This window comes from Bos grunniens, chromosome 21 (genome assembly GCF_055505025.1).
Source record: "Bos grunniens cultivar Pamir isolate PY7600 chromosome 21, Bosgru_T2T1.0, whole genome shotgun sequence".
NCBI lineage: Eukaryota > Metazoa > Chordata > Mammalia > Artiodactyla > Bovidae > Bos > Bos grunniens.
In genome coordinates this window covers 45,076,417-45,203,539 of record NC_141185.1, presented here as the reverse complement: position 1 = coordinate 45,203,539, position 127,123 = coordinate 45,076,417, and the positions used below count along the sequence as shown (strand labels likewise).

At 49.8% G+C, this 127,123-nt stretch overlaps 1 protein-coding gene across 2 annotated transcripts; it reads right to left on the bottom strand.

The window, feature by feature from the left end:
* Nucleotides 1-15,502: 15,502 nt before the first annotated feature.
* On the bottom strand, nt 15,503-118,367 carry RASGRF1 (Ras protein specific guanine nucleotide releasing factor 1). Of its 2 annotated transcripts, XM_086364248.1 has the most exons (28): nt 117,103-118,367; nt 93,439-93,545; nt 87,813-87,960; nt 82,943-83,035; nt 80,183-80,436; nt 72,423-72,502; nt 69,139-69,332; nt 68,724-68,833; nt 63,635-63,753; nt 61,796-61,956; nt 58,815-58,878; nt 56,313-56,449; nt 55,478-55,560; nt 51,744-51,992; nt 50,316-50,689; nt 48,846-48,971; nt 46,447-46,617; nt 45,872-45,978; nt 45,341-45,453; nt 42,915-42,975; nt 38,982-39,085; nt 37,423-37,507; nt 33,240-33,437; nt 29,176-29,255; nt 27,343-27,477; nt 22,733-22,850; nt 20,194-20,262; nt 15,503-16,830 (listed from the first exon to the last, which is right to left on the bottom strand). In XM_086364248.1, the coding sequence occupies exons 1-28, from the start codon at nt 117,376-117,378 to the stop codon at nt 16,738-16,740; spliced, it is 3,909 nt and encodes a 1,302-aa protein (XP_086220374.1). In that variant the 5' UTR covers nt 117,379-118,367; the 3' UTR covers nt 15,503-16,737. The 2 variants fall into 2 exon arrangements, with proteins under 2 accessions (XP_086220374.1, XP_086220377.1); XM_086364251.1 differs by lacking the exon at nt 27,343-27,477.
* Nucleotides 118,368-127,123: the final 8,756 nt, after the last annotated feature.

Below are 127,123 nucleotides of genomic sequence, written 5' to 3'. Positions count from 1 at the left end.
ACTTGGAAATTTAAGCCCCTGGCCTTGGGATAAACCTGGCCAGCCTCTGCAATGTTCTATCCTTCAGGTGTGCAGGAACTGCTCCTCTTTCTGCCCATCCAAGCCACCCAGAGAGTGGCAGGACTGAGAACCTTAACATTAGACCTCAGACCCCAAACTTGTTCTCTGTGCTGGGTCCCCAGTGACCCTCCTTGGTGGATCATTCAGGAAGACCCGAAAACACGAATGGCACTGGCCTGATCAGTTTTAGAGTAATGTTTGGTTCTAGTCCTGTCACACATTCACTGTATGACATAAGCTGGTAGTTCTCTCACATGGGGTTTCAGATTCCTCATCTGTGAAACGGGGGTAGGTGCACTGCCTTCCATAGTGGTTAAATACAGGTTTACACTTTGTGTGTGTGTTAAGTCACTAAGTCATGTCTAATTCTTTGCAACCCCATGGACTGCAGCATACCAGGCTTCCCTGTCCTTCACTCCTCCTGGAGTTTGCTGAAACTCCTGTCCATTGAGTGGGTGATGCCATCTAACCATCTCATCCTCTGTCGCCCCCTTCTCCTCCTGCCCTCAGTCTTTCCCAACTTCAGGGTCTTTTCCAATGAGTTGGCTCTTTGCATCAGGTAGCCAAAGTATTGGAGTTTCAGCTTCAGCATCAGTCCTTCCAGTGAATATCAGGGTTGATTTCCTTTAGGATTGACTGGTTTGATCGCCTTGCTGTCCAAGGGATTCTCAAGAGTCTTCTCTAGCACCACAGTTCGAAAGCATCAATTCTTCAGCGCTCAGCCTTTTTATGGACCAACTGTCACATCCATACACTTTAGTTATAGGTGAAACACTGGCCCCAAGTGTGGCACTGTAACAGTGATTCACCCAGATGTGGGCTCAGTTTTGGGTTCTGTCTCTGTCCTTCTCTGACTGCACCCGCTTGCCTGGTGAGTTCATCGGCTCCTCTGGCTCCAGCTGGGCATCACTTCTGCAAGGGCTTCTCTGCAGTCCTGGTCCTCTGTGCTCCTCAGAGGGTGGCTGAGGACTGGTGCTGGCAACAGAGCCCTGAACCAGGGGTGCAGGCAAAATTCTAGTTTCCATGCTTTGGTTATTTGATCAAACATGATCTACACAGAGCTGGGAAGGGACTTTGCAGGTGGAATGAAGGCTTCCAATCAGCTAACTTTGAAAGATTATCCTGGATTAGCTGAACAGCCCTGATGTAATCACTGGGGCCCTTCCAAGCAGCAGAAGAAAGCAGAAGGGTCAGAGGAAGGAGGCAGGGGGAGGTCAGAGAACTTCGAACCACGAAAAAGACTCTACTGTGACAAGCTAGAGGAGTGGGAAGGGGTGGGAGGTGGGAGAGAGGTTCAAGATGGAGGGGACATACGCATACCTATGACTAATTCATGTCGATGTATGGCAGAAGCCAACACAATATTGTAAAGCAATTATCCTCGCATTAAAAATAAATAAATTTAAATTAAATTATAAAAAAAAGAAAGAAAGAAAGACTGTCCCTGCCATTGCTGACTTTGATGGGGGCCATGAGCCAATGAAGGTGATTGGCCTCTAGGAGCTGAGAATGACCCCAATGCACAACCAGTAAGGAAATGGAGACCTTGGTCCAGCAATCACAAGGACCTGAATTCTGCCAGTGACCTGAATAAACTTGGAAGCAGATTCATCTCCACCACCTCCACTGGAAAAGAAGGCAGCCTCACTGACCTGTTGCTTTCGGCTGTGTGAGACCTGGAGAGGAACTGGCCAAAGTCACGTGGTTGACTTAAAAAAAAAAGCACAATGTGAGAATTGTGAGTTAAGTTTAATTGGGGTCTGGGAGTCAGCACCTCAGATAGCTCTGAGAAACTGCTCCAATGAGGCAGAGGGGGGAAGGTCAGTATAGACATGATTTTGGGGAAGGGGGAGTATGTGCAATCAAGCATATATTTTTTTGCAGAAGGTTTCTGCTAGTCATGGGGAGCAGATATCACCATGAAGGAATTTACTGCTTTTCTAGATATGAGGAGACACGTGAATTGAGCTTATCAAAATGGCTCCTGAAAATATTTAACTATCTAAAGACCTGTCCTGCCAGTTTCCACCCTCCATCCCCAAGTACAGTGTACCTCATTTCTGCTCTCCACCCTGAGTGCCTTTCCAGGGGTGTGGAAGGTCAGCAGCTGCAGAAACACATGCTTTAATCCTTGTAGAGGTGGATGGCAAGTGCCAATTTGTAGTTGACAACGTGGACTTCTCTACATGTGAGGTCATAAATTTGCATTAAGTGCCTACATTTGTGGTGATCTCGTGCGCAGCAACCAGAAACTAGTAGAGCAGGTGACATGCCCAGGCTGCCTGGTGCCTCTGGGGACAGAGGGCTGGGCGTGTGTGGTCTCAGGCTCCGGTGCCAACTTGCTGCATTCTGGAGTCTGGGCAGGCTGAGAGGGGACAGCAGGTCTCATCCTCCACACCCAGGAGTCATTACCTTGGGAAATGAACTGTTTCCTGCCTTAGCAGTAAACAAAGGATATCACAGTCTGGTGTAAGCTGGTGAGCCTTGGGGAACTCAGGAAGGAAAGAACATGCGCCATCTTGAAGCCAACAGACTGCAGCCCTGGGAAACTTAGGATGTTCAAACACAGGGTACGGGCCCGAGACAGCTGAGGTGCACATCAAAGGATGATTTCAGTGAGCCCAGACTCTTGCATCTCCCCATACATGGAAAACTGCTTAATTCCTTAACTTGGGATATCTGGTTTTTCTTTCCTTTTGACTTCTGATTATCTGCCCTTTGTTGCAAAACTTCTGTATAACCTGGCTCCCTCCCTGCCTCCTTGGAGAAGTTTCTCGGAGTTCTGAGGCTCTCTCAGGCTGCAGTCCTCATTTTTACCCATATAAAGCTTAACTTCCAACTCTCGTGTCACGTAAATTTTTTTCAACAACCTCCTGTAGGGATGTGTTAGACTCAGTGTGTGTACTCTACATGAATAAACTTTCTTAATTCTCTCTGTTTCCCTTCCCAAGATAGAGATGAGGTGACAGAGGCACTTAAGTAGCTATGGCCCCACAGCTAATACCTAAGAGTCCTGGGGTTTGAACTCCTGGCCAGCTGAGTCCAGAGTTCTCCACAAAGTGGGCATCTGGGGCTTCCCAGGTGGCTCAGTGGTAAAGAATCTGCCTGCCATGGCAGGGGACATGGGTTCAATCCCTAATCAGGGGACTAAGATCCCACATGTTGCATGGTGGAGCCAAAAAAAAAAAAAAGATTTCCTCCTGCTTACTGTTCTAGGGATCACTGCTCAGCCCATCTTCATTTGTCCTTTTTCTTTAAACCAAATCTGCTGATCACTCCTCTCATCCCCTCAGAATTTTATCCCTTCTGCAATTGTTGCTTATGGCTTTAACTGGTTTTCCAGATCACTTGTCAGAGTGAACATCTTGGCTGGAAAACTGGGCCCCTCATCAGATTTCTTTCTTTCTGTTTCTAGCATCTTACAATAATAATAATTTCCATAATAATATAATAACTACCATGTACATGGATCTTGTTCTTTCATGCTCATAACAATACCATGAAGGTTCTTTGAGAAGACACACACCCACTTTCTAGATGAAGAAATTAGATTTGAAGAGTTAAGTAGGTGTGCTGGTAAGTGATGAGGCTCTTTTCACACCCACATGCTGATTTTGCATAGTAGGTAAGCAGAGGGTTGATTAAGTGGTTTGGGTGGATGATGGTCTATGTTGCTGCTGCTGCTGCTAAGTCGCTTCAGTCGTGTCCGACTCTGTGTGACCCCATAGACGGCAGCCCACCAGGCTCCCCTGTCCCTGGGATTCTCCAGGCAAGAACACTGGAGTGGGTTGCCATTTCCTTCTCCAATGCATGAAAGTGAAAAGTGAAAGTGAAGTAGCTCAGTCTGTAGGGATGCATAAATGGATGAAAGGATAGATGGATGGATATATAGGGAAATGGCTTTATGGTTGAATGACTAAATGGATGCTTGGTTAGAAACAAGGATGAATGGATGGATGGGTGGATGAATGGATGGATGGATGGGTGGGTAGATGGATGGAGGAGTGGAAGGATGGATCAGTGGACATAGAGATGAGTGACCAGAGAATTTGTAGAGTGAGAAAGGTGATGAATGCAGGAAGTGTATAACTCTGCATCAAAGAGCAACTTCAATTGGATTGTAATATGAACTTGCACCTCTTGCTAGTTCCATTGGTTTTTTTAGTTTAATTTTTATTGAATGTAGATAGTTGATTTACAATATGGTGTTAATTTCTGCAGTACAGCAAAGTGATTCACTTAATGAAAGTGAAAGTCATTCAGTCGTGTCTGACTCTTTGCAACCCCATGGACTACAGTCCATGGAATTCTCCAGGCCAGAATACTAGAGTGGGTAGCCTTTCCCTTCTCTAGGGGGTCTTCCGAACCCAGGGATCAAACCCAGGTCTCCTGCATTGCAGGCAGATTCTTTACCAGCTGAGCCACAAGGGAAGCCCAAGAATACTGGAGTGGGTAGCCTATCCCTTCTCAAGTGGATCTTCCCTATTGGGGAATCGAACTAGGGTCTCCTGCACTAGCAGGTGGATTCTTTACCAACTGAGCTATCAGGGAAGGCTGAGTGATTCACTTACACACACTTATACACATATGCATCCTTTTTCATGTTTTTTTCCATTATGGCTTATCACAGGGTATTGAATATGATTCCCTGTGCTCTAGAGTAGGACCTTGTTTATCCATCCTACATATAATAGTTTGCCTCTATATTTTTATTTATTTTTTAAATTAATCTTTATTGGAGTATAGTTGTTTTACAATGTTGTTAGTTTCTACTGTATAGCAAAGAGAATTAGCTATACACACACACACATACACACATATATATATGTGTGTGTGTATATACATATATATATATATATATATATTTATATATCCCTGGGCTTCCCTGGTAGCTCAGATGGTAAAGAATCTGCCTGCAATGGTGGAGACCTGGGTTCAATCTCTGGAGAAGGGCATGGCAACCCATTCCAATATTCTTTTCTGGAGAAGCCCATGGACAGAGGAGCCTGGCCAGCTACCGTCCATGGGGTCACAAAGAGTCAGACATGACTGAACAAGACTGAGCACTTTCACTTTCACACAAACATATATCCCAAGTTCCATTGTTGACAAGGAGACACCCTGTTTAACCATCTTGGTTATTTCCCTTGCCCTGAGTCAGAGAAGTGGGCCTGAAAATGTCCTCCAGCTGCTTGAGAAGGCGTTGTTTGTCCCCTAAGAAGTCAGGGAACGTGGGAACTACCACTGGCTTGGTGAAGTCCTAAAGAGGCTGCATTCACATCCAAGAAAGAGTGAGGGCTGGTAGAGAAGTCCCGAAGCTGTATGTCATTATGGCCAGGATTTGGGAGAATACAGTAAGGCTATGCTGAACGAGCACAAGGTTTGATCCTGTCATTGTTTTCTTTATTAACATGTGATGTTACTCATCTAAGATTTTTGCATTAATTTCTGTTATTTTATAATATTGTATTAAAATATTATGTATCTTGATGACTGAGTTTTCTGACATTCCCTTAAAATTTGTGGGTTTTCCTGCTTGTTCAGTGGAAAAGAATCTGCCTGCCAATGCAGGAGATGCAGGTTCAATCCTTGGGTTGGGAAGATCCCCTGGAGGAGGAAATGGCTACCCACTCCAGTATTCTTGCCTGGAGAATCCCATGGACAGAGGAGCCTGGTAGGCCACAGTCCATGGGATTGTAAGAATCGGACAAGACTTAATGACTGAGCATGCACATCCTAAATTTTGTATCTGGGGTGTATGTCTCACTTCTTTCACCCTTGTCCTGGCCCTGTGAGGGAGTACCAGTTTCTGGACTTTTCTGTAAGCCACTCCTATGTGGTGGATGCTCATCCTTGTTCAGTTGGCTTCACTCCTGCCCCTGGCACTTGGGGGCTGGAGCCCAGAGCATGTCACATTGTCATGGTCTGAGCTCCTTTGTTTTCCCTTAAGACCTTCTTTGATATATCCCTATTCTGCTTGTAGTGTCCAGCTCCACTGCACTCCTCACACCAGTTCATAGCTGAGCTCCTTGTCCTGGCTCAGCCCAACCTCCAACCCCTTCCTCCCTCCTCCACATGAACTTTCTCTTCCCCAACTCCTGAATTCATCATCTGTATCCACAATGTGATGATTTAGCCTGTACGACTTTGGAGGGTGCCCTGCAGAACTGGTTGATTTTCAGCCAGTTTGCATCCTCTTGGCCGTTAGTCTTGGTGGTCAGTACTCATGCCATAACTCATGGCAGTTAAATATTTTGAAAATCAGGTTTCCTGTGTCTTATCCTCCTCTGTGAAATGGAGGTTAAAAACACCCGGGAGTTCTTGCTCAGAAACAAAGCTGGACACGCTGCAGGCTGGACAGAGGTGGTAGCGGCAGTAGTCATTGTTATTTATTCTGAGTCAGATGATAAAATGCTGGTGGCATTAACGGTGGTGTTTGAGGGGCTTCGGGTCCTGGCTGAGAGAGACTTGGAGGTTCTATGCTCCTCTCCTGATGAGGCTTCCAGCGGCCATGAGAGACGTTGTTTGTTTTTCAGTCTCTCAGTCGTGTCCGACTCCCTGTGACCCCATGGACTGCAGCACGCCAGGCTTCCCAGTCCTTCACTATCTCCCGGAGTTTGCTCAAACTCATGTCCATTGAGTTGGTAATGCCATCCAACCATTTCATCCTCTGTCGCCCCCTTCTCTTCCTGCCTTTAATCTTTCTCAGCATTGGGTCTTTTCCAGTGAATCGGCTCTTTGCATCAGGAGGCCAAAGTACTGGAGCTTCAGCTTCAACATCAGTCCTTCCAATGAATATTCAGGGTTGATTTCCTTTAGGATTGTTTCGTAAGACCCCTGGGGAGTAACAAGAATGGGTGTAGGGAGTTTACCGGTGGGCTCGAAGCTTGGAGGGGCCGCTGGGAGATTCTAGATGTGGAAGAGGAGCAGCCGGTTTGCCTGGACCCTGACCTGTGCAAGCAGGATTTACTTCCCCTCCCAGCAATGAGAAGTGGACCCTGGCTGTTCCTAGGCTGGGAGTCACTTGATCTGAGTGTGGGCGATAATTGCACAGTAAACATACGTTACGGCATATGTGTGATAAGTGCTGATAAGGGGCTGATGGACTGAAAATAGAATCAGGCTGGGCCACTTCACCATCAGGCCCTGCATGACTCCCCGGCCAGTTGCTCAGGGACCCTGGCAGGCACCCCACCTGCCCCCTGCCCTCTCCCTGGGCATCTCACCAGACCTGTTCAGCCATCACTCAGGCTGTCCCTCATCAGAGACACTCAGGCCCCCCTCTTCTCTCAGCCAGAAAACTTGAGGTTTCTAGTTCTTCAAGGCCCAGTTTGGGACACTTGGGAGAAGTGAGAAGCTCTCTCTGACCAGCCCTGTTCCCTGTTTTATTTCTTACTGTTTTTTTTTTTTCAAATGAAGTGAAATCTATGTAGTATCTATAATTCACCATTTTAAAGCATACAATTCAGAGTTCTCCCATTACCTGATATAATTTCTGATACAATAACTGATATGATTTCACATCAGGAGTACTTTCTAGCGAGCACTGAACTTGGGCAAATTCTGGGAGATGGTGAAGGGCAGGGAGGCCTGGTGTGCTGGAGTCCACGGAGTCACAGAGTCGGACACGACAGGGAAACTGAACAACTACAGTCAGTTCTTCCTCTCTCTCTTTTTGAGGTAAATTTCACATAACATGAATTGACTGTTTTATTTATTTTTATTTTTTGGTTGCACTGCACAGCATGTGGGATCTTAGTTCTATGAACAGGGATCAAACCCATGCTCCATGCAGTGGAAGCATGGAGTTTTAATCACGAGATGGCCAGGAAAGTCCCATGAGTTAACCATTTTAAAGTATAGAATCCAATGGCATTTAGTGCCGTCACAGCATTGTGCAAGTACTACCTCTCTCTAGTTTCAAAACTTTAAAAAAAACCCTCTGTGAAAGAACAGCCCATGTCCTTTAAGCAACCACACTCCTTCCCTCCATCCCCAACCCCTTGGCAACCATTAATAACTTCCTGTCTTTATGAATTTGCCTGTTCTGAACATTTTATATGAAACAAATCATGCACTTTGTGATCATTTGTGTCTGGATTCTATAATGTAGCATAATGTTTTCAAGGTTCATCCAACGTATGGAATGCATCAGTGTTTTGCTCCTTTTAAAAGCTGAATAATATTCCATGGTATGTGTACCGTGTTTTGTTTATCCATTTACTTGTTGATGGGTATTTGGGTTGTTTTTACCTTTTGGCTATTTTGAATAATGCTGCTGTAAACATTCATGTACAAGTTTCTGAGTGAATACACGTTTTTATGTCTCTTGTGTATACACTAGGAGTGGAGTTAGTGGATTATATTGTAATTCTGTTTAACTTTTTGAGGAAATGCCAGGCTGTTTTCCACAGTGACTGAGTGGCTGCACCATTTTACATCCCACCAACAATGTATGAAGATTCCTATTTCTCTTTTGGAGAATTGTTATTTTCTGTTTTGTCTTTGTCTTTTATCATCACCATCTTAGTGGGTGTGAAATAGTATCTCATTGTGGTTTGGATTGGCATCTCTTTAATGACCAATGTGGGGTTCCCTTGTGGCTCAGCTGGTAAAGAATCCACCTGCAATGTGGGAGACCTGGGTTTGATCCCTGGGTTGGGAATATCCCCTGGAGAAGGGAAAGGCTACCCACTTCAATATTCTGGCCTGGTTAATTCTATGGACTATATAGTCCATGGGGTCGCAAAGAGTCGGACACAACTGAGCGACTTTCACTCACTCACTCACTCAATGACCAATGTATATCTTTCCTTTTCTCCTTTGCCTTTAACATTGCTTCTTTTTTCAGCTTTTTGTAAGGCCTCCTCAGACAACCATTTTGCCTTTTTGCATTTCTTTTTCTTGGGGATGCTCTTGATAACAGCCTTCTGTACAATGTCATGAACCTCCATCCATAGTTCTTCAAGTACTCTGTGTATCAGATCTAATCCCTTGAATCTAATTGTCACTTCCACTGTATAATCATAAGGGATTTGATTTAGGTCATACCTGAATGGTCTAGTGGATTTTCCTGCCTTTTTTCAACTTAAGTCTGAATTTGGCAATAAGGAGTTCATGATCTAAGCCATAGTCAGCTCCCAGTCTTGTTTTTGCTGACTGTATAGAGCTTCTTCATCTTTGGCTGCAAAGAATATAATCAATCTGATTTCGGTATTGACCATCTGGTGATGTCCATGTGTAGAGTCTTCTCTTGTCTTGTTGGAAGAGGGTGTTTGCTATGACCAGTGCATTCTCTTAGGAAAACTCTGTTAGCCTTTGCCCTACTTCAATTTGTACTCCAAGGCCAAATACTTCAGGTATCTCTTGACTTCCTACTTTTGCATTTCAGTCCCCTGTGGTGAAAAGGACATATTTTTGGGTTGTTAGTTCTAAAAGGTCTCGTAGGTCTTCATAGAACTGTTGAACTTCAGCTTCTTCAGCATTACGGGTCAGGGCATAGACTTGGATTACTGTCAAATTGAATGGTTTGCCTTGGAAACAGAGACCATTCTGTGGTTTTTGAGATTGCATGCATATACTCATTTGAATGCAGAGTTTCAAAGAATAGCAAGGAGAGATAAGAAAGCCTTCCGAAGTGATCAATGCAAAGGAACAGAGGAAAACAATAGGATGGGAAAGACTAGAGATCTCTTCAAGAAAATTAGAGATACCAAGGGAATAGTTCATGCAAAGATGGACACAATAAAGGACAGAAATGGTATGGACCTAACAGGAACAGAAGATATTAAGAAGAGGTGGCAAAAATACACAGAAGAACTATACAAAAAAAAAAAGATTTTCATGACCCAGATAACCACGATGGTGTGATCATTCACTTAGAGCCAGACATCCTGGAATGTGAAGTCAAGTGGGCCTTAGAAAGCATCACTACGAACAAAGCTAGTGGAGGTGATGGAATTCCATTTGAGCTACTTCAAATCCTAAAAGATGATGTTGTTAAAATGCTGCACTCAGTATGCCAGTAAATTTGGAAAACTCAGCAGTGGCCACAGGACTGGAAAAGGTCAGTATTCATTCCAATCCCAAAGAATGTTCAAATTCTTTGAACTCATTTCACATGCTAGCAAAGTAATTCTCAAAATTCTCCAAGCCAGGTTTCAACAGTACATGAACCGTGAACTTCCAGATATTTAAGCTGGGTTTAGAAAAGGCAGAGGAACCAGAGATCAAATTGCCAACATCCGCTGGATCATCAAAAAAGCAAGAGAGTTCCAGAAAAACATCTACTTCTGCTTTATTGACTACCCCTTCTGCTTTATTGACTCTGACTGTGTGGATCACAGCAAACTGTGGAAAATTCTTAAAGAAATGGGAACAATAGACCACCTGACCTGCCCCCTGAGAAATCTGTATGCAGGTCAAGAAGCAACAGTTAGAACTGGACATGGAACAACAGACTGGTTCTAAATCAGAAAAGGAGTGCATCAAGGCTGTATATTGTCACCCTGCTTATTTAACTTATACGCAGAGTACATCATGAGAAATGCTGAAGCACAAGCTAGAGTCAAGATTTCTGGGAGAAATATCAATAAACTCAGATATGCAGATGACACCACCCTTATGGCAGAAAGCAAAGAAGAACTAAAGAGCCTCTTGATGAAAGTGAAAGAGGAGAGTGAAAAAGTTGGCTTAAAACTCAGCATTCAGAAAACCAAGATCATGGCATCTGGTCCTATCACTTCATGGCAAATAGATGGGGAAACAATGGAAACAGTGACAGACTTTATTTTTGCAGGGCTCCAAAATCACTGCAGATGATGACTAAAGCCATGAAATTAAGATTTTTGCTCCTTGGAAGAAAAGCTATGACCAACTTAGACAGCATATTAAATAGCAGAGACATTACTTTGCCAGCAAAGGTCCATCTAGTCAAAGGTATGGTTTTTCCAGTAGTCATGCATGGATGTGAGAGTTGGACTATAAAGAAACTGATCATTGAAGAATTGATGCTTTTGAACTGTGGTGTTGGAGAAGACTCTTGAGAGTCCCTTGGACTGCAAAGAGATCCAACCAGTCCATCCTAAAGGAAATCAGTCCTGAGTAGAGTACTCATTGGAAGGACTGATGCTGAAGCTTCAATACTTTGGCCACCTGATGCGAACTGACTCAATGGAAAAGACTCTATGCTGAGAAAGATTGAAGGCAGGAGAAGGGGATGACAGAGGATGAGATGGTTGGATGGCATCACCTACTTGATGGACATGAATTTGAGTAAACTCTGGGAGTTGGTGATGGACAGGAAAGCCTGACATGCTGCAGTCCATGGGGTCTCATAGAATTGGACACGACTGAGGGACTGAACTGAACTGAAAGACCAATATTGTCTAACATCTTTTCATGTGCCTATTTTGCATATCTTCTTTGGAGAAATGTCTATGCAAGTTCTTTGTCCACTCAAAACAAAAAACAAAAACCCCCACCTATTTATTTATCTATTTGGTTGGGCCAGGTCTTAGTTATAGCATGTGGGATCTAGTGTCCCGACCAGGGATCAAACCTGGGCCACCTGCATTAGGAGTCTTAGCCACTGGACCCCAGGGAAGTCCCATCTTTGACCATTTTTTAAATTGGTTTGTCGTCTTTTTGCTTTTGAGTTGTTAGAGTTCTTTATATACTCTGGATACAAAACTCTTATCCAATATACAATTTGCAGAAAGATTCTTTCATTCTGTAGGTTGTCTTTTAACTTTCTTGAGAATGTTCTTCAATGCGCAACTGTTTTTAATTTTGATGAGGTTTACTTTATTTTTCCTTTCACTCCCTTTTCCTGGCAGTCCCACTATGAATCAGACCTGACAAGAGCATCTTTCATGGGCTAGGTGTGGTACTGGGAGCCGCAGGAGTCAGACCACCCAGACCATGTGGAATCTCACAGGAGGGAAGTGACACAGGTCCTTGACATGAGGCAGAGATCAACCTGAGATGGGTACAGATGAAGCCCCTGATTGGAGAAAATCGGTAAAGGCTTCTGAGAAGGACATTTAAAGAAAAGTGGAAGTGACTGACATAAAAATAAAAACTTGAGAGCAGTCAGTAGTTTGGTCTAACTGGCATAGAGGGTGGTGCAATTGGAGAGGTAGTGTATGGACATATCCAGGGGCTGAAATGATGTGTGCTTGTTCAAATACAGTGATTGTAAAATGGTCATGTGCTCACATATCACTTGGAGAGCTTGTTCAGATTCAGGTTCAAGAAGTCTGAGGTGGGGCGATCCTGCTTTTCTACCAGATTCCCAGGCAATGCTAGTGTTGCTGGTTCAGGGTTCACAATCTGAAGAGTGAAGATGTGGTTCATTCATTCAACAAACATTCTGTGCAGAATGTCACGACATCCCAGGCTTGGTGCTGAGCAGAAGTGGATGAATGAGCCATGGTTTTGCCTTTGTGCAATTTAACATTTGATGAATGATTTTTTTAAAGCAAACATGAAGATTCTGTTAATTTATAATTTATTAAAGTGTATTGCTATAATTGAAAACGTTACAGAGACTTTTACTTTCAGTCTTGTGTAGAAAGAAATGTGTTAAGGAAAATTATGTGAATAAATATTCCAACAAAATACATCTGAATGGTTAAAAAATACTGGAAGAGAGCTGTGAATGTCTGTTTTAAAGATTAAAAATTTCAACAACAACAAAATTCTAGTAAGCACCATTCTATTTTCTGTTTCTATGAATTTGACTGCTCTAGGGACAAGGCAATGGCACCCCACTCCAGTATTCTTGCCTGGGGAATCCCATGGATGGAGGAGCCTGGTGGGCTACAGTCTATGGGGTCGCTAGGAGTCGGACACGACTGAGCGACTTCACTTTCATTTTTCACTTTCATGCATTGGAGAAGGAAATGGCAACCCACTCAAGTGTTCTTGCCTGGAGAATCCCAGGGACAGAGGAGCCTGGTAGGAGGCCATCTATGGGGTTGCACAGAGTCAGACGCGACTGAAGCAACTTAGCAGCAGCAGCAGCAGCAGGGACATAATACAAGTGGAATTGTACAATGTTTACCTTTCTGTGATTGGTTTATTTCACTTAGCATAATGTCTTCATTATGTCTTGAATGTGACATAATGTGACAAGCTTTATGACATTCACAAAGCTTGAATGTCTTCAAGCTTTATCCAAGTGGTAGTGTTGGGGTCCAGCCTACCAGGCTCCTCCGTCCATGGGATTTTCCAGGCAAGAATACTGGAGTGGGTTGCCATTGCCTTCTCCGTGAACCCTGTTAACCATTGTTAAAGAAAAACCAGGAAACCCCCTTCTCACAGGTGGCAAACAACCATTGGAAGTAAGGGTCAGGTTGTCTCAGATTAATGATAGCGTCTCCACCTGCGTGTTGTAATTGTTAATTCTTCCATGCCTGCATGTTGTAAAACTAATTACTAATGTGTAACCAGTCATGTAGCGGAGGGTATAAAACCGAGTCCCCCGAAATCATCATAGGCCTTGTTGGGAACCGATTCCCCTTGGACCCGCTGGTGTAATAAACTGTTCTCCATTGTCTTGAGTGTCCTCTGAGGTGTGTTTTTGAGTCCAGATTCTACAACAGTAGTTTGTGCCCTTTTATTCATTTTTAATTTTATTTTTGGAAGGGCACATGGTGCGGCATGTGGGATCTTAGTTCCCCAACCAGGGATTGAACTAACTGAGCCCCCTGCATTGCAAGCTCAGAGTCTTAACCACTGGACCACCAGGGAAGTCCTAGAATTTCTTTCTTTGTAAAGGTTGAATCCCATTCTGTTGTTTGTTTACCACTGGTTGTTTATTGATCTGTTTATACACTTGGATTGATTATACCTTTTGGTTATTGTGAATAAGTTACTATGAAAATGAGTGTACAATTATGTCTTTGAGACCTTGTTTTCAGTTCTTTTGGGCAAATACCCACAAGTGGGATTGCTGGTGTTACTGCTATTTTTAAATGAATTAATAAATAATTATTTAAAAACGTTCCTGAAGTTTTTCAAATAAAATAACCAGTAATACAATTATACCCACTGATGTAACCCACTTATATGGTCTTTTTCTGGGAGGGGTCCTTGATAGTTTTTGCGAGTATAGAGGGGTCCCTTATTTAAAAAAAACTGGGAACTGCTCATCCAAGGTAGTGGCAGAGGTGATGAAGAGCTGTGGCCAGTGTGGAGAGGTAGTTAGGGGTTAACAGTGCCTGGATCAGGTGACCCTTTAAAGGGAGAGTCAGGGCGACCTCTGGGTTTCTAGCTCGTACCACAGGGAGGGGTGTTAAGGAGACCCAGGGGCGGTGGGGGAGCTGATGAGGTCAGGTTGGTCCAGTAGAGTGAGGGGGCCGTAGGGCACCAGGTGGTGGCAGTTTCTATGTAGTTTGTTTATTTATTTGGCTGCATGGAGTCTTTGTTGCTGCGAGCGGTGGCTATTCTCCAGCTGTGATGCATGGGCTTCTCATTGCAGTGGCTTCTCTTGTTGCAGAGCACAGGCTCTAGGGAGCGCGGGCTTCAGGAGTTGCAGCTACCAGTCTTTACAGCACAGGCAGTTGTGGCGCACCGGCTTAGTTGCCCCATGGCATGTGGGGTTTTCCCAGATCAGGGATCGAACCCGCGTCTCCTGCATTGGCAGGCAAATTCTTCACCACTGAGCCACCTGGGAAGCCCTCTAGGTGTTTTGTTTTGAGGAGCCTGGAGGAGATGTGAGCTGCAGTTAGGAACGTGAGGGTAATTTGCTTTGTGTTTCTTCTCTTCAGCCAGGCCATGAGCTCTAGGAGGTCAGGATCAGGGCTGGCTTATAGGTATCTGATCCTGACCTCCTAGAGCTCATGATCCTGACCGAGGTATGCATGCCCAGAGGCTAGATATAAATTCTTGGGGGGTGGTGGGTGCGTCTGGGTGGTATGGCCATACTCCCGAGACAACTACAACCCACCTCTCCAGACACTCCTTCTCCAGCAGCCGATGCAGTGGGTGCAGGTTCCATCCCTGGTCAGGGAACTACGATCCTCACCTCACAAGGGACCCCAAGCAAGGACCACCAGCTGGACCCAGACAACCCATAGAATTGTGCAAAACTGTTTTCAGCCATTAAGTTTTGGAGCTATTTGTCCCTGCTACAATAGAAAACTGCAACAGTCTTCCTCATCAGACTATGTTGTTGTTGTTGTTCAGTAGCTTAGTTGTGTTTGACTCTTTGCAACCCCATGGATTGTAGCACACCAGGCTCCTCTTGTCTTCCACTATCCCCCAGAGTGTGCTCGAATTTATGCTCTTTGACGTCAGACTATGAGTTCCCCCAGAAAGAAGGAGTGGGTGCCCTGACCACTCCAGACCTCTGGTCTGAGTCCAGAGCCCGAGAAGGACCAAGTGTTCATCAAAACACTCCTTAAATGAATAAATGAAACCCATCAAAATTCCACCGTTCACCCTGAGATAGAATAGATTTATTAGCAAGAGGTAATCAGGAAACATATATTTTTACAAAACTGGAAATTGTTTTCCAAACAAGCTGTAAGTTGAAATATTATAGGACTTGAAATAGAATTCCCATACCACTAGGTATCGCTTACAGCAAAAGTTGTCTGTCTGTCAGAGTGGAGCATGCCTGCCACTTCAGAGTTGACCTGTGTTTTCTATACTGTACAATGTAAAAAATAGATGGTAGTATTCACAGAATAAGCACTACAGTACTATATTCCTGCTAGAAGGCATTTAGACAGGACTACAGTATATGCAATAAAAACACTTGGTTATTGAGTTCCTAAATCTACAGTGTGGTACTATTTTTCACAAGGCATACAGACTGGGAGCATCTCAACGTAAGCTTTGTAGTGACCATTAGGCGGCTCAAAGAGGAAAAGTGACATTTTTCACGTGTTCTCGACTTGCAGTGGATGCTGGCCGCCTTTGGCAAAGTCGACACGACTTGGTGTTGTGATTCTGTTTTCCTCGGGAAGTTCTGGGGCCTTGTCCAGGGCTACGGAGACCTATGGTCATGCCCCCTGGTGCTATTTCCAGAGCCGGGGGCAGCATGGCACCGAGGCGGCGGCCTCCAGGGCTGTCATGGGGCGTGGTTTTCAGCGGACAGGACCCTCTTCCCTCTGGGTCACTGGGAGGTGCGGAGTTTGGAGACCTGCGATTTGGGCTGGAAAAGCTGCTCTGGAAATCGGCGTCACCATCAGCAGGAAGGTTTGTCGATGACCAGACTCTAGGGTATGGTTCCCCCTCCCGCCTCCCCCCACCCCCCACCCAGTTATCACAACTACATGGAACATGCCGGAGGATGTTGCCTGGCTGACTCGGCCCAGGGGCCTGGGCTGGGGACGGACAGAAGCAGGACGGGTGCCTAAGGGTCGTGTATGCGCGGGGTCTGTTTTCCCTTCGGAGAAGAGTAAGGGGCCGGGAAGGACAGACTGAGAGGACGGTTGATGAAAAGAACCAGGCACTGCAGGAGACGAGGGGTGGGGTGGGCAGACCAAGTCTTAAACGGTGCAGAAATTCATATTCTGGTTCTATGGGAATCTAAGAACAAGAACGGATTTGTATTCTTGGAGAAGCACATACTAAAGAAGAAAACCCAGAGAAACCAAACGACTATGTACAGTATCATAGAGCACGTGTCCATGTGAGCGGCTGGATCTGGGCTGGGTACCGGCTTCAGGTGGGGAGTTTTGGTTCTATTCGGAGAGAAGACTCGTAGAGGCTTTCTTCATCCATTACAAAAGATTGGTCCAGTAAATACTGGGTTACCTGAGAAAAGGAAAAGAGAAGGAGGAATGCGAGGTGATGCAATCTCCACAATATACTAGGTGGTCACTGAGTGTCTCCCAGGAATCAGGCAGCATCACGGGGAGAGGGGCATCAGGCTTGCACATGAGGCAAAGATGCATTAAAAACAATGTGTCTTTTTTAAAATGTTTATGATTTTGCTTCTTTATTATTATTATTTTTTGGCCGCACTGCAAGGCATGGGGGATCTTAATTCGTCAACCAGGATTGAACCCGTGTCCCCTGCATTGGAAGGCGGACTCTTAACCACTGGACCACCATTGAGGTCCCTGTTGTGTCTTAATACTATTTTTTAGTATTGCCTTAAGTTTTTGTCTTCATAGTAATAGAAAATCACATATGGTCAAAATTACTCTTGACCACCATTCCTATGTGTTAGAAGACATATTTTAGGCTCATATCAAGAAGTCGTCTATATCTATGGGACTTGCCTAGTGGTCCAGTGGCTAAGACTTCACACCCCCAGTGCAAGGGGCCGGGGTTCCATCCCGGTTGGGGAACTAGATCCCTACATGCTGCAACTAAGAGTCCAAGTGCTGCTGCTAAAGACCCTTCGTGGTGCAACAAAGACCCGGTGCAGCCAAATAGATAGATATTTCAAAATATAATCATCTCTATCTATGGGCTTCCCTGGTGGTTCAGCTGGTAAAGAATCCGCCTGCAATGTGGAAGACCTGGGAAGATCCCCTGGAGAAGGGAGAGGCTACCCACTCCAGTATTCTGGCCTGGAGAATTCCATGGACTGTATGGGCTCTCAAAGAGTTGGACACAAATGAGCAACTTTCACATTCACATCTATATCTCTATATCTAAAATGTCAACTGTAGCATCTGGGCTGTGGATGTATGGGTGTTAACAGTTTTTTCATGCGTGTGTGCTCAGTTGCTTCAGTTGTGTCTGACTCTTTGTGACCCTATGGACTGTAGTCCGCCAGGCTCCTCTGTCCATGGGATTCTGTAGGCAAGAATACTGGAGTGGGTTACCATTTCCTACTCCAGAGACAGTTCTTTCAGTGTTTCCATATGTTGGAAAAATGTTCTTAAACATCGGGATTATGTAGCATGAGAGAATCCCCCAGGAGCCGACCGTGGAAGCTGAGGCTGTGTAAGAAAGGAGGCTCCCTGTTCTTCCCCTCACGAGGCTCACTCCAGGGCAAAATCTCAGAGTGGAAAATCAGGAAGAGTCACCACATGGATTAAACTATTCTCCTTCCTCCACGTGTCCCACTTCACCCAGCTCCCGAGTGCTTTGCTGGACTCCTGTGTGTTAAATGTACAATGAGAGATCAGAGCCCAATCTCACAGTCAGACCCCCACCCTTCATAAAGAATCTCTCCAAGGCTCAGATGGTAAAGAATCTGTCTGCAACATGGGAGATCTGGGTTCCATCCCTGGGTCAGAAAGATCCCCTGGAGAAGAGAATGGCAATCCACTCCAGTATTCTTGCCTGGAGAATTCCATGGACAGAGTAGCCTGGCAGGCTACAATCCATGGGGTCACAAAGAGTCGGACAGGACTGAGCAACTAAACACTTTCACGTTTCCAAGGTTCAGTGACTTGTCAGTTGTTTGGAGCTGAAGGTTCATATTTTTCCACAGACACTTAAATCAGGAGGAAGAAAACAATTACATTTCTTAGCATGTAATCAGGAACCTTCTGATAGCTGCTGGAGAAAAATCAAGTCCTTGTGAGCTTCTTTGCTAGTTGACCCTCTGCTACTGTGAGGGACAGACCTGGCTGTCTAGGATGCTGACCATTAGTCACCAATGAAAAGGTTACTGTGTCTGACTAATGGCTCTCAACCAGCACCTCCAGGAAGATGACCTCAGATTTCACGTCTAGACGAACTCTGATAAAAACATGGCAATCTTAAACAGCTATGGGAAACAGACCAGACTTATTTTTTTCTGTCTTTTAAAAAATTACTTATTTTTATTTCTTGGCCATGCCATGTAGCATGTGGGATCTTAGTAGCCCAACCAGGGATCGAACCCATGCCTCCTGAAGTAGAAGGGTCCAGTCTTAACCACTGGACCACCAGGGAAGTCCCAGGACCAGACTTTTATATCTAGCTAGTAGCTTCATACGAACAGTTCTTTGAAGAGCACAAAATCTCAACCCTCCAAACACTCTGGAAATCATCAGACTGGTCAGTTTTATCCATCATGAGCATTTGTTTCCCTAAGAGTGTTGCTTCTTTTGAGACTGGCAGCAAACACCACCACTGCAAAGCTGTTAACAGAAGGAGCCTGAAGGGCATGCTTAAGATTTTGTGACCCATAGATTGTAGCCCGTCAGGCTCTTCTGTCCATGGGATTTCTCAGGCAAGAATACTGGAGTGGGCTATCATTTCCTTCTCCAAGTCTAAAGGGCAGTAACATTTATTTGTATTGTACCTTGGAGCTTAAGGGCAAGTTTAAGAAGGGGGCATAGGCCTAATACAGCCTGGTACCTGGTGTATGTTCAATAAGCACTTGCCAAATGAAAGAATGAGTGAATGACAAGGAAAAAGCGGCATACTTGATTAAGGCTTCTCTTCCCCCTATGGCTATCAGTTAAAGACAGAGTGAGTTCATGGAACCTGGCAGGAGACAGGGCAAGTCTATCACAAAGGAGTGCATGCGTGTTCAGTCGTGTCCGACTCTTTGTGACCTCATGGACTGTAGCCCACCAGACTCCTCTGTCCATGGGATTTCCCAGGCAAGAAAACTGGACTGGGTTGCCATTTCCTCCTCCAGGGGATCTTCCCAACCCAGGGACTGAACCCAAATCTCTTACGTCTCCTGCATTGGCCAGCAGATTCTTTACCACTGAGCCGCGTGGGAAGCCCCAAAGAAATATGTGCGTGTGTATGGTCTGCTAACAGAATAAAAAAAAAAAAGTTTTGCTGTGCTTGCAAACACACACAAAGAATGAGTGATGCAATTGGCGTTGGGAGGGGAACTTACTTGGAGGCTGGGGGACTTTCTGCTGGGTGCCCTTTCTAGCTGTGAATTTTGAAACTGGTGAGCATTTCAAAAAGATGTGATAAACACAGCCTCTCTTGCCTCCGAGGAGACCAGGCATGATTCTAAGCCATCCTGTGGCAGGTAAAGATCAGATGGGAGCTATGGGATGACCACAAGCTCTGTCTGAAGGAGAGGGAACTTGTGGCAGGTCAGGGGACAGGACACAGGGAGGAGGGCTTCCTGGAAGAGTGGGGCCCAGGGAATTCAAGGCAGAAAATGCTTGGGTTTGGAGGGGGAGGGGAAGAGGCAGGAAGAAGCGGGGTGCCGCCACAGCACTCGTGAGAAATCAGAAGTGACTGCAAATGCTGCCAGCTTACCTTTGCTTGGTGCTCGATCTTGTAGGCAGTTTGTTGAAACTGGCGGATCTCTCGGATGATGTGGGATATCTGCGGGAAGGAAGGAGAGTTTTAAATATTTATTTTAACTTATATTTATTATTTATTTGGCTGTGACATGTCTTTGTTGCCACATGTGGGATCTAGTTCCCTGACCAAGTTTCAAACCTGTGTCTCTTGCATTGGGAGCATGAAGTCTTAGCCACTGGGCCATGAGAGAAGTTCCAGGAAGGTGAGTTTTAGAAACAATTTGCTCTTAGTATCACCCCTGGACGCCCTCCCCCTGCAGAACAGAAGGGACATCAATAGCCATCAACTCAGCCTCTTAATTTACCTCCTGGGAGATGCTACTGAAGCATCATGATTTTCCTTCTACCAGCAACCTGCCTCAAAGGCTGATCCTTGGTAAGAATCTATAAATCTATAGGTTATAAGGGGTAACACAGACTATCTGTCCTTCTCTGACTTATTTCACCAAGCACAATATCCTTGAGGTCCATCCACGTTGCTGCAAATGGCAGAACCTCACTCAATTTATTTATTTATTGAAGTATAGGTGATGCACATTATTATATGTTACAGGTGGACAATACAGTGATTTACAATTTTTAAAGGTTATACTCCATTTGTAGCTATTATAAAATACTGGTTACATTCCCTGTGTTGTACAATATATCATTATAGCTTATTTTATACATAACATTTTGTACCTCTTAGAACTTCATTAATTTTTAGGGCTGAATAATATTTCAGTGTGTGTGTGTGCACGTGTGTGTGTGTGTATATATATATATATATATATATACACACACACCACATCTTCTCTTGGAAAAGGAAATGGCAGCCCACTCCAGAATTCTTGAAAATTCGATGGACAGAGGAGCCTGGTGGGCTACAGTCCATGGGGTTGCAAGAGGCAGAAACAACTTAGCGATTAAACCACCACCACCACCACATCTTCTTTATCCATTCATATAATCTATAAAAAACACTGAATCATTATATCATATACCTGAAACTGTCACAGAATTGTAAATCAACTATACTTCAATAAAAAGATGCATATTCTGAAATGTAAAACATATATTCAGTCAGATTACACTAAAGATGATGAAAATTATTTTAAAGACTCACAGATAATATAGTAAGAGAAAATTACCAATAATTTTCTTTGAGTAGTGAAAATAAATGAGTGATTTTGTTGCTAAAAAAAAATCCTGATGACCTTGATGCTCGGAAAGATTAAGGGCAGAAAGACAAGGGGGTGGCAGAGGATGAGATGGTTAGATAGCACCACTGACTAATGGACTTGAGTTTGAGTGAACTCCGGGAGATGGTGAAGGACAGGGAAGCCTGGTGTGCTGCAGTCCATGGGATCAGAAAGAGTCAGACATGACTTAAGGACTGAAAAACAACAAAAATTACAGTATGTGATTGAGAGAGAAACACATCACTTGATCAGTGGTGCCAGCTTATCCAATATCCTAAAACAGCTCCCCTCAACTCCAGCAACAGCTAAAGGCCACTTTCCATGTGCCCACGGTGTGCAAGACCACACAAAGTCTCCCTGTTCTGCCACTAGGGCAGTGCTGCCAACTTGCCCTTGACAGAGAAATCTTACCAATTAAACAAAACCTTAGGAGGAAGCCCATGATACAGAACCAATACAAATAGAGGCTCCCTGGCTGGAGACAACAGGGGAGAAGCATGGGTATAAACAAGGCTCTCTGCTGGAAGGGGGTCTTCATCTCCCCTCCCAGGTCCTAGATTTCTCTGGGGAAATTGGAAACCTACTTGCTTAGAAATGATTCGGCTGTGGCCACATAAAGCAAGGGCTTTTCTAGGACTTCCCTCATGGTCTCACTGGTTAAGAATCTGCCTGTCAATGCAGGGGACACAGGTTTGATCCCTGGTCTGGAAAGATCCCACATGCCTCGGGGCAAATATGCCCATGTACCACAACTACTGAGCCTGTGCTTAGAACCTGTGAGTTGCAACTACTGAAGCCCGTGTGCCTGAGAACCTGTGCTCTGCAACAAGAGAAGCCACTGCGATGACACTGCAACTAGAGAGTACCCATGTGTAGCAATGAAGACCCAACACAGTCAAAAATAAAGAAAATAAAGTTAAAAAAAAAAAAAGCAAGTGCTTATCTGAACAACACTGGATGGGCTTGGAATAAAGATACACCTTTGAGGTCAGACAGAGCCCCAGACCCGGCTCTGCCGTTTACTTAGGGGTGATCTTGGGCTGGTCCTGGATCTCTCCCAGCCTCAGCTTGCTCACCTGTAAGGTGGACAACACCCACTCCTCAGCCTGTAGGTGTTAGAGGAGGGAATGGAGGTACAACTGGCTCAGGGCAGGCCAATGCTAATCGCCACTTAAGGGGGTTACTGTTCTTACAGGAGGAGCAGGGCTCAGGCTCCCCCAAGTCGGCCAGGCCTGGAGGCAGAGCTCCGGTGGGCCCGGGCTCAGGTTTTGATGACCCCTCCCCCTCCCCGCTCTGCTGCAGGGAACTCACCATTCTCATCTTGGAGAAGTTGACCAGGCCGTCCTCCGTGTAGTTGGGCGTACCCTCTTCGATGAAGGCCAGGTCAGTGAGGTACATCCCCAGGTAAGGGACACAGGGCGGGTCGCAACTTTGAAGCAAACGGCATTGACAGAGGTTTTTCACTTAAAACGCTGGTGCCTCTCCCAAGAAGAGACACACCCCTGTGGGTCACTCGCTTTGCTGAATGGAAAGGGGTTTCTATTTGCCAAGAGTTAACAGTAGCGCTTGGGGCTGAATTGCCTGCTGGGCAAGAGGGTCAGTCCTCTGGATGGTGGGGGTTGACATGGTGCCAGCTGGGGCTTCTCAGTGGACCATCCCCTCCCACCCCAAGCTGGAAGGTCCCCCTCTACCTGTCTGCTCGCCTTCCCAGATAGAGTCCTGGGGCTTGGCCGCCAGCTCCCGCCGGGCTCTCCTTTCCTTTCCATCTCTCCCCTGAAACTTTCCATTGCAACCTCATCCCAGAATCACGTCCTGGGGGTGCCTTGTAGTGCCACCCCCATTCCCGCCAGTCACCCCCAGACACTCTCTCCCTGAGATGTCTCTGCCTTTGTTTCTCGCCCCACTGGGACCTCTGCCCACCCAGGCACTGAGCTACCAGCACAGAAAGCCCTGCTCTCTGAGACCACTGTCCTGGATGTGGTCTGGGCGGGGGTTGATGGCCTTTGTGGGGGATGGGCCAGGCCTCTCTCATCTGTGGCTCTGAAGCAGGGGTTCCAGTCACTGGTCCTTCACGCCCTGTCTGGTGCCTCTTATGGGGTGCTGGGTAAGGGGGTGATGCTGTGATGGCTCTGGTGGTCACTCTGCCCTGGCAGAGCTCCTGACAGCTCCCTCGAGGGACTCCCCACACAGTGCTCTACAGACTCCTCTCAGCTCAGCACACAGCCACAGCAATCCTGCTTTCTGCCACCTGTCTCCTGGTGGCAACTCTGCCTCTCCAGAGGGAGTCAAGACAGGGAGGACGGTAGAGCAAGGATAGAAACCTGTCTCAGTCCTCTGTCTGCTTGCTCTGTGACCCTGGGCCGTATCTTTCCCTCTGGTCCTCAGGCTCCCCTTGTACAACAGCGCTCATGTTAGCTGAGACAATTCTAGGTGATTTGAGAGTTGATTTTAGGTGATGCTCAGACACTGTTTAAATAAATCGATTCATATGATGATAAACATTTGATTTTCACCCCCACCACCCAGCATCATGAGTGTCAGCATCATGGTTTTGACACTTCCTAACACTTGCCATTTCCTTCACTCTTTTTTTTCTTTTTTGAACAAACAGTAACAGGACTCACTAAGGATCAGAGCCTTGGCATACATCAGGATCTGGTAAGAATTTAATAACATTGTTTTGTTTTCACTGTATTTATTTTTTATGGTAACCATATATATTTATGGCAAATATGCTGGTTTCCCATTTGCTATCATGTTGGTTTTTCTTCTTTAAATAAAGAAAATAAATTTAAATATTTATTTCTGGGAAATAGTTAATTTAAAGGAGACTATTAAGTACATGCAAATACAGCTGACACGTGGGTATGACAAAGTCCTAAAGGAGGTGGATTTTTGGAGTTTGAGAAATAGTGGAGAGGAGAAATATTATTTGAACTGTCAGTCTTGACTTCTTCATGGGTGATAAAATCAATTTGGTGAATGTTGATCAGATTTTAAAAAAAGTTTTAAAAAAGAGAGAATAGGGAAATATCTGAGTTCATTGCATGGTCTAAAATTGCTTTGAGACATTTTTGTCCCTTTTAGGCATATATGTGTTTGTATACAGGGTAACACTGTCAAATATAATTTTTTTTTTTTCTTTACTGCAGGTTGTGGGAAAAAAAAAAAAGAAGTAAGAATCATGCTGTCACTGGCAGACCTCTCTGAGTCCTTCCGGCCATTAATAGTTCATGATTGTTATTGAGTGGGCCAAAAAGTTCGTTCTGGTTTTTAACATCTTATGGAAAAACCAGAATCATCTTTTTGGCCAACCCAATACATGCCTGGTTTTCCATCAAACTCCAAATCTGAAGCACAGGCTGGTGGATCTGATGGAGAAAAGAGTTCAAAGGTCTTAGAAGCCACTCTGGGGCTGGAGGGCTGGTTGGTGGCTTCTGGGGGTGCCCCACTCCTCCTGCCCTTGGTGGGCACCAGGCAGTCTGGAGAGCTTGGAGGACCTCTTATCTTGGACAGAGGCAGAGGGAAGGCTGAGTGACTGCTCGCTGACTGTGAATGACTGAAGGAAGCAGGATGTTTTTGAATGCCTCACGGGGTCCTGACCACCCAGACCAGTGAAAGAATAGCTGAGGTCCTCAGGCCACTCGGTGACTTCCCTGAATGATTTACTGGGGGTTATGACCCAGGTGTGGAAAGATGATGGGTGGGCAATTTAGTCACTTGCATGTGGCACCACCAGTCCCGGACTCTATTCTTGTTCATCACCTACATAGTGAGGGGCTTTAGGAAACAGCACACTTCATTCAGTCATGTACACACACACACACACCCCCCAGAGTCCAGAGCCATGTGGGAAATATATGGTGTTGTCAGAGTGGCTAGAGTAAGGGACAGTGGGGGCAGAGAAGGCTGGAGGAGGGCTCCCAAAGGGCAGTACTGTGTGGATACAGACCGTGCTGAGCATCTGAGTGTACAGGGAAGCACAGTGGGGGCTTTGTGTGGGCAAAATACCCAATGTGCGGCTAGCTCTGAACTCTCACGTGGCCATCTGACCTGTTGGGTGGGGTCCAGCCTTGCCTTGCATCAGGGCCTGGCCAACAAGGCTGTTACGGACGGAGGCAGAGCCCTCACATGCCTGTACCTGATGTTCTAGGGAGCAGAAAGAAAGTGCCCACCCCGCCCAGTCTAAAAGCTGCTTCTGGTTTCCCAGGCACCACCTAGACATGCTTGCCAACACCTGGTGACTCCTGGCACCTGGATCTTATCTATGATCATTTGGGGCCCCCAAGCCTGATGTTTCTGCCAAGAAATTCCTGATGATGTCAAAGGGGATGAAAGAAATGAGCTGGCATCAGTGACTGAAAGCAAGATGCAGCTGCCTGATGGGGTTCTCCACCGAACCCCAGGAAAGGGGAGGTGACAAGCAGGGGTCACCCTCTGCTCCTCCCCCCGACCCCCACTCCTGGCTGTGAGCTGGGCTGCCCTCTCTTACAAGCTTCTGGTCTGGAATCTCCTCTCTTTCTCAGGGAGGGGATGAGGGCTACCAGGGGCTGGACTAGAATCCCTGGGGTCAGGACCAACAGTGAGGGTATGTGGTGCAGGGAAATCAGGTCCTCAGATTTTGCGGAAATTTCTTTTTGGTAATGCATTGGGAGTGGGGTGGGGCTCAGAATCCTTTTTGCCACCTGGATTCTACCTGCTCTGCAGTTTCATGAGCAAGAGACCAGGCTTCGTTCTGTGGCCACAGGCTGAAAATAAAGATGCAAACAGATACTTGCTCCTGTTGGAGCCCCTGAAACTCCAGGACTGTGTATCCATCACATCCACGTACATAGATGGATGTCCACACCATCAGGAGGTCGTATGGGGTGGCCTGCTGCTTGGCCAGCAGACTTGCTCCCCTACAGCTGTCCCCATCCTCCACTTAGGGGAATAGAGGGGAAGGGCTGTGACAGGAGCAGCGAGAGCCTGGCTCCTGTGTGCCCTCCATGGGCATCCTATTCAAACTAAAGATAGACGTGCCAATGAGCAAGCATCTGCTGGGTTAAGATTACACAGATGGGCAAAGCTGGAACTGGCCCCTCAAGAGCTTGTGACCAAATTTTACAGCAAAATGTTGTCGAGTGGAGCTGTGGGCAGCTTCTGGTCACTCAGTGGATGATAGGAGGGACAGTCTTGTGGGTTTCACCAGGGTGTGGTTTGAGGAAGGAGAAGGGGGAGATCACGTCCGTGTGGGGGCATCAGGGCAGCAGACTGACGGGGTGCACACAGCAAGCCTTGTAGGTGGCCCAGGAGATATTTAAGAGAGTAGCTGGAGACAGGAGGTAGGATTTGGGGGTACAGTCTTGGCTGGTAAAGCTAAAAGGCCACGTGCTAGCCTGGGTGCTGCACAAGGCTGCATATTATGATGACAGACAAAAAAAGGACACCCGGGACATCAGAACAGGTCTGAGGACCCAGGGACCCACACAGTGAGGCCCATCATGAGCTCCTTGTCTGGGCGACTCACCAACTGTGCCCACCCACCACCTCATGCCCTCTGATCTCTGCCCCTCGCCTGGTGAGATGACCCCCAAGTCTTCACATACTGCTGCTTTATGTGTAAATCTTGGTGCTTCTGGAGTAAAGGGGGATAAACACATGTCCCAATCTGTCCTTCCCCTGCCTGGCCTGGCCTGCATCTCTGTAAGGCAGGAACCTGGTTTGCATAAAGGTCTCAGTGGCCAGAACACCTGAAGGCCACCTGTGCCCTGCATGGCTGGGTGAAGACGCGTCTAGGAGAGGCACTTACACAAGCCCACAGGGAACCTGAAAGAGGGGAGACAGGATGGGGACGCAGACAGAATGGGGACCACGGAGGCGGTGAGGCCGTGGCGGTGCTGGGCGAGGAAGCCATGTGAAGGAGGCAGATGGAGCAGCACCTGGGGGCGGACGGACGGACGGACGGACAGGTTGGTGAATGTGGGGGCAGCTCCCCACAAGCACAGTCCACGGGGGCTCGTGGAGCCCGGGCGGAGGAAACACGGCCGGACAGCACAGATGGGTGGAACATCTGTCTGAGGACACAAACAAAGTGGAGATGATGGTCAAGGCGATGGGACGCAGATCCAGCACGAGGAACACACCAGGGATGACGGGAGAGAAATGAGAAAGGTGGACGGGGCTGGCGGGAAGGGGGTGTGGGGTGTTGAAGTCACTGGAGGGGCTGGAGGTGTGAAGGGTTCCATCCCCAGGTGCTGGGGGCTTTAGCGGGCCTGGTGTGGGCAGTGGTCATGGGGTCCCTCTTGGAAAGGAGGAGAGGTGCTCCCGGGCTCCATTGGAGCCAGGGCCCTGGGGTCTCCCAGGGACTGGGAGGTCCAGCAAGTGGCCACCTAGGAACGGAGAGCAAGGGTGAGGGCCAGCCCAATAGGCCACGTGCTCAAGTGCCCGAGAGGAAGACGGAGGCAGAGACTAGTGGAGGAACCCCAAGGGAGCATCTAACGAGAGTGACAGCAAACCCATGTTTCAGGTGAGTGTGCAGCCTCAGCACGTGACAAGGGGCTGAGTCACTGCTGTCCAAGGAGAGCTGGCCTGGCCTCTTGGGCAAACCACAGGGCACTGGCTTGGGTCAAGGCCTGGCTCCATCACCATTTCCCCCAATCCTTTGGCCAGCCACTAGCCCCTCAGTGTCCTCCTTTGGAGAAACATCATGGGAGATCTTGTCTTACAATGTGGTTCTCAGTGGGGGCAATTGTGCCTCCCTGAGGGTATCTGGCCATGTCTGGAGACCTTCCTGGTCCTCATAACTCAGCGGGGGCGGGGTGGACGGGGGCACTGGTCCCATGCATAGAGGCCAGGGATGTTTGCATTCTTTCATGCACAGGACAGCCCTCACCACAAAAACTATCCTGGTCTAGGGACTTCCTTGGTGGTCGAGTGGTTAAGACTCCACGCTTCCACTGCAGGTGGTGTGGGTTTGATCCCTGGTCAGGGAACTAATATTCCATATGCCCCAAGACTGGGGAAAAAAAAGTAAAAGATCCAATGCAGGAGATGCGGGTTTAGTACCTGGGTCAGGAAGATCCCCTGGAGAAGGAAATGGAAACCCAGTATTGCCTGGGAAATCTCATGAACAGAGGAGACTAGTGGGCTACAGTCCAAGGGGTCAAAAAGAGTCAGACATGCCTGAGCGACTTAAAAACAAAAGGACAAGAGGACCGAGGTTGAGAAAGTTCACCTCCTGGACAGTGTTAACAGGGCCAGGGAAGTCACAAACTTTGCAAACTGTGAAGTGTCAATTACTGGTAAAATCGTATTTGTTTGATTCCAAGATGCCGTTTGTCTATAAAACGCACTCTTGTTTTGATGACTAATTATCAAGTACAAAAAGGAAATGCAATCATATGAAATAAACGCATTGACTATGAGATGTAGCCTGACATCAGAAATAGTAAAATATAAAATAAAATGTGCATTTTGGAATCAAGGAATCTGGCACATCTATAATTGCTATCACACCTACCACACTTCTCAAGACTATTCCTGTGTCTCTCTCTGGAAATGCCCCAACACCATGAATTTTCTTTGGGAGATGATGGAGGACAAAGCTGACCTGCCCTGGGGTCTGGGGATGTGTAGGGATTGGTCTTGTGGGAAGACAGATGGACAGACAGACAGACAGGCCTCCTGCTCCGGCCAGGTGAGGCACATGAATGCCTCTGCAATGCAGTTCTATGATTTAAAAAAGAATGGTGACAAAATGACACACAACTTACTTTTTCAGAGCTTCTCTCAGATTCTTAAATCTGCCCTCTGATGACACAAGCTTTTGGAGCTTGTCAATCAAAGCTTTAGTCTGGAAGGAATTAGAAGCATTTACTAGCACACAGCACAGGTCAAAGCCCGCGGCTCTGGCCCACACTCCAGGGCCCTGTCCCACCTTGAGATGGGGCAGGTGGGTTCGGGGACTTCCTGGGTCTAGCAACTTGACCCTGAACCCGTGAGGAGGTGGACAAGGATCTTTGCTTTGTGTGCCCATGCTCATACATCTTTCAGAAACTGTGCGTGGGGCCAGGAGGGTCCAAGTGCTGGGGTCCTGAGACCTGGGCTGTTGGGAACAACGTGATGGGTAACTCCAGAGAGCCGGAGCCAGAACAGGGCATCACTGGTGTTTCACCATCATGACCTTCCTCATCACTGTACCCAAAGGATGCGACCATCTCCTCACACCTTCACTTTTTTTTTTTTTTTTACACCTTCACTTTTATATATCAGGCAGTGAAGTGAAGTGAAGTCGCTCAGTTGTGTCCAACTCTTTGCGACCCCATGGACTGTAGCCTATCAGGCTCCTCCATCCATGGGATTTTCCAAGCAAGAGTGCTGGAGTGGATTGCCATTTCCTTCTCCAGGGGATCTTCCCGACCCAGGGATCAAAGCCGGGTCTCCCGCATTGCAGGCAGACACTTTGCCGTCTGAGCCACAGGGGCACCACCCAAATTTAATGGGCTTCCCAGGTGGCACTAGTGGTAAAGAACCTGCCTGCCAATGCAGGAGACATAAGAAACTTGGGTTTGATCCCCGGGTAGGGAAGATCCTCTGGAGAAGGGCATGGCAACCCACTCCAGTATTCTTGCCTGGAGAATCCTATGGACAGAGGAGCCTGGTGGGCTATAAGTCTATAGGGTTGCAAAGAGTCAGACGAGTGAAACGACTTAGCACGTGAATTTAAGAATCAAGAAAAAAAAAAGATGGTGAATAAACTTATCATCAAAGAAGAGAATACCTTGATGGAAAAGAGTAAAGTCTGCAGCAGAGGGTCCTCTCTGCCAAACGACCAAGGCAGGCCCCACCCACACATTAGGTGGAGCCACTCAGGCGGCTGGTGTTTGTCTTAAGGGTCCAGGTGGGTGCTGCGGAGCGTGTCCTGGGTTGAGCCTGGGTTTGTGCTTCTTCCCCCGCACGACCTGGGGAAAGTCCCTCACTTCGGAGCTCCTCAGCGCCCTCATTTATAAAATGATGAGATGAGTAGTGATTTCCTTTCTAGCACCAAGCCTCAAGATTCAGAACATGGTTGAGAAATCGGGCCAGAGACCTGCCGTGCACCATAGATTAATTTTTATATGAGAAACCTACCCACAGAAAACAAGCCAAGTCTTCATTCGGATGGAAGAAGAGATCAGTGTGTGCTCTTCAAGGAGAGAGAATGGCAAAACACAGCCCCTCCATGCTGGTCCCTCCATGTCAATTAGAAATGTGGTCGCCTGGTTTGGACCAACCCTGCTCAAAGGAAAAATGTATTCTGGGTCTGATGAAAGAGACACATGCTTCCTAGCATAGGAAGAAGCCCCACCAGGCCAAGGGTGGATGATTCTACTTTCGAGATGGCTGCTCTCAGATGCCCAGGCCAACCTCCACCCCAGGCTCCCAGCCACCCTCCTGCACTTGGCCTCTTTCCAGAGCTGTGCCCTCGCTTCCTCTTCTTTCCCCTCCACCTGCAGAGAAATGAGATGCTGCAGCTGAGGCCAGATGTGGGGACTGAGGGTCAGAGCCCTTGGTGGGCTCTGTTGCCTCCATACTCTATACATCTATAGGCAAGTTCACACTCAACGCACATCCAGAAAATGGAAGGGTGGGTCTAGATGTTCCTTAACGGCAATGCTCATTCAGATAGTCCAGAATTGTGGGTGACACAGCAGTTACACTCTCACATAGCTCCAGGTGAGGCATCATCATGCTCGTTTTCATTCTTTTTCAGTTGTTAAGTTGTGTCTGGCTCTTTGCAACCCCATGGACTGCAGCATGCCAGGCTCCTGTGTCCTCCACTATCTCCTGGAGTTTCTCATGTCCATTGGGTCATTGATGCTACCTAACCATCTCATCCTCTGCTGTCCCCTTCTCCCACCCTCAATCTCTCCCAGCATCTGAGGCTTCTCCAATAAGTGAGCTCTTCACATCAGGTGGCCAAAGTATTGGAACTTCAGCTTCAGCATCAGTCCTTCCAATGAATATTCAGGGTTGATTTCCTTTAGGATTGACTGGTTTGATCTCTTTGCTGTCCAAGGGACTCTCAAGAGTCTTCTCCAGCACCACAATTTGAAAGCATCAATTTTATGGTGCTCAGCCTTTTTTTTTGGTGCTAGTGGTAAAGAATGCACCTGCCAATGCAGGGGATGTAAGAGATGCAGGTTTGATCCCTGGGTTGGGAAGATCCCTTGGAGAAGGGCATGGCAACACGCTCCAGAATTTCATGGACATAGGAGCCTGGTGGGCTACAGTCCATAGCTCTCAAAGAGTCGGACACAATTGAGCACATACACACACTGGCTGGCCCTGGGTCTTGAATGACATCCTCGAGGCAGGCCAGATCACACACTTTGCCCTCTAACTAACCTCAAGTTGCACCGTCCTAAGAGAATGGAAGACTTCAGGATGGTGTAGGCAATTCCCTCCCAACTCTATGACAAGGGTGATGTAGAGAATGAAGCCAAAAAATTCCCAAACCCTCAGTGGGATGGGAAAACAAAGCCTGGTCAGAGGGCCTCTGGAAAAGATGATATCATTCTGATGGAACAGGGAAGAAGAAAGATGCTGACCTGAAATGGGTCACTCGGACTCTGCCCATAGCCATGTTTGAACCTTGACAGACTGAACAGCCTAGGTGACCTGGAGGTTCTACAGCAGCCTCGCTCAACCTCAGACTCCAAGAGCTCATGAGGTCGTGTGCCACATGTGGGCAGATGTGGCGTGCTGCCCTGAGCTCCTGCACTGCCAGCCCCTGTTCTTCCACTCGCAAGAGAGGCATCTTCCAGCTTTTGTCCTGAGCCCGGCATCCCTGTGTGCTAAGAAGCAAGTGGCCCAGCCTCACTGGGTGCAGTGCGGATGGTAGGGGTGCTCTGCAGTCCTGCTGTCATCTGGAGCTGGAGTGACTGGTTGGCAGTGGAAGGGCAGCAGAGATGTCCCAGGATGCCCTGAGTCTGGCTGTTTATCCAAAGAGGAGGGATTTATGGACCTGCCGCCTCCCTGGGGCATGGAATCATGAGCTGTCATTGGCATGAGAAGAGTAGTGAGGAGCAGGTGATGAACAGAACCATGAGGGGACACAGTATGCCAGTTCAGAATGGCCCAGATGAAGCAGGCTCCTTGGAGACCCTGGGCCCCACACAGCTCACCTGGCTGTAAGACCAGACAGTATATTACTGATGCCTTTGGAGGCATCCCCTGACCCCTGGCGGTCCCTGTCCAGCTTTCAGGGACATCCAGTAGTACACCCAGGAGTTGGCCCAAATGCCTCCTCTCAGGAGAGCTGTCTCCTGATGACCCCAGGGCATAGAGCTTTATTCCTGAGGAAGACTCTGTCTTATGGTTTTTCAGAATCAGGTTCTGAGTGAATAACCATTAAGTTCATATATAAGATCAGCAACTGTCTAATGGGTAACAGGGACAAGTTAACTCTCTGGGGGCCAGAAGGGTTGTGAAATCAAAGTCTGAGGAGAGGACTTGCAGGATCATCTGATCACCATCTTGGTAACCTGCAGGTTTGGACTGAGATCCCCCCAAAGTCACCACTCCTTTGTCCCAACTCAGGGAGAAGAGTGTTGGGAGCAACAATTACTGTCATATGTCCCACTCTGAGGTACTGACTATTCAAGTGGGAATTAAAGTCCCACAGCGTGCTAGTGCCACACTGTGGGCCTGATATCTGGTCTCAGGAGAAACAGGAGAAGAGGTTCTCTAGTTTACCTGAAGTGTTGGCCCTCACCCTGTCCTTCATCCACCTATGGATGGTGGCCCTCTGGTCTCCCTGCCCCAGCCCCAGCCCAGCCCAGCTTCCTGCTGGTACCTGCTTAGAGACTTTGAGCCACGTCTTTTTCAGCCGGAAGATCGCGCTCCGGTTCATGGACGAGGTGATCTCCAAAACAGCATTGTAGTTGTGTAAGCATCGGCATATGTCGGCCACGGCCACCCACTTCTCGATGGTGCTCACCCTCGCGTTGATGTCCTCATTGCGGACGATTTCTGAAGCGATCAAGTTACTGATCTTTAAGTCCATGCAATAGGACAAGAAAAAAAAGTAAAGGGAATAAGTACTGTAAAGATGATAAATCACCATTATTTGCAGACGAAATGATTGTTTGAAAATTCCCAGAAGAATGAATTGGAAAACTGCTGGAATAACCAACAGAGCTCATCAGGGTAGCTGGTTAAAGATTCAGTATACAAAAAGAACTTTTAAAAATATAGTAGCAATACCAAATTGGGCTCCAAAATCACTGCAGATGGTGACTGCAGTCATGAGATTAACAGATGCTTGCTCCTTGTAAATAAAGCTATGACAAATCTAGACAGCATATTAAAAAGTAGAGATATCACTTTGCGGACTAAGGTCTGTATAGTCAAAGCTGCGGTTTTTCCAGTAGTCATGTACATATATGAGAACTGGACCATAAAGAAGGCTGAGTGCTGAAGAACTGATGATTTCAAATTGTGCTGGAGAAGACTCTTGAGAGTCCCTTGGACAGCAAGGAGATCAAACCAGTCAATCCCAAAGAAAATCAACCCTGACATTGGAAGGACTGATGCTGAAGCTGAAATTCCAGTACTTTGGCCACCTTATGTAAAGAACTGACTTACTGGAAAAGACCCTGATGTGGGGAAAAGATTGATAGCAGAAGGAGAAGGGGCCAGCAGAGGATGAGATGTTTGGATGGTATCACTGACTCAATGGACATGAGTTTGAGCAAACTCTGGGAGAGTGCAGGTCAGGGAAGCCTGACGTGCAGCAGTCCTTGGAGTCGCAAAGAGTCGAACACCATTGAGTGACTGAACAACAGCACCAATTAGAAAATACAATGAAAAAGATATCACCTTCAAAATACCAGTGGGAATCTGTAAATTACCTGGAAACTTTAATGAGAACTATGTAGGACGCTCCATGAAAAATAAAGTTGCTAAAGGTAATAAGAGGACTGATTAAGGAAGAAAAGGATTAGAATTCAAAATGGGAATGTAAATGTCTTTTTTCAAAACTAACAAGCACGTTCAATGCAATCCAATAAAACATGCAATGGGAGTTATCTGAAAGTCTGACAAAGTGATTCTAAAGTTTATCTGGAAGAACAGTTAAGAAGAGTGAAGGTTTGAGGGAATCTCCCACCATACAACTGAAGCTTGGAGAAGACACACACTTTGCAGCAACCCTTGTCTCGTTCACATATCCAAGGACTCCTCTACCCTGCCTACAAAGCAAATAATCACATATACACACACAAACTACATGCGGGCTGGACTTGGAGCAGCCAGGGGTTGGGGAGGTGGTGGAAGCTGGAGCTCAAACATCAGAGAACTAGAACTGCAAGGAACTGGGGCAGCAAGAAATATTGGCCTTGCCTGTACATTTCTTTGCATTTTCTTTGAGTCTACAATCATTTCAAAATAAAAAGTACGAAAAACACGACTTGTTATTAAAAAATAAAAATAAGAGGACACTTACAGATGAGTATAAATTATAGGGCTTTACCACCCAGCATGGTCTTCTTTAGAAAAGTTTCTAGAGGATGTACATAAAGAAGAATGAGTTTAAAATGATGTAAGAATGGAAAACTACTGAAGTGAATCAGGAAGGAATGATAGCACAAAATAGCACACATATTATAAGCCTTAATTAAATGGAAATTTTTTTCCATAAAGAAAATACTGAATTCAAAACAGTTTTACACGTTATATAATTTTTTAAAAAAAGGAATAGATTAGTCAAATTTTCCAGAGAGGAGAGAATGAAGGAATACTTGCTAGTTTATTCTATGAAGCTAGTATAATCTTGATACCAACACCAGATACAGATAACCTTAGAAGAAGGAAAAAGTACACATCCTTTTGTTTAATATAACATGAATATGTTAGATTTGTCCATGGAATGTAAGGATGTTGACTATTAGAGAAAAATCTATAACTGTCATTCATCACATCGATAGATTGAAAGGAGAAAAGCCATATGTCCATCTCAATAGATGCAGAAGACAGTTGATAAAATGCAATACTTATTTATGGTAAAAACCATTATTGGCAAACAAGGAATAAGAAAAAGAATTTCCTTAACTTGATAAACAAACAAATTCTATCCTAAGTGGAGAAATATTAGAAGCACTCTTTAAGGCAGTTCAGACAGTAAAGAATCTGTCTTTGATGTGGCAGACCCGGGTTCAATCCCTGGGTCAGGAAGATCCCCTGGAGAAGGGAATGGCTGCAGACTCCAGTATTCTTGCCTGGAGAATTCCATGGACAGAGGAGCCTGGCGGGCTACAGTCCATGGGGTGGCAAAGAGTTGGACACGACTGAATGACTAACACTGATAGAGATTAAAACCAAGAACAAGATTCACTATCACCATTTCTGTTGAACACTGTGGTCTGGGGGCCAGGTCTAGAGGCACCCAGAGTGCAAGTGCATGCACCTGAAGGCGAGAAGTTCCTTAAATTTGTCCCTGAGCACTTCACACCAGTTTCAGCCCTGATCCTGGAGTTCCCAGCCAGTACAATTCAATAAGACCAAGACGACTTCCCTGGTGGTCCAGTGGTTGAGAATCTGCCTGCCAATGCAGGGGACACAGGTTCGATCTCTGGTCTGGAAAGAGCCCACATGCCACCGGGCAAAGAAGGCCATGCGCCACAACTACTGAGTCCAAGCTCTAGAGCCGGTACTCTGCAACAAGAGAAGCCTGTGCACAGCTACAAAGGGTAGCCCTCATTCTCACTGCGACTAGAGAAAGCCAGGGTGCAGCAACCAAGACCCAATGAGGCCAAAATAAATAAATCAATTAAAATTTAAAAATTTTAAAAGAAAATTTGTTTTAAAAGGTAAGACAAAGAACTAAAGCCAATAGGGCTGGAACCCAGCAAAGACAAAACCAAACCAAACCCTGTGTCAGGGAGAGATTAAGAAACAGTTTCAGGCTATGATTATCACCATCAAAGGGGCGCCCATTCTGTGCATGAAACAAAGGTGAATTTTTAACAGAGATGGCCACACGCCAGGTAGTGATGAGGGCAGTCCTCCGGAGATGGATTGTGTGGATTCGAAGTGGGCTCTCCTGCTGATGACTGGGGATGAAATTTAACCTCCTCAAGCCTTAGTTTCTTCATCCATGACAGAGAATAAGAAGATGAGGCTGATGAAACCCTGAGCACAGTGCCTGGCACATGGTCAACATGTAATGAATCCTCACTCCATAGTCTCGTCCTTTACTTACTTGAGTTCTGGGCACACAGTGGGGGAGGGTGGCCGGGGGGAAGAGGGACTTTTTTGCTGCCTCCTGCTGTGGTTGGAGTTGTGGGTCAGGTGTGGTCAGACTCAGGCCTCGTGTGTGTTTCCTGAGGGCCCTGCCCACTTCATCACGTCCTCTCTCCTGCTGCACATGCTGCTCTCCACTCTGCAGCCGTATTCGCGACAGGGCTCCTTCTCTGAGCTCCAAAGCCTGGATTGTTTGTTTCCTCCCGGGATGAGGGTCCGCCCCAGGCTGTGGTTGGCGTCATGTGGCTTTGACCAGGCCGTCAGGACAAGTGGGATCATGTGCTCCCACTTACAGCCATCAAAGGCTCTTGTGTTGATGATTAAATGCAAAGGAATTAAGACGCTAAGTGCAAACGCCCTTGAGGTTGTCACGAGGCCAGGAGTGGACGGGTCCCTGTGGTTGCAAGCGCTGGAACTAGCGCAGATGTGGGGAAATCAGGAAGGGATATTTTCCCCAGGACTGGGGCTTTGCAGTGGAGGAAGGCCATGAGCTACCAGACACGGGTCAGAGACCTCAGGCATTTGCCCTTCAGAGTTTTGGTGTCTTCATATCTAAAGTACGATGACAGCCCCATCTTTTAGGATGAGTGAACTTTGAAAGAAATTATTTTGCATATAATTCACAGGCCCAGAGAGGACCCAGGTGCTGTGGATCTAGCAGGTGTACAGCCTGTTCTGAGGGTCCCACCAAAGAGAAACCTGCAGAAAAAGGCACTGCACCCCCCACCCCTACTCACATCATTGAAATGCTTAGTGGTTTTCATGATATAAGGGGTCCTCTCATTCTTTTCCAGTTTCATCCACCCTTGTCCGAAGAACTCCCTGTAGGAAGTAAGGGAGAAACCCAGAGTGGGTGGGGTTAGGTTTGTTCTTACTGATTTCTATTCTGAGTTCTCTGCTTTTTGAAGTGGTCATTACTGGGGAGTAACTTTCTGCAGAGGCTTTGAGAGGAGGGGACCCTGGGGTCAGGTCTAGCTGTGTCCCGTACCAGCTGTGTGGCTTTGGGTAAGCCTTGGGGCCTCAGTTTCCTCACCTGTGAAATGGGAATAATGACAATACTCTTCTTACAGGGTCATGGAGAGGCCGGACTGAGATTTGGTGCTGAGAGCACATCAGGTCTGGTTTTGGATCTTGCTTCTGACAGGGAGAACCCTCCATTTTAAAGTCACATTGCAGAAGTTGGTCTGCAGAACAGGAAGGACAGAAGGCCACAGAAAGGGCCAGACAGATGGAAAAAGGTGTCTGCAAGCCATGCCACAGCGTGTTCTGGGAATGGCGACCTCACAGGACCACAGGCTGTCCAGGCCTCCAGGACAAGCTCCTTATTTGACAGTGACCGTGACAGAGTTCCATGGGCAAGAGTGAGCAGTAACTACTGCCCAGAATAACCACTGTCTCTACGCCTGGGAGATGCGGCAGATGTATAAAGGCTGACACTCCACAACCAGCAGGGGCAGCACCCGTGTCAGTGGGGGTCTCTGTGTGTGTCCGGTGGGGCTATCTTTCTAGAAGGCAGAGATCCGGAGTCCTGTGATGATTTATGACCTCAGAATCGGTGACTCCAATTTCAGGAAACTATTCTAGGACACGTGTCAGAAACCCAGAGATATATTTAGTTATGAGGAGGCTTTTTGACCCCCACCTGCAAGTATAAAAGTGAAATCTGAAAACAGCCTCATGGCTTGGTGCACTGCCAGGGAATACAGTGTAGTTATTAAAAATGGTGTTCACAGATACCATTTTGGCATAGGGTCAGATGAAGAAAAGGTGACACAAATTATGTAGGTGGTACAGTTACAACTACCTGGGGGTGACTGACTATAGGCCAGAGGAGGTATTGATCAGGCCTTGGGGCTTCTTCAAAGGCCAGAGCTGTCCCCAGAGTCCATTCCTGCACATGCATACACAGAGACACATACACATGCATGTGCACACATTTGCTCACATGTACACACGTGCACATATGTGAACACATACTCTTTCTAGACCTCCAGAAAAGGAGCACGGAGCTAGATGCTTCTGGAAAACTGTGTGTGCATGTATCCGTGTGTGTGTGTGTGTGCGTGTGTGCATGTGTGTGTGCATGCACAAGTGCAGCTGGTAGGGAAGGAGGGAGCCTGGGGACAGGAAGGGACAGGAATCCTTCATCATCCCTGCCGGCACATGCATTTATGTTTCTCTCTGTGGAGCATCAACCATGCAGCTCTGGAAACCTGGTGCACATGCTTCAGGAGGGGGACTCAGCTGTGATCGTGCCTGAGGAGGAAGGCGGGGGCTGGAACCCATGCCCACTCACTCATAAGGGATCTTCTTGAAGACGAGGTGATCCAGTAGGGTCAGTTGCTCCGCAATCTCCAGGGCTGAGTGGTTTTCAAAGGGCTCGGCCTTCACGCCTTCAGCCTGAGAGGAGCAAGGTCCAAGTCAGGCCCGTGAGGGGCCCCTTCTGGCTTTGGGGCCCCTTCCTAGAGGGAACATCCATCTTGATTCTGGTAAGTGGGAGGGTGAGGCATGACTGGGGAGGCCCCCTCTACCCCGGGAGACTGGCCAGCAGGGGACGGTGGGAGCTGGGAACCATCATCTGCTGTGCCCCGTGTGTGTGTGTGTTTGTGTGTGTGTGTCTGTCTGTCTGCAGGCCTGTGCTGCGCTTCAGTCACTCATGAGATCATCCTTACGCCAACACACAGGTGAGACCACAGAGGTGTCTGGAGGTTAATGACTAGCCCAAGGCGCTCAGCCAGGTTGATGGGGACAAAGCCTGGGCCGTCTGATTCAGGCTGGAACCTGTTTTTTCCTTCGGGTCCTGTCTGTCCACACCTGCGTTATAGAACTTCCTTTTAAATTTCTTTAGGGGAGGACTCACAGGTGCAATGACCTCCCGTACCTCTGAACCGTGTCCACAACACAGTTGTTTGCCTTCGTCCTGGGTACAAGTCCCTGCCCCAAGGGCTACCAGGGACACCACATCTAAAGGTGACCACTCCCCAAGCCCTCGACCAGGGAAATCTTCAGGAAGCACTCTAGGGAAGCGATGTCCCCATGGCTGGGATCAGACAAGAGGAGGCCTGCAGCCCAGAGGCCTCTGGGAAAGCCTGGTGGATCCGGAAAGGGTAACTGGGCACTCATGGGAGGAGAGTCAGGAACACGGATGCCCCTGCTCCCCTCCGGGGTGCTGACTGGGCTGTATAGGAGGAGACAGCTAGCTACCCCGCCCAGAGGGCCCAGCCAGTTCACTAATGACAAGGAAAGTGGGGGTGACCCCGTGTCAGGGGAACAAGCCTCCATCCTGGACGGAGTCTTCCTGCCTACTTCTCAGCAAACGGTCATTGAGAACCGCCCAGGCAGATCCTTGTGAGATGAAAAGATCAGAAGACACAGTCCTGGCTTCAGGAGCTCCAGGCACAGACTCAGAGCAGGGACAGAGTTTGGGCAAGCGGAGGAAAGAGCTCCTGCTGCAGCCTGTGTGTGGTGTGTGTGATGTTGTGTGTATATGTGTGTGGTGTGTACATGTGTGTGAGGTACGCATGGTGTGTGTGTGGTGTGTATGCGTGTGTGCATGGTGTGTGCAGAATGTACATGGTGTGGTGTGTACACGTGTGTGATGTGTATGTGTGTGTATGCGTGTGCTGTGAGTGCTGTGTACATGTGTGTGCTGTGTATGTGTACATATGTGTGTGTGGTGTGTGTGTGGGTGGTGGGCATCCATGTACTCCCCCCAGTAGAGTCACCCTGGGCCAGGCACGGTCTGTGCAGAAGTCCAGATTCAGGAGCTTGAGTGTGGGGACACGATGCTACCAGGAATGACAATTCTCAGGAAGGCAGTGGAGACGTGGGGATGAAGGTGGCACGGGCCACCTGGGTGCTCAGGACCCTCACGAGGAGCAGCCCCAGCCTCTGAAGCAGGGGCGACAGGCAACCAGCACAGCCCACCCTGAAGGCCCAGGCCTATCCTGGGGTGAGGCCGTGAGCTGGGGTGGGTGCCCAGGGCATGGACACCTGAGGAAGGGGCCTGGCCCGGAGGTGCACTGCCTAGGAGGAGCTGGCCGGCCCCGGGGAGTGGCAGGGCCTGGAGCAGAGGCCTGTGAGCGTCGTCACAAGAAGCCCCTCTGCTCTCTGTAGGGCCCTGGGGCTTCCTCCAGACTGGACGTGCCCCACGCAGGCCCTCAGATTCTGGGAACCACGTCAGGGTTGGGCGGGGAGCTGGGGGTGCAGCTGGGTGGGCGGGCGGCCCTTTGTTCTAGAAGAGACTTGGCTACACATGAAGTTGGAACAAGGGCCCTCAGGCTCTTGATGGGTGAACGTTCCAGTCAGGCCCCTGTTGAGAAACACGAGCAGTGTGGCTGCTGCTCTGAGTGGCCTGGCCAGTACGTGGACGTCCCTGGGCGGGTGCCTGGGGCACAACCCTGCAGCACTGCTCTTGGGGTTGGGGTGCAGGCAGGGCGCCAGCTGCCCCACGGATGGCTGCCCCCACCCCCAGGGCCAGGAGAACCCGCTCTAAGAGTCAGGAGCGGGGACGGGAGGGAAGCAGTGAGTGCAGGACTCAGAGGCCTGAGTCTTCCCATTGGCTACTCTGAACAGGCTGGATATCACTCAGTCTGACGAGTGGGCCTTCACCTCTGGGGAGGTCAAAGGTGGCCCTGAGCTTCCTTGGTCGCAGTGATGGGCAAAAGAGGCCCAGAGAGGGCCCAGCCAGGCCCCAGAAGCACACAGACCATCATCCCTTCCACTGCAAGGAACCCTGCCTTGAGCTCTGCCTGGAGTCCCCTCACTGCCAGGTAGGTGGCCACCTACCATGACCCAGCTTAGGTCACCCCACCTCCCCCTGCCTCAGTTGCCTCATCTGGAAGATGGGGATAAAGATACAGATCCACAGCACTGTTGAGAAGAGTCCTTAAGACTCTAGCACGCAGTGGGGAGCCTGTCCACACCAGGCCTGACTTCTTACCCTCCTCCTTCCAGGGACAGTGTGAGCAGAGACAGTGGGGGCTGGTTAGGGGAGAGATGAAAGCAGAAGATGAAGAAAACACAAGACTTGGTGTTATCAGTTGAATCTCTCTCCCCAAAAGATATGGTAAGTCCCCTACATATGAACCTTCAAGCTGTGAACTTTCAAAGAGGTGAACATGTGTTCGCATGTCCAGTCGTGTGAGTCAGTTCCCGTGTCTGGCGTACAAGTCACGTGCGTGCATCCTCCACAGAGGTTGTGCTGTGTGTATTTACTGTACAGTCCTATACAGAGGATAGCAGTGCAGCGTCTTTATTTCAAGTCCAGGATGTCCAGAAGCAACCGAAAAAGCAGAGGTGAGGAAGCTGGTACCACTGTACTCTTCAAGGTACTGTACTGTAAGATTAAAATGGTTTTCTTTAATTTTGTATTTGTTTCTTACATATCATTTGTGTGAAAAGTATTATAAAGCTACGACAGTACAGTACTATATAGCTGACTGTGTTAGTTGGGTACCTAGGCTGACTTCGTTGGATTCACGAACAAGTTGGACTTACGAGCAAGCTCACAGAACTCGTTTGTATGTAGGGGACATACTATATGCTGAAGTCCTCAACCTTGGGACCTGTGACCGTGAACTTATTGGATATAAGATGTACTCAAGTAAGATGGGGTCACTAGAGTGGGCCCTCATCCAGTATGTTGTTATTGCTGTCATTCAGTTGCTCAGTCATGTCTGACTCTTTAAGATCCCATGAACTGTAGCACACCAGGCTTCCCAGTCCGCCACTATCTCCCTGAGTTTGCTCAAGTTCATGTCCATTGCGTTGGTGATGCTATCTAACCATCTCAGTGTCTTTCTAAGAAGAGGAAATTTGGACATAGGGCCAACACACACAGAAGGAAGAGGACACGGAGACAGCCGGGGAGGAGATGGCCATGTGACAACCGAGGCAGAGACTGGAGATCCTCTGTTACAAGCCAGGGAATGCCCAGGGCCACCAGACATGGAAGAGGCCCAGGAAGACCCTCCCCTGGAACCTCTGGACGGAGCATGCGCCCAGCAACACTTCAATTCCAGACTTCCGGCCTCCAGAACTATGCAAGATTAAAATTCTGCTGTTTTAAGTGCCCCATTCTGGGGCTCTTTGTTGGGGGAGCTCCAGGAATCAATACAGGGGATGACTGAGTTCCTCTGGGAAGTCTTGGGGATAGATCCTGGGAGCCAGGTAGCCAGGGAAAGACAGACTTGGCCAGCGAGTGAGAGAGAGGGCAAGTCCGGCTCACCATCTGTGTGATCTCCTCGAGTGTGATCTGGTTGTCGCCTGGGTCATCCTGGGTCAGAGTCCTGGGGGGTGAGAGGGAATGATGAGCCCTGAGCAGCTGGTGACACCCCTTGCCTTCGGGCAGTCCCCTCCCCCACCAAACCTGCCTTGTTTTCTGTCTCTGCTCTGCCATTTCCAGGGCCAAGAGCCCCTTTTCCCCTTTCATGTCATTGATGTCTTCAGTGATTCAGCTCCCTGACCCTCCTGGCTGGGTAAGGCCCCCTTCTGGGGCTCCCTCAGCCCCTAGGCTTCCTGTAGTCTCAGCCCCAGGCTCCCCAGCTGGGAACAGCCATGTCTGTGCCTGGTCCTCTCCTCCAGATCCGCCAGGAGCCTCTGAAAGCAGGCTGATGTCCCTGTTGTCCCTGTAGCTCAGGTACCTGGGGCTGGGCTTGGCATGTGGCCAGTGCACCGGCCGGTAGGGTGACAGGACAAATGAGTGGAAGGAGCTTCAGGCTGGAGCATCAGAGAGGCCAGAAGTGCTGGGGAGCCTTCCAGATGGGGCAGGGGGAACAGAGGAAAGCAGCAAGGTGGTGGTCAAAGGCCCAGGGGTGGGAGGCCGTTCACAGCAACTGAGTAGTGGGTCCTGAGCAGTGGTGGGGATGAGGGCAGAGCTCCTGCGTCAGGCCAAAATGCTGAGCCCTCATTCTGACAGCGATTGTGAGTCCTGGGGATGGGGCCAAAAAGCCAGGCCAGGGCTGGGGGACAGTCTGGAGGCCATAGGGCCCGCCTGAGCCACCCACACTCTTCCTCCAAGGAAGGAGACCCGCAACTAGGGCTCTCTCAGTCCACCATCCACACCAGGGCCCGCTTGATTCCCTACATCCAGCAGCAGTCCGAACAAGCTCCCTGTCCGAGGGTCACTTGACCTGACTTGACCCATAGGCCTAAGGTCCTGGCACAGTCCTGCACATCTCCTGGGACGAGGAGGAAGGGCATGGAGGACCTGGGAGCTGACTGTGTGCGCGCACGTGTGTCTAGGCAGTGGGTACGGCAGGGAGGGTGGTCTGGAAGCGATGCTAGGATGTGGAGCCTGCAGGAATTATGGGCCTGTAGCCCAGGCCTCAGGAAAGCAAATTGGATGATCTGGCTGGAGGAAGCCTGGAGACTGGGTTGTCGGCCAGAAAGTGGATGCAAGTCTGGGTCAGAGTCTGTGACCACGGGGCAGGGAGGGAAAGCTGAAGCCGGACAGGAAGTGAGGTTGGGAGGCCTGACCCTGAGTCCAGGCACCTGGGCAGGGCCAGAGGGCAGCCTGAGTCAGCAGGGGTGAGCAGTGGGTAGACCAGGGCCTGCATCTGATACCCCTGAGACCTGCAGAGGTGATCTCACCGCAGCCTCACCACAGCCCTGGAAGTAGGTGTTGTTCACCCATTTTACAGAGGAGGAAAAACAAAGTTCACAGACAGGACTTGCCTGAGGTCACACAGCGCATCACTCAGCCAGCAGGGCGCTTGGATATGTGCCGCCTGACCTCTGGCCTCTGCCAGGAGAGGCCCAGTCTGGCACAGGAGGAAAAAGGTTAGATTTGGGGACAATTTAATTCAATTCGACCATATTCCCTGGAGCACCTGGAAACAGGCTCGCCAGTGCAATTGGACAAAGCCCTCTTCCATGACAGTAATGATCTTTTTAAAAAAAATTTGTATTTTAGATTATTTTTTATTTTAAAATTTTTATTGGATACAGTTGTGTTACTTTCTACTGTACAGCAAAGTGAATCTGCTATATGCATACATATATCCCCCTTTTTTTGGATTTACTTCCCATTTAGTGGAATCCAGAATGTTCTTTAAGCTGCCCCCTGTGGAGGCATCAGCTCCCTGTGGCTCGTGTGACTCAGGAACTAGAGTTTAAATTGTATTTAATCTTAAATACTTATTTTTATTTATTTGGCTGTGCCAGGTCTTAGTTGAGGCACGTGGGATCTTTAGTTTTGGCATGTGGGATCTTGTTCCCCAACGAGGGATCGAACTTGGGCCCCCTGCATTGGCCAAGCCCCCAGTCTTAGCCACTGGACCACCATGGAAGTCCCTATTTAATTAATTTAGATTTAACACCCATACGTCACTAGTGGCTATCACACAGGTTGGCGTGGAGTAAATGGGTATCAGCAGTGGGTGTGGATGGGGAAGCAGGCACCCTTTTTGTCTCCAGGTCTGAGGTGGGCAGGTGGAGGGAAGGACACACATGAGCAAGCCACTCGAGATCCTGGTTGCAGGGGTGCTGACCAGCCCCCAGGCTGCCCAGGGCTCCGAGATCCTCCCAGAGCAACCGCCTGAGGCGGTCCTCTGGTCTGGGGAGGGCCCTCCTCCCCCTTGCCCCCTGCCTCTGGCTGGCCGTCCGCAGGCAGAGGGCAGGGCCCCTGTCCAGCAGGCCTTCCCCAGCCCCCACCTGATGATGTTGGCCGCAGCCTTCCGCTCCTGGGTCAGGAGCTCTGGGTCATGCATGACCTCCTCCAGGAAGCTGATGACCTTGCATTTGAGCTCGTCATTGGTCTCAAAGTCCTGCAGGGAAGACAGGAGGGCGGCTCTGGCTATTGTTCCAGCTGCCCTGAGGTGGTCCCTGCCTGGCCAGGGCAGGAAGATGCAGGCTCTGCCCACTCAGGCTTCCTGCCTCATCTCCCTCTTCCCCAGCTGCCTGCCAGGCACCAGTGGAGCCGACTGACCTGGAGGTAAAAGGTGCTGCAAGGTCAAGGAGCATCCCTTGATTGCTGCAGCCCTAGGCCAGGCCCTGGGAGGTAGCCTTGATGTAGACAGAGATGGAGAGCAGAGGCCCCTTGTCCCCTGGAATGTCCTAGGTCCTCTTGCAGGGGATCTGAGCAGGCCCTCCTGAGAATATCAGGGCAGCTGTTTCCTGGGTCAGTGATCTTGGGTCCCCAGCAGCTCACCTGGATTGTGGGGCGTCCCTGGGGGTCCCACCTACCTGAGAATGCTTGGACACCCAGTGTCGGAGCACGTTCAGGACGCGGTTGGTGGCTGCTCTGCGAATCACAAATTCCTTGTCTCCGTTCCTCTGGTCGGGGGGAAAGCCTGGCACGCAGGTGACAGAGAGGGGAGAGGGTAGTGAGGATAAAAACCCCCAGATCTGGGGGAGCCGGGGGAAGGACGGGGGTGCTCTGGGTGGGGGATGAGAAAATATCTGACAACCAGCCCAGGTTCTGACCAAGGAGTCCGGATGGCTCAACTTCCTGTGGACACAGTCCTCACAGGCCCGCTTCTCCCGGACCTCTGCAGCTTTCAGGGGCCGCTGGAGGATTCTGGTGGCCTCTACTCCACCATGAAAGTGGGAGGCAGAGCAGGTGGCCGAGCGTCCGTCAGGCAGTGGGCTTGACTCCAAGCAGGGGTTTGCCAAGTTGCAGAGCGGGTGGGTGGGGATAAAGGGGCCCCCAGGCAGGAGGCTCAGCCCTGTCAGGGCCTGGGGCAGCAGGCACTCCATATCAGAAGGGGGACAAGCCCCTGGGGTGGTGCTGTCATCAAGGTGGTGAGCCAACTCTGTACCTGCACTGGCCAAGGACATCCTCCGGTACTTCTCCTTGTTTGGGGTTCCCTCGTTGGCGCCCGCAGTTGCTATCGCGAAGGCAGAGGCTGCTGATAGGGCGCTGCGGTTACTGTCCAGCTCGCGACAGGGGGTCATGACCACTCCATTGTTGTAGGAGAAGAGGGGGAGCTCTGTGGGGAGCAGGGGATCAAGCCTGAGACTTCACTGGTCCAGCCTCAGCTCAGGAAACCATGGGTCTCAAGGCTAGAAAGGGCCTCTGGACAGGCAGGCTGTGTTCACTGCAACCAGGGCTGGGCAGGCGGCGGGCATGGGGTCTGGTCTCCTGCTGCAGTCCCCAGGGAGGGACACACCCATGCCACCCTGTGTCACCCCAAGGCTGCCTCAGGGCAGAGAAAGCCCCTGTCTGCCTCCTTCTGCTTCTCCTGCTGAGAAGGTCCCAGAAGCCCTCCTGCTTTTGGAGAAAGTCCAGCCACCCTTTGCATCTCTTTGCAGCCCCAAACCTTTTACCTTGTAGGCCCAGCTGGGCCCAGCACTACTCAGGGACAGCCTCATGTATTTTCTCATCCTTTCCGTCTATTTGGAATGAACACATAACCTGTGCAGAGTCTGACGTGGATAACTCACACTGACAGGCTCCCTGGCATCATGGTGGGGGTGGAAAGAGCACCGCAGTCCAAATCCTCACCCCACTTACTAGCTGTGTGGCCTTGGGCAAATTACCCAACCTTTCTAAGTCTCTGTAATCTTGGGATAATACCTGCTTCAAAAGGTGGATAAGATTAAAGGAGTTAACACAGATGAAAGTATTTAGTATTGTGTGAAAAGATATATATATATATATATGAAAAGATATTTATATAAGTGAAAAGATATATAAATATGTGAAAAAAAATATATATGCCCATGGACTTCCCTGGTGGCTCAGTGGTAAAAAATCTGCCTGCCAATGCAGGAGACGCAAGTTTGATCCCTGGGTCAGGAAGATGTCATGGAGGAGGAAATTGCCTGGGAAATCCCAGGGACAGAGGAGCCCAGTGGGCTATAGTCCATGGGTCGCAAAAAGTCGGGCAAGACTTAGTGACTGAACAACAACACATATATGCCATGGAATATCAATGTAATTAACAATGATTATTTTTTTTAGCAGTAATATTAGTAGAATCTCACTCCATAAACCTTTAGCTTCTTCTTGGAGAAATCTCTGGCGAGCAATCCATTCTTAGGACAAAGTACTAGTCCTTATGCATTGAGGAGCAAATAATTGATTTTAAAACTCAAGGCTTATTTCTGGAACTTGGCTATCTGTGAGTTCTGCTTCTGTGTGATGTCCTGGCAGTCTCTCTCTGCTGGTGGGTGACCCTGTGACATACTGGGTCTCCTGAAAAATTGGGGAGTTTGGGGTTCAGGCTGTGCTTTACATGTGCGAGCAGGGGCTCGAGGAGACAGCTGGAGACACAAGGGGCTTCTTTGAGCTCATGCCTCACCTCTGGGTTCCTCAGAGCACCCCCCCTCCCCCACCCCTCATGTGTGGGGAGGTGCTTTAAGGGAACCAGAGACCCAGACGGCCCCCTGAGAGCCCTCCTGGATCTTGAGTCTGAGACTTGGGCCCAGCATCATCACAACCTCCCAGAGACTCTTCCCTTAGATGAAAAACAGGAAGGACCTGGCCCCGTTGCCAGGTGTCACATGATTAAAGAGCCAACACAGAGCCTGACATGTAGCAGCAGCTCAAGAAACACCTTCTGGGTCTTCCCTGGTGGTCCAGTTGGTTAGGACTTCACCGTCCAGTCCAGGGGGTGCTGTTTTGATCCTTGGTCAGAGAGCTAAGATCCCACATGCCTCAGGGCCAAAAAAACCAAAACATAGAAGATACATTGCAACAAATTCAATGAGGGAGTGAGTGAGAGTTGCTCAGTCGTGTCTGACTCTTTACGACCCCGTGGACTGCAACCTGTCAGGCTCCTCTGTCCATGGAATTCTCTCTAGGCGAGAATACTGGAGGGGGTAGCCATTCCCTTCTCCAGGGGATCTTCCTGACCCAGGGATTGAACCCAGGTCTCTTGCATTGCAGGAGGATTCTTTACCATCTTGAGTCACCAGAGAAACCAGGATCTTCCATAAATGAAGCCAAAAGACAGGCCTTCCTGCCCACCTGGGTGGGGTGGGTTACACAGCCTTGTCTGAGGTCGGTGGAGGGACTGCCGAGAGGAAGAGCACGATTTCCCAGCCAGCGCTGCAGCCCCCAGAGTCGCTCAGCCAGGTTCCTGCACTGGAGTCGCTCATAAAACACAAGGCGTGACACCCACTGGTCTCCCTCAGCCTCACCTGCCACCCTCCCCAACCTGCATCTCACACAACGTCTGGAATCTATTTGCAGTTCTGGGTTGGTGAGCTGTACCTGAGGAGTTTTTGCTTTTGACCGATTTTGGTGTCGTTGGAGATTTGGTGGGGGATGTCTCAGTGTCACCATCGTCACTCTGGTTTTGATCATTGTCTGACTCTTCCCTCATGGAGACTTCTGAGCCTAGAAGGAAAGAAGGAAGCAATTTGATATTTCTCAAATAATCACTGGCTTTTTCAAAAAGATTTTAATATTTTTGGCCTCACCATGTGGCACTCGAGGTCCTTGTTTCCCAACCAGGGATCAAAACCAGGTCCTCTGCATTGGAAGCACAGAGTATTAACCCCCGGACCTCTACCCCTAGTCATTTTATTTTCAGCTAAAGTCCATGCTTTATTCAGATTTCTTTAGTTTCTACCCAATGTCCTCTTTGTATTCTAGGATTCCACCTCGGAAACGAAATGACATTTACTTGCCGTTTCCTGGCTAGGATTCTGCCCTTTGCTCCTGCAGGATGGCCTCTGGGGCTCTCTGGTAGGCTGTCACTTTAGTAATTGACTTTCAGCTATGTGCATCCCGTTTACTGCACGTGCCACAGTAAATGTCACCTGGTATGGAGGTCCTGGGGGCTTCACCCATTCCCAGCCATGCCCTTTGTTGGAGGTTCCCCTGTCTTCCCCCTTCTCAACTCAGAGGAGAGAAATTCCAACCATCTTAAGTTTTTTCCCAAGGCTTGCTCCTTGAAGGCTGGGGCTTCTGCCCAGCCCAGGGTTGAGTATGTCTGCGTGTGTGCGTGTGCATGCATATGTATGCTAACCACTGCAAGGCTGGTGTCACGCAGGATTTGGGCTGACCTAACCCCAGACAGAGCCAGACAACCCTCCAAGGGACACCGTCCTGGAATGGTCTGAGAGCAGGGAGGGCCCAGCCTGGCCGCCATCACCTGTAGCCGTCGTCTCCACACCCAGCGTCACAGGTGTGCTGTGCTTCACGCTGTTCCCTGAACACATGACACCCTTCCTCGCCCCTTAGTCTCGCCCACTCCATTCCGCTGGTCTAGAATGTTCTCCCTTCCTCTATATGTGACACATCTAGATCTGACAGGCCCTCCAGGAAGCCTTCTCTGGCTCTCCCCAGGGTCTCTTGAGCATCCCTCCAACACAACACATATCAGGAGTCCTGTTTCCGTGTCTAGCCTGCTTCTCAGCCACACTGTGAATCCTGGGGGCAGGAGCTAGGTCTGCTGCCCTCTTCTCTCACAGGCCCTGACCGAGGCCCGGCCCAGGGCATGTCTGCTGCAGAGGTGGACAGATACAAGGATGCAGGAGGAAGCGGTTACCAGGGCAACGGGACACCTGACAATGGGAGGAACAGTCAGCCACCTTCCTGGGTGTCTCTGCCTGCCTCTCCCCCACCCAGCCTCTGCATGGTCACCGTAATCTGGCTGGACCCCCTCAGCCTACCCCTCCTGCCCCTAGGGAGCCTGGTGGGGCTGGCCAGCACTGCCTTGGCTGGGCATCCACTCACTCTGCTTGCTGAGGGCAGAGGGCTCTTCGGATTTCTCGGTGGCAGTGTCACCCTCGTCTGGGATCTTGTTGGCAAAGCTGCTGGACACGTAGAGCTTGCTGGTGTCCAGTGTGGCTTTGCCAAAGGGCGACATGGCCGAGTACATGCTGGTGTAGCCGTTGGAGCTGCAGCTGAGTGCGGCCAGGTCCAGGGCCTTGCCGCCTGTGATGATGGGGATGTTCAGGGAGAGCTTCCGCCGGCGGCTGGGTGATGACGTCTTGGTGATGGACAGGGGTGGTGGCGAGGAGAACTTGCGGGTGGCACGTGGGGACTTGGGTGGGTCCCCGTACAGGAGCTTGTTGTTCTGGCCACTGGCAAACAAGAGCTCCAGTGACCTGCGGGGGTGGGGTGGGGTGGGGAATGAAAACAGACGGTCAGCTCAGTGGAGCCTGACTGCCTGCCCAGGCCGTGGGAATCCGCTGTCTCTGGTGGGGCTCAACAGGGCAGTGGTGGCTCCTTCATCTTCATGATCCTTGATCCTGGGTGGGTCCTCTGAGCAGGAAGGTCTGACAGGAGGCCACGCCAGAGGGGCCATGTGGTTCAATGGCCAGTGGCCAGGTTTCCGTGGGCCCAAGTGTCCTGCTCTGGGGGTGGGGCATGGGCTTTGGTGGGGCAGCGGGTCTGCCTGAAGCTCCCTCTTCATCTCTCTCTGGTCAGTAGCAGCGGCTGATCTGACATCCTGTGGATCCCCCTGACCTGTAGGCTTCTAAGAAAGCTCCCTTTGTCCCCCGCACGGGCCTGGTGTCACCTACACGCTTTGACCTCACCCAGGTCCACACAGTTTATGGACAAGGAAGCTGGGGCTCAGAGACAGGAAATGACTCCTCTGATGTCTCCTGACTCTAAACCCAGTGTCCTTTCCATCCACTTGGGTGCTTGCCCTCTAAAGGTGGAACCACCCCAAGTGTGCAAAAAGGGGCTACGGCCTCTCTTTACAGCAAGATGCTGTAGGTCTAAGCAGAAAAGGGATAAGATTCTGCCTCTCTCGGACTTTCCTCCCACCCTCCCGCCTTCTTTCCTTGAGTCCACACTTTGTTTTTTTTTTCCTTTCTTCAGTGGGGAAGGCGGGGAGAAGGGTGGGCCCTAGGGTTTAAGGAGGTGGCCAAGGGGTGAGGTTAGGGAGGATTCAACATGGTGACCCCCAAACTCTACCCCACCCCTGGAGCTCAGAGGCAGGAGGAGAAAGCTGGGGCCGAGCAGCAGCGTCAGGCAGGCCAGCCCTCTCCCATGTCTTTGCAGAGGGCAGGCTCATTCCTGTGACAGTGCTCACATCCGCCCCTCAGGTTCCAGCCTGAGGCTGAGCTCAGTTTCCCTCCGGGGCCCAGGAGGTCTATGGATCAGCCTGAGGTGGGGGCGGGTCAGGTGAGGGGTGCGGAGGAGCCTGCCCACCTGGCGGGGATGGCACTGATGGGCTTCCTGTAGATGGTGATGAGCTTGTCCAGGACCACAACGGCGGTGGTGAAGACGCGGTAAGAGTGCAGGAAGGTGTTGAGGAAGTCGATGCTCAGGAAGCGCAGATCGGTCAGTCGCTCCAGTAGCCGCTCCACGCTGGCGTACCGGATCTGCAGCACTTTGCAGGAGTTCATGGTTTTGCTGAAGCGAATGTCCACGTCGTCGCAATATAAGGAAGCGTCGGACCTGAGGAGGGAGGGATGGAGGAGGGATTTGGGTCTGAAGGTGCCTGAGTCCATGGCTATCTCCCCAGCCAGGCCGCACACTCCCTGAGGGCTGGACCATGGCCCACCCATCACTGTCTCCCCAACACACCAATAATCAAGGATGCAGTGGCTTATGATGGGAACAAGGAAAGCTTTGGAAGACTGAAGTTGTGAAAGAATGGGCTACAACTTCTTTTTCCCAATCATGCCTGATGACCTGACATTATAAAACTCCTAGAAGCACTAGATAAAATATAACAAACTTAAAAATAATATACTGTTTGCACTTCCCTGGTGGTCCAGTGGTTAAGGATCTGCGTGCCAATGCAGGGGACACGGGTTTGATCCCTGGTCCAGGAAGATCCCCCATGCCATGGGGCAACTAAGCCTGTGTACCACAACTGCTAACCCCACGAGTACCTAGAATCTGTGCTTTGCAACAAGAGAAGCCATCGCAATGAGATGCCTGCACACCACAACTAGAGAGTAGCCCCTGCTCGCTGCAACTAGAAAAAGCTGGAGTGCAGTAGTGAAGGCCCAGTGTTCAGTTCAGTTTAGTCACTCAGTCGTGTCCGACTCTTTGCAACCCCATGAACTGCAGCACGTCAGGCCTCCCTGTCCATCACCAACTCCCGGAGTCCACCCAAACCCATGTCCATTGAGTCAGTGATGAAATACAACCATCTCATCCTCTGTCGTCCCCTTCTCCTCCTGCCCTCAATCTTTCCCAGCATCAGGGTCTTTTCAAATGAGTCAGCTCTTTGCATCAGGTGGCCACAGTATTGGAGTTTCAGCTTCAACATCAGTCCTACCAATGAATACCCAGGACTGATCTCCTTTAGGATGGACTGGTTGGATCTCCTTGCAGTCCAAGGGACTCTCAAGAGTCTTCTCCAACACCACAGTTCAAAAGCATCAATTCTTTGGTGCTCAGCTTTCTTTATAGTCCAACTCTCACATCCATACATGACCACTGGAAAAACCACAGCCTTGACTAGATGGACCTTTGTTGACAAAATAATGTCTCTGCTTTTTAATACGCTGTCTAGGTTGGTCATAGGACCACCTGATCTGCCTCTTGAGAAACCTGTATGCAGGTCAGGAAGCAACAGTTAGAACTGGACCTGGAACAACAGACTGGTTCCAAATAGGAAAAGGAGTATGTCAAGGCTGTATATTGTCACCCTGCTTATTTAACTTCTATGCAGAGTACACCATGAGAAACGCTGGGCTGGAAGAAGTACAAGCTGGAATTGAGACTGCCGGGAGAAATATCAATAACCTCAGATATGCAGATGACACCACCCTTATGGCAGAAAGTGAAGAAGAACTACAGAGCCTCTTGATGAAAGTGAAAGAGGAGAGTGAAAAAGTTGGCTTAAAGCTCAACATTCAGAAAACCAAGATCATGGCATCTGGTCCCATCACTTCATGGCAAATAGATGGGGAAACAGTGGAAACAGTGGCTGACTTTATTTTTCTGGGCTCCAAAATCACTGCAGATGGAGATTGCAGCCATGAAATTAAAAGACGCTTACTCCTTGGAAGGCCCAGTGTAGCCAAAACTAAATATAAATAAATAAATTAATGAATAATGTGCTGCCGAGTTCACAAGTTATGAAGAAAATCTGTTCACAAAGCATATTTGGAACCGGATATTCAGAGCAACATTATTCATAATTGTGGAAAAGTGGAAACAACCCAAATGTCCATCAACTGATGAAAGGATACACAGAATGTGGTTTGTCCATACAATGGAATATTATTCAGCCATAAAAAGGAATGAAATGCTGATATACACTGCGACACGGATGACTTCTGAAAACATGGCAGGTGAGAGAACCCTGTCACAAAAGTCCACGTGTTGCAAGATTTCATTTCTATGAACTTTCCAGAACGGCCAAATCTACAGACACAGAAAGTAGGTTAGTGGTTGCCAGGGGATAGAAACGGGGGAACTGGAATGACTACTAATACACATGGGGTTTCTTTTGGGGGTGATGGGAATATTCTGGAATTAGCGGTGACGGTAGCGTGACACTGTGAATACACTGAAACCCACTGGGGTGGGGAAACTCCTCATAAAGTCACCCAGATGCTTAGAACACCTGGTGTACACCACACTGCCTCGGCTAGCCCCCAGCTGCTGGCGCGCTCGCTTCATCAGGCCTGCCATGGAAACTGGGTATGTGGGGGGCCCTTTCACACACTTGCTCCACAGTGGTCTGCAGTTCCCCAGAGTGTGTACTTCAACAGGCAAAGAGGCAGTGGGTCCCCGATGTTTGCTTTGGACAGGACAATGTCCCCGGGGTGGGTCAGCTGGCTCCTGGTGTCTGTAAGGGGGACAGAGCAGGCTGGGGATTCAGAGGTTCAGATGGAGGTGAGAGGGCCAGCAGGCCACCCGTGGTGGGGCGAGCCATGCGGGGGTCAGGTGAGCAGACGCTGGAGGATAAGCAGGCCTGGTGCACGTCAGGGCTGCACTGCCCACCGGGCTCAGGAAGCTGAGTTCAGCAGGAGGACACCCCCTCGTCCCTCCTCCCTGGGGTGCTCAAACCAAAGAAAAAATAGCCATTTAAAAAATAGGGAACTTGATGTATGGCAGAAGCCAGCACAATATTGTGAAGCAATTTTCCTTCAATTAAAAAATAAAGAAGTTTGGGGAAAAATTAAAATGACAAAAAAAATAATGACTTCCTTGGTGGTCCTGTGGCTAAGACTCTTCACTTCCAATGCAGGGGGCCTGGGTTCAATCCCTAATCAGGGAACTAGATTCCACATGCCACAAGTAAGACCCGGTGCAGCCAAATAAACAAAAAATAATTACAGAAAAAAGCCATCTCCTAAAAAAAAACAAAAAAAGAATGCATAAAGTGTAATTCCTGATATTCTATTTCAAACAGCCTAATTGAATGTGAGAGTTGGACTATAAAGAAGGCTGAGTACGAAAGAATTCATATTTTTGAACTGTGGTGCTAGAGAAGACTCTTGAGAGTCCCTTGGACTGCAAGGAGATCAAACCAGTCAATCAGAAAGGAAATCAACCCTAAATATTCATTGGAAGGACTGATGCTGAAGCTGCAATACTTTGGCCAAGTGATGTGAAGAACCGACTCATTAGAAAAGACCCTGATGCTGGGAAGGATTGAAGGCAGGAGGAGAAGAGGGTTGACAGAGGATCAGATAGTTGGATGGCATTGCCAACATGAGTTTGAGCAAACTTGGGGAGATGGTGAAGGACAGGGAAGCCTGGTGTGCTGCGGTCCATAAGGGTTGCAAAGAGTCAGATGACTGAACAATACAAAAATACACATTTTCAAGACAAAAACAACTACAAAAACTAGACCAAAGCCATCAACCAAATAGATGTAAACTCAGAACAAATACATGCCTAGAGCCCCCTGAGGTCACCGTGTGACCTTTGGTCTCTGGAGCTCGGCCCAGACCACGTGGGGCTTGGGCACTTACTTGATCATCTGTGGCACCGTGACCTTGGAGTTCTCCTCAAAGGCGTTCATCATCAGCCCGTTGCACCGGATGTTATCCACACACTGGAGTCAGAGAGAGGACTCCCGGTCAGAGCCTCAGTCTCCGTGCTGAGACCCAGGCCTGGCAGGGGCTCTGCTCAGCGAGGGTTCACATGCCCCCACCTGACACAGGGTCGGAGGGCACCATCCAGGCAAGGGCAAGGTCAACACAGAACATCCTGTGGATTCTGGCCAGAAGTCAAGTCCCCAGCTCAGTGACCTTTTGGGACTTTACTTGACCTACTTGGGCCTTAGTCTCCCTATCTACAAAATGGGTATAATGATTCCTACACCCACTCCCCTGGCCTGGGGTGTTTATGAAAGTGAAAGTGTCTCACTCTGGTCATTCTCGGGGTGACCTCTGAGGTCCAACATCAAGGATAGGATCAGATCACAGTGATCTGGGTTCTCTCTCCCTGAAGGCCAGCTCAGTGGGGCCTCCAGCCTCCTCTGTCCTCTGCCCACTGCAGGGCTAATGTGTAGGTTCCAGGCCTCATACCAGAGATGTGAATGTAATAAATTCAGGGGACCACAGGGAGCCCAGGAACCTGGGGTCTCAAACCAGCCCTATGGATGTTCTGGATGCAAGGGGCCCCCTGACCGACAGGAGGCCTAGGGGTCTCGGGGGAGTAGACAGCTAGTGGGGCTCAGCCTTGGATGGGGCTGTTCCTGTTGATACCTGTGTCTTTCCCATTAGGACCCTGAAGCTGCCCCTTCCTCCAGCAGGCATGAAAGAAGGGGACCACCTGCCCTCAGGGAGAGGTGATACCGCTCACCTGGCTGATGTCACTAGTCCATGCCGCCTTCTCCTGTCTGGACGAGGCCACGAGGATGACCGTGAAGGGTGGTGAATCCTTTGGCTCCACCCCGATCTTGAAATCCAAGTGGTCTACATCTTGGCCGGACCCTTTGGCTTCCAGTTGCAAAACACGGAGTTAGCAGGATGAGTGCGGGCCTTTTTTGAGTTGGAAAACAACTGCATGATGCCTGCCTCACCTGGTGGTGAAGGCATGGCATCGCTAGGGCATCGGGCCTCTTGCCAGCTTCAGAACTATATTTTTGTCTTTTCTGGATTCATGCCTTGGTGTATTTTAATTTTTTCCCAAACTTCAAGCTTTTTATTTTGTATTGGAGTATAGACGATGAACAATATTGTGGTAGTTTCAGGTGAATAGCAAAGGGACTCAGCCATCCATATACACATATCCATTCTCCCTCAAACTCCCCTCCCATCCAGGCTGCCACTAACATTGAGCAGAGTTCCCTGTGCTATACAGGAAGTCCTTGTTGGTTATTCATTTTAAATATAACAGTGTGTACAAGACCTTCCCAAAGTCCATAACAATCCTGTTCCTCCCAGAAACTGTAAATTCATATTCTAAGTCAGAACTTTTTGTTCTTTTTTAAGGTGAGGAATCCCCATTTCAAAGATGGTAAGACTGAGGCCTAGAGTACAGAGTAGCTTCCAGCCAATAGGGACAGCTCTGATTCCGTATCAGAATAGCTTTTAGGATTCCCCAGTTGACCCTGCTCTCCTAACCCCAGTGAGGGGCTGAGGTCCCTAGGGAGGATTTTCGTAAGACACTCCCACCCCCATGCTGGGCAGGGGTTAAGCCAGGCCCTTCTGCTCTGCATCCTGGGCTTCCCTTGTGGCTCAGCTGGTAAAGAATCTGTCTGCAAAGCGGGAGACCTGGGTTCCATCCCTGGGTTAGGAAGATCCCCTGGAGAAGGGAAAGGCTACCCACTCCAGTATTCTGGCCTGGAGAATTCCATGGACTGTATAGTCCATGGGGTCGCAAAGAGTTGGACACGACTGAGTGATTTTCACTTCACTTCACTTTCTGCTCTGCCAAGGTGATCCAGGGGCCAGGTGGAGAACCTTAGATCTTGAGTTGTTAGGGACTGGCCTGGACATTTATCTCAGCTGAGAGGTCCCCAAAGCCAAAGTAAATCCTGGGTATTTTTATTTCTGCTCTTAACCTGTAGGGCCCTTGAGCTCTCTTTATTTGGAAAGACTAAGATCATAGTTCAGGGACTCCTTCCAATGCCTCCGCATTCACTGGTCTGAGTGTTGCGGAGGGCCTGCTACAGCTCTGGGCTCTACTTGCCATTCGTGTGGTGACCCGGGGATGTGATGGTTTCAGCTGCTCGCAAGTGGGATGTCTGCATGTTGAGTGGGGGTGCTTGGGGCTGTGTCTCTACCTTTCCTGGACTTGGGGACTGAAGTTTCCACAGGGGTCTGGACCGGCTATGGCCAAGACTGAAGACGATCATGCTGGTAAGAGCATAGGGTGAACTGCTACAGGTTTATTCTTGCCTTGTGGGGCTGCTTGGCTCCCCTGGGTGGAGGGTCATGAAGGGTGCAGAGCTCAGCTCCATGGGGCTGACCAGGGCATGCGTGTGTATGTGTGTGGATGAGGCTCCCAGCTCTCAGCAAACCCTGAGCCGAGACCAAGCGGGGACTAGAATCTGAGGTCCTCAGACACAGCCCCCACCATGGAGCCCTGATCTAGAGAAGGGCAGAAATGGCCCATCCAGCTGGTGTACTCCCAGGGCAGGGATCCGGAGCCTCGTTGGGGAGTCATGAAGCAGGGAGACGAGGAGCAACTTGGGTCCAATTGAGAGAAAGCAGTGACCCCACCCCTTAACCCCAAATAACAGGCCCATCCCCCAATTCTGATTCTCCAGGAGACAGAAATCCACAGACAGCCCCATGCCAAGGCTTTCCAGGCACTTGGGCCCCCCGTACCTGGCCCTTCTGGTGTCCTGAGGTCCCCCTCACATGCTCCCTTCTCCCTGAGTCTTGTTTCCTGTCCTGGGTCCTGGTCTGTCCAGCCTCACTGCAGGGGATGGTCCCCTACGCTCCCTCTGGTGGGAGCACGTGTGTCCCTGAATACCCAACCTGTTTGCACTGGAGGACAGAGCTGGGCCTGGCACCTCCCTGGCATCTTCCTGGCATCTTCCTGGCTGTCCAGTGAGTAACAGTGCATGCAGCATATGGATGCATTAATGAGGGGTGCTCTCTGACCTGCAGGACCCCCAAACCCAAGGGCACTGAGTCCAGGGACCCAAGGAGCTTGGAAGGAACCAGGAAGAGGGTGGAGGTGGTCACCCACTGGGCCAGGGAGCTCCTTCTCCAAAGACCCAGACCGGCCCCTCCAGATCCAGGACAATGACCTCCGAACTCCTCTCCTCCCAAAGCCTGGGCTCCAGGTCTCGGAGTGAGAGCATGTGATTTGTGTGAGGGCACACTGGCCTGCAGGCGGCCTCACACTCACCTTCTTCCTCCGTGCTCTCCGGTTCCTCCAGCAAGGTGCAGTCAATGAGGGATATGACTCCGTTCTGAAAAAGAGTGGGGCTACCTTGAACTGCCGGGGGGAGATGCTCTAGGTTCGGAGTTCCAGAATGTCAGTGCGAGGAGGGACTCTAAAAGTGACAGCCACGCACGTGTATGTGCACATCATAGCCAAGTGGGTATTCTGGTTTTTAAGTTGAAGAATTTTATCTTCATATAAGGAGCCCAGGGACTTCTCTGGTGGTCCAGTGGTTAAGACTTCACCTTCCAATGCAGGGGGTATGGGTTCAATCCCTGGTCGGAGAGCTAAGATCCCACATGTCTCTTGGCCAAAAAACCAAAACACAGGTGGCGCTAGTGGTAAAGAACCCACCTGCCAACGCAGGAGACGTAAGAGACACGGGTTCAAACCCTGGGTTGGGAAGATCCCTTGGAGAAGGAAGTGGCAACCGACTCCAGTATTCTTGCCTGGAGAATCCCCGAGAACAGGGGAACCTGGCAGGCTACAGTTCATGGGGTCATAAACAGTCGGACATAACTGAAGTGACTTAGCACACAACAGAAGCAATACTGTAACAAATTCAGTAAAGATTTAAAAAAATGGTCCACATAAAAAAAATCTTAAAAGAAAATTAAATATTAAAAAGAAGCCCAATGAAGTAGCTCAGTTGGGACTGGCTCAGAGATGCCGTCCCTGAAGAAGGCTAAAGGTTGGGCTGGGGATGGAGAGCTTGCATGTTTGCTTCTTGTCTCACAGCAGCTCCGAGGTAGGACCTTGTAGCCCCAAGTCTGGAGAAGTTTGAAGTCCCTCATCCTAGGCTAACAAAGGTCCATCTTGTCAAAACTATGGTTTTTCCAGTAGTCATGCAGGGATGTGAGAGTTGGACATGAAGAAAGCTGAGAGCCAAAGAACTGATGCTTTCAAACTGTGGTGCTGGAGAAGACTCTTGAGAGTCCCTTGGACAGCAAGGAGATCAAACAAGTTAATCCTAAAGGAAATCAACTCTGACTATTCGTTGGAAGGACATATGCTGAAGCTGAAGTTTCAATATTTTGGCCACCTGATGCGAAGAGCCAACTCTTGGAAAAGACCCCGATGTTGGGAAAGACTGAGGGCAGGAGGCGAAGTGGGCAACAGAGGATGAGATGGTTGGATGGCATCACCAACTCAATGGACAGGAGTTTGAGCAAACTCTAGGAGATAGTGAAGGACAGGGAAGCCTGGTATGCTGCAGTCCATGGGGTTGCAAAGAATTAGACATTAGTGACTGAGTATGCATGCAAACTAGGGCTTAGTAAGGTCACTCACGGGTAAGTAGCAGGGCTAGAATTTGAGTAGTGCTCAGATTCCACCTTTACCAGTATGCTAAGAGACTTTTAAAGCTCAAACAAATAAACAACCTCTCAAACCAAAATAAGATAAAATGAACAAACACAAAGGCATGTGCTTTCATATTGAAAAGCTGCCTTCAAGTCTCCGGTCCAAACCACCCCTACTGACCCCCACCTGCTGGAGGAACCATTCCTCCAGTCTGGACAGAGATCTTCCTAAAAGAAACTCCAGAGCTAATAAATAATGAATGCTTTCCTTGACACACAATTTGGTTGAAACTGGAGTATTCCATGTTTGTAAATTAATTTCCCCCCGTGCAGCCGACCAACTAATTTGTCGACATGTTAACATAAGCAGTAGGTTCCCCGAAGCCATTGCTTGATCTATTAGCGCTGCAGGAGGCTATGGGCTAGGCGTCCAGGGTCTGGAAGAATGGTTTCCCTGATGTTCTACTTTAATTAAGGGCTCCTTCTGGCCCTCTCCAGGCCACAGCATGTTCAGACGTGAAATCTGCTGAAGCGAGCCTTCATGGGGATGAACACAGCTTGGGGAGGCTGTCGCTACAGAGGCAGGGGCATCACAGCTCCCAGAGCAGGTCTATGGGCACCTCCCTGCATCTGTGCACACCTCTGGTGAGGACAGCCACCTTTATTTCAAAGCAGATAAGAAAGCGAGGTGCAGACCAGCATGGGAAGTGTCCCGGCTCACACAGTGTAAGAGACAGAAGTGGGATCAAATCCCGAGCTCTCAGCAGTGGGATAAGCCATGTGCCATGTTGGGGAGTGGTAGCTTCTGCCTGGGGTGCTGGCGGGGGGTGAGTGCCCAAAGGCGTTAGGAACGGGTGCTGTCCGAACTCCTTTTTGGTTGGAAATAAGAAAAAGGCTCTGGGTGCTGCTCTGCCTCAGCCAGATGTGACCATCCTCCACTGGCCCCTCACATACACCTACGGGACTTTTAAGGGCTTATCTGGGGACTTTTCTGGTAGTCCAGTGGTAAGAATCCTGCCTTCCAATGAAGGAGACACGGGTCCAATCCCCGGTCCAGGAAGATCGTACATGCTTCGGAGCAACAAAGCCCGTGCACCATAGTTACTAAGCCTGTGCTCTAGACCCCAGGACTCACAACTGCTGAGCCCATATGCTGCAATTACTTAAGCCTGTGGGCCCTGGAGTCTGTGCTCTGCAGCAAGAGAAGCCACTGCAATGAGAAGCCCAGGCACTGCAACCAGAGAGCAGCCCCCACTTGCCAAAACTAAGAAAAGCCCATTCTCAACAACAAAGACCCAGCACAGTCAAAAATAAAGAAATTAAAAATAAATAAATAAAAATTTAAGAAAGAGCTTCTCTGAACCCCCTGGCTCCTCTGTCCCAGCTCCCAGCTGTGGGGGCGCCTTTGGGCATCTTCGAACTCACTTTCCCACTTCCCATGACTTCTACAGTAGAAAACCCATGAATGGTTCGCTCATTCCAAGCTTCCAGTTGGACCAGTCAGCGTGTGTGTGTGTGTACACTCGAGCGTCTCTGACGTCCCTGCCCACTGTCTGGGCCCTGGTTGGGGTCGGTCAGGACTCCCAGGTCAGTGTAGTGTCCAATCTCCAGCCCCAGCAGCTCCCCAGCCCCGGCCATCCTTACCTTAGTCAGGTGAAGCTTTCCACCAGAGCCTCTGGTGCAGATGATCAGGTGCTTAGAAAACAGGAAGCACTGCCTCTCGCCCTCTTTCTTCAGGGAAAGGGACCCCAGGCGCCCCCTGGTGATCTTGCCCTTCTCGGACATGGGCACCTGGATGAGGGACCCTGCAGACGGAGGAGAGACCCTGAGTCCATCTCCCAGGACAACCTGTGCCTCTGAGCCAGCTTTGAAGCTGCATGTGGGTGGCGATGCCAGTGGCCATGGCAGTGGGACAAGGTGACCCTGGCTCCTGGTAGCAGACAGGTGACTCAGACACCCCCTCCAGCCCCTCCTTGGGGCCACATGGTGGGGTTCAGGGGGGGCGGGTGATAACGAGAGAAGCTCCATGCCAGAACTTTGACCCATCCAGCCAGGGCCAGGGCCTTAGAAAGCAAAGGAACCCTGAAGGACATGGCCCCTAGGGTGAGAATGCAGGACTAGGCTGGGGCCTGGGGGTGGCAGGAGACTGAAGAAGTGGGGAGCTGGCTGTGGCCTAGAGAGATTGATAAGACACACTAAGTCCCTGCTGCCACATGCAGCCACTGTAGACATGACCAATTGATCACAGCGTGTTCTGCTGCAGAGTCCAATGCCACTTCCCCAGGAAGCCCTCCCTGATTCCCCCTAGTCCCGCTCTGGGCCACCACTCTTCCTCCTGCCCACATTTATCACTGCATGGACCCCCTTTCCTGTATCCTGAGCCCCTTTCCCTTGCACATTCAGCTCTGGAGGGAGGGGCAGGTTCTCTGGGCATCCCTGGAGACCTGAGCTGGACTGGCATGAATAGGGCAGGCATCCATGGGCGTTGTGAGACAGAATAAATGAGAAAGGGCTTGTGGGCTCCCTGTCTGATCTCCAGGTCCAGCCCATCCCTTCAGTTTGCGCACAGCACAGCTCAGGGGAGTGGGTCACAGGCTAGGCTGGCTCTGGGGTCAGCAGGTCCCGGGGTGGACCCAGGGGAAGGACACAGGGGCTCAGAACAAGCTCCCAGTAGAGGGGGTTCAGGCCAAGAGCAGCGGGGACCAGTGACAGCTGCTCAGGCCAGCCTTTCATGTAGTCAGAAACCTCCAGGACAAGATGGAAGGAAGGAAGGAAGGAAGGAAGGCTGAGGTCCATCCTGAGACATCACCTCTGGGGCACAACAGCAGACACTGAATTTCCCACAGGCTGTCGAATCTGAACCAGCTGACCTTAAAGGCATTGTTGCTCTAACATCCCCAAGTTGGAAGTCAGTTCCTTGGGCCCCAGAGAGCTTCACCCACCCTTTTCAATAGGGCTGAGCCTCTCAACAGTGTCCCCAAGGTTAGCTGAAGCCTAAGAGTAAGGGGACCGCACCCAGAACCACTGTGATCACGGCCTCCCCAAGAGGCCAAGGAGGCCAAGCACAGGACAGAGGGACTGACCCTCGCCAACGCCACCTCGACACTGCAACTACTTGTGACTCACGGGGCCAGAGCCTGGCCTCATGCTCCACCCCATATTCTCTCCCTCAAAGGACATGTCAGTGTTTACGATGGTATACAGTAGACAAACCAAGGCCATCTGGGAAGAATTGTGTTTACATCTGGAGACAAGGAAACTGTGAAAACTGACAATATCAGCATCTATATGTATAGACACCGCCATCTACATATAGCTGTCACATTTCCCCCGGCAGGCCTGGAACATGCCGCAGTCATGCCGGCAGGCTTTAGCACGTGGCAGCTGAGCCAACTGATGGTGTTCCTGAATGTGGCCTGCCTCCCGCTGCCGGAGCCCACCTGGCCGGGGATGGATGGGGGATGCAGGGTACAGAGGCCATACCTTGTCTCACAAAGGTCTGGCTGGTGTCCAGGAGGATCTCACAGCCTTCAATGATCATGCGTTCAATGGCCAGGTTTTTCCGGATGTTCTCGGTCTCACTGACTTCATCGTGCATTATCCTGTGAGGATGAACAGTCAGAGACCAGCGGCCCCCACCTCCCAGGGAGGATGCAATGCTGGGTCTCTGGCTAGACCTGGGAAGACAGCCTGGATTCTCAGGTAGAATCTGTGATCACCAAAGGTGAGAGAGCCTACTTACACGGAGAGCCCGCTGTGTGTGTGCACTTTACAGGGCGGGCTCCTCTAATTTTCCAACAGCTCTGGGAGGCTGAGAAAGACGGTCTGACCCACATGGAAGAGAGACAGCAGAGCTGGGAGGAAGATGGGCATATAGCAGACATCCTTTCTTCATTGCTTGCCTCTTACCCCACCACTGGTCTCATTTCCATCCAGAGAACAAACCAAGCTCTTTCCTGCCTCGGGGAAATGTGCTTGTTTCTCCCCTCTGCACGTTCTTTTAAAAAGATTAATTAAAATTTGAAATTGGAGTACGGTTGCTTTGCTGCTGCTAAGTCACTTCAGTCGTGTCCGACTCTGTGCGACCCCATAGATGGCAGCCCACCAGGCTCCCCCATCCCTGGGATTCTCCAGGCAAGAACACTGGAGTGGATTGCCATTTCCTTCTCCAATGCATGAAAGTGAAAAGTGAAAGCGAAGTCGCTCAGTCGTGTCCGACTCTTCGCGACCCCATGGACTGCAGCCTACCAGGCTCCTCTGCCCGTGGGATTTTCCAGCCAAGAGTACTGGAGTGGGTTGCCATTGCCTTCTCCGACAGTCGCTTTAGCGATATAATAATCTGAATCAGCTATTTGTTGTTGTTGTTCAGTCGCTCAGTTGTATGCAACTCTTTGTGACCCCATGGACTGCAGAACACCAGGCTTCCCTGTCCTCCTCTACCTCCCAGAGTTTGCTTAAACTCATGTTCATCAAGTCGATGATGCCATCCAACTGTCTCATCCTCTGTTGCTTCCTTCTTCTCCTGCCCTCAATCTTTTCAGCATCAGGATCTTTTCCAATGAGTCATGCCAAATAGAAGGGGGAAAATGTGGAAACAGTAACAGACTATTTTCTTGGGCTCCAAAATCATTGCAGACAGTGACTGCAGCCATGAAATTAAAAGACTCTTGCTCCTTGTAAGGAAAGCTATGGCCAACCTAAACAGCGTATGAAAAAGCAAAGACATCACTTTGCTGACAAAGGTCTGTATAGGCAAAGCTATGGTTTTTCCAGTAGTAATATTCGGATGAATCAGCTATACACATACATATATGTCCCTTCCCTCTAGATCCTCCCTCCCACTGCCCCAACCCACCCTCCAGATTATCACAGAGCACTGAGCTAAGCTCCTGTGCTATGCAGCAGCTTCCCACTAGCTATTTTACATGTGCTAGTGTGTATATGTCAATGCTACTATCTCAATTTGTCACACCTCCTTCTCCCCCCTTGCACACTCTTTATATAGTGGTTTCCTTAATGTTTGGGTTCCAGAATGCCTTATTTTTGGATTGCCAACTTGGCAATCCAGTTGGCTCAAGGAAAGACTGACTGCAGTTTATTTCTATAGGCTCCAGCACGACTAGGAGGTTTAAGCAAGACACAGTTTGCCCCTTCATCTGAGAACACTTGCAACTTTCTGTTCTGGTTCTGACTGCTGCAACACTGCTCCTCTCCACAAGGTGGCAGTACTTAACTGCTTTTTAAAAATAGCATTGGTGGGAAAAGGTAGGAGTGAGTTAACAACTTTGCTAAGACCCTCCATGTGTTCCCAGGAGTCTTAGGAAAGTAGTGAATATATATATGTTTTTTGGAAGGAGGTCTGGAAAAAGTACCCCACCTATGCTAAGGAAAGCACAAAGCCTCCTCTTTGTTTGTTGATGCCTGAAATTCCACAAGTAAGATACCACTCAGAGAGCTGACGAGTATTCAGTGGTTAACAGAGTTCTCTCGTAGACATGATGCAATTCAAACCCCGTAACAATGAGAGATGACATGGGTGGAGCTGGAGCTGTGAACAGGGGAATCAGTGTGATTGATGCTAAACACATTACTCAACCCTCAAATACTTAGCTTCCCATTTGTAACTGTTGGGGTGAGGATGGAAAATAATGTATTGCATGGGCTGGCCTCATGCAGTGACAGGTGCTTGAATAAAAGGTGGTGACCACTGCCCTTATCACTGCAAAATGTTATTGTAAAAAAAAGGTGATACATGATAACTTGTCATTTTTGCCGGCTATCAGACTGGGGCATCGAGATGAGGTCTCTGCCTTAGAAGCTTTGGTTTTCTACCCGTCCCACCCCCACCTTCCCAGCAACGCTCTTCTCTTTCCAGGCCTTAGCCTTCTTCAGGAAAACACGTGGGCACGGGCCAGGGAGGGACCTTTCAGGTAGTTCTGTGGATGGAAGTAGCCATCCTTCCTCCAGCCTCCAAAAGTACTTCACTTTTGGAAGCAGCCCAAGGCAATCATAACCCTCTCTCTTGCACAGAGTGGGGGACTGGCTGAAGAGGCTAGAGGTGCTCAAAATGAGGGGGTGGACTCCCTGGCGGTCCTGTGGCTGAAACTTCACAATCCAATTCAGGAAATGCAGGTTTGATCCCTGGTCAGGGAGCTAAGATCCCAGGTGCCGTCAAACTCAGCATAAAAAACCCGAACATAAAACAGAAGCAATAGTGTAACAAATTCAATAAAGACTTTAAAAAATGCTCCACATTAAAAAAAAAAAAAAAATCTTTGTTATTTAGTCTCCAAGTCATGTCTGACTCTTTGGGACCCTGTGAACTATAGCCAGCCAGCCTCCTGTGTCCGTGAGATTCTCCAGGCAAGAATACTGCAGTGGGTTGCCATTTTCTCCTCCAAGGGGTCTTCCGGACCCAGGGATCGAACTTGGGTCTCCTACGTCTCTGCCCCTGGCAGGCGGGCTCTTTACCCCTGAGCCACCTAGGGATGGCTGTTAGACGTGTATAAACTGCAGCAGCTCAGGGTAAACGGCAGACCCAGGTTGCAGTCTGTGATGGGGGAGCCTAGGTTAGGGAAGCTGGGGGCGACTCTGGGAAGGCGGCCTGGGGTTTCCAGGGCCTGAGGCTCCTGGGGGAACTGGAAGTGATGACCTGGGTTACCCTGGAGCCTAGGAGTGAGGAGTTCAGGAGAGGAAGTGGGACAAAGGCCCCCAGAGGTGAGGGGTGCAGGGCTCTGAGGCTGGCGAGGGAGGGGCTGGTTATCTTCTGGCTTCTAGTCAGGCTGCAGCTTTCCTCAGGCCCCAGGGAAGGTAGGAGGAGGATGAAAGGGCTGCTATCACATGGGAAAACCCTCTTCTGTGCTTCTCAGGCTGGGCTCAGGACCAGGTGCAGGTGATGGGTGGGGGGACAAAGGAAGAGCAGTCAGTACACCCAGCACCAGGGGGGAGAGGGGACTGGGGTCTTGGGCCAAGTTCCCTGGTACCCACGTGCCTCCTGTACCCCTGCCTGCACTGGGACAGGGCATCCCACAGGGTCCAGGAACTCACAGTGGGGGTCCACATCTTCTCCCTGGGGAAGAGTACACTGTACTGACTCCCTGGGGCCCGAGAGAACTGGGGTCCACACCCCACAACGGTTCTGTTAGTCTGCAGTCACGTCCTGCTTACACCTTCTCCCGAATTCTTCACTGTGGGGTCTGTGCCCTGCCCCAGTCCAGATTGGTCCTCCCTCTGCCCAGCTGCCCAACAAGTTCCACTTGTTGAACTCGGGAAGCTGTTTAGGGCTCTGGGTGGTGGGCGGGGCTCCAGAGGGGCTGGTGGCTGAGCCCCACCCGCTGCAGACCCATCCAGTCTCTGACCATAAGGCCCTTCCTCACCTCTTGGCCTCCACTGGTGAATGCCCCAGGGCTCAGCCTTTGGTTCATACCTCATTCCTGCTTAAACTCACTCCCTTGGTGATCTCATCAATCTTGTGACTTTTAAAAAAAAATTTTGGCTGCACTACGTGGTATGCAGGATCTTAGTTCCCTGCCTAGGGATCGAACCCACACCTCCTGCAGTGCAAGTGCAGAGTCTTAATCTCTGGACTGCCAGGGAAGTCCCAGCTGGTGACTTTAAATACCATGTCTGAGCTGATGACCTGTTCCATCTCGCCTCCCTAAACTCCAGACTCAAACACAGACTCTCTCTCCTTGTCATCTCCACTGCTGTCGTCCATCTCAGGCCCAACACACCCCCAATAAAGCTCCCATGAAGCAAAGCAGACCCCTTCAACCTGCCCCTCCAGCAGCTTCTACACCTTGCATCGTGGCAGTGCCATCCTTCAGGCTGCTCAGGCTCAGACTCCCTTTCGACTCCCAGGTTCTCTCTCTGTCCTCTTATCTCATCCATCAGAAACTCTAGTGGGTTCCCCCTTCAGAAAACACTAGAGTCTGAAGCTCCTTCCCTCCACACCGCCCCGCCCCCACAGATGGGGAATCCCTCCCCCACCGCCTGGCTGTGGCATCCCTCCTCCCTGGTCCCTCTGCTCCTGCCTGGGCAGAGACTGCGCCCCAGGGACTGACGGAAAGCAGGGGAGGCCCTGACTATGGGGCTTCGGCTTCTGACAATGGCCCAACCATCGCCTGTCCACCCACAGACACTGCCTGCTGCTGAACAGAGCCTGGGATACACGAAGGCCCAACACTCGGGACCCCATGGAGCTCCTACAGCCACAAGCATTGACACATCGACACTGGAGAACCAAGGAAATGGGCAGAGAGTGTCTGCGAGTCCCGGAGATGGGTCCACGGACTGCCCAGGCCCTTGCTGGGCCCCACCTGTGCCAGGGACAGCAAGCCACCCATCCCATCTCGCCGGTGCCCACCTGGACTGGAGCCGTAAACCCCTCAGACTGCTCCTGGGGATTCTGCCTCCAGGTGGGACAGGCTATGGGTCCCTACCCCTCGAAATCTTAAGCAGAAACATGAGTTTTGGCCATTTGGGCTCAGCGAACTCCCGGTGGGGGCACCCTCAAGCCTGGGTCTGCCCCGTGATGTGGGTTCCCTGGTGTGGGGACTCGCTGCAGGTTTACCTGGACAGCTCCTCCAGTTTGGACTTGGCATAGTCCAGGCTGTTGCGCTCCACGTGCTCATGAGGGGTGTGTGCCAGGAGCTCGTGCAGCGTCAGGATGTACCTAGGGATCTGTGGGGGCAGGGAGGTGAGGCAGGAGAGAGGTGGCGATGAAATGAGAGACAGGGGAGAGACAGATCCCCGGAGAGGGATGGGGGCGCAGAGACAGGGGTTCTCAGCACCAAGGACCTCCACTGCACTTCCAATCTCAGACTCTTCCAATCTCAGACTTGGAGCCAGGGTCTTGGGTGGGACGACCCCCACCCCTGGGCTGTCCCGCAGGCCAGTCTCTCCGCCGTTCGTACCCCTCCTGACCCCACCGCCCAGCCACCCACGTGCGCATGCGCCCTACCAGGGCGGCAGGCGGGGCGGCGCACCTGGAACATGGGGTAGGTGAGGAAGGTCTCCAGCGTCCTCTCCTCGCAGTCGGGCTTGGCCTCGTAGTGCTTGAGCAGCTTGTCAAAGTCGCGGTTCTGCTTGCAGTGCGCCAGGATCTGCAGGCTGTACTGGTGGTTGCGCACGAACTCCTGGTAGATGTTGAGCATAGGCAGCAGGATGTCGAACAGGTCGGCTGCAAGGAGGCAGGGCTCAGTGGGCAGCGGGGGCGCCCTCCATGTGCGGTGAGGGGCTGACGCCCTCCCCCAGGCCCTCGGCCTCCCCAGACCCTCTGGGGAGGTCCCAGAGAAACCCCCTGCCTTTGGAGCCGACCCTGGCCCCACCGCCCTCTCCTAGGAGAGACAGGAAGGCCCCAGGCACTGGGATCAATCACATCAGAACCACAAGGTTTGGAGCCTTATCTAGTCTGACACCTAGAGGGCCAGAGAAAGCAGGTGTGGAGGGTGCTGTGGGGTGCCTGCCCCCTGGGCACCTTTTAGGACACAGGTGCTTCTTCCCTGGCTGTCACCAGTCCCAGTGGCTGTCAGCTGGGTCCTCCCTGCGTGGGAACTGCTCTCCGCTGAAGGAAGCTGCCCTGCACAAGCTGGGCCCGTGACGGTAAGGGAGGGGGGTGTGAAGGCCGGCCCCTGCCTCGACTGGGGACCTCTCTGAGAGGCCACCTGGGTCCCAGAGTGCCTGTGGGGGTTGCCCTTGGCCTCTGTTGTAATTACATCCCCCCAGTGCCCTCCTCCCTCCAGGGGGCCTCCCTCCCAGAGTGTCCCATCTGTGACTGGGACCTGTCAGAGGCCACAGGGTGAGTCAGCAGCTGGCTTGGAACCAGGTTTCCCGACTCCCTTGTTCCAGGGCTTTCCACCTCATGACATGCTTTCCTGAGTCTCTATGCCCTCACCTGTGGGTCCCCTGTCCCTGCCCTCCCAGCTCTGCAGCCCCTGCTGGCCCGTCAGTCTCAACCTCCTGTCCTTCCAGCTCTCGAAAGCCCAAGCCTGCCCTTCAACACTTGGTGGGATGGGATGGAGCCTTTAAAACAGAGGTCCCCCAACCTCCCGGCCAGCACCTCCTGTCAGATCAGCAGCAGTGTTAGATTAGAAATAAAATGCACAATAAACATACTGTGCTCGAAACATCTTGAAGTCATCCCCCCAGTCCTGGTCCGTGGAAAAACTGTCTTCTATGAAATCAGTCCCTGGTACCCAAAAGGTTGGGGACCATTGCTCTAAAACATCAGCTTACTAACCCCATTAAAGAGAAAGACCATGCAGCTAGTGATGATTATACTCAGTGAAGTAAGTCAGACAGAGAAAGACAAACTCCACATGATATCACTCATATGTGGAATCTAAATATGACACGAACTTATATACAAAACAGAAACAGACTCACAGACTTAGGGAACAGATTTGTGGTTGCCAAGGGGGAGGGGGATGGGGGATGGATGGAGTGGGAGCTTGGGTTTAGCATTTGTAACTTTTTACATATAGAACGGATAAACGAGAAGGTCCTACTGTATAGCACAGGGCTTCCCTGGTGGCTCAGTGGTAAACAAGCTGCCCGCCAAGGCAGGAGACATAGGAGACTCAGGTTTGATCCCTGAGTAGGGAAGATCCCCTGGAGGAGGAAATGGTTACCCACTCCAGTATTCTTCTCGGGAAAATCCTATGGACACAGGAGCCTGGAGGGCTACAGTCCATGGGGTTGCAAAGAGTCTGAGCACCCATACATCCAGTGTATAGCACGAGGAACTATATTCAATAACCCATAATAACCATAATGGAAAAGAATATTACAAAAAGAACATATACATAGGTATAAGTGAATCACTTTGCTGTACAGCTGAAATGAAGACAACATTGTAAGTCAACTACATTTCAATAAAAGGAAAAAAATTTCCTTGTAACAAACTCTAAGTGGGAGCTCTCATGCAAGGCATCCACCTATCCAGTGGATCACCTCATCAATCCTACGAGGACAGAAAGTACAGCCTTTTTCTTTTTTCTAGTGTATATGTGTGTGTTTGCTCAGTCGTTAAGTCGTGTCCAACTCTTTGTGACCCTATAGGCTGTAGCCTGCCAGGCTCCTCTGTCCATGGAGTTTTTCAGGCAAGAATATAGGAGCAGGTTGCCATTTCCTCTTCCAGGAGATCTTTCTGACCCAAGGATAAAACCATGGCTCTTGTGTCTCCTGCATTGGCAGGCCTGTTCTTTACCACTGAGTCACCTGCTTCTTCTTTTGACCTTGGAGAAAATGGGTCTCTTTGACCTGAGAGAAATAGAAATAGCACTCACTCCCTGTGGAAGTCTCCTGGCCTGTGGGCAGGGGAGCCTCTCCTCTCTCAGCAGTCCCTTCACCTTCCTGAGCCTTTTCCCTTGACTCCACAGCAGAACTGACACAACACTCACCTTTTCCTGTTGAATTAGGTGGAAGGAAGATGCTACCCAGGGTTGGAGAGACAAGATGTGAGAGGCACTCCTATACATCACTCTCAGGAGTGAGGACTTGGAGAGAAATGTGACGGTGGGTACAGAGCGGGGAGTCCACCGCCCTTGTTTCAGCCATTCAGCCTCTGGACACCTATCTCAGGGAACTGCTCTCTACTATGGAGACCACCTCACACATAGACACTATTGTTTCTAGTAACAGCAAAAAGGCAGAGCATCTTTAAGAGCCAAGAAGGGGGAGATGTCTGTGTAGACAGTGGCAGATTCACAGGGCCCTGGAGCACTACACAGTCATCAAAAAGCATGCTTCAGCTTGAGAAAATGCTTATGCAATAATGTTAAGTAAAAAAAAAAACCCACAGTAAGATTCAAATTCTATATTCAGTATGTTTGCAATTATGTAAAATGGGAAAAAAAATCACCAAGATCTATGCATAGAAAAAAGAATTGGAAGGAAACAAACCCAAGTGTTTACAGTAGTTATCTTTGGGAAGCAGAACTATGGCTGATATTTTTAACCATTTCCTTCTTTTCTGGATTCTCGAATTTTCTCAAATGGGTACATATATTTTATTTTTAAAAAGGAAAAACAGATAAACTAAAAATATATCACTTCCTCCCAGAAATGTAGCTTTTGCCAATTTGTTTTTCCTCTTCTGAGCCCTCTGAGCGTTCCTGGGAGTTTTTAAAGGGCCCCTGTGGTACATTCTGCAAGGACAAAAGTGTTGCCAGCTGGGGTTTGGAGGGGAGGGGGTGGCCACTGTAGAGGGACTTCCCAGGTCAGGGTGGGGATGGAGGGGCAGAGGACCCCTGCCAGGGCTGCTACTCACCCAGGACCAGCGTGGGCCAGCTGGAGATGCGGGCCTTCAGGCCTTGGTAAAAGATCTGGTGCAAAAACATGATGGTCTCGCTGCAAGAGAAAACACAGGGTTAAGCTCAGGCCAGGACATCCTGTCCCTCCAAGCATCCCCTACCACAAGTTAAGGAAATCCTCTCAGGTGACACTTAACCTGAAAACCAGTTCAGTGGGATGGACTATGTAATTTGTGGGGCCTGATGTAAAACAAACAAGCGAGCCCCTTGTTAACAAAATGGTTAAAAATTTCAGGATGGGGTTTCCCTGGCGGTCCAGTGCAATGCAAGGGACACCGGCTGGATCCCAGGTAAGGGAAGATCCCACATGCCACGGAGCAACTAAGCCCGTGCACCACGACTGCTGAGCCTGTGCTCTAGAGCCTGTGAGTCGCAACTACTGAAGCCTGCATGCCACAGAGCCTGTGCTGCACAAGAGAAGCCACTGCAATGAGAAGCCTGTGACCCTCAATGAAGAGTAGCCCTCACTCATCGCAACTAGAGAAAGCCTGTGTACAGCAATGAAGACCCACCACAGCTGAAAAAACAAAAAATTAATTAAGAAAAAAATGGTCTCCGAAAAAATAAAGTGTATTTCAGGATGGTGACGGCAGAATGTACAATTCAGAAGGGCTCTTCTCAGCATGCAATCAAATGCTGGTCAAGCTGGCCGAGAAGGGTAGTGCTCTGGCTGCTGGCTTCCCTCAAGTCCCTGCTGGCTGGGGGTGCCCCTGAGGGATCCTGGAGGAAGCTAGGGCCCTGAAGAACTCAGAGAAAAAGCCACTCAGAGGAAAAGTCCTCATGTCATGAGGACATGACAGGATCTAGGGCTTGAGACCCACACAGATGGAGGCTCGATCTGCTGCCTTTTGCCCCTTCCCACCTGTGTGACCCTGAGCAAGATGCCTAACAGCTCTGAACCACAGGTCTTTCCATGGAAAACACAGAGGTGAAATGTGGTTCTTCTGAAAGTATTGTGCATCTACTGGAGCAGAGTGATGCTCAGCAAATGCTAGTTCTCCACCAGCCCCTTTTGGAATAAACGTTAGAAAATGGAAAAAAAAAAAAAAAGGAAAGGACAGAAACCCAGAGTCTCTAAAGTGCCTGCTTTGTCATCACCTGGAATGCTGGGGGTGCACATAGTCTCATTAGGCCTCAGAGCATTTCCCAGACAGCCACATTTGCCGTGGCCCCACTCCCATACCCCCTTCTCTGCCCACTGCTCCCCAAGTGGCTGGTTCCAGAGAACAGCCAATCTGTGAGAACACAGAGAACCCAAGAGACGGGTCAATTCTGCTCCATCCTGCAGGGCCCACCTCCTCCTGTTCTTTCCTTGTTCCTGCTCATCACCCTGGCTCCTACACCCTGCAGACCTGGGGGTCTCCTCAGCATGTCTGGGCTTGCCTTGAATCACAGGGGAAGCCAAAAGAACCAAATATGCCAAAGTGTGGGGACTTGTCCCTGGTGGTCCAGTGGTTAAGATTCCACACTTCCAAAGCAGGGGGCACGGGGTTCAATCCTGGGTCAGGGAACTAGATCCCACCTGTGGCGCAGCCAAAAAAAATTCTCTTTTTTTAACGTGCGCTCCACTCATGGAAAGGGAAAATGAGTCCCAGAGAGGAAGAGTGAGCTCCCAGGAGTTGGGGCTCTGGGCCCTGTCTTCCGCCTCCCTGGAACATTCTCTGTCTTTCTCTGCCGTATCACCACCCCTCCATGGCTACACTCTCTGCTCCCTCCCCAGGCTCTCCCAGCGCCCTGGGTGGTCGCTGAGGCCCTGGTGTTTTCCAGCTTGGGGTGCTGTCAAGGGGTGCTGTCCCTTCTCTCAGCAGTTTGTGCCCTGAAGGCAAACCCCCACCACTGTGAGGTCTCATTCTCAGGACAAGAGCAGAGGATGGAAGGCGCTGGGTGGGCGCCCCTGGGCTGCGAGGCACAGGAGGCCAGTAAGGGGCCTGGACCTCATGTGCATGGAAGTCCTGAGAGGCATGGGGCTCCTGGACCCTGGATGGGTTTGGAATTCCCTGAGCACCCCCACTCTGCAGAGAAAACACACAGTGTGAACAGAGAAAGAAAAGAAGGAAAGACTGAAGAGAAAAAGGGGTGAGGGAGCTGAGAGGTGGGGGTGGTGGTAAGAGAACAGAACACAGCGCCTGGGCTCTGCAGAGCAAAGTCTGTACTGGTCACACCCCCAGGACGTTCAGAAGGGAAGGCTGGGGCCAGGGGGGCCTTTAACAGGTATCATTGGAAAAGATCCTAATGCTGGGGAAGACTGAAGGCAAAAGTAGAAGTGGATGATAGAGGATGAGATGGTTGGATGGTATCACTGACTCAGTGGACATGAGTTTGAGCAAGTTCCTGGAGATAGTAGAGGGTAGGGAAGCCTGGCGTGCTGCAGTACAAGGGGGTCGCAAAGAGTCGGACACAACCGAGCTACTGAACAACAAAGTAGTGGAAACATTCCAAGTTCTCATTCCTGAGTGTGGTCCAGTCATTACCGTGAATTAACTATCATTTCCCTGAAGTCCCAAGAGAACAGGCCCCCCAGGGGTGGTGACACAGTGATTTCTGGATTGGGGGCCCCATTTGATGGCTGAAGTCATCTTCAGTTTTCAGGCAGAGAGTCTGCAACAGATGTACCTGTGACCAGGCTGATTCTGCCTGTTCATGGCCCTTGAACTAGTCATTGAACAGATAAACAGGCACCGTGCCAATCTGAAGAGCTTTAGTTGTCCACATGGGAAGAGCCTTTGGAAAATTCAAATGAGACGGATCCGGGGTGCATGGCAGTGCACAGAGGGGTGAATGTGGGCCCTGAAGTGGGGGAGGGTGGAGGTAGAAAGACTATCGGGGGTTCCTGAGGAGCCAGGAGGTGATGAATGACCCCAAGCACTGACAGCAAGACTCAGGGCCCCACTCCCAGGAAACGGTTTCCTACGGCTGCAGGAAACACCAGGGAGGAAATCCACCCTCTTAGATTCCAACAGGGCATGGACTGGTAGAGTAGCACAGTAGGAACATGATAAGCTGGGACTACAAAAATACAGTTGATGAAGGCTCCCTTTTCCCTTTGTATTGGCCATTTGAACATCTTCTTTTGAGAACTGCCAAGTCCTATTTACTATTTTCAGTTTTATTAATTTAAACTAACTCTTCATGTTAAGTGTATAATGGAACATCTACATTGCAGACTTCTTTTTTCTCAGCTATTTTCCACTGATTTTGTGTTTACTGTCTTTTAAAGTTTTTCTACTTTGCCGTGAGGTGTACCATTTTCTTTTCTTTTTTTTTTTTTTTTCCTGTTTTGAGCATGTCTTTTCCCACTCCTAGATTGCATACACACTCATCTGTATTTTATTTTTTACATATAAATACTTAACTAGGGGACTTCCTTTGTGGTCCAGTGGTTAAGAATCTGCCTGCCATGCAGGGGACACAGGTTAGATCCTTGGTCTGGAAGATTCCACATGCTTCAGAGAGACTAAGCCCATGTGCCACAACTACTGAGCCTGTGCTCTAGAGCCCAGGGGCCTCAACAAGAGAAGCCACCACGAGAGAAGCCTGAGCACCACAACCAGAGAGTACGCCTGCTGCACCTAGAGAAAGCCCATGCAGCAAGGAAGACCTGGTGCAGCCAAAATAAATAAGTGATTGTAAAAATACTTAACTCCAGTTTACTTTGGTGTAGCTTGTGAATAAAATACATAAATGTAATCTTTCTCTCAGTTTGGTTAGCCAACTGCCCCATTATTTATCCAATACTCCAGCTGTTTCCCCTGCTTTCCAAAGCTGACTTTATTGTTACTAAATTCTCAAACATGTGTAAGTCTGTTTCTGAACTTTCTATTTTACTTTGATGGTCTATTGGCCTGTTCTGGAAATAGTGTCGGGCTGTTTTTGTTACTTTTAATATGTTTATAAGCCTATAATATATTTGAATTAATGTAGGAAATGTTACTTTCATTGTTCTTTTTTCAGAACATGATTATCAATTTACATGTATTTATTCCTTCAGATGGACTTTAAAATCACTCTGCTAGGCTGAACTTCAACTGCAATTATATTAACTTTATAGCATGTTTTGGGTAAAATGACATATTTATGACATGGAATCTTGCCATCCAGAATGCTGGCCCACTTTCTGTTTTTGTACAGCCTGCACGTTTAGAAGGACTTTTATAATTTTAAATGGTTGAAAAAAATCAAAAGTGCATTTTATGGTAAGTAAAAATTATATAGAATTACCATTTTAGCATCCATAAGTAAAGGTTTACTGTAACATAGCTGCACCCATTCAACCAACCATTAGGATTGCCTAAGTCCACCTGCTTCTGACAGAGACCCTCTGGCCCTCAAGATCTAAAATATTTACCATCTGGCCTTTGACAGAAGAACTCTGCTGAGACCTAGTTTATGTGAATGCTGTCCCTGAATTGTGCAGTGCACAGTGAGGGCAACTGTATTCTACGGCCCTATCCCTCCCCACAGCTTACTTAGAGTGCAACAGGGAATCTAACACAAAAGAAATCGTTATTTAAGTGTGATGAATGCTACAAAAGAGGGCCCTGGAAGCACACAACCAGGGAAAAGAAGCCAACGGCGACAAGGGGAGTGGGGTGGTCGGAGACATCCAAGAAAAACATGAAGGAAGAGTAGGAGAGAGCTGTTGTAAGGAAAACAGGGAGGACAGTAGGGTGGGGAGAATTAGAGGAAGAGGAAGCGACCTGTCTACTTGGGAAGCATTCATTTTTCCTGGTTCCCTTCTTGAGCCCAGAAAGGAGTGTGACTCACCCAAGCCATTCTCAGATCCACAGGGCTGGGCTGAAGAGGAGGGCAGAACCAGGCCTCTTCACTCTTGCCCTGCTCTCTACCCATCCCTCCTCACTCCCCAGCCCATGCAGACATGACGAATGGATGGCAGCATACTCCCCCACGGAGCCTCACCATCCTTCTCAGCCCGGGACTCCCAGCCACCGCAGATCAATCAGAGTGGCATCAAGGTACCAACCATCTGTCACCCAGGCGGGATGTTCTCATCACGGGGCCATGCCTGTGGTTCCCAGCACATGTTGCCGGGCAATGTTTTTATTAAAGGGAAACAGTCCAAGTCTCTGCGCTCATTGTCTTGGGTAAACAAAATCTGCTGCAGGTGTTTATTTCAAAGATCACTCCTCCCCTACCCTCCACCCTCCACTATTGTAGAAACACACAATTAACCCCCTCCCCAGCTCTGTAGCACCCTCCAGGAATCTGCCAGCCTGGAGAGAGGCCTCTTTCTTCTCAAGGACTTCTTTTAAGGAGCTCTGGCAAATGAAATCACCAAAGTAGCATCAGGTTTCTAGTGTGGCTGAATCATTGAATTCATTTTGGCCTAAAAGCAAACCCGGGGGAAGTCACGTGTAGAAATGCCTTCTAGTGAGTGGGCTGGCAGCCTCTGCCCTTGGCCTGTGGCACACACGGACCTCTGTGCTGTGGTCCAAGGCAGGGAGACCCCAGAGATTCACAGCACTTACCCAGCAAGAGGGGAGGCACTTACCCAGCAAGAGGGGAGGCTGGGTTCACACGCAACAGAAAGTTCTCAATAGTGCAGAAGTGGGTGGGGGCAGTGCGTGCCAAGACCTGGGTTGTGATGAGCACGCGTTGGGGAAAAGGAGGATGGGGTAAGTGAAGATCCAGCCCATCATTTAATAGGGCAGCAGGGGCAAGCAGAGGCCTTGATGTAAAATGGAACTGAATTAAAGTCACAGCCCACTGGAACCCTGAGAATGTCCCATCCATCACCTCTCTGAGCTCTGATGCCAGCCTGATGGGGCATCTCCCAGGATTGGAAATCACTCGGGCCAAGTGCTCAGAGAGCCTGGCATGAAGCCGGCCCTGCAAAGCTTAATGTGGTGAGGGCAGTCCAGAACATTCAGTCATGCACAGAAGCTGTGCAGTGCTGCTATTTTTTAATGAAAAAATCAATTAAGCTGGTCTCTGCTCACAAAAAGCAAAGTGGTTAAGACAGTGACGTTTATACTGTCCTATGCACACAGTGGGTCATTTGCTGAGGTATGAACGATAAGAAGGCAGTCATGTTCAGGACTTCCCAACTGGTCCAGTGGTTAAGACTCTGTGCTCCCAAATCAGGGGCCTGGGTTCTATCCCTGGTCAGGGAACTAGAGCCCACATGCTGCAGCTAGGAGCCTGAATGTCACAAGGAAGATCCCACATACTGCAACTAAGACCTGGCACAGCCAATTAAATACATTAAAATAAAGCAATTTTGTAAGGCCCAGTGATTCAGTTTCTACAAGGTTTTCTGAGGCTAGAAGCCGCTCCCCTCCTTCTGCTCCCACCTCTACCGTGTCCCTGTACCCTGACATCTCCTCCACATCCATGAGGTCAGCCTGGTCCTTCTCCCAGCCACCTTCAGCATCTCAGCTCAACCTCTCAAAATCAGACCTGCGTCCCCTGGCTCCCCCATCTCCTCCCAGGTGATACATAAGTCCTTAAACTTGCTACAGCACCCTGGCAGGTAAAGGGGCAGAGCAGGGCCCAGGGGAGGTGACCCTGGGTCCCAAACATCTCTGCATAATACCTGGATGAGGCAGCTGGAACTAGTGAAGTGACTGAACGATGACTATGCTAAAGGAAGTGCAGCTGAACGAATAACCTGGAGCACATATGATTTACGTTAATTCCTAGGTGAGAATCGTTTGTAAATAGCGCTCTGTTGATGTTTTTATGTTTGTTGCTTTTACCTAGTTTACTCCATTTTATTGGCTACCACAAAGCTCCTTTAAACCACTTCCTAAGACTGCCCTTTTCAAAAGAGGTGGACAGCAGAAGGGCAACCGTCAGCTCAGCCTTTTGAGGCACTTCCAATCCCACACAAACACCCAGGGTCACCATTTGGGAAAAGTGACCACTTTCATATGGCATGTGCGTAACACGGTACAGAGCTGAACTCTAACGAGCCTGAGAATTCTAAAAATTTAGACCTGTTTCTTGATCATTATGACGGTGCTATTAAGGTAGAGGAAAGGAACATGCTTGGTTTTTTGTAGCTTGATTTGTAACTTGTAAACATTTAGTTCAACTCCTGTCCCACGTGGTGCCAGTGGTAATGAACCTGCCTCTCAATACAGGAAACATTTAATCCAGGGTTTCTCAACCTTGGCTTGATTATTTTTATTGATTGATTTTTTTCTGGTGCATAGGATCTTAGCTCCCTGACCGGGGATCAAATCTGCACCCCTTGCAGTGGGAGCTCAGTGTCTTAACCACTGGACCACCAGGGTATTGGCATGATTATTTCTGGTGGAATAATTCTTTGCTGGGGCGGGGAACTGCTCTGTGCACTGTAGGATGTTGAGCATCATCTCTGACCTCTACCCACTAGATGCTACTTGCAAACTCTCCCCCGAACCCCCTCACCAAGTTCTGACAATCAAAAACGTCTCCCGACATTGCCCCAGCTGAACCCCTGAGTTTAGACATCTACTCTGTGGGCCTCTATCCATATCCTGCCCATAAGGGTCAGAACACTGGCTTCTAGGCCCGGGGCCTCAGGAGGGCTCCTTCCTCTCTGGGCTCAGTTTCCTCCTCAGCACTTGGTGGGAACTAGAGGAGGGCTTGCGCTCAAGTTCAGTGCTGGCCAGGCTCCCTCCTCCCGCCTTGGCCAAGCACTTCGAGGAAGTGGTGGTGGTGGTGGTGGTGGTGGTGGTGGGGTGCAGGCAGGGACCGAGGTTCAGGTGCTCACCTGTTCAGGAAGATGCTGCTGACGTCGTCGTGCGTGATGGGGGGCTTCTTGGAGCTGGCGGCCATCCGCAGTGGGCGCAGGAAGTTGTTCACCAGGATGTGCAGCTGCTGCACGTACTCGGCCTCGGCCTCCAGCATGCTGAACACCACCTGGTTCCTCTTGCGCATGCTGTCTGCGTGCGGTGACCGGATGTAGTCCTGGATGATGGTCTTCCACTTGCGCCGGCATAGCCAGCCCCGCAGGAAGCTCTGCACCTGGGCGCCGAGACCGGGGGAGAGCCGCCCATCAGCCTCTGCTGCCCAGGTCCTTCCAGGACCAAGGCTCTGTCGTCCCCTGTGCTTAGGGAAAGAGCTCAGGCAAAGGTAGGCCTGGTGCCCCTGCCTGCGTGGTACTGGGCGCGACCTCGAGGCCCTCCAAGTCCACTCTCCATCTGTGCCCTGAGGCTAAGGAGATGATGGCCAGACTCAAAGTGTGTGGTTCCCGGACAGGCAGCTTCAGCATCTCCTGAGATTCTGTCAGAAATGCCAACCCCAGGCCCCATCCCAGACCTCTGTGTTCAAACCAGGTCCCCCAGGTTTCTCTGGTAGCATCACCAGACGGAGGGAAAATGTGGCTCCAAGTCCCCATCATGGGAGGGGACTCGAGAAGAGAGAGCTGCCAGGCTGTGCCAGGTGGAGCTCACACTTCTCATCTAATGACTGGCCTGAGAGCCCTGAAGTTTCAATTTAAGCTTGTCTGGACAGAGGGCGATTATCACATTGAACTGAATATGGCAGATGAGTTCATCTTATGCTTGGACCTCATCAGCAGGCACCAGAGGCTCTCCTCTGCCTCCACGGGGAGAAATGAACACGGTGACTTGAGTTGGGCTGCTTGGCTTGGCCTCGTTTTGGCGAGAACTTGGGAAGGGCCTTGATTCCCAGACTCAGAGGACTGTGTGAAGATCTGCATGCTTCCAATCAAGGCTCCTCACCATTCCTGCTGCTGAGTTGTGGGCTAGCTCAGGGGCTGCACGGGGAGGGCCCAGGGCCCCAGGAACAAAGGTGCTGCGTGGTGCTGGGTCGGAGCGGGGATTCTGGGGATCCAGGGGCTGCCTGCTGAGGTGCTCATCAACATACTATCAGCTGAAAAGGGCACTGGCCGTGAACAGAAAGTGTGGCCTTCCGAGTGCAGACCTGTGGCCAGGGCCGTCTGCCCTGGGGAGGAGCGGCTTGACTTCGTCACAACAGCTCTCTGAAGATAAGAAGCCTCTCTGGATAAAGGGTGAGGGGCTTGCTCAGAGGCCCCGGAAGGGTGACAATAAAAGGAGGACAGTGTATTTCAGCTGGATTTAACAAAATGTTCCCACCAGAATGGCTATCAAAATGGGCCAGGAAGTCCAGTGGGGCCATGGAAGACAAGGCAGACAGCACATCCCTGTGTGGGTAGGGCTTGGCTCAGACCCCTGGTGGCACTAGTGGCAAGTCCCAATGTCCATGGGGTACCAGGGGGTCCTATGGATCATAGGTGGGCAGGCAGCTGGCCTAGGGCCAGCAGACAGTGTGGGCAGGAGGCAGGCCCGGGGCTGCGAGACCTCCTGCTTTTCCAAGAGATGGTGTGTCCCAGTGACCGAAGATGTGGGCTCTGGAGCTCAGCGGCCAGGGTTGAAATGTCGCTTTGCCAATACCTGGCTGTGTGACCTAAGCAAGTCACTTTGCCCTTATGGGCTTCTGTACCCTCATCTGTGAAATGCAGACAATAATCAAACTCCAGAGGGCTCTCAGTTCGGAAGAGATTAATCTGCATACATCTCCTAGAATAGTGTCTGGCACATAGAAAGTGTGTAAGGGATGTTAGCTCTTTCTATTTCTGAGTAACCAGAAATACAGACTTTTTTTTTTTTTTAATGTGAAATGTTTAGCGTTTATAGCACCGGCAACACATTAAAAAGGGGGGAAAAAAACACCGTATGGGCTAAAAACCCCAAACACGCTGGGAGGCTGAACTTGGCCTGTGGGAAGCCAGTTTGCAGCTTCTGGTCTGTATGGTGCTGGGGTCCTTTTATGCTCTTGACAAGGAGGGTTTTCTGGTTTCACTTGTTTTTCTTAGGGTGAGTCAGGCTCCCCTGCTTCAAGTCTGGCCAGCTGCAAACACAGACCATGTTCTTCCCCTGCACAGGGTGGCCCATGATGCTGGTCAGTATCCCCGCCACTGGGCAGTTTTCTGGTACCTCCTGAGATGTTCACCCCTTCTGGACTCCAAAAGAGTAAAACCAGCTGGACCAACCCTGGTGCGTCACAGAGGTCGGTTCCCATGCTAACCTCTGCTGGGGACCGAAGGGTACAGTTGGGAGAGGCAGTGTTTGCAGGACAGTGGCTGGGGTGAGGCGGGGCGGTCAGGCACGCAAGGTTTGGAGGATGGAAGAGCGGCCTGGGGTCTCGCTGAATCTGCCCAGGGTCGTGAAGAAAGCTCTCAGCTACGAGTCTCACAGCCTGGGTTCCTGCCCGGGCTCAATCCACTCTTTCACCTTTTGGGGCCTGGGTTTTCCTATCTATCAAATGGGCTGAACCACCCTACCTCACAGAAACAGCCGGAAGAAATGGCTCGACAAGGTGCCGGTAGGAGATGAGGGCTATTGGTTCTGCCTTTGGAGTGGAAGTGGAAGGCCACACTGGGAGCAGGGGGGCAGCAGGTGGACGCTGTGGACACGGGGCTGTGCGGGGGTGGGGCTCTCTAAAGAGGACCGGGGCAGCTTCACCAGCCCTGAGGGACGGTACAGACCTTCTTGATTTTTTTGATGTCACTGTCTTCGTCGTTGGGGGTGACAGTCTGGGTGGACTGGATGCGCTCATTGTCCTTGAGCAGAGATGCGATCTGCAACAGAGACATGGGTCAGCTGCTGGGGGTGGGGGGGGGGCTGCGGCAGCGGGCGGAAGTCCCACCACTCCAGGCACCACCAGGCGCAGCGTGGTGGGCAAGTGCCCTCCCACGCACTCCGTGAGGCCAGGGGTACTGCAGCTCCTGTCCGCCCGAGGTCACAAGCCGGACATCTGTGAGTGAGCACTGGACCTGGTGCCCGTCCACCCGGGTCCAGGGCAGCTGGGATCTGACTCTGAGTGACCCTGGGCGGGGCACCCTCAGGGCTGCAGGCAATCCCTTTGTAATCTGGGAGCTTTGGTCCAAATCTGTGATCATCTTCCTTGCTTCCTAAACCTTCAGTCTCTTTATCTTCGAATTTCTATTGTGGTAAAATAGACATAACATAAAATTTACTGTTTTAACCAGTTTTAAGTGCACAGCTCAGTAGCATCAAGTTCATTCGCACTGCTGTGCAACCATCTGCACCATCTGTCTCCAGAACTTTCTCATCCTCCCCAACTCTGTCCCCATTTAAACACTAACTCCCCAGCCCCTGGCACCCACCATTCTACTTTCTGTGAATCTGGTCTCTAGGTACCTTGCCTAAGTGGAATCGGACAGTATTTGTCTACCTGTGTCTGCCTTATTTCACCAGCGTAAGTTTCACCTGTGTCATACCAGGTGTCAGACTTCCCTTCCTTTGTAAGGTTGAGTAATATCCACTGTATTGTTGTTTTGTTGGTCAGTAGGGTCTAACTCTTAGCAACTCCATGGACTGTAGTCTGCCAGGCTCCTCTGTCCATGGGATTTTCTGGGGAAGAATACTGGAGTGGGTTGCCATTTCCTTCTCCAGGGGATCTTTCTGACCCAGGGATCAAACTGTTCTCAAGCACTGGCAGGCGGATTCTTGACCGCTGAGCCACCAGGGAAGACATCCATTGTATATACAAACCCTATTTTTCGATCCATTCACCCATCAATGGACACTTGGGTAGTCCCTTTGTTTTTTCAAACAAAACTGTCCTGGAACCCCAGCAGGACTTCAGCTGGAAGTGCTGCTGGCTTGGCTGTCCCCTCCCGGGACAACCCTGAAGGACTTCTCTGACTTGGAGCTCTCTTTGGAACACAGCCTGGGAACTGCTGGCCTAGAAAAATGGAACAGCCCTTTAAATGAGCGTTGGAGCTGATCTAAGAATCTATATTTGCCAGATTTGGGATCAGACAGGTCTGCCCAGCTGCAAGAATAAAGCCAACACAGTATCACCCAGAAGAGGCGCCTTAAGCCACACTGTGGCCGGGGGCCTCAGGCAATCTCAGGTGGACAGGCCAGTGGTGCAGCCTCCCTGGTGGGGCTCCATCACGCCACCCCAGAGTCCGCAAGTTTCTGCTGGGGATCCCTCACCAGGGCTCCCAGGGCTTCGAACTTTCTCGTGAAAATGCTGACATGCATGCATACTAAGTCACTTCAGTTGTGTCTGACTCTTTGCAACTCTATGGACTGTAGCCTGCCAAGCTCCTCTGTCAATGGGATTCTCCAGGCAAGAATACTGGAGTGGGTTGCCATTTCCCTCTCCAGGGAATCTTCCCGACCCAGGGATTGAACACGTGTCTCTTGGTCTCCTGCAGTGGCAAGCGGATTCTTTACCACCTGGGAAGCCCGAAAATGCTGATACTGCCTGTGTATTCCATCACGACTATGGTATCTATAGGGGAAGGACCATACCGTTTCATTCATTCATGGGTTCCGGGTGCCTAGTGTGGGGCTGGTGTCTGACAGATATTCATTGGCTACAGAAATAAGTTAATTAGAGAAGGGTTAGAACCACAGCAGTGACAAAAACCTCAACCACAGGAAAACGCCACAGTCACTGAGCCCCACACAGCCCAGGGGACTCCACAAACACCACCACAAAGCCTCCGCTCCTCTTCAGCGCACGTGGCTCTGTCCCCTCAAGGCCACTTGCTGAACTGCAGAATGAATGGGCTCTCACAATTGAGCGAATTGAGCACTCTGAAAGCAAAATGGAACAGTTACCCGCTCTCCACTCGCGGGTTGCTAAAATTACCCCAGCCTATGCTTGAAGAGCGGCTGAAAATATCTAACTGAGACATATTCAGCGCCGACACAGGCTTTTCTTCTTTCTCCCCCACCCCCCACCTTTTATTTCGATTCTCTGGGAACATCTGCACAGTGAAATAAAGGCTGGTTCTTTGATCTGTATTTTAAAGGGCTGAGGAATACATGCGAACACACACACGCACAGGCAGGCTCTTAGAGAGCTGAGAGATGCAGGAATGCCCAGTCAATGCCCACATTTGACCTGATTATTATCACCTTCTGCTTTCTTTGCTACTTTTGAGCTTTGCACGTGGAACCACTTTTTTTTTTTTCTTTAGCATGGTGGGTTGTGTGTGTGCATGTGCTGTGTGTGTGTGTCCGTCCTGTATTTAAACCTGGCACTTGTCTCAGAAAGAGGCATTCCAGGACATCCACTCAGCAGGGACCAGGGCAAAAAATAGATGCAATTAGGTCAGGCACTATGCTGCATGCACAGTAGCACTGGCAGCCTTGGAGCCTCTGTTCAAGGATCACCAGGTCTGGGGTGGGGGGCAAAGCTCTAGTGAGGGAGTTGCAAGCCTGCGAGTTGCAAGCCCGCACAAGTCCTGGGCTATGGCCCATCTCTGCCTGGAGCAAAGGTCAGGTGAGCCCACGGAGGCAGCCTTTCTCTGACCCTGGCCGGTCTCTTCTGGAGATGGCTCTGCTTTGGACCTCGGTTTGCTTGCTAGATGTCCAGGGTCTGCTCAGTTGACCCTTGTCAATGAAGGCCACGCAGGGTGGGGACTTTGGCTCATGCCCAAGTCACTGGCTAGAGTCTAGCTTCGGCTGCCTGACCAGGCTCAAAGCCAGGTGTCTCTGCTGGACCCTGTCCACTCGCCACCAGTGGTCTGGCTTCCTTAATCCATCAGAGGAAAACCCCGCTTGCCACCCCAACTTTGAGACAGGGTGCATCGGTTTCTGCCCCATCCTGCTCCCTCTCAAGAGGCAGTGTGTTTAGTCCAGAATGCATTTAGTCAGAGCCATCATTCACGGTGGAATTAACCCAGGTGTTTTCCTCTTTGTTAACTGCCAAGGTTTTACTAAGACCTTTGTAATTCTTGTTTTTCAGATAGCTGCCACACAGCTCAGTTCTTCCTCCCTTTTTTTTTCCTTAAGTTTTTTGATCTTGTCTAGCAACATGTGGGATACAGTTCCCTGTGCGTGTGTGCCTAGTCACTCAGTCTTGTCCAACTCTATGGGACCCTATGGACTGTAGCCTACAAAGGTCCGTACAGTCAAAGCTATGATTTTTTCCAGTAGTCATGTATGGATGTGAGAGCTGGACAATAAAAAAGGCTGAGTGCTGAAGAATTGATGCCCCTGCATTTTGGGGGGCTCCCCTGATGGCTCAGATGGTAATGAATCTGCCCACAACGTGGGAGACCGGGGTTCGATCCCTGGGTCAGGAGGCTACGCTGGAGAAGGGAATGGCAACCCACTCCAGTATTCTTGCCCAGAGAATCCCATGGACAGAGGAGCCTGGTGGGCTACAGTCCATGGGGGTCACAAAGAGTCAGACATGACTGAGCAATTAACACACATTGTGACCTCCTGGTGAGATGAGGCCATGAGAGGCGATCAGATCATCATGTGGAGGTGTGAACAGCTGGCGAGGGGTATCTGTGGGCTGAGAGTCAGCAGCTCTCAGGTAAATGAGAATTGCTGGGATGCTGTTAAAGTGCAGGTTCTGAATCGGGATATCTGGGTGAGACCCCAGGTTCTGCACTTCTGATGGGCCATATCACACTTTGAGTAGTGAAGGTCTAGAAGACTTAACCTAGCAAGACTAGAAGACTAGTTCTAGAAGTTTTGGAAGACTTAATCAGCCTCCAGACGGCCATGGCAGGCAGAAGGAAGGGATCGTCTTGGAGCTGAGCCTGAGCCCACACTCTGAGGACTTACCAGCCATGCTCTGGCCCCACACCTGCCCCTTAGTCCATGTGGTTGTCAGAAGATTAACCAGGAGCTTGCCAATCAGTGACCTCACTTGATCTTCACAGCCTTGTCAGCTAGTGATAAAAAGCCTATTCTTCAGAAAGAAGGTTGAGCGCCAAAGAATTGATGCTTTCGAACTGTGGTGCTGTAGAAGACTCTTGAGAGTCTCTCGGGCAGCAAGGAGATCAAACCAGTCAATCCTAAAGGAAATCAACCCTGAATATCCATTGGAAGGACTGATGCTGAAGCTGAAACTCCAATACTTTGGCAACCTGATGTAAAGAGCTGACTCATTAGAAAAGACCCTGATGCTGGGAAAGATTGAAGGCAGGAGGAGAAGTGGACGACAGAGGATGAGATGGTTGGATGGCAACATCAACTCAAAGGACGTGAGTTTGAGCAAACTCTGGGAGATAGTGAAGGACAGGGAAGACTGGTATACTGCAGTCCATGGGGTTGCAAAGAGTTGGGCACGACTTAGCGACTAAACAACAACATAGACAGAGGTGCAGAGGGACTGGGGGACTTGCTTCACGTTGCAGCTGTTAAGAGGCAGGGGTGGGCTTTGAACCCAGATCTGACCACCCGACCTTTCTACTGGGCCAGCATCACTGATTTTAAGTTTGGGGCTGGCATAGCTGTGGCTGGGAGAGGGTCCCTCCTGCCTACCCTGTGCCTCCCTGAACCTGGGGAGCCCGGGTGTGAGGTTGGAGGCTGGGATCCCTGGCCAGACTCCTCTGCTCCCGGGGTTGCGGTCACCTCTGCCTTCAGTCGCTCGATCTCCACCTCCCCGTCCTCGATCTGCTGCCGCAGCTGCTTGGCCACCGTCTTCTCGGTCTCCACGATCTGCAGCAGGTGCAGGTATTTTTGCATCAGCGCCTCGTGCTCCGTGGCCAGGGTCCGGTAGCTGCGGACAGAGGGAGAGGGCAAGTAGGATGCTGCACCCACAGGAGCTGGCTGCCTCTCTGGGGTCACCAATGACCTCCCACTTAAATTGAGAGGACACTGTTCAGTCTGGAATCTACTGACATGACCTTCCAGGTTCCCTGGATGCAACTGGTAAGTGGTGTGACAGCTTAGAGACAGTGGCTTTTGTTTCAAACTCAGAAGCCACTTCACACAAGTTCTTTAAGTCCCTAAGAACTTATGGGGGAGACCCTCTTGGCAAAATGGGACAATAATTGCCTCCCTACAAGCCCCCAGGATGGAGATGAGGATCCCAGGAGGCTGAGGGCAGGGAAACAGCTTTGCTCTAGGAGAGGGGCTATGTGACAGAGGTGGTGGGCAGTGGAGACCGGTCCCTTGATGGTGTCAGAGAAGGAGGCTCTGCCCAGTGGTGCTCTGAAAGGGCGGGGAGGGGTGGCGGGAAGAGCTGGCAGCTCTCCTCAGGGCGGTGGCAGGGGCAGAGGGTGGGCAGAGGACCTGATGCCCGTGCCTGGAGGAAAACACCTGATTCTCAAATCAAAGCTCCATGCTTGTTCCCCCATCCCCTTCTAGAGGTAAACGACAAGCTACAAGAGAGAACTCTTTGGTTAAAATAAGGCTTTGGTACATCTCTTATAATGAATTTAAACTAGAATATCAGGTGTTAATGTTTTCCCAACTTCCCAAGAGGCTTAATTATCTTGACTTGCAAAGGAAATGCAGTCGAGAACAGGAAGGACTCCGTTTTCACACTGCTGGTCTCTCCTCCTTGCTCCACCAGTGTGAAAATTCAGAGCCTTCATCAGTTTGTTCTTAGCGGTGCTTCAAAACTGGGATCTGGAGTCTTATTGGCAGGACGGTTCGGTCTGTTTGTGCCTCCCTTTCTTCCCTTCCCCTGTCTTCGCTGCCTGCCTCCCTTGCCTCCTCCTCCCCCAGTTTTCGGTTTTAAAAAAACGTTTTATTGGAGTATAACTGCTTTACCGTGTTGTGTTAGTTTCTGCTGTACAGCAAAGTGCTTCGTCGATATGTATACATATATCCCCTCTTTTTTGGAGTTCCTTCCCTTTTAGGTCACCGCAGAGCACTGAGTCGAGTTCCCTGTGCTGTCCAGCAGGTTCTCGTTAGTCATCTGTTTTATATGTAGTAGTGTATACCTGTCTATCCCAATTGCCCAATTCCCCCCCCTGCTCCTGCCCCTTTGGTGTCCATAAGTTTGTTCTCTATATCTGTGACTCTATTTCTGCTTTTCAAATAAGTTCATCTGTACCATTTTTCCAGATTCCACATACAAGTGATATTATATGAAATTTGTTTTTCTCTTTCTGACTTGCTTGACTCTGTATGACACACTCTAGGTCCATCTGCACCTCTGTGCAGCACCGTCTTTATAGACTCACAGATTCTCAGAGCTGGGAGGAAACTCAGGAATCACGAAAGGCCAACTGTCTAATTTTATAAACAAAGAAACTGAGGCCCAGAGAGGGGAAGTGACTTGCCCCCTTGAATGACAGTCAGTCACTGAGCGTCGAAGCTGGAGCTGGAATCGCACCACAGTTCCTGAAGAGTCAGGTCTGCGCTCTCCACGTGGCCGTCCGGTTTCCATCTAGTTCTCCTTACTGAGCTCCAGACCACAAGCCACACTTGGTGTTACATTTTATACATTGCTGTACAGACACATAGCCCAGAGGCATCCCATAATCTAGACTACTATGCATACAGTGGCAGAGTGCATTGTGTCTGTACCTGTTCCTATACCATGTGCTTATTTTTGTACATACCTTGTTTCTACTATGTTGTGTCAAAGTGAAAGTGTTAGGCGCTCAGTGGTCTCCGACTTTTTTGTGGTCTCACTGACTGTAGCCCGCCAGGCCACCATGGAAGCCCTAGGGGCAGCCAACCTGGTCCACATATTAAAGATGCCTCTGAAAACGCATCTAGACCTGCACGCTCGGAGCCAGACTGGACCCTGCTGGCTTCTCTCAGCCCTTCAGTCTGTGCTATGGTTGTCCATCTGCATAGCATCTGACTTGAAGAGCTTCTGGGTGGCCATGGCTTCTGGGTTGGCAGCAGCCAGGGACAGCTCACTGTCTCTCTGCAGGTATCTCATGGGCCAAAATGACCACATCTCTTAGACAACCTAACTGTAGCCTCAGCAGCTAGTTTTTGTCTTCCCCTTAAATGTCCTGGCCCAGAGCAAAAAAGCCTGTGTCCAAGTCCAGTGTGGCCTTGGCAAGAGTTGAGGAGTAAGAATTGGTTTGGGACTTCTGGTCCCTCCTTTTTCTTCTTCCAACCTCTCTTCCCATTCTCTTTGAAAATAAAACTTTCCCTCAGAAAAGGATCAGACATGTTCCTCTGTGAATGTGTTACTCACTCAGTCGTGTCCGACCCTTTGCAACGTCATGGACTCTAGCCTGCCAGGCTCCTCTGTCAATGGGATTCTCCAGGCAAGAATACTGGACTGGGTTGCCATTTCTTTCTTCAGGGGATCTGCCTGACCCAGGGATCTAACCCATGCCTCCTGTACTGGCAGCCAGATTCTTTACCAGTGAGTCACCTGGGACACCCACTCTTTGGCATAGCTGACCTTAAGGGAGATTCTCTAGGTGGGCCTTACCTAATCATATGAGGCTTTATTTTACTTATTCATCTAATTTATACAATTTTATTTGGCTGCACTGGGTCTTAGTTGCAGCCCCGAGGCTTGTCAGATCTTAGCTCCCCGACCAGGAATCAAACCCACATCCCTTGCATTGGAAGGCAGTGTCTTAACCACTGGACTACTGGAGAAGGCCCCACATGAACTTCTTAAAATGGAGAGCTTTCTCTGGCTGGTCACAGAAGGAGTGGTCAGAAATTTGGGGCTGGAGAACGATTTGGTGAATCACTGTTGGCTCAAGGATGGAAGGGACCACATGGCACGGAATGCCAGACTGCTGTGCTACAGGATGGAGCTGAGAGCCCTCCCTGACCACCAGCCAGCAGGGATGCACTCCTATAAGAAACTGACTCTTGCCAACAATAGGAGTGAGCTTGGAAGCAGAGACATCTCCAGAACTTCGAGGTCAGAAGTTTGACTCCTTGATTTCAGCCCATGACCTCTGTGCAGAGATCACAGCCAAGTCTCAGTCCAGACTTCTGACCACAGAACTGAGAGAAATGGGTTTGGTTTTGAGCTACTAAGTTTGTGATCACTTGTTCTGCAGCTGTAGAGAACTAAAACACGCTAATAGACATAATTTGTTTTACAAATTTGAGGGGAATTTGGGAATGGGAAGCACAGACCATAAATGTACAGTTTGATTGAGGTGGATAAATGCATATGCCCTGATTGAGATAAAGAAAATCCCCAACACCCCAGAATTCCCCTGTGCCCCTCCTCATCAATCCACACCCCAGAAGTAGCTACTTTTGGATTTCTGTCACCACAGTTTAGTTCTGCCTGTGTTATTAGAATTTCAGATAGCAGGATTCAGACAGCATGTACTGTCTTATGTCTGGCTCTTTTACTCCGCATCCTGGCTATCTGTTTTGTTACACATATTTGCAGTGGGTTCCTTTTTATTGTTGAGCGGTATTCTATCGCAAAGATGTATCAAGGTTCTTTCCTACATCTGCCTGTTGATAGACACCTCAGCTATTTCTAGTTTGGGGGCTATTGTGCATAAAGCTGCTAAGGAAATTTGCATGCAAGACTTTCTGTTGATGTTTTTTATTTCTCTCGAGATAAATACTAGGAAGTGGAACTGCCGGGTCACAGAGTAGGTTAATGTTTCACTTTTAAAGGAACTGCCTAATGATTTTTCAAAGTGGTTGAACCACTTTATGCTCCCACCAGCATCGTGTGATTTATAGTTACTCCACCCCCTCTCCAACATTTGCTACTGTCAGTCTTTTTTTAAAAAATTTCTTTGGCTGCGTCAGCTCTTAGTTGTGGCAAGAGGAATCTTTGTTGGGTCATTCGGGGTCTTTCACTGTGGCACAGACTCTCTAGTTTGGCTCACAGGCTTAGTTGCCCCTCTGTGTATGAGATCTTAAGTTCCCCAACTGGGGATTGAACCCATGTCCCCTGCATTTCAAGGTAGATTCTTAACCACCGAACCACCAGGGAAGTCCCCTTTATGTATACTTCCAACACTTATCTGGGCTTCCCTGGTGGCTCAGCTGGTAAAGAATCCGCCTGCAATGTGGGAGACCTGGGTTCGTTCCCTGGGTTGGGAAGATCCCCTGGAGAAGGAAACAGCTACCCACTGTAGTATTCTGGCCTGGAGAATTCCATGGGGTTGCAAAGAGTCGGACACGACTTTTTGAAAGTAAAAGTGAGTGACTTTCACTTTCACCACTTATCCATCTTTCATTTATTATTCATTTATCCACTTATCCATCATTTACCACCCACACATACACTCAACATCCAACTTCTGTCCATCCATCCTTGCATTCTTGCACTCGACATTTGCTGAACTCTTGTCTATATAAGGCCTTTGGTACCTGCTCCCAAGAGCTTACATTTTGTAGACAAGTAGACACAGAAACACACCGTTATCCTCTCAGCCAGAAAGGTCTGCTGCTTGGAGGGGTGAGTCTGGGTGTCCAACCTCCCTGAGAGTACTCGGCCCTGCTGGGGATTGTTAGCTCTGGGGCCACACCCTAGCCCCCAAGCCCATCATTTCCCTCAAACCTAGAAATGCTCCATTCAGTTTGAAGCCCCCGTTTTCTCTGTTGCATACACTCTCCTTCTGCTCTTCTACCCACCTGGCCCAGTGAGTCCCTCCAGAGAGGGGCACACATGGATGGGAAGGAGGGAAAGAGCCAGTTAAGAATCTGCACATCCAAGCACAGAGAATTTCAGTCTATAGAGAAGACCAAGGCCCAGAGAAAAGACAGGACCAGCACATCCCTGCAGCATCCGGTTTAGAACTCAGGTGGTCTTAGCTTTTGGTGACCATAAAACCTTGTGCTTAGTCACTCAGTTGTGTCTGACTCTCTGTGACCCCATGGTCTATAGCCCACCGGGCTTCTCTGTCCATGGAATTCTCCAGGCAAGAATACTGGAGTGGGTAGCCATTCCTTTCTCCAGGGGATCTTCCCAAACCAGGGATCGAACCCAGGTCTCCAGCACTGTGGGTGGCTTCTTTACCATCTGAGCCACCTGGGAAGTCCTGTAATAAAACCCTATAATCCAATCAAATTGGACTCAGTTCTCCTGGGATGATAAAAGAAGCTCATCTGATTGGAGGCAGGAGGGCACCCTGCTGTTCCTCGGGGGCGCTTGGCTCCTCGTGCATCCCGGAGAGGCACATCAGAGCCCCGGGTCTCTAAGAGTGGACCCGTCAAGACGCCCTTCTTACAGCTTCATGTCCCCTCCATGTGCTCCCTCTCCATGTCTTCCCCTCCCGGGGTTTGAGTTTGCCCAGGACGGGGCCCAGTCTTCTGCCTGGACCTTGGGGTGGCCGAGGCGTACCTGGCATGAGCGATGGCTGCCACCCACTCGTCGCAGTCCTTGGCGTCCTCTGTCCTCAGCTCCAAGGCTTTCTGGTTCTCGTGGCTGAAGTTAACCGTGAAATAGTGCTGCCCAAAGAAAAAGAAGACAGCCCCGATTACCAGGGTGATGGGCAGGGAACCAGCAGCATCTCCTGTCATCCATCTGGCTGCTTTGCAAAACACTCTGCTGCCACATCTGCTAGGCACGCACTCATTATCTATGATCATCTGAATGCCATTCTATTTAGCAGTTTCAAACTCTGATTAAGGCAGGCTTTGTACAATGTAACAGAGCCTATGCTTAGGTTATTGTAAGAAGGAAGCAAAACCCACAAAGCCCTCTTTGCCAACAGACTGCACAAAAGCCAGTTTTAAGCCATCAGGTATGCTGGGAGAAAGGCAGAGGAAACACACCAAGAGAGCATCCCCTCTGGCAACTGGGTACCCACTCAGTGCAGCATTCATTTCATTCACTCCACAAAAACATTCTGTGTATTCTACTATGTCCTGGCCTTACAGCAAGAAACAGACAGACCCTAGCAAGCTCACCAGAAGCCAGCTCTATGTTGGGAGCTGGTGGCTGACTTAGAGCTGGGTCACACGGGGGGCCTGCTCTCCAAGCTGCCAGGGCAGCAAGGACGCCAACAATAGACACACAAGTGTAATATCATTCTATGAATGAATACCTATAAAGCTGTTAGAACACCGGAAATCTAGTAAGCCCACATGTTCGATATCATTAATGCAGTGCAATGATCATTACCCTCATGGAGGTAAGAAAAAAGGGTCCAGGGAAAGTCACCTGCTGATTCAGCCCAAGAAAAGCAGGAGGCCTTCCCAGAGGACGAGGTGTTTGTCCAGGCTTTACTTCAGTCGATGGAAGAACAGAAGGGAGCATGGACATCTAGAGTGCACGGCATGTTCCAGGGGTGGAAATAAGGTATGCCAGAGCTGAGGCTGGGTGGGAGGAGGGGCCTGCATGGTGGAACTGAGCGGAAGGACACTCCCAGGTCTCTGGCTTGAGCACCTTAGGAGGGTGGGATGCCAGAGACTGGAGGAGGCATCGGCAGGATAAAGGGCAGGTGTCAGGGAGTCAAGGGTGGGAGTGGACATGCAGCCTGTGTGTGCCTGGAGGACCGTGTCTTTCTGGCTGCAGACAGGAGTCTAGGGTGCCAGCTTCAGGGTGGAGAGGAAAGCTGGGAGCAGACTCGGTCAGAGAGAAGGTGCACAAGCAACGAATCGGGACCCCACCTGTGGAGGCCACCTGGGTCTGGCCCTGGAGGAGAGAGGCTGCGAGGTGCAGTAGGGGTCCCCCCAAACCTGCCTGTTCAGAAGTTGCCCCACAAGCCACGATGTGGTCTTGCGTCAAGGAGTGCTGGCCCGTCCCTCCCTCCCCTGCAGCCTGGGCAGCAGGGAGCACCAGCACAAGGGCATAAACTTATTTTTTTTGCTTCCGCTGACATTACTGTCTTTCTGTTCATTGTCATTCTTGGTGGCAGCCAGGGGTGTGTGTGTGTGCATGTGTGTGTGCGCTGCACAGTCAATGTCTCTCACTTGTTTCCTAGGAAACAGATCTGGCTGTGGAATGAAATGTCAGCTGCAGCCACACATAACTGAATTGGGAAGGCTCCGGTGGGCACTCCCCCCTCCCTGGAGAAGGGAGCAGTGACACATGCAGCTGCAGGCGACAAGCCAGCACATTGCCCATATCCCCAGGGGTGGAGAGCTCACACACGCCTGACTTAACTTCACTCTGTATAATAGGCTCCAGGTTCAGAGATCTGGCTATACGATGAAATGCCAACGGAGGGGGTGGAAGGGGCTGGGGAAGGGGCCTCTTGGAACCTTGTGATCTTGTGTATTCCCAAATGCACCAAGTGGAACAGGTCTTGTGATCTGTTGACCACAGATGAATGTGAGGTGCAGAAAAGTCAGGCCACTTGCCCAAGGTCCCATAGCTGGAAACGAAAGGAGCCAGAATAACACCTTCCCCGGGTACCTACTGTCCACACAGATCTTGGGCTTGATGCTGGGGTGAAGGATGAAAAAGGCAAGGTCCCTACCTGAAGGCACTTTTGGCCAGGGGAGGCTCAGGGTCCTAACTCAGAAACAAGGCCCTCCCAGCTCCACACGGGCTCAGCAGGGCTGCCGGGTCCCCAGAGAATCCCCAGGGGAACTCAGCATGGTCGGAGCTGGCTGGACTCATCCGTGGCCCTGGCCAATTCCCAGGGCAGGCATAGTTTCCTTCCCCACGGAGCCGTGGCGGGGCCCAGAGCTGCTTGCCCTGGGGAGGAGACATCTGGGCTTGGTGGAGGCCTCTGAGTCTGGCTACTCAGAGCTGCAGCAGGTGGTGGGCTTGGCTGAGGCCCCTCCCTCCCAGCAGAAGCTTCTCTCTGGTTGTGGTACATGTACACAAGGGAATATCACTCAGCCATAAAAAGGAACACACATGAGTCAGTTCTACTGAGGTGAATGAACCTAGAGTCTGTTATACAGAGTGAAGACAGAAAGGGGAAAACAAATATCGTATGTTAATGCATATATATGGGATCTAGAAAGATGGTGCTGATGAACCTCTGCAGGTCAGCAGTGGAGACGCACACCTGGAGAACAGACTGTGGACATGAGGAGGGAAAGGAGAGGGTGGGAAAGTTTGAGAGAGTAGCACTGAAACATATGCATCACCGTACGTAGAATAGATGGTGGGAATTTGTTGTATGACGCAGGAAGCTCAAAACCGGTGCTCTGTGACAAGCTAGAGGGCTGGGATGGGGTGGGAGGTGGGAGGCGGGATGCAAGAGAGAGGGGACATGTGTATACCTATGGCTGATTCATGTTGATGTACGGCAGAAACCAACACAATATTGTAAAGCAATTATCCTCCACATAATAATAAATCATTTTAAAAAGAACTTTCTTTCTAAGCAGTCTTGCTTCATGGATGAGCAGATAGCTACCTGCCACCCTGTGTACTGTAAGCCCCTGCCACCTCACCTCAGCTGGACAGCTGACCATGAGGAAGGAAGCCAGGAAGGCTGCCTCCCTTTCCCTCCCCAGCACCAGCTTGAGTCTGGCCTTCAGAAACATCTGGCTTTGTTTTCCTTTTTTTTTTTTTAACATCTAAAATTTTATTTATTATTGGAATATGGTTGCTTTACAATGTTGTGTTAGTTTCTGTTGTACAACAAAATGAGTCGGCTATATGTACACATATACCCCCTCCCTCTTGGACCTCCCTCTCACCCCGCCCCATCCCACCCCTCTAGGTCATCACAGAGCACAGAGCTGAGCTCCCTGTGCTATGCAGTGGCTTCCCACTAGCTGCCTGTTTTATACATGTGGTGTATACATGTCAGGGCTACTCTCTCAATTCATCCCAACCTGTCCGTCCCCTCCTGTGTCCATAAGCCCATTCTCTGCCTCTGGCTCTCTATTTCTGCCCTGCAAATAGCTTCACTAGTACCATTTTTCTAGATTCCGCATATATGCGTTAAGATATGATATTTATTTTTCTCTTCCTGACTTACTCCACTCCATAGGACAGTCTCTAGGAGAGTCCTCTGGCTTTCGACAGCTGCTGATACTCAATTCTCAGTCCCTCAGACCAGAGACAGGGCTCCCAGAGGCCCCTTCCCCAGCCCCTTGCACCCCCTCCACCGCAAGCTGCCAGTTCACCCTTCTGTTCGTTCCAATACTGTGTGGCCTGGCATCTGTCCCCATTGCTGCTGTTCTAGTTCAGGTCCTGGGACCATTCTCCCACAAGCATCCTGCATCTCTCTTCCTTAGAGATAGCACCTAAACCCTGAATAACCGACTGGCTAGAAATACAGGTGAAGTGGCCCGCTGGCTGGAGGGACGTGCATACGGCCATAACAGCAGCCAAGACCCACTGCATCTCCTAGGAAGCTGGCTACGGACGGCATGGTGAGCTCTGGAGAACTTGCAGAGTACCTTCAGGGCAGAAACCAAAGGGCCTGCAGTGCTGGCAGCTGGGGGTGGTAGTGGCGCTTGGCCGTAGATAAAGGGGAAATCGGAGGCCCTGGGCATCAGGCCAGGTTCTCAGCACACATTATCACCTCAACCCCAGGTGTGAAATGGATCACCTCCACTTAACTGAGGAAGTGGAGGCAAGCACCGTGGTTTGCCCAAGGTCACCAGCCAGGAGATAGCTCAGCTGAGCCAGGACTGGGGGCTGCCCCAGGCTGGAATGTAAGTGCTTCAGATGACTGGAGCATTCCCTCTGTGCTTGTAAACCTCCCCATTGACAGCTGGCCCGTACAACCACTTTGCCTGACTGACTAGTAGAAAGTGTTCACTAAGGGAAAGTAAAACTTCCACCTGGCAATTCTGAGTCATCACCCCACCTGACTTCAGGCAGCCAAATAAATGAGACTTTGCTGAACTTTGGACGTGGGAGATGAGGGAAGAGGGACTACACACAGAAATGAAGACAAAGGACAAGGGAAAGCTGGAGGGAAGCACAGAGAGGGAGACAGAAGGAAAAGCACACAGGGACACAGAGACTGAGAGGAAGTGCAATTCATTGTGAAAGAACAAAACCCACACAGGGAGAGAATGGGTGAGCCAGGGGCTCCAGGAAGATGCTAAGAAAGAAGGATGTTTTAGATGCTTTGTTGTGTCCAGCTCTTTGTAAGCCCATGGACTGTAGTTTACTGTAGCCCACCAGGCTCCTCTGTTCATGGGATTCTCCAGGCAAGAATACTGAAGTGGGTTGCCATTCCCTTCTCCAGGGGGATCTTCCCGATCCAGTGATCGGACCTAGGTCTCCTCCATTGTAGGCAGATTCTTTATCATCTGAGCAACCAGAGAAGGCCAGATACTAAAAAATTTATCTATTTGACTGTGCCAAATCTTCCTTATGGCACAGAGTATCTTTTTTTTTTTTTTTTTCCAGCTGTGGCACGTGGGATCTAGTTCCCTGAATGAGGGATGGAACTCAGGCCCCTTGCATTGAGAGCGTGGAGTCTTAACCATTGGACCACCAAGGGAGTTCCCAAAATAGGTGACTTCTTGGCCTGTATGGGTTGCTGTGGACTTGGGAGCAAAAGTGTGATGACTGTCCAGCCCTGAGCCACTTCAGCAGCTCAGGGCAACATCAAAGGAACAACTGCCCATCTTGTGGGTAGATGCACTGCCGCATAGCAAGAAACTGGCTGGTCCCTCCCCAAAGGATGCTCAGGACTGACCTCCCATCCTCTGCTGGCTGCCATCACCCGACCCCAGCCCCATCCCTGGATGTCAACGCTTGGGCTGGGCTGCCCACGGGTGTGCACGAGAGACAGGATGCCTGGTTGAGAGTGGCTGGCCTGGTATAGCTGAGCCTGAAGCTCTGCCCTGATGATGGCCCTCAGGACCCAGGGTGAGGCTGTTTCCCATCACTGCATCCTCAATGGGGAGTGGGGCTGCCTCTGGCTTGGCTGCTCTGAGGAGCTTACCTCTTGGTTCTTGGAGTAGGAAAAATACCATCTCCCCTTCTCTCTGGTTCTTTGATCTTGCTCTTTTTCTTTCAGCTGCACTATGGCTCAGCGATAAAGAACCTGCCTGGCAATGCCAGAGATGCAGGAGATTCTGGTTCAATCCCTGGGTCGGGAAAATCCCCTAGAGGAGGAAATGGCAACCCACTCTAGTATTCTTGTCTGGGAAATCCCATGGACAGAGGAGCCTAGGGGGCTACAGTCCATGAGGTCACAAGAGTTAGACATGACTTAGCAACTAAACCATCATGAAACATGTAGGATCTTAATTCCCTAACCAGGGATGGAACCCATGCCCTCTACATTGGAGGGCAAAGTCTTACCCACCGGACCACCAAGGAAGTCACCTAATCTTGTTATTTCCATTGTTCTCTGTCTCTTGTCTCCTTTTGAACCTCCACACCTCTCTGTCCCTTTCTCCCTGTGTCTCTCTTGCTGCCTCTCTCCTATCTACCTGTCCAAGTTCCTCCGCCCCTTCTCCCAGTCTCTGTCCACATGGCAAGTGAGATCACTTGGCCACAGCTTCATCACCAGCCACAGAAACCAGCCCACATATAGAGCCCCTTTCTTCCCTGAGTTGCTCAGGCTCCTCTTGCTCAGGCCGGTGACTGGCTGCTTCCAGGGTTAGGGGCTCCTCTTTCTTTCTCTACCCTGCCCAGGAAGCCCAGACACATGTCCTCAGGCCCTGACACACTCTCCCCTCCCTAAACTCCTTTCTGCTTGGTTTGGGTGTATGGGGACAGACTTTCTTGATGCCAGAGAATTATGATCTGCGACAGGGGCCTGGGCTTAGGCAGGAATGGGGGACCCACTGGCCTGCTTTGGTTCCAGATCCTGGGGTCTAGGCCTTGTTTGGGCCAGCCAAACTCCCTGGAGCTCTGTAACCACCATAGAGAACCAGAGAGTGCTCTACCGCCAGTGACCGCCTGAGGATCTCACAGGCTTGTAGTCCAGAAGGCAGATGGGGTGTCTCTGGGCATTCTGGGTAAATGCTATCAATATCCATCTTTTCTAGGGATGACCAGCAACCCTGGTTCTGCTTATCCTCCCTCTCGCCTCCTGCCTATCCCAACTGGCTGGGAGGGCTTCCGCACCTCCACAGGATGTAGAACATGGGGAAACCACTGACAGGTGCGATGACCAAACATCCCAGTTGACCTGGGACTATAGATCACAACAAACTGTGGAAAATTCTTCAAGAGATGGGAATACCAGACCACCTTACCAGGCTCCTGAGAACTCTGTATGCAGGTCAAGAAGCAACAGTTAGAACCAGACAGGGAACAACAGACTGGTTCCAAATTGGGAAGAGTACATCAAGGCTGTATATTGTCACCCTGCTTATTTAACTTATATGCAGAGTACATCATGAGAAACGCTGGGCTGGAAGAAGCACAAGCTGGAATCAAGATTGCCGGGAGAAACAGCAATAACCTCAGATATGCAGATTACACCATCCTTCTGGCTGAAAGTGAAGAGGAACTAAAAAGCCTCTTGATGAAGGTGAAAGTGGAGAGTGAAGAAATTGGCTTAAAACTCAACATTAAAAAAACTAAGATCATGGCATCCGGTCCCATCACTTCACAGCAAATACAAGGGGAAACAGTGGAAATAGTGACAGACTTTACTTTCTTGGGTTCCAAAATCACTGCAGATGGTAACTGCAGCCATGAAATTAAAAGACACTTGCTCTTTGAAAGAAAAGCTATGACCAACCTAGACAGCATATTAAAAAGCAGAGATATTACTTTGCCAACAAAGGTCCGTCTAGTCAAAGCTAAGGTTTTTCCAGTGGTCATGTATGGATGTGAGAGTTGGACTATAAAGAAAGCTGAGCACCGAAGAATTGATGCTTTTGAACTGTGGTGTTGGAGAAGACTCTTGAGAATCCCTTGGACTGTAAGGAGATCAAACCAGTCCACCCTAAAGGAGATTAGTCCTGACTATTCATTGGAAAGACTGATGCTAAAGCTGAAACTCCAATACTTTGACCACCTGATGAGAAGAACTGACTCACTGGAAAAGACTCTGATGCTGGGAAAGATTGAAAGCAGGAGGAGAAGGGGACAACAGAGGATGAGTTGGTTGGATGGCATCACCGACTCAATGGATATGAATTTGAGCAAGCTCTGGGAGTTGCTGATGGACAGGGAAGTCTGGCATGCTGCAGTCCATGGGGTCACAGAGAGTTGGACATGACTGAGTGACTGAACTGAACTGAGGCGCTTCTGCAAGCAGCGGACTCTGGAGCTAAAACCAAGACAGTCCTGAGCACACCAGGACCCCTGGTCATCCTACAAAAGGTGGAGCAGGTGGAAGTCTCAACAGTGGGGTCCATGCTTGACTGTGCGGCTCAGAACCAGGGACTCTGGGCAGCCTCTGCCTCTCCCCCTGGTAAGTGGAAAGTGAAAGCGTTAGTTGCTCAGTCGTGTCCAACTCTGTGACCGCATGGACCGTAGGCCTGCCAGGTTCCTTTACCTATGGGATTCTCCAGGCAAGAATACTGGAGTGGGTTGCTGTTCCCTTATCCAGGGAATCTTCCTGACCCAGGGATTGAACCTGGGTCTCCTGCATTGCAGGCGGATTCTTTACCATCTGAGCCAGCTGGGAAGCTTCCTGGCAAGTGGGCATGACACTGACACCTGCTTTGGTCAACTATGCATGAGTGGTCTCAATCATGCAAAATCAAGGTCTCTCCACCTTTAACTCTCTACCTGAGTGATTTCTCATTTGTGAATTCAGCCTATATCTTTTGTCCACACTGTAAACCCAGACACTGTCCATCTCATGGTAGTAATCAGTGACAAACATGGAAGCCCACGATGCCTAGTGCTTTCTGCCAGGCACGGGCACTTCTCACACTCAGGTCTTAACGGATCTCTTTCCTGCTCCCTCTGGACTGTCAGGTGCGCTAGCCCTTGCTGCTGCTGCTGCTAAGTCACTTCAGTCGTGTCTGCCCCTAAGCTTCTCCATCAAAGCCATTATCCTCTTGTAATGACTTTTTATTGTCTTTCCTATCACAGTAAATCCCCTACATACAAACTAGTCCTGTTCCAAGAGCACGATCGTAAGTTCAATTTGTTCATGAGTCCAACAAAATTACTTTAAGTACCCAACTAACATGATCGGCTACATGGTACTGTACTGTAATAGGTGTAGAATACTTTTCTCACAAGCAATACATAAAAAGCAAACACAAAATTTAAAGAAAACAGTTTTAGTCTTAACAATGCAGTACCTTGGAAAGCACAGTAGTACCAGCTACATCACCGCTGCTTTTACGCTTGCTTCCGGACATCCTGGGCTTGCAGAAAAGACACTGCGCTATTGTACTCTACATAGTACTGGACAGTAAAGTGCACACAAGCACAACCGTTTGGAGAGGATGCGCGCACGTGACAAGGTACGCCAGACACATGAACTAACTCATTGACTGGACATGCAAACACACGTTTACATCTTTGAAAGTTCACAACTTGATGGTTGGTATGTAGGGGACTTGCTGTACAGCACAGAGTCCCGATCTGGGCCTCCCAATAGAGATACCTGAGAACCTAAGCCGACACGGATGCTCGAGCCCTGTTTTCAGGCACGTTAAACCAGAACGTGGGAGCAGGGAACAGGGAAGGCATAGGTTTCAGGCACTGATATTTATCAAAGCTCTCCTGTTGGTCCCAGTGTTCACCCAGTGCTGCGAACCCCTAAGAGGGAGCAGTGTATGCAGAAGAAGCACCTCTTTCCCCTACTCATCCCCCCACGTTCTCCTGGAGCCCCCCGTCCTGGAGCAGCCATAGAGGCATGCCATCCATCCAGGAATTTTCAGTTATTTGGAACAGTGACAGGGAGAGATTAAATTAATGAGCAGTGTGTGTTGAACTCGAAGTACCAACAACAAAGGAGGAGGCAGAAATGTCTCAGAGAGAAGTGGAAATGAGAGACCATGGAACTAAAGTTGGGGGTGGGGGAGGACAGGGCAGAGAGAGACGGTTCTGGTCCAGGCCTTGGAGACCGGGACACAGGTTTGCTCCGTGGGTTCCGTTAATTACCACAGTAACCATTCCAAGAGCAGTCCTTTTTGCTTAAGCTGCTTTGAATGGGCTCCTGCTCCTTTCAAACAAATAATTCCTGACCAAGAATGTCCCCAGAGCCTGGCACCGTGCCTCTGCCTGGGTTTGGAATGGTTTGGAATGGCCTTCGTTTGCTGAATGGGTGGCTGAATTTGTGTCACCGTGGCACGGGAGCCCAGATCATTAATTAATCAGTGCACAGCAAATGCCACAAAGCAGGTGGCATTGTATTTACTTCTCAGGCAGGTGAGTTGTCTGGAAGGGTGTGGGCCATGGCTTTCCATTAATGAGACTTATGTCTCTTTAGGGAGAGGAGGCCCGCTCACTTCATAAAGGCACTGAGTGTCGTACAATGAAGGGACTTCTTCTCTTAAATATGTTTAACGATGCATGTTGTTTAAAAATATTTATTTATTTGGCTGCATCAGTTCTTAGTTGTGGCATGTGGGATAGAGTTCCCTGACCAGGGACTGAAATCCAGGCTCCGGCATTGGAAGTGCAGCGTCTTAGCCACTGGAGCACCAGGGAAGTCCCTGAAGGAACTTCTTCCAGAACTTATCCCACCAGGGAACACTTTTCATTTTTTGGAAGATCTATCAACATTCCATGAAGCTAGTGTTCCAGGACTCCGGGACCTGTGGCACATGCTAGGCTTTCGAGTCACTTGGGTTTAAATTTATTATATATTATTTAGCCTTGGTGTCTTCAATATATCTCTTCATTTCTGTAGACCTGTTTTCTCTTTCACAAAAAGGGGAGGATATCACAAATCTCACAGGGTTGTGCAAAACATATGATGCTGTGAAAGCTCCTGGTTCATAGAAGTGCTTGATAATGGTTTTTAAACCACTCAAATCATTTGCCATGTCCAAGTGATGGGTCTAAACAACCTGTGTCCTCAGTCACTCAGTCATGTCTGACTCTTCTGACCCCATGGACAGTAGCCCGCCAGGCTCCTCTGTCCATGGGATTTCTCAGGCAAGAATACTGGGAGGGGGTTGCCATTTTCTCCTCCAGGGGATCTTCCCAACCTATGGAAGAGTTTCCTGCATTGGCAGGAGGAATTTTACCACTGAGCCACCTGGGAAGCCCCATCAAAACAACTAGTTAGCGGCCAATTACTAGAAAAACCACACACTTGTGCATATACATGCTGGGTACAAATTGTGCCCTCCTAACATTCATGTCCATCAGAATCTGTGACTAAGAACTTATTTGCAAATATGTGTTATGTAAAAAAAAACTGGTACAAAGGAACTGATTGACAAAACAGAAATAGAGTCACAGATGTAGAAAACAAACTTATGGTTACAACAGGGAAAGGTGAGGGAGGGAAATATTGGGAGTTTGGGATTGATATATACTCACTACTCTGTCTAAAATAGATGACTATTGAGAACCTGCTGTATAGCACAGGGAACTCTGCTCAATACTCTGTAATGGCCTATATGGGAAAAGAATCTAAAAAGGGGGATATATGTATATGTACAGCTGATTCACGTTGCTGTACATCTGAAACAAACATAACATTGTAAATCAACTCTACTCCAATAAAATTTTTTTTTAAAAGACCTTATTTGACAATAGGATCTTTACAGATGTAAGCAAAGGAAGATGAAGTCATACTGGATAACAATAAGAGGCTTTAATAAAAAGAGAGAAATCTGGACAGACACACAGGGAAGGAAGTCATGTGAAGAGGGAGGCAGAGACTGGAGAGACGAATCTACACATCAAGGACCACCAAGGACTGCTGGCAGCCATCAGGAGCCAGCAGAAGAAAGGAAAGGCTCTTCCTGAGACTGCAGAGGGACCATGGCCCCGTAGGCATCTTGGTCTTAGACCTCTAGCCTCTGGAGCTATGAGGGAATACACTGCTGTTGTTGTAAACTAACCCTCCTCAAATAAGCAAGGCATATGCACACGTACACACACAAGAGGCATGGGAGAGGCTTAGAAACTGACGTGTCAGAGCTGTACTAAGATCAAAGGATTACTCTCAATCAGCCATTTGGGGCGTTGTTTCCAACACCTTCAGCTCCTGCTTCTTCCTTTCTGATATTCAGTGGGTCACCAAGTTCTCTGCTTTGGATATCTCTGGCACTGTGCATTCTCCCATCCTCACCGCTGTGCCTGCTTCCAAGGTTCCTCATCTCCCAACTGGGTAAACCATTCCCTCTGGTCTCCCTGCCCCTGGTCTTATCCTCTCTGAGTCATGCTCCTTGACCAGAAACCAGACCCATTGTCCTGTCTGGGCCTCTGCTCGCTGTCTCCTCCAAGAGGGAGTTGGGCTGGGGTCAGCGGCAGGATGGAGGCCATCGCTCTTGGCCAGCCCCGCCCCTTCCTCTTGGTAGGTCCACTCCAGTGGTCTAGCTAGGCATCATCAGCTTCTCCCCCACGGGCCCTGGCCCCTCCCTCCTGGTCCATCTTTGGGACCATGGTCCCAGTTGGCCCTGTGCCTCAGTCAGCCCTCTCTCCCGGATGCTGCGGAGGTCCCAGGGCAAACAGGACTGTGCTAGAGTGGACCTGAAGGGGCCTGATCAGCATATGTGTGTGTGTGTGTGTGTGTGTGTGTGTGCAGTGCTCTGCCTGAAGTCCATCTCTCCTTCAATAAGGGGCCACCCACTCAGGCTCCCCATCATCTGAGGTCCCTTTCCACCACTCACTGTTGAGATCCCAGGGGAAGTCCGTCTGCTCTCTGGCTTTTGCAGAAGAGGTCCTGCTGACTCAGGCCAGGCCCCTCAGGGCTTGCACATTGCCCTGTCTCACCGTGTCTGTAGCACAGTGAATGGCTCTTCAGGCTGCTTCCTCCCTGCCCTGGCTGTACCACCCTTGTGTCTGGGACATACAGAGGGGTGTCCCGGGGTACCCTGTGTTCCAAATGGTCCTACTCAATAGAAGTACTGGCCTCGACCAGTCCCACTGGTACTCTCACACCAACCCAGAAAGGACCCTGCCTACTCACACCCTCCACCTCACTTGACATGACTCCACTTGGAGGCTGGAAGCCACTTTATGACCTTCTTCCTACCTGCTCTCCCACCTACCCTGCTCTGAGTGGCCTCATTTCACTGACCTCTGCCTCTGAGTTCTCAAGTCATGGTCCTCCTAGGGCCTGGTTACCACACCAGAAAGATTATATATACAAAGATATATAGATACATGACCATATATATGCATGTCTGTATAATTATACAAAGGGTAACATACTGCAAACACTATTCTACATGTGTTTTTCTGACTATATTGTGGAGATAATTCTCTATAAGTATATTTACTGTCCTCACCTTTTTATTAGCTGCATAGTATTCCACCGTGTGGATGTGCTGCAGTTTATTTGGCTAATCTCCTCTTGAGGGACATTTGGGTAATTTGTAGTCTTTTTTCTTACAAACAGACCTGAAATTAGTAAACATCCTTATGCACAGGTCACTTCTAACTGGGTTTTTGACAGAAGGTGAAAGACAGACCTATCCAGACTGGAGTTTTTTTCCTTCTTTCAGCAAAGCAAAAATTCCTTCTATGCAGCTGTAAAAAAGGATGAAGACGATCAATATAGAGAACTATCTCCACAATATACTGAGAAAAATGTGTAGAATAGTGCTTGCAGTATGTTGCCATTTGCATAATTATACAGATATGCATATACATGGCCATACATCTATATACCTTTGCATATATTTGCATGTATAATCTCTCTGGAAGAACGCATAAGCAACTGGTAACATTAAAATCCTCTGTGGAGAACTGGATTGCCAGGGTTAGCAGTGGGAAGCAGCATTTTCACTGTTTACGTCTTTGTAACTTCTGAATGTCAAACAATGGGAGTATATTACCAATTCTAAAATTTTAAAAGTCAGTGGCTGTTTGAGAGTGCCTAACTGACCATCCACTTCCCAGGTTCTCCAAGCTGCCCCCTGTATTGTCCAGTCACCAGGACACTATCTTTTGGACCTGAGCATTGTAGCCTCATGGAGTGTGATCTTCAGTGAGCACGCTCAGCCTGCCCTGAGAGCCAGTGGGAGCCACTGATGGGGGGTGAACCTCTGTTTCTGCAGTGATTCTGCCCCTGAGGTCCTCATCACTCCCTAGTAGTCTCCCATACGTAAGCCCCTGGGTACACAAGTGCTCCTACTGGATGAATTGCACTGTGACTTTCTGGGAGGCAATGGGTGTTCCATAATTGGCTGGTTTCCCTTTGTGCCCAGACTACCAGGAAGCTCTCAGATGTAATTACACGCCTGCCTCTCCTCACCTGTGCCCACACTGTATGGGCTCTCCATACAGAACACCAGTCCTTCCCCCAAGCTCCCCAAAGCCTGTGGATCTGTCAGAGAGGTGAGGGGAGTCCAAGCGACAACCAGTGTAGCTGGAAGGCAGGGAAGACCCACTGTTGAAGAAAGTGTAGATGCGCAGCAGCAGGCTAGGGGTAAGGTTAACGGGCACACGGAGAGTGCTGCATGATTGACTAGTGCTTCCAAGCTATTTCACTAATTCCTTGAGTTTGGCTAAGAGTCTAAGAGGCAATTCCACAAAGCTGGTTATATTTCACTCATATATTCTGACAGAGGAAAAGTCAATCAAGTCTGTCTGAATTTCCAGACGTGTTTTTGGAATGCCAGCTACAGCGGCTAAAAATTCATTCATTCACACTTCTAAAATTAATTTCATTTTAAGGTCTCAGTTAGATTTTTCAATTTGAAAAATAAATCAAAATTCAACTGGGAATTATCTTCTTGAAAATAATTCTCTCTCTTTTTCAGGGGAAAGGAACTGCATTACCCTTGCTCGTTTAGTAAGACGTGGTCTTTAACTATAAATTGCTGAATTTAACAATAGAGGCCTGGATGTCCTCTGATCTTAACAACCCAGAACCAGGAGGCCTGACATTTATTAACAGCAAGGGCTCGGGGTCTTGCATGACACAGACACTCAGGTGTTTGTGGAGAGATGAGCTCCATCTATCTAAGCTTCATCCGAGCAAGGATGAGCTCTTCCCCACGTACAACTGCAGGAACAGCAGGGTTACCTTGGTGTTGCATGAAACGCTAGGCATGGAAAGGACTTTGTAAGCCGTCAGCTGCAAAGGTGCTCTATCTGAGCGGTGGCTGGAGGAGAAGGTATGGAGACCACCTGGAGCTTTCACGGGCTCACTACCAAGCCTGGGAGGTAGGAAGATCCAGAGGTTGTGCAGTCCAGGGCATGTGGGAACCAGGGATGGTTTCAGGGGCACAATGCAGGGTGACGCATAATAGAGAGGGTGGAATCTTCAGTGTTCTCACACTCCCCAAATTCAGGCCTTTGTGACCGCTCCATTTGACAGCCTTCTCCAACCTGACCTCCTGCCTCCTGATGGGTTTTCCTCCTGTCTCTCCTCCCCCTGCCTCGATCTTGCCAGCCTGGAGCTGACAGCAGTCCATTCTGGCATTGAGACCTGTGCCAGCTCCTCACTGTGCTCTGTAACCTGCACATGGGCTTTAGGGGCCAGCTCTGCCTCCCCCGCAAGCCGCATTCACCGTCCTACTTGCCCCTTTCTGGGTGGAGTCTCCCCAGTGCCCCCAGGCTGGGAAGAGATGCCCCTGTAGGTGTGAGCACACATTGCTGGGCACAATCTCTGCTTCCTGTCATTACACCCGTCACGATGGCGCTTCTGCTTTCCTCTCAGCTACTCATGAGTGTGTGTGTGGTGACTAGATCTGCATTTTGGAAAGTGCTCTGCTGCAGAGAGGCACATAAGTGCCGGGACACAGTGAATGTATGGAGACGGTTCTCCCAACACCTCTAGAGCCCTGCTTTCATGGTAGGTCTGCACGTCCCTACTGCCTCTGAACTGAAGCCACGTGACCTGCCTTGTCACCCTGAACTGTGGCCAGAGCGGTCCACTTCTGGGTGTGGGGGGAAGCTTTAAGAGCCAGGGAGAGATTGGCCACATACCCGCCCTTGGTGGAGGTGACCGGGGAGGCAGGTGTCAGGATGAATCTATGTCAGGCTGTGTCCCTGAGCGGTCACAGTGAGCAGTGCCCTCCTGCCAAAGCCCAAGCAGGAAATAAGCCTCTGTTGTGTTCCTGGAAATTGGGGGCTTGTTTGTTACTGCAGCATGACGTCACCCATGCTGACTAGTATCCTCGTTAGGAGGCCTGCACCTAAGTCCAGACAGGATGATGGTGGCCTGGACTAGAGCCTTGGAGGAAGAGAGCAACCAGAGAGGATGGTCTGCGAGAGATTTAGGAGATGAAATCCACAGGGCTGGGTGATGGCGTGGCCACCATGGATGAAGGAAGCTCCTGCAGCCACTTTCCCTCTTTCAGGGGTATGCTCACTCAGACCTTCTCAGAAACCCATAGGTTCTCTGAGTTAAGATTTACCATCCTATTTTTATATCCAGGGTCAAGGGTCTGTGTTGGCTCACTTCAAACCTTCCAGAGACGCAGGGGATCTGGGTCCTTGCTTTGTGGAGGAAGTGCCTGTCATAACCATGAAAGGTGAAGCCACAATTAAAGCAAAAGTGTTAGATGCTCAGTCGTGACTGACTCTTTGTGACCCCATGGACTGCAGCCCGCCAGGCTCCTCTGACCATGGGATTCTCCAGGCACGAATACTGGAGTGGGTTGCCATTTCTTTCTGCAAGGGGATCTTCCCAACCCAGGGATTGAACCTGGGTCTCCTATGTTGCAGGCAGATTCTTTACGGTCTGAGCCACCAGGGAAGCCACAATAGTTATAATGTATTGATTGGACCTACTGTGCTATTGAGGGGGGTGGGGGGGGGGAACTTCTCAGTGACTCAGTGGTAAGGAATCCATCTGCAATGCAGGAGACCCGGGTTCAATCCTTGGATAAGGAAGATTCCCTGCAGAAGGAAATGGCAACCCACTCCAGCATCCTTGTCTGAAAAATCCCATAGACAGAGGAGCCTGGTGGGCTACAGTCCATGGGGCCACAAAGAGTCAGACATGATTGAGCAACTAAACAACAGCAACTGTACTATGCGAGGGCTTTACAAACAGCACCCACTATGACACTCAGAACAAGCAGCGGGGCAGGCTGAGTTACAGACTCCATCTCACGGAAGGGGACGCTGAGGCTCGGAGAGCTCGCAGACCTTCCCAAGCTGGGAGCTGGCAGAGCCAGAATCCAAAGTCACTCCATGTGGCTTTTACCCAGTTCCACGTCACTGCTGGGGGTGGACAAACCCCTCAGTGAATGAGCCGGGAGTTGAAGCCATGTGCTTGGGGGCTGCGCCTTCCTCTCCAAGCTGGGGAGGGGATGGGCTGCGGGGGTGTCCGAGGCTCACAGCTGCTCCCAGCACGACAGGTGCCCTCCCAGAGGCGTCTAGGCGTTGGCAGTGTTCTGGGCCCCCCTCAAGTGCACGCGTCACCGACTCTCCTGCATAAACACCAGGGGGCTGAGTCCTGTTCTTGGCTCCGTGCATGCAGGCGCTGGCTCCAGGCTCCCACAGATGCCAGAGAGCCCGTGGGGTAAGGATGCCTGCCTTGGGGGGCTTATCCCCAACTCCTGGGACTTGAGGTGCAAGTCTCCCACCCAAGCAGAAACAAAAGCTGCTTCCCAGATGTCACCAGAAAGACAGCACCATCCTTTTGCTTGCTGTTAACTCTCTCTCTCTCTCTCTCATTCTTTATTTCTCTTGGCAGAGGATACTAAACTCAAGCAGTCCCTCAGCCCCAGTCTCTGTGCTGTGCTTGTGGTTGGGAAGCGCAGGTTTTAGAGTCACATGGACCTGCGTTCGGGCTTCCCTGGTGGCTCAGCTGTAAAGAATCCACCTGCAATGCAGGAGACTTGGGTTCAATTCCTGATCGGCAAGATCACTTGGAAGAGGGTGTGGCAACCCACTCTAGTATTCTTGCCTGAGAAATACAATGGACAGAGGAACCTGGCAGGCTACAGTGCATGGGGTCACAAAGAATTGGACACAACTGCACACATGCACAGACTTGGGTTCACAGGCTAGCTTTGCCAAGTATGTGCTCTGTAATCTTGGACAAGTTACTGACCATCTCTGAGCCTCAGTTTTGTCACCTCAAAAAAGGTTATCAGGGATAACCTCATGGGGCTGTCAGGATGATGAGGGGAAGGGACTGGATGTAAGACGTGCCCTCCAGCCTTTACATTCTACAGGGAGAAGGAAGACCCTTCACAAACCACCAGCTAAATACATCAAGTAAGCCTAGCCTGATAAGCCATGTGGATGATGGACAGAGGGCTGTGTAAGCCTGCGATGGGGGACCTGGGGCTCCTCTAGCTCCCACAGGGTGGGGGTGGGGGGCTCAGGAGATGACTTTTAGGTTAAGACCTAAAAGGAGGTCTTTGAAGGAGGAGAAGTTGGTCACTAAACCTGGGGGCAGAGGGGGGGGGGATCATTCCAGGCATAGGGAGCAGCTTCTGCAGAGGCCTTGAGATGGGCAAGAGGAGGCAGGGTTAGGTGAGGAAGGAGGGGCAGGGGAGGGTGGGGCAGGGTTGGCAGGGCAGGTAGAGGCTGGAGGCTGCTGGGTGCTCTGGGTGATGCTGGAGAACCTGCATTTTTTTCCCAAAGGCGATGGAAGACAGTGACATGCTCAGGGACCTAGAACATGGTCAGGTTTATCCTCTAGAAGCTCAGTCCCAAGGATTGCCATGTGGCCAGGGACTGGTGTGGGGCAAGGAGGGACCATGTGAGCGAGTCCAACATATCAAGCCTGACACTGTGAGCTCCTGACCCAAGGCAGGGGTGGGAAGAGAGTCTGGACTCCTGAGCATGGAGAGTTCTGGTACTTCATGTTTACGGAGCGCTCTACTCCATGGCGAGCTTTAAAGACGGGGAATCAATTCCATTTTTTTCTGTATCCACAGGACCGGGTATCGGCCTGACACCGAGAGCCAAATTGTGTACTGCACAAATAAATGTCCCAACTACAGTGTCACTAGGGCTTCCCCACTGGCTAAACTCATAAAGAACCCACCTGCCAGTGCCAGAGGTGCAGGAGACTCAGCTTCGATCCCTGGGTCAGGAAGATTCCTGGAGGAGGAAATGGCAACTCACTCCAGATTCTTGCCTGGTAAATCTCATGGACAAAGCCTGATGGGCTGTAATTCATGGGGTTGCAAAAGAGTTGGACACAACCGAATACACACACACACACACACACACACACAAGGTGTAATTATTGAGGCTCTTCAACCTCGTGTCAGTGCTAGAAATATTTGGGAGCTAGGGTGGGGACATGAGTCCCCTCCACAGTGAACTCTGGGGCCCCACGTCTCCTGGCCTGGCCCTGGTCTGAAACCGGAGAAGGGGACCGCCCTGCTGGTCCTTCCAGAGGTGCAAGTATGGCAGGCTGAGCTGCTGGCCCCGCATGTGTGTGTGTGTGTGTGCGCGTGGGTAACATCCCTGTGTCTGAGGGGTGTTGCTTTTAGAGTAAGCTTATTTCCCTGCATCCAGGTTTCTGCTTTTCTGATTGGCCAAGAGGCAGGATGAGCTACAGCAATTGGAGGGCAGGCTTTGTGGTGAAGACAGCGCCGCTGCAGAGAAAGCCAGAGAGCATTTCAGCCACTACCTTGCTCAGTGGTGCGGATGAGATTGTTTCCTCATCTGCAAAGTGGGAATGCTCATGGACTTACGGTTGTCTTTAACATGGAGACACCAGGCCACCCAGAAATGAGGACCAGGAGAGGGCCTTCATCTGGTCTCCAGGGAAAGGCACCCACGGGTGGACAACAGGTACTGTGGGCCCCCAGCTTCTGGACCCTCTGCCTACATCAGTGCTGAGGTTCTGGATGAAGGGATCAGGAAGGGCCTGGGGTCTATATTTTGACCCTCCCTGGTTGGGTGATAAGGAAGTCCTGGGGTTGGTTTGGTCAAGTCCATGCCTGAGAAGTTGGGGTTGGAAGCTCTGTTTCAGAGAGCTGGGAATGACAGTAGAAAAAGCCAGTGTGGGGTGACTCCATGCCAAAGCAGAGCAACAACACCCAGGGTTGGGACTTCCCTGGTGGTCCAGGGGTTAAGACTTCACCTTCCAATGCAAAGAATATGGGTTCGATCCCTGGTTGGGGAACTAAGATTCCCACATGCCTTGTGGCCATAAGACCAAAATATAAAACAGAAGCAGTATTGGAACAAATTCAATGAAGACTTTAAAAATGGTCCACATAAAAAAAAAAACCTTAAAAAAAGAACACTTAGGGTCAATTTCTGAACCCAAATTTTACGTTCAGAGCCTCTTGGTCTTCAGTGTGTGGGCCATAGGGTCAGAGGCAAGGGGGTCAGGACTGAGCAAGCAGGGCTCAGGCAAGTGTATAGGGAGTGCTTGCAACTGCCGGTTGGCAGGGGAGCATGGCTGAGCCCCTGTGACTTTATGAGGCTTTGGGATCCGAAGTCAGGGCTCCAAGATGTTAGGGCTGCACCAGAAGCAGTCAGACCAGTACAGAAGCAGCGAGAGGACAGTGCATCATGTTAGGGTGGCCTGGACTCCCAGAGCCCCTGCATATCCTACTGGAGCATCTTCACAGACTATACAGCTCTAACACATCTTTATCTGTGTTCATCTTCCTGGGGGGTTGGGGACTATGACACCCAAGCTTCCCGGGCCTACGGCACAGCTCAGGGCCTGACTGCTGTACAGTCAGTCTCGAAGACATGGAGTGTGGAATTAACAAGGATACATCAATAAGTTCAGCTTCATAAGTACCTTCTGAGCACCTACTGTGTGTTTCATTCCTCACGCATCCCTGCCACTGGGGTAGTTTCCAGCCAAGACTTGGTTTTTATTTCTAGAGAAACTAACCCTGATTCTCCCAGGTGGACGTGCTGCCTGCTTGCTGCTGCTGCTAAGTTGTGTCTGACTCTGTGCAACACCATAGATGGCAGCCCACCAGGCTCCTCTGTCCCTGAGATTCTCCAGGCAAGAATACTGGAGTGGGTTGCTAATTCCTGCTCCAGTGCATGAAAGTGAAAAGTGAAAGTGAAGTTGCTCAGTCGTGTCCAACTCTTCAAGATGCCATGGACTGTAGCCTACTAGGCCCCTCCATCCATGGGATTTTCCAGGCAAGAGTACTGGAATGGGGTGCCATGTCCTCTGCTGCCTGCTTAGACCTGGATAAAAATGACATTCTGCTAAAATCGAGTCTTCACTAGATACTGGCCAGTCCAGTCAAACTGATAGCCTTTTTGTGGTCCCTCACATGTGGGTTCTCTGCCACATCCCCAGCTGGTTTTGAATTAAGGTTTCCTGTGGTTTGCAAGGCAAATCTAGTCACAGAATGGCTTGGAGCTGGGCCTCTCATGCTGGTGCACTGTAGGTGTCACAGGGACTACAATTCAAGGAGAAACACTGATTTGCTGCTGGCACGATCAATTTTACTCAAAGATTTAGGAAACAAAAAGCTATAAATTTTTATAGACACATGCAGTGCAAAGGAGCAGCCAAACTTGGCCTGGAGTCAAATGGACCATCTATAGAATGTGTAAGACAAAGCACACGTCTTTAACAGAAATCTGCACCTGAGCTGGACAGTACCAGATGGCCACCTACTATTCTCAACCCTCTTCTGGTTCTCCTGTGCCAGGAAGGCTACTCTCACGACCATACTGGAGGATCTCTTGACCATTGCTCTTCTGGGAAAATGGCTTGGACCACCTGAGGACACCACCAATTGGCTTTGCACTCCTATCCCTCCCATAATCCACTGCTGCTGCTGCTGCTGCTGCTAAGTCGCTTCAGTCGTGTCCGACTCTGTGCAACCCCATAGACGGCAGCCCACTAGGCTCCTCTGTCCCTGGGATTCTCCAGGCAAGAATACTGGAGTGTGTTGCTAGCACGATTCAACACCTGAGCCCAAAGGTGAATGATTTAGAATCAATGTAAGAGGGCATTTTTAGGAATTCTTAGACACTGGATGAATTCTAGGTCTTAATTCTGCCACTGAATCTGAATCAGGTAGTAATTCTCTTCCCAATCTGCTCTCCAGGTTTCCCTGTCTGTAAAATGGGAGGAGTGGGTCGTAGGATCTCTTTGAGGTTCTTTTCAGCTTCAACATTTTATGTTAGGCCTCTACTCCCTGGTAGGAAGCTAATTAAGATTAACTAATCAGACTTTCGGAGAAGGCAATGGCACCCCACTCCAGTACTCTTGCCTGGAAAATCCCATGGATGGAGGAGCCTGGTAGGCTGCAGTCCATGGGGTTGCTGAGAGTCCGACACGACTGAGCGACTTCACTTTCACTTTCTACTCCCTGGTCAGGTTGGGTATCATTCAGATTCAAACTAAAACATCAAACTAAAATGGACCGTGAGCATCCTTGCATACACATTATACGTGTTCTCAAAACCCCAGAAAGATAGGTGTTATTACCTCCACTTTGTAGATTACAAAAGAGAGGCTCAGAGAAGTTTAGTGTGTTAACAGGTCACACAGGAAGTTGCAGAGCTGTGAATCATCTCAGGCCTGTTTCTGGTCCAGGGGGCTGAGAACAGACACTGTGAGCCCAATAGCAGCTCAGTTTCCTCCAGCCCTTTTTCGCTGCCTGCCTGGGAGCTCAGCTTTGTGCTCTGGTATAAGAGGTTGAGGATGGGCGCCAGCTGGGGCTCTAGGCCATGGGTGGACTTTGGCCGGCAAGTGTTGGTACTATTCTGGAAGGCCAGCAAAGAGCAGGTTGTCAAGGGCTGAGAGAGCATCTCTGGCCCAGGCTGAGTTTGCCTCTCCCAGGGGAGTCTTCCAGGCCCCATTTTTGCCTTGAGCTTAAGGAGCTGCCCATTCTTTGCATCACTTTGCCATCTGAGGGCCTCTACCTACCAGGTGGCACATCATTCTCAGAGATCCATCCTCAAATATTCCTGTCCACCTTTCCCAGCCTCCCAATTCATCTCCCAACACCTATGGGCTGTGGGCAGGAGAGGAAGAGACATGCTGCAGGGTTTGAGCTCAGATCTCTATCTTGGACCATCAGGAGGGCAACTTCAAGGATGCTTTTATTTAATTCAATTCAATCACTGCCAGTCTGCTTGCAGTAATGGCTTTCGAGCCCTTAGTTCTCTTCTCAGAACCTTAAGGTGGCCTTAACTCCTGAGATGACACTGGGCAAGCAAATTTCTCTCTTTTGGCCTCCGGTCTCCATCCAGGCAGTAACCAGCTGGTTAGGTCCCGCTGGATCGCAGGTCCCTCGCAGCGGTGACATTTTAGCATCCGTTATCTTTGACTTTACCTTCCCAGAGGCATCGGGATGGATGCCTTTGGAGAGCGCAGCAAGCATAAAAATCGCTCTCTGGCTGTCTGCGGCTCTCACTTGGTGGCCGCAGGTCCTACTCCATCCCCCCACGCCAAAGGCTCACCTCCACGGCTCCCCGATCCCTGGTCCACCCAGGCCTGGGCTTTCAGCCTCGCAACTCCGGAAACCCCAGGGCAGCGCTAGAGGCGCGACTGCGGCGGCGGCGGCGGAGGCGCAGGGGGCGGGGGTGAGAGATGCGCCCACTTGTCCCGCGGCCTCCGCAGCGGCCCCGGCCCCAGATCCGGCCCCAGCGCGTCAGAAGGGTCCTTGGAACCCTTTGGTTTGTTGCTTGGGCGTGGAGACGGCTGGGAGTTCACCACCGGTCGATGGCGCGGAATCGACCCCGGCGCGTAGTCCCTAACTTGGCTCGTCTTCGCTCCCGCCGCGGTGAGGTAGGGGCCGCGGCGCTCGGACGCCTCGGTCTCACCCTTTCCGTGCCTAAGCGCGGGGAAATTCAGCTACCTGGTCCGGGGCTCTCCGGGGTGGTGGGCACACCATTTTTGGCTGGATGTGCTTCTACATTCATTGTTTCTGTCTGTCCTGAGGCACCCCATCTCTCTCCAAACCGCGTCTCCCTCCGCATCTCCGCGTCTCGCCCGCTCTGTGCCCGCCTCCTGCCGAGCTCGCCGGGTGCAGGACAGCCGCAGCCCAAACCCGCTCCCTGCCTGCAGTCCCGGGCCCCTCTGGCCACCGCGGGTTACAGCCCGCTTAGGCCAACCCTCCCATCTCTCCGAGGGCGCCGAAAGTAGAGGGACTAAAGTTCGGGCGCCTTCGGCCGGGGAAAGGCCCGGAGCCCCAAGGGCCGCGGCCCCGGCGCTGGCCTCACCTGTTTCTCCAGCGGCTCCTTGGCCGAGAGCGTAGGCTTGGGGGAGGGCGCGCGGTCGCAGACGCAGCCCTCCAGCAGGTAGAGCCCCGAGGGCCGCGAGCTCGAGTCGCTCTCGAAGTAGAAGAGCAGGTTCTGCAGCAGCGCGAACCACTTGGTTTGCCATTTTGTGTTGTCCGAACTCCGCTTGCTCAGGTAGCCTTTGCGCGTTCCGTCCTTGCGCGCCAGCAGCCCCAGGGACGCGACGTGGCCATCGTTCAGCCGGATCCCCTTCTGCATGGTGCTCGGAGGCCAGCTCGACTCCACGCGCTTACATCTTCTCCGCGCGGAACCCGGCAGCCGCGGTCCGTGAGCGCTGCGCGCTGCCTCTCTCTGGCGCTCGCTCCTTCGCGCTCTCCCCTCCCCTCCCCCCACCAAATCTCTACAGTCCAGGTTCTGGCGCCGAGCCGCGGCTGCTGGAATCCAGATGTACCATTCCCCTCCAGAACCTTTTCTCAACTCCGCAGAGCCCCCGGGCCCTGGAGATGCCTCCCGACCCTCCCCAGGCGCCGGGCAAACGGAGGAACTGGCGAGCTGCGCGCTGGCGAGGGGCAGGCGGAGTCATGTGACGCTGATCCCTCGAAGAGCCCGTTTCAGCAGCGCGGACAGGGACACACGCACGCAGCCCGCCGAGGCGCAGAGCCGCGCGCAGGCTGCACCTTGGCACCTCCTCCTTCTCCCCGGACACACGCGCACACGCACAAACACAAATCCTGTCCTCCCTCCCCCGATCTCCCCTTCTCCTCTTTGGGTGTTAACAAATCAGATCAATTTTCGTTTAACCCAAGGAACACCAGAGGCTCGCCATCCTGGGAGCGGGCGTCTTTGCGCCCCGCCGCAGCGCACTGTAGACCTGGGGTTAAGTACCATTTGTCATTTTCTCCTCCAGAGGCTTCCTCCTGGTACTTTATTTTTCTTTTCCGAGGTTGATGGAGGAAGGTGGATGGCGAAATGAATCTGAAAGAGCTTTCAGTTCTAATATTTGCGTAACCGACCAGGTCACATCATTTCAGCATCCAACCCTACTTCTGGTGGCTTCCCCAGCGACCTGAGGACAATACAGGCGGAGATATGGAGGGGGGACGTGAGCATTTAATTTGAGTGTTGCCATAATTACCGGCGCCACCCCTGCGCCCCGAGGTCTGGCTAGCGAGCGGCTGCTGGCAGTTTTCTGCAAATACCCTCCAAAGCCTGAAGGCGGGCTTCAAACGCAGGCGCCAGGGACCATGGGAGCCTTCAAATAGCTGCGCTGGCGCAATGATACCTTAATGATAGATTTTCCGTTCTTATTTTTAGCTCGCATTCGCCTACACAGTTACACGGCATTTATCCGGGAACGTCACAGCGCCCGCCTGCTGCACCGGGAGGGCGCGCCGGCCGCGGGGCAGCCGGCGCGCTGGAGCTGGAATCGCTCACCGTCGTCTGCCGCAGAGGGTACTGGCCGGGCTAAGGCCGGGAGCGGCGCCCCCCAGCCCGGCCTGGCCTGTTTGTAGCGAGGACAGGCGGGAGCGTAGCCTTCGGGAGGAAGGAAGGAAGGGCACCATTTTTCAGTACAGAATCTGCTGGCACCCCACCCCCCTCCCTCGCACGCTCAACACACAGACACATCCACATACCACACACACACACACACCCCACACCCACTCACCCTCTCACCCTGGTCTGGAGCGAGGGAAGGGCCTGGGAATAAGCTCTGGGAAGGCCCCGGGAAATCCACGGAGAGATATCCGACCGTGCCTAAATTGGAACAGCCCCGGTCCTGGGCACAATGGCGAAAGCCTGCCTTTTTAAGATGGGGACCATTCCGAGGGAGGAACTGACCGAGTTAGCCTTACTCTTGCCTCTCAGTTCCCACGCTCGGGCTTGGGAACTCTTAAGGATTTTTCTTCACGAATAATGAAAGCAAAGAAGGGTGATGGCTAAAACTCTTCATTTAGCTCGATTTTTCCAAGAGGGTCCCTGCACTGCGACCACCTTTACTTCTCTTCTGCCTTCTTTGTGAAAGCAGAGTTTCCAGAAGTGAGTTTCTTAATCCAGTCCCTCTTCCTCTAAACTCTTCTCTTAGGACGCCTGATACAGAGGCCAAGGAAACTTCAGGGAAGGGGCACTGTTCTAAGTGCTTCAGGTTCACTAAGCCATTTAATTGTCATACAGCTCTAGGAGTAGTGTCCATCCCCTTCCCTCTCCCCTCATCAGCTCCATGGTACAGAATGGGGAAATGGAGGCCTGGGGTGGTTGAGTGATTTGTTCAGAGTCACTCAGCTGGAAAGTGGCAGGGGCAGGATTTGAACTTGGCGGTCTCTCCCCACTGGCTATGTAGAGTTGAATGACTGGTTGCTGTGTTGCAGAGGGTTTGGCCTTTATCCTAAAAGGGGGCCTCTCTCATGTGGGCCAGAGCCAAGACTGGGTCTGCTTGACATGTGGAGACAGTGGGGGACGGGGAGGGGGGATTAACTGGGAGATTGGAATTGACATATATACACTGCTGTGTGTAAAACAGATAGCTAGAGGGAAGCTGCTGTATAGCACAGGGAACTCAGCTTGGTGCTCTGTGATGATCAAAAGGGGTGGGATGGGAAGGGGATAGAAAGGAGATTCAAGGAGGAGGGGATATATGTATACCTATACCTATGACTGATTCACTTTATGGTACAGCCACAAAGTGAAACTAACGTTGAAACTTTGAACTAACACAACATTCAAAAGCAACTATACTCTGATTAAAAAACAAAAAAGATTGGGTCTGCTTAGAGGCTGCTGTGGCCAGAGAGACCTATGGTACCTGAGTTCCAAACCTGGACAGCACACTGGAAGGTTGGATGTGGCTCAAAGTATTCATGTGGGAGACAGGAGGTGACAGCAGCCCTCGCACTTTAATTATGTCCATCTGAGCTGCAAACATACTGCTTTCTCTCCAATCTCCATTGGCAGAAACCTGAGCAGAGCCTGTGAAGGGGCCCCCTGGTCATCCCCCTGGTCTCCAGCCAGAGTTCAGGACCATTGGAAGGCACTCAGGGGAGTTGCTTAAGGAGACATCAGCTGCAGTTTGGGTTGGGATGGGGGTGCCAGGGAGCAGGTAGGCATGTCCTGCCATAGCAGGCAGAGATGGGCATGTCTAGCTATGGTGTGTGCTGTCTACCAGGCCAGAGACCAACTCTTCCCCATAGGTGGAAAAGATGCCCACAAGACCTCACAAGTGCATCTGGGCTTTGCCTTGTTTCATTCCATCCTCTCCATAAGGCTTTTGGACAAGGGTTAATAACCCTGTTTCACAGATGGAGAAACTGAGGCTGGAGAGTGGAAGCAACATTTGCAGAGAATCTCGTAGGGTGACGCTATGATGGGGATCCTGATTGTTCAGCTACAGCTCATTGCAGAGGACTTGCTCTCTGGGTCTCCCAACTTCCAGCTCTCTGGGCTGAGGTCTCTGCAGATAAGGATACGATAAGGAGGATTAAGGAGTATTTTGGTGGGTTTGAGATCTGCATTTAGAAATGACTAGCTAGTGACATGGACATTGCTTAGTCCAAAATCCTAGTAAGTCTTCATGGGGAGATTTCTGCGGGGCTTCAGAAGAGTGCTCAGCTTGGGCATTTGTTGACCTGGGAGTTGTGTGGGTCTGACCTGCCTTTAGGCCCTGGGAAGAGGGAGTCTTTGGGGGGTGTGTGTGTGTAAGTGTGATGTGATGTACACATGAGAGGTGTGTGTGTGGTGTAGGTGTAACATTTAGAGAAACCTTGGTCTTTTGGCAACATACTCCGAAAGAAAAATGTACTTTTCACATCACCTAAAAAAATGAAGAATTTAATATGTTGAGTCAGAGGAGTTTTGGAAACAGAGGCTTTGCCAATGGGGATTCATTCCTCCAACTTTGGGCTCGGTTGTTAGCTTTGCTCCAGGATCCACATGTAGATGTGAGGGATTTATACCTTTACTTTCTGACCAGTGAGAATACCCTTATTATACCGTTGGACTATAAATGTAATGCAGGCATTTTGTAAAGTATTAAGGCAATATAGAAAATAAAGAGATTACTCCTCCATTGATTTTCTTTTCTATTTAATGTCCTTGACTTTCCTCGTTGCTAACATATTTACCAAAATGGGATTCTGAAACACACACTATTTTATCATCTCTCTTTACTTAACAGCATGTGAGGACATATTTTCATATCATTATGGACTAGGGTTCTTGGCCTTCTTAATCAATAGAAATTGATCAGAGGCCAGACAAGCTATTCAGGCGAGGCTTTATCGAGGTCCCTGCTGCAGTGGGAGAGAGCAGGGTGAGAACAAACAACAGGTTCCCTTGCTTGCTCCCTGGCGTGGGTTGGGGGACAAGCTTGTTCCTTATATGGGGTGAGGGTAGGGCTGTGTCCAGGATTGGGCTGGAGGGGTGGCTAAGGTGGTTTGCCCACCCCTTAGGTAGTGCTGTGTGCAGGGGGCATGTGCAGTATCCTGCTTTTGCTCCAGGCTCCTCAAAAGTGGCATTGGGGGTTTTGATCTCTTTTGGTCCAGAATTTGCCCCAACTACACATGCATGGGGTTATTTTTAGTTCCATACAGTTTCTTTGTATTTTGTTGCTGGAGGAGAGGTGTGTCCAGGGGCAAGCACTGCAGCAAAGGGTTCCAGGTTTGTCTCAATATTACTGCAAATTTTAATCAAATATTACTACAGATTTTAATCAACAGATTCTTTATGATTTGGCATTTGGGTTGTCTTCAAGTCAAAGCTTTTGGAATGCCGTGCTGTGCCGTTCTGTGCCAAGTCACTTCAGTTGTGTCTGAGATCTTTTGCGACCCCATGGACTGTAACCCTCCAGGCTCCTCTATCCTTGGGATTCTCCAGGCAAGAATACTGGAGTGGATTGCCATGCCCTTCTCTAAGCTTTTGGAATAATGATGTAATTAGTATCTTTGTATATACATTTCCCTCCCTTAAGCTAAAAACTGAAATTTCTAGGTTAATGAAACATCTATTTGAAATATTAATAGATTTCCAAAGAGAGCTTTTATTCTTGACATGGCTGTCCACAGAGATGAGAGTATCCATTTCTCCATCTATTCGTCAGTCCTGGATATTGATACTAACCATCAGTTTTATTTTTTTTTTTCATGAAAAAATCTATTTTTATTAATAACAATACCATGCTGTAGTTGAGAAAACAGAGGACCAGAGAAGTTAGATCTCTTCTTCAAGGTCACACAGCTAGTCAGTGGTAGATATAAGGCAGAAACCGAGGTTGATGTACTTTTTAACCTTGCAGTCTTTTATCGGGCAACTTGCTACGATGTTTTCATTGAGACCCAGGGTAGGAAAGCGCAGCGGATTGTTTTGCTAGGTCATCTCTTCTAAGCTAGTAGGACTCTCGAATAGAGCCAGCTCCCAGTGACACTGGATGCTCCAGGATGCATGTTCCCAACGCTGCAGATCAGCAACAGAATTAAATCTGAATGTGAAATTACATCCTGTCTGGCCTTTCCTAAACACACATAAAACTCAAATCTTTGTAGACTGTTTTGCTCTTTTCCAAAGCATTTTCCAGACGCTTTATTCTCCACAGCCATCAAAGTCTTGTCCTACCCCTTCACCATCAGTTTTAATCTGTGTTGCAAATAATCTCCACAGTTTGTTGCTTGTCTTTAATGCTATGTATCTATATATTGTAGGGATTTCCCCAGTAGCTCAGTGGTAAGAATCTGCCTGCAATGCAGGAGATGTGGGTTTGATCCCTGAGTCTGGAAGATCCCCTGGAGGAGAGCATGGCAACACACTCCAGTATTCTTGCCTGGAAAATCCTATGGACAGAGGAGCCTGGGGGTTATAGTCCATGGGGTCACAAAGAGTCAGACACAACTGAAGTGACTGAGCATGCATTCACAACTATATATTTTATATGTCTTTATTTGGGTTGTAAGAAATTTTAAAACTTGGGTGCAGATAAATATATCTTTTTCTTTATGGTTTCTTATTTTAGATCTCCTGCCCTCTTGTGCCAGTTCCTTCAAGATTGAAACATATGTGCCCATATTTTCTCCTTCATTTTTTCAATTTTACTTTTTCTATTTATGCTTTTAATTCATTAAGAGTGAGGTTGGGGTCTTGCTTATTATTAATTTTTCCCAAAGAGCTGGCAAGTTGTGCCAATACCCTTGATTGAATAATCCAAATTCTACCACTGATGAGGAGTAGCGTCTTTATCAGGGATCAAATTCTTGTCAATACTTAGGACTATTTCAAGACACTGCTTTTTGTCCTATTGTTCTGTCTGTTGTTTTTTTTTTAAATTGTGATATAGTTGCTTTACAATATAGTATTAGTTTCTGCTGTACAGCAAAGTGAATCAGTTGTATGTATGTATGTCCCCTCCTTTTTGGACATCCTTTCCTTGCCTCCTATCCCACCCCTCTAGGTCATCACAGAGCACAGAGCTGAGATCCTCGTGCTATACGGCAGCTTCCCACTAACCATCTATTTTACACATGGTAGTGTATGTGCGTCATTGGTACCTCTCAATTCATTCCACCCTCCCCTGTCTGTTCTTACCCCAGTGATTTCTGTTTCTTACTGCTTTACCAACTATTTTGAAATCTGGCCTCATCATCATGCCCTGCATGTGGTCAATTTAGTGATTGTTCTGAGGCTTCTGGGAAAGAAGATACATGCTTTGTTCATAGCGTATGGAGTTTGACAAATATCTAGCAACTCGATAAATTTTGTGACATACAGAGGGCTAGGATTTACTCATGACCATAGCGGAATAGGAAAGTGTGAAAAAGTAATGTGAAAGTGCTGTTTGCTCAGTCGTGTCCCACTCTTTGAGACCCCATGGACTGTATCCAGCCAAGTGTCTCTACCCAGGAAATTCTCTAGGCAAGAATACTGGAGTGGGTAGCCATTCCCTTCTAATATTCCACAGGGGATATTCCTAGCCCAAAAATCGAACCCAAGTCTCCTGCATTGCATGCAGTTTCTTTACTGTCTGAGCTACCAGGTCAGGAAGATACCCTGGAGAAGGGAATGGTGGACCCACCAGCATTCTTGCCTGGAGAATTCCACGGACAGTGGAGGAATAGGAACAGTAAGTCAAAGATTTCCCACCCCCTTCATTGGAATCAGGCCCAGCTAATCTGATCTTTTGAATCATTTTAGGGGAGTGGGAGGGGAAGAGGCATATGTGCTCTGCTTCTCATTTTGATTCCATTTTCCTTCAGTATTCTTTTTTTTTAAATCTGAATTTTCTACTTTTTGTAATAAAAAAGTTACTCTACTAAAGAAATAAGACAGGGACATGCAAAGAAGTTTGAGAGATGGCTTCAGTCAAAACCATGTGGTACTTAAAAAAGGAGACAAATCTTCAGCAACTTAGAGAGTTTATCTATTTGTGTGGCACAGTTCTAGAATGTTCTGGAGGAGAGATTATACTGAGTTATTAGATGAAGAATTGTTGTCCCAAGGTTCCATATAGATTTTGGGGGGTCTCTTTGTGCAGAGTCCAAAATAAGAGAGGATATTAAGACATGGAATTCAGATGGATCTAAAAATCAATCTAGTATCATCAGACTTTTTTTGTATCTTAAATAAAGAAAGAAAAACCAAGGAGGGAATTTCTCATTATAGCTGAGGCGACCAAATTGGATAATCATCTGATAACTTTTTAGGATGTCTCCACCCTTCCAAATCTTACACTTTTAAGAAATATTTTTAAAATTAATTTTTATTGGAGTATAGTTGCTTCACAATGTTGCATTAGTTTATGCTGCACAGCAAAGTGAATCAGCTGTACATATACATATACCCCCTGTCTTTTGGACTTCCTTCCCATTTAGGTCACCCCAGTGCACTGGGTAGAGCATTGAGCATCCCCTGTGCTCTACAGTAGGCTCTTATTAGTCATCTGTTTTTTAAAAAATATTTTATTTATTTTGAATGCACTGAGTCTTAGTTGCAGCATGCAGGATCTTTTAGTTGTGGCATGTGGGATCTAGTTCCTTGACTAGGGACTGAACCCAGGGATTGAACCAACGTGTTGCATTAGCAACACAGAGTCGTAGCCACTGGACCAGCAGGGAAGTCCCAAGTTATCTGTTTTATACATAGTAGTGCTCTTGCCTGGAAAATCCCATGGACGGAGGCGACTGGAGGCTGCAGTCCATGGGGTCGCTAAGAGTCGGACACGACTGAGCGACTTCACTTTCACTTTTCACTTTCATGCATTGGAGAAGGAAATGGCAACCCACTCCAGTGTTCCTGCCTGGAGAATCCCAGGGACGGGGGAGCCTGGTGGGCTGTCGTCTCTGAGGTCACACAGAGTTGGACACGACTGACTCGACTTAGCAGCAGCAGCAGCAGCAGTGTATATATCAAACCTTATACTTTGTACAATTCCTGGAATACACGGGCAAGAAGGAGGAGCCTTTTTTCATGGCCCAGAGGCTGAAAATGAATCCCCAGGTTGGCTTCAGAGTCTAAGTTGGTATAGACTGAGCTCTATCACAAATGAATCTAAAAGATTATGGCTAGAACACAGTAGACATTTGTCTTCCATTTCCAGAGTTGTTTCAGTACCAGGGATGTGAACAGAATGGCTTTGCCTTCTGTATGTGGTATGTGTGGCTCAAACTGGAGCCATCCCTGGGGACTTCCCTGGTCCAGCAGCTAAGACTCTGAGCTCCCAATGCAGGGGGCCTGGGTTCAACTCCTGGTTAGAGAACTAGATCCTGCATGCCTCAACTAAGATATGGCACAGCCAAATAAATAAATTTTAAAAATCAGAAATAAGTATTAAAAAAGCTGAACCATCCTTTGTTTAAGATGCAGGCTTTCTTGGAGATCCCGCTTCCTGCCAACCTTACTCGACAGGTAAAGAAATGAGGGCTCAGAAAGGGGAACTGACTGCCTGGAATGACATGCCAGTGTGTGGCAGGTCACATCCAAACACAGCAACTTCAGGGTTTCCACAGAGTTTCTGCGGCAGGTGCTGATTGCTACCCTGCTATGTCCCTCCCTCACATCCAGTGGGTGTGACGTATTGTGAAAAAAAAACACTCTTGGTCCCTGGGACGGGATTTCTGAGGCTCACAGGGAGATGCTCTGTCTGCCCTGGATGGCAGATATGACAGAGGTACACAAAAGGCCATTTTGTGCATGAACCTGAGGGCAGAATCCAGAGTCATATCATAACAAAGTCTGAGCTTTGGGGCCATTCATATTTTTTTCTGGGTCACTGGTTGCTATCTGCCATCTGTCAGGGAAGAAGGTTGAATCTGCTAGAGGTTTTTTCTTAGCCATGGTGGGTTGATGTTTGCCTACGACTTGGGACCTTTCAGTCTTCAACCAGCTAGTTCATCGGTCGCAGGTCCATGTGGGATATAAGAGACTTTTGCTTCAAACTGTCCAAACCCTTCCAATTCTATTGATGTTTCCTGGTGTGGATTTTGGTACATGGCTTCCTAAATAAAAGCATGGACTTTCTCTTGCAGGAGACTGAATTACAGCAATTCTGAGCACTGAGGAGCAGAGGGGAGCTTTCTGCTCCTTCTTGGAACCAACACTTTCCTCCAAGCTTTATGGACACTGGGACTCAAGTCCAAAATGGCACTGGGTTCTTATGTCCAGAATGTAAGGATCTTGCCACTGCCCATCTTGTCTTTAGCAGAGCATATACCCTTACCCATGGTCACCTAAGTGGGTCAAAGGATTCTGACATCTCAAAATCAAAGTCTCTGGGTTTCTTTATTGACCATTCTCCAATAGGTGGGTGAGTCATAAAGGCAAATATACATTAAAATGAGTGCTTTTTGTGTATTGGTTGATATTAAAATGTGAATTTTTAATGATTTTTCTCCTTAGCATGTTAATATGATAGATTATTGATATGATAGGTTGTTAATATGGTTGATTGACTTTCAAATATTGAACCTACCTTGCATCACTAGAAGAAACCCTTTATTATTTTTATATATTGGCCAAGAGGCATGTGGGA

What these genes read in the sequence shown, in the direction of transcription:
- RASGRF1 (XM_086364248.1), bottom strand. Translation starts at nt 117,378, where the DNA reads ATGCAGAAGGGGATCCGGCTGAACGATGGCCACGTCGCGTCCCTGGGG. An exon ending in TCGAGCGACTGAAGGCAGAG is followed by an intron (nt 83,036 to 87,812) that starts GTGACCGCAACC and finishes TCTCTGTTGCAG; the next exon opens with ATCGCATCTCTGCTCAAGGA. An exon ending in TCACCTACCCCATGTTCCAG is followed by an intron (nt 68,834 to 69,138) that starts GTGCGCCGCCCC and finishes CTGCCCCCACAG; the next exon opens with ATCCCTAGGTACATCCTGAC.